A 144,179-nucleotide genomic window follows, 5' to 3' on the forward strand; every position below is an offset into this window, starting at 1 on the left:
TGCCAGCGAGAAAAGCCTCTCGCTTGCAAGAGATGGTGGATAACCGCCAGCCGTGAAGACACAGGAATGTACTGCCTGGTGGTACCGTTCCACATGTGGTTGACACAGCAGGTTGTGCTATGGGAAAATTTCTCACGGTGCCTCTGAGAGAAGAGCCAGCTGGTCCGGATACCAAACAGCCTGAGGCCATTTGGGTGCTATTGAAATCATCCGAAGGTTGCTGGTGATCAGCACCCTGCTGATCACCTTGCGAATGGGGGAAAGGCATACACTTCGAGGTTGTCCCACGGGTGTTGGAACGTATCCTCTGCAGCTGCCCATGGGTCTGGCACGATGGAGAAGAAAACCGGAAGTTTTCTGTTGTGCTGGGTGGCAAATAGATCCACCACTGGATGCCCCCACAGGTCGAACAGCCTTTCCGCCATGTCTGGGTGTACTAGAGACCATTCTGTCCCAATCCCGTGATTCTAGCGGCTGAGCTTGTCTGCCACTACATTCCTCTTGCCGGGAATGTACCGGCTGACAGCTCTACCGAGTGAGCCACTGCCCACTTGTGCACCTGCATTGTCAACTGGTGTAATGGGAGGGACACCACTACCGTGGTGTTGTCTGTCATCAACACCAAGTGTCCCATAAACCGTTCCAGAACTCTTGGAGCATGAGAAACGCTGCCTTGAGTTCCAGAACGTTGATGTGAAGGTGCCTGTCACATGGATTCCACACACCCGAAACCAGCAACTCCTCCAGGTGTGCGCCCCAACCCTCGGTCGATGCATCTGAGAACAGAGGCATCTCCGGAGGGGGGTTGCGTAACGACACTCCTATTAAGAGGTTCCTGTCGTCCAGCTACCAGGCTAAATCCTCCTTTACCTCCTCCGTAAGAAGAACCAGGAAGGATTGCCGGTGACCAACACTCCTTAGTCTCCATTGTAGAGACCACAGGTGAAGACGCCGTGAGGGACTAGCTTCTCCAACGACAACAGGTGACCGATCACGACCTGCCAATGCTGAGCTGGCTGTTCCTGTTGTGACAGAAACTTACAAGCTGCCTCCCTGAACCTGCTGATCCACGAGTTTGCCCAGGTACTTTTATCCTCTGCTTGGGCTTGAGATCTGACTTCTCGAAATTTATCACGATCCTTAGATAGTGACAAAAGTTGGGTAGGTGATCCCTGCCCTGTAACAACTGCGAGCGAGAACTCGTCAGGACTAGCCAATTGTCAAAATACCTCATCAGACGTATCCTGACCGAATGGGCCCAAGCCGACACCATAGTGAACACTCGTGTGAACACCTGAGGGGCGGTTGAGAGACTGAAGCAAAGTGCCCTGAATTGGTACACTGTCCCGTTGAGGATAAAGAGAAGGTACTTCCTGGAGAACTGATGGATGGGTATTTGAAAATACGAATCCTTCAGGTCCATCGAAAGCATGAAATCGTTCTCCCTGATGGAATCAAGCACTGAGGACGCTGTTTCCATCGTGAACAGAGTCTGGTGAATGAATCCGTTCAAAGGAGAGAGATCTATCACTGGTCTCTAGCCCCCCATAGACCACCCCACCAGGAAAAGTTGGCTGTAAAACCCATGACAGTTCTCGTACGATTTCCACAGCTCCTTTTCTCAGCATCGTCTGCACTTCTTGTTTGAGTGCCATGTCCCTGGCCGAACCGGGAACGTATGTCTGGAGATGGACTGGGTGCGAAGTGAGGGGTTGGCCTTGACTCGAAGGGAAGTAGATATTCCTCCTGAAGGACATCCACTACCCAGGTCTCGGTTCCGTAGCGCTGCCATGCTGCCCAATGGCTTGCCAGGCAACCCCCAACTTTCAGCAGCAGGTGAGGGGGGACGCTGTCCCTAGCGTTTCCCCTTCTTCCCCTTTTGCTTAATCCCCCTTCCCGCGAGAGGAGGAGGGCTAAGAGGGGGGGTGACGCTCACCTCTCGAAGCGAAAGAGGAAGGGTGGGTGTTTCCACGCGCTCCCCACGACAAAACTGACGAGCTAGCTAAGCTCCAAGGCTTAGCCGCAGTTGTATGAGACTGCCCAGAAGTCTCTGAAACTGCCTGGTGTAGTAGGCGATCCCTGTCTTCAGCTCTTCGCTTTTCCACTGCACCGTCCCCTATCTCACTAGGAAAGAGAGAGGAGGAACCCAGCAACGGTCCATTCCTTAGGTCCATCGTCGACTCGAGACCAGCCACCCTTTATACAAGATTCAGGACAGCGTCCTCCTCCTCAGTAGCAGGTTGGCCCACAGGTTGGCAGTCTGGTGGGCCAGGTAGGAAATCGCTCTACCTCCAGACTGGCAGAGTCTCCCAAAAGCCAAGTCTTCCCCAGGAACTATAGGTCCCTAATGGAAGGCCATGCAACCCTGGATACCGTGAGAGACCACAGATCCAGCCAGGAGACGGCTGCCATGGCAGTAGACTCCAGAGCCATTGCTCATGCTGCGTGAACCAGAGGTTCTCCAACAGCAGGTGTTGCAGAGGCAATCCTGGAGTTAGACGCCAACTCAGAGTCAACCTGTTTGGTCGGCAACGGATCTGACGAAGGGACGTAGAAACACTGCTGGCGAGGTAGAGGAGGGGGAAGCAGCTTTTCTGATCTGCTGGCCCTAAGTGAAGCTTCTTGTCCTGAGACAAGAACGCACACCTGGTCCAGCATACCGTCAGCCAAGGAAGACCAGGGTAACCCTACAGACACTCTGGGTTCCTTCTTAGGACCCCAGAACGACTCCAACCTCGATGGACGGTCAGAGGGGGCAACCACTGATCCTTCCCCGAGGTCATTGTGGTGACAGGTCAGTGCAATGACCTCTGTATATCGGGAGTAACTGCGTCCTGAGGTGACGGACCGTCGGATCCATCCAGGCCAAGTCCCTCCCAAGACTCTACCTTCAGCAGGAAGAACCTCGCCAGACACCCCCTCCCCCCGCGAGATCTCTAACCACTTGAACATACGACCTGTCCGGTCCTAAGACCGAACCAAGCAAATAGGCTCTCGTGGCCAGACCGTAAAGAGCACACTCCTCATGGTCACTCCTGTTTGCCTCTCTCCTCCCGGTGTTATCCCAAGGAGGTTTTTGCCTCGCTCCTCCTGGTGTTATCCCAAGGAGGTTAAAGGGACAGGTGAGGCAGATCTGATCCTCCCACTCTGCCTACCAGCAGAACTGGTAGGCTGAGAGGACTGCAGGCGATCACCAACCCGCGGTGATACCGGTCTGCAGTTGCTACCAGCTGCGTGGACCGTCTGATCACACTGGTGTGATCGACGGTTGGGCGACTGGTAGTGTCCACCAATGTGGTGAGACCGAGCACCATTCTCACGACGCGTCACGGTTCCAGAAGCAGCCGAAGCTGTTCCCGGGAACCGGGGGGGCCTCCTCCCATCTCGCCTCGTGCACGGTCGGATGGGACCGTCATGTCAACCCTGGGTACTGGGCGATTGCTATGTGAGAGATCACCAGTCTGTCGCGAGTCACCTGGGCGACTCTTACCATCCTTCCACCCCGTGCCTGGGTCCTGGCAGTGAGCGTACTCAGCGTCCTGGACTCTGGATGTAAGGTCACCAGCAGTTGACTGTACACTCGGTGACGCTCGCTGGCAAGCACCGAGATGGTTCCCAGTCCAGAGGTGGAACCTCTAGAGCCAGGAGCAGATTGATTGATTTGTTAATTCTTACTGGCGTCACAACAATGAGGTTATTGACGCCGTATCATTAAAAGAAATTGCAAAGGAAAAAGTCAATTAAAAACCTATAAACATGTTTATATAAATTCTGTCAGAGAACTACAGAGAACCCAAACAGACACGAAATACCCATCCAACCTACACACCTATTTCAGATCAATTGTAAACAAATAAACAAGCAACACAGGCACCACGCATACTTCCAAATTCTACAGAGTTCTGTCAAAATAAATAGATATTAAAAGTACTAAAACTTTATAATTATATGGTAATAAATATTATATCAGTTGGAGGTCAACTTTATGCACATAATTTTATGAAGTAAAAGACTTGAAAGCAAATGATAAACACTGACACATACTAACACATACACAAACTCAGATATCATGACCAAACTAACCTAAATTTTTTCAAGAAGACCCACTTCTTGAAGGTAATTAAAAAGGCTATCCTCATAAAAATGTCTTCCTATAATGGCATCCAGTTTAAGCTCCATTCTTCCAACTACGTTAAAATGACGGTTCCTTGCTGAAATTAAGCTGGGACATTCTACTATTAAATGCTTTACTGTGAGGGGAGCTAGACAATCCTCACAAAATGGTTCAGGGTCATTATTCATTAAAAACCCATGAGTAATCAGTGTGTGGCCGATCCGTAACCTACATAATGCAGTCTCTTTCCGACGGTCTTCTAACATATAAAGCCAGGGGTTGATTACATCAGTAAGTTCTCTCATTTTATTATTGCTCTCTATGGTCCAATAAAATTGCCAAACTGATTCTACTGTCTTTTTAATTTCAGGAATGTAGTCTGAGCAAGGAATTGCTATACTTCTCTCGGATTTTTTTATGTACCTGACTTAGCCAGTTCATCAGCTCGTTCATTTCCAACAATACCAATATGCGAAGGAACCCAGCAGAAGTTAACTGCCTTCTGTTTTTGTTTTAATAAAAACAGCCACTCTGTAATTTCCAGTACCACAGGGTGTACTGGATTAAAAGATGCCAAAGCTTCCAAGGCACTCTTGGAATCACTAAAAATAGTAAAATTATCTCCTTCTAAAGTTACAATTTTCTTTAGTGCTGTTAAAATGCTAAAAAGTTCAGCAGTAAAAATAGAAGCACAACTTAATAGTGCACCACAAACATTACTGTCGGGGTATACCACTCCAAACCCAACGCCTGCACTGGATTTGGAGCCATCGGTAAAGATTTGCATAGTTATGTTTTTCAGCATGACAAAGAAATTTCTGTTTAAGAATATCATCTGAACAATCTGCCTTACAACCGGAAAACCACTTACAATACTTCACAGAGGGCAACTTTCATGGAGGGAATCTTGAAAATTTTGCTCGAATTACTTTTCCTTTTATTACATTGAGCTCCTCTAATGCACATTTTACCCTGTATCCAAAAGGCTTTGGATATGAAGCATATTTTTCATAAATACAAAAAGTGCCTTTAAAAATGGAATTTTTATTCTAAAATTAATATTAATAATACTTACCTGTATAATTTATCTAGCCCTAAATCCCCAAAAACCGCACCAAAATTTTCCACATTGGCAACCCTGTTACCTCCTATTCTGTCCGCCAGTTGGCAACACTGTCGTTGACAGATACGAAAACCTTCCCTCAAATCAGTTGTGATAGGCAGATCGTGGGGTAGGATGGGTGGGACTAGATAAATTATACAGGTAAGTATTATTAATATTAATTTTAGAATAAAAATTCCATATTAATAAACATTACCTTAATATAATTTATCTAGCCCGATTAACCACATTGAAAAGGAGGAGGGAATCTGAATACAATTTCCCCTTCGGACAGAATAGGAGAAAACAAACAAAGAAATATATATCATAGGCAGTCAAAACTCAACCCAAGGTCAAAGATACTAACAACTCAAAGTCTCCTACCATAATGCCACCAACTGCGGTAGCACAGGACAAGGAGTAAGTGCATAGTCAGTCCGTCTGTACTAAAGTCAGGTGACCGACCAGGTGACCAGTCAGACGAATTGCGGACAGCAACGGCTGCACCTGAAGACTATCAAGCACTATTCTTTCCCTAAAGGATGAGTGTCTGGACTGTCTGGGCGATTCAAAGCTAAGGCAAACCTTTGGGGGTGTATCAACGCAACCCGAAGTCGCCAGCAACGAATCGGCTCATGAGCAACTCCTAACTCGAGCTTTCTGGTGCCAAGAGAAAGGAGCGCGGAGCAAAAAGGCGATTCAGTCCCGAAGGACGAATGCCTGACAGTCCAACCTGGTCTCATGTTACACGATCATCGGGGGTGTATCAACGCAACCGACTTCGTCAACAAGAAACTCAGGGCTACTAAATGTCGCCTGATCTCCACGAGTGTCTGACTCTGAGAAGACAGGTGAGACAAAAAGTAGATGGTGAGCGAGTCACCAGTGACCAGCAAGACGATCCATCGACTAATTCCCTGTCCAGGACAGTGGAGAAGCAGGAGTCGTCAGGACAAGCCGAACCCATTGGCTAAGTCCCCTAGGTTCAAGCCAATCGACTCTGGTGAGAAGCGTATTCGGCCCAGTGCCGACAACCCAGTGGCTGGAACCATTTCACACTGAAAATGGAAGCAGCATGAGTTGCCAAGCAGTCAGTCCTTGTCATCAAAAACACCTAAATACCAAACTGCCTAATTCCCATTATAACTACGTCAAAAACTGCCATGGGTTATAATACAAAAACAAAAAATATATACAAAAAAAAAAAATTAATGAATAATATACAGGTAGCAACCAAACGTAAAACAGGAAGACTACCTAATTCTCCTGTCTGACGACCTGTCCTGCCATCACCAACGGGCCCAAAGAACGAAGGTCGCCTAGAACTAGAGAAATATCCCTCAAGTAAAAAGAGGCAAAAACAGAATTAGAACGCCCAGTCGCCGCCTCAAGCACACCTTGGCGACTGAGACATTCTTCATAAAAGCTACTGATGTAGCAACTGCTCTAATACTGTGTGCTCTCGGCGTCTGGTCTTCCCCAGCAGCCGAACCACCAGTTTTAACGATCAGATCTCTGAGAAAAAAGGATACACCATTCTTTGAAATAGGTCTCTTGACATTTCGGGGTGAAACAAACAGATGACGGGGACGACCCTGAATGTCCTTCGTGCGGCGTAAATAACATGAGAGCGCCCTAACAGGGCAAAGAACTAATTCCTCATTTAAATTACCAACAAAGTCGACCAGCGACTTCATACGAAATCCTGGGAATGGATTAATCAGACGATTCAGTCTTTGCGACAAATTCAGGAAGGTATGACAAAATCATGTCTTGTCCAGATCTGGCAACCAGAAAAGAGAGTGCTTGCAGTTCACCCACCCACCCTCTTGGCTGTAGCCACCGTGAGACAAGGAAGAGTGTCTTAGAAGAGAGGTCCCTAAATTTGGCAGAATTAAAACAGGCTCAAACGGAGGGAACCTTAAGGCTTGAAGGACTTTCTTAACGTCCCATGTCGGAGGCGAACACTGCGGCCTGGGTCGAGATAGGGAAAAAGATCGAAGTAAATCTCTAATGACATAAGATGAAGAGATCTCAGGAAGCCTTGCCTTAAAACATAGGAAAGCATAGACCTATAACCCTTAATGCACGAAGGTGACAGGGCCCTGTCATGATGTAAATGAACTAAAAACTCCGCTACTTTCGGTAAGGAAGGTCTAGAAATTAAATGTCCTTGAGACTTACACCAACGTCTGTAAACCGACCATTTAGCCTGATAATTTACTCTGGTTGATTGTCGCCTGGCAAGAGCCAACTGTCGCGCCACTCTGGAGGAGAACCCTTCGTGCTTGGAGACCCTCCTGACAGTCTCCAGGCATGAAGATGAAGCATGTGGAGCCTCTGATGGAACCGATGAATAAAAAATGGGGTTGTTTGAGAAGATCTGGTCTCTCTGGCAGGCGAATGGGGGTTCCACCAGTGCTTCCAGAAGGTCGGGAAACCACTCCTTCTGTGGCCAGAAGGGGGCGATCAAGGTGAGATCCAGACGCTTGGTTTGGCCCTCACTTTGTTGAGGACTGACCTCACCAGAGAGAACGGAGGAAAAGCATAGGCTTGAAGTCCCTCCCAGTCCTGCAAAAGAGAGTCTGTCCCGGCACTCTGAGGAGTCTGGTAAGGGGCGAAGAATATCTGGCACCGAAAATTCAGTGGGGTGGCAAACAGATCGACTGTGACAGGCCATTTCTTCCTGAGGCTGTCGAAGACTTCCTGGCAAAGTGTCCACTCCGACCCTTGAACTTCGTTCGGGTCTCGACAAGGCGTCTGCTAAGACGTTTGTGATGGCCCAGGATAAACTGAGGGACCAACGTAATCCCCCTGTCTTCTGCCCAACACAGGATTGATCGGGCTTCTTGAGTGAGAAGATCCGACTGTGTGCCGCCTTGGTTTCTCAAGTACGAGACTGCTGTGGTGTTGTCGACAAAGATCGCGACAACCGACTCCAACAGTTGTTCCTGAAATGAAAGAAGGCCTAGGTACACTGCCCTCGTTCCCTCCAATTTATTTTTTGACATTCTCCTCCTCCTCCTCTAACCAAAGGCCCGAAGCGGCTTCGGAGCCCAGGTGTGCGCCCCAACCTTGATCCGAGGTGTCTGACCAAAACATTAGGTCCGGAGGAACCGAAAGAAGAGATGTCCCTGACTTGAGGCGGTGAACTTGCATCCACCAACGGAGATCCTTCCGACATTGTGGAGAAGAGGCGACTATCGTGTCCTCGGACACGAAATCCCATGACTGGCGAAGTGTCGACTGAAGGGACCTCATTCTGAGACGACCTCCGGGAACCAGTTGGATGAGGGATGACAAATGGCCCAGGAGAGACCTCCAAAGAGAAACTGGCTGCATTACGGAGGACAAAAATTCTTCGATCAGACTCGGAAGCTTGTCTATCCGTTTCTGAGCGGGAGAAGCCCTCAAAATCTGGGAATTCAAAACAATCCCCAGATAAGTCATGATCTGGCAAGGGATTAGATTGGACTTGTCGAAGTTGACACGAATGCCCAACTCGACACAAAGAACCACAGAACTATCTCCCTCGACCGGAGACATTTCTCTAGAGATTCGGCCTGGACTAGCCAATCGTCCAGATACCGAAGCATCCTTACATTTAACTGATGCAGAATAGCTGAAACAGGAGTCCATCACCCGAGAAAAGACCTGTGGAGCAGTGGTGAGGCCGAAACAAAGGGTCTTGAACTGGAAAACTCCCGAGTCCGTGAAAAACCGAAGGTAAGGTCTGCTTCTTGGATGGATGGGGATTTGCAGATAAGCATCCTGCAGATCGATGGAAATCATCCAGTCCCCCCTCCTGACGGATGAAAGAACAGTCTGGACCGTCCATCCTGAACTTGGACTTTAGAATGAACTTGTTCAAAACCGAAAGATCTATGATGGGGCGCCAGGCACCCGAGGCCTTTAGAACTACAAACATCCGAGAGTAAAACCCGGGAGAAGGAGGAGCTCGCTCTATGGCATCCTTCTCCAAGAGGGCGAAAGCTCCTTCTCCAAGGCTTGACCCCTGATTGAGTGAGGGGAATAACTGCTGAACTCGAGAGGACGATTGGAAAGTGGAGGTCTGGAAACAAAAGGGATCTCGTAACCTTCCTTCAGGACCTCCACCACCCAAGCATCCACCGCTCTCGGCTCCCCTGCCAAGCTGACCAATGGCGGGAGAGACAAGCTCCTTACTGCTGTCTCCAGGCGAGGTGATGACTCCCTACTTCCGAAAATTCTTACGCAGAGACAAGGAAGAAAGAAGAAGAAGAAGAAGAAGGTCCTCCTGGAGGTTGAGCTCTTTCTCTGCCCTTGGAGCCACGCCAAGAACCTCTCCCGCGTTTCAAAGGGTGAGCACCAGAGGATGAAGAAGAAGCACCAGCAACCTGAGATGTACTCTGGAAAAAAGAGCCAGAAGGAGGTTGTTGGGCTGGAGCAGAAGGTACAGATCTGGTCCTAAACTTACGCTTACTCCTTGAAGGAACGGGAGGAAGACCAGAGGAAAAAGCTCTTGATAAGGCCCAGTGAGCTTGGGAAGAGGCATCACCTTGATGTTCCTTCAAAACCTCAGAAAGCACAGAAATATCGAAAAGGAAATTGCCAAAGGAGAAGAGGACAACAGACGGGTTCTCTGAATCTCCGATACAGAGGAGGGTAACTGCGACAAATACAGGTTACGCCTTAGAGAAACAAGAAAGGCCTGCATTGAAGCAGCAAGCTCGTTCTGATGTACAGAAGCGATTGAAATGGATGAGCAGAATTTCTCAAAAAGAGGAGCATCAGGAGGAACAAACCCGGAGTCCTTGATATACATTAAAAGCCTCCGAGGACCCACAATATTGAAGGATTGAGCTTCTTGTAAAGGAGCTCATAACAGCCTCCATAGCAATAAAATCTTCAATTGAGACAGAGAACGAAGCCTTAGAAGGCAAGGGTTGACTTGAAAGTCGGACAAAATCAGGATTTGGCTTGGGGGTCGAGAGAATGAAGAATCATCCGCCACCTGGTAAACTCCTCTCCGGTGTCGTAGAAGAAGAGAGAGCTTCCTCTTCCTTCCCCGATCACCTTCGAAAGTTTAGCGGCAACGTCCGTCCTCACTCTCGCGAACCTCTGGGCAAAAGGGAAAACGTAAAAATTCCCGTGACCGGAAGGAACCGTCAAGAAAAATCCCTTCTGTAATACAACGAGGCGGAGGCTGCTTCTGCTCTTTAGGCCTCGCCTGAGGAAGAAAACTCAAAATTAAATAAAAAAAAAAGTTTCTTGAATTCTACATCATGACATCCATTCGAGGAAACATCAATATCACACGAATCCGCGTCATCATCATCATCATCGTCAGATCCTAACTTAGAAACTTCCTCTGAAGTAAAATCCTGACGACAAGCTATCTTAGGTCTGACACTAATATCCCTCCCCCCTTCTCCTAAATAAGCGCCCTTTGGCACTGTACGGGACTAACAGGGGACACGTTGGGTAAAGATTCGTTAGGCACCTGCCCAGAACCGGAATCCCCCCTAGGCCTTCGCCACGACGGGGTTCACAAGCCGGGTATCTGTCGCCACCGTTACCCATGGTGCTGTCGACAGGTACCTGACGAGGAGCTGAAAATGAATCTAAAAGTGTGTTAGACATTCTAGTAAAGGCTTCTTGAAATTCTCTGACAGATTGTTAAACTTAGCAGAAATATCTCTATCTAGACTAAGCTGTAATTTCTTAAAATTCTGTTTCCAGGTAGTTTCCATTGCCAAAATCTTCGAATCTACATCAGAACTAACTTCACTAATTACCGTTGTACAGGGGGCAAAGCATCAATTAATTCGGAATCGGAGTCGTACGATACCGAAACCGAAGAGCCAGAATCATGAAGCGCCCAAGTCAAAGAATTCGTTAGATACAGTTTTAGCAATCGATTTCTTTTCTCCTTAACCGATCTTTTACGCTGCAAGATTGTTTGGCGTTTCATATAAGCAGTCATATCCTCGTCAGAACCAGGGCTTACATACGCACAACGAGAAGTCAAGTCACAAACCTGTCCACGACAAGAACTACAAATGTCATGGGGTTCATACTCCCTGCTACTCATCCTTGTCCCACAAACCGGGCAGTTCCTGATGTTGCTGGCAGAAGGAAGCATCGTAATTTCTTGGTAATCCATTGTAGAATTGGACAGGTCAGTAGTTCCGGGTCGCGCAAAAGTTCGTAATTTAAGATAAGAACCACAACAGAAATCAAAGTTAATTCACTATTTCGTGATGTAATGCGTGAGTGGTAATTTCAAATATAAAGTTTCATTTAACAAATAATGAAAGCTTTTAAAAAAGGCCAAAAACAAAAATTGTTTTTAAGGAAATTTAATAAAGAGCGGCCGTGATGTAAACAACACGGGCGCTCGTTAACAACTGATTTGAGGGAAGGTTTTCGTATCTGTCAACGACAGTGTTGCCAACTGGCGGACAGAATAGGAGGTACAAGGGTTGCCAATGTGGAAAATTTTGGTGCGGTTTTTGGGGATTTAGGGCTAGATAAATTATATTAAGGTAATGTTTATTAATACAGTATTGTAGGCTGACTCAGGAGTTCTTTGTATGCGGTACCAATATTTCAACAGGGCAAATTTTCTTATCAAATCTAGGGGCAGTTCTCCTGCATCACTAATAAACTAGATATTGGGGAGGATCTAAAGGCTCCTGTCGCAATTCTAATTCCCCCATGGTGAACTGCATTCAAAGTATCTAATCTTCTTGTAGTTGCTGATGAGTAGATTTCTGACCCATATGCCAATTTTGAACCAACCATTGCTTTATAAATATTTAACAAGTGCTTTCTATCAGCCCCCAATTTGTATGACCTAAGACTTTTAAAATGATATTGTTAAGATACAATAAAGTTTTGTACATACTTACCTGGCAGATATATACTTAGCTATAGACTCCGTCGTCCCCGACAGAAATTCGAATTTCGCGGCACACGCTGCAGGTAGGTCAGGTGATCTACCGCCCCTGCCGCTGGGTGGCAGGAATAGGAACGATTACCGTTCTAGAACCAGATTTTCTCTTCCACCTGTCTCCTGATGGTTGGGTGGGCCATCAATCGTATATATCTGCAGGTAAGTATGTACAAAACTTTATTGTATCTTAACAATATCATTTTTGTACATGGAACTTACCCAGCAGATATATACTTAGCTGATTGACACCCTTGGTGGTGGGAAAGAGACAACTATTTACTGAATAGACAGGTAAACAACATACGTTGTAGGTAATAAATAAATAAAACCTTGGTTCCTACTTGATCAGGCAGAAGCCTCCATGGCTAATGCCTAGGAATCTGCTTCGCCTCAAGAAGGCCTCAAGCGAGGATGTTTGACCTATTTTGGCTTAAGAAAAGTTCTTGTGGGTCTGTCGATGGGGTCTTATCCATTTACTCGACAGAGCCTCTTACATGACAATTTGCCTATGCCTAGTGGCATAATTAAGGAGCACAACACCGATCCCGATCACCTGATCCTAACACGAGGTTAGTGCTTAAGTTGAAAAGAGTTATCTACAAACTCCTTTCAAACAACCCAAAGAAAAAAACACGACGTTAAATAAAATTTAACTCACTAGTTAAGGATCAGTATCTGCTCCCTATCCCAGCAATGTATCCGCAGACACGTATCAACCAAGAGAGAAGGATCCCTCGAAGGTTATCTTGACATCCTTCGGATAATGGGAAGTCAACACAGAGTTGCATCTCCCGTATGTGACAGCTATATGTCCTTATGACATATTGTTAGGGAAAGAACAAGAATTCGGAAAAGCAAGCACTTCATGCGCTTTTAATTCTCAGCTGTTTGAAGGAATCATCAATGCACTTATCAAGTGCTTAGGAGATCACAATGTCTCAAAGAAGGCCAGGGCGTTCTTTGATATAGATCTCTTCTGGGTGAAGCCTGGAGCCTGGCTAGCGCTTGGCAGGCGCCTAGCGCCTGTCTAGCGCCTCGCGCCTGGCTGGAGCCTTGCGCCTGAATGGCGCCTAGAGCCTGGCTGGAGCCTCGCGCCTAGATGGCGCCTTGCGCCTGGCTGGCGCCTCGCGCCTGGCTGGTGCCTGATTGGCTCCTCCTTCCTGGCTAGCGCCTGGCGCCTGGCTGGAGCCTTGCGTCTGGCTGGTGCCTTGCGCCTGGAAGGCACCTGGAGCCTGGCAAGAAGACTTCATGATTACTGTCTATGAGTTCTGCATGCCTCAAGAGTTTCAGTGAGGTAGGGACCTATGACTGACAAACCCTTCTGGATCATGTCACAATGGGGGCTAGCCCGCTTACACGACAGAGCCTTCTCGGATCGTGCCAATGGGGGCTGACTTACATGGCAGAGCCTTACCTGTATCATAATCAATGGGGACTTAGCCCTCTTACATGACAGAGCTTTAGGTTTCTCTTTACTGGAAGGAGCCTTGAGTCTGGATGGATCCTCAATCCTGACTGGAGCCTAGCCTTGAAGGAGCCTGGCACCTGGATGGCGCCTGGCTGGCTCCTAGAGCTGGCTGGCGGTCCTAGAGCCTGCTGGCTCCTAGAGCCTGCCTGGCTCCTAGAGCCTGCCTGGCTCCTAGAGACTGGCTGGCTCCTAGAGCCTGGCTGGCTCCTAGAGCCTGGCTGGCTCCTAGAGCCTGGCTGGCTCCTGAGTGGCTGGCTGAGGCTCCTAGAGCCTGGTTGGCTCCTAGCCTGGTTGGCTCCTGAGCTGGCTGGCTCCTAGAGCCTGGCTGGCGCCTCGCGCCTGGCTTGGCTCCTAGAGCCTGGCTGGCGCCTCGCGCCTGGCTTGGTCCTCCACACTTGCTGGAGCTTCGAGCTTGGGGAAGAGTCTCTAGGCTGTCTGACGATGTCCACATCGGGACACTCTTATATCTGTCCGATTTGTTCGCCTCTGGCGCATTTGCGCCAGGTTGGATGGCCCGCTCGCCTTCTCAGTATCCGACCATGACAGAGTTCCTTGGAACTGTCCGCCTCTGGCGTTTTTCGCCTGTATTGGCATTTGGCGCTTGGCTGGCGCTACATTGTCCGAGAGTCCTGAACAACCACATAGTTTATCAGGAGACTGGAGAAGGGTGGAAGAAATTCTTTCCCTTTGAGCTTTTGGCCCCTGGCAAGGGAGGTGATTTAGTCAGCTACACCAGTAGACGACAGGATATCTAACAATACGAGAGAGAAGAGTCTTCCTCCGAGGAGGATCCTTCGTGAACACTTCTTTTGCTAACGAGATCTCTTCTTACATGTTGATGAGGTTCCTCGTTGCAGAATTCTTGCCCGTATCCTTGCCCGAAGGAAGGGAAGGAGTCTGGAAGTCGAAGGAGACTCTGAGCTGAAATTGGCGGAACCCTGATTTCTAGCTCTTATTGTATCCTTCTGAATACCTTCTGGGAAGTATTTTTGAGCCCTCATCGCACCCCGAAGACTCTGTAGGCAAACGTTTAAACCATCTCTTCTTCTGTAGATGAAAATGTAAGTACCCTGCCTGGGCAACTAAACTTCTATCTGAAAGCGTTGCGTCAGGAATAGAGGGATTTATTTCTTTTGCCAGACATACTATGCTGGCAAGAACCCATTGCCGAGTCTCCATTGAATCTGATGCGAGATTCCAATGCACAAAAAATTCACTTGTCTTCTTGGTCGTTTAGGGCTAAGAGAAAACAAAGAATTCCTTCATAAACTTCCTCAAAGAAGTTTGATGAGGAGCAGTTCCATTTTGTCGGAACACGGAATCTGTGGCCACAAAAAAAAATCCCATTCGAAGTACATGATATCCTACTCTTGTCGTATTGCGGTATCGTATAAGATCCCGAAGATCTTAATCCTCTGTTATCTCTAATTCCCTTTGTAGAGACGAGTATGGCCTTTACTGCGTTCTTTGATAGCAAGATATACATAGGTGATTCTTCCCTCTGAAAGTGAAGAAAAAACCTCGCTATGTGGTTCACAGAGGTATCGGAAGAGGACAGTTTCCTCATTCCATCTAGCACGATCTGCAGCAATTCTATGTCTTAGCCATGACTATTGTCATTTACCTTGAAAAAAACCTCTCATTCATGTCCACTTCTGGTCAGTCTGCACGCGGACAGACTCAGAGTGGAGAGGTTTTATAGGTCTATTTATAATAGATTCCTGATGAGAATATCCAGATACTCTTGGAAAAGCCTTATGAAACATGCTGTGAGAAGAGCGTGACTTCTGTGAATCCAACCTCTCTAAGGCCAAAATGAGGCATACATCCTCTCTTCCTTTGACGCCCAATTATCTTAATATCTGTTAAGAATTTATAACTAGGGGAAAAAAGGCTAAAGTTTATTCCCCTTCTTAAATTTAAAGATGTCTTATATTGCTACCTCTCTGGTTTCGAGGAAAAAGAAGCAGTCTAAAGGAAGCCTGTTCGTCTTCTACCTTACAAAGAGATCTATGAAGAAGACTTTCCGCAGGTTCTCACAACTCTTTTCAATAAATGTTAGACATACGTTAACAGTTATTATCTTCGATCGAGAAGGTTCTCACGGACATGCAAAATCTTGCATCGAACCTCTTAAGGATCGTTACGTTCCGTGTCTGTTCCCAAATAGGTTCTCTTTTGTTAACGCGAACCAACCGGGGCCGAAAAAGAGATTCTCGATGCTCTTTGCGATATGAGAGAGTCGTGGAATTGGCCTAAGTGATTAAAATAAATCATTTCATCATTCCTTGTAAGCGACCCCTTTTCGATTAAATGGGTAACGAAATCAGGAACGAATCTTGCCGTTACCGAGCCAGCTGTCCGAGAGGCTACTGGACTCTTAGGTTAATAACTCGCTAAAACGAGAAAATATCTTGGATGGTGCTTCTGGCGCAATTTGCGCCAGGCTGGCGCTTCCTTCTAGTTCTTTTTAGGTTATGTGCCATAACATCTATGCCTTTATGGTACCCGACATCCTTCACATGTTAATTCCGTTCTTAGTGGGAAATACTTTTATATACGTAGTATAGTCCATTCAGGGAAACAACTTCTGCCACTAAGAGAATGTTTCCCATCCGACTCACCCAACTTCTCTTGAGCAATATCCGAATTTAAAAAGGTTGTGTGCGTTTCTCGAAAGGATGAGAGAATTATATATATCGCGCGCTGCCGTATTAGAATCCTTTATAATACTGTCACATTGTGGTAAACAGCATTAATCTAGGAAACCTTTGTAAGGATACTAGGAATTCTGTAGTTAACGTCGGTGTGTGCATAAGACTTGACCATACCGTAGTCTTAAAGTGAATTCTCTACTACATTCATCTTCTCACTAAGCATGTACTCTAATAAGCCATGCTTTCGTAAGCATGAGAGCATTATACAATATAGAGTTTCGCTGCGTTAGAATCCTTTAAAAATGTTACCTACGGTAAACAGCATTGAAATGTAATATCTTTCTTATTGAAAGCTTCTTAGCAAAGGGCAGACAATATTTTATTTATGTTTGCTTAACTATCCCCTCAATCCGAGGCTAAAACCACGATTGTAGGGGAGAGACACGGTTATTCATTCCATCCCGCGAGGAGAGACATGTTACCGCCCACTCATGACCGACACCTACATGATACTGCGTTGGTGTCTAAGCGATAGCAGTCTCGTTAGCCGACTGGCCTTACTCTTCCAGAGTTGCCAGCTACTCCATTTAATAAAGGAATCTTATAACATTATTATCGAACTTCAGGAAGTTCTTATAATGCATATCTAAGCGAAAACAAGACTTCGATAAATCTAGAAGCTAAGTAGGTGTTGTCTTAACAATCCCTTTAAGCGTAGTCCTTCCTAGGAAATTCCTGGAAGGATACTGGTAATGAGTTTGCTCAGTAAAGAAGTAACTACGGTATGTGCTTATTATTCTCATACAGCAGATACTCTACTACCTTCTTTCCCTGCCGAGGCAGATAGAGAAAGGATATTCTGGCGCCTGGATCCTTGCACCTAGCGCCTGGAATGTTCCGCGCGCCTGGAATGTTCCGCGCGCCTGGAATGTTCCGCACGCTAGAAAGGAGACTCGCTCCTGGAACGTTCCGCTTGCGTGGAAGGTCCCGTGCGCCCTGACAGTTCCGAGCGCCTACTAGACCCCTTTTAGAAAGAGCCTCTTGCCCGGAAACGTTCAATGGAAGGATCGTTCTGATTGCCACTCTACTGTAAGGCTCCTTGCTCTAGCCGTCTGTTTTTCTGGCGCAATTTGCGCCAGGCTGGCGCTTCGTCTCTTTGAAGGCGCCTTGCGCCAAGAAAAATTTTCTAGAACGCGGCTCGCTGCTGGCTATAGGAACGTAGCTCACGCTAGCTTGCTGGAACGCGGCTTCCTGGCAGCGGCTGGCTCTTGCTCAGTGTTCTCTTAGTTTTCAGAGAATGCGCTAGATCACTCCAAACATACATTCTTCGTCTTTTCGGATGTAAGATGAAGAGACGCACTTTTTTTAAGGATGCCTTATCAATGGCTATCCTTGGCAGTCTGGGACGTTCTACAGAACCTGCCGAGGGGACGCCTGACCGGTGGGGGTTCTCCCTAACCTTCCTGCGGCTGTCGACTTTCCTCCTCCACTGGGTCTGGGAGTTTGGAAGAGGTCTAGGCCTGGAAGCGCTACGGAGCCGATCAGACGCACCCTCCACTGCACTGGGAACACTATATTCACTTCTTACCTTTTTAGAGCTCGCCTTTTGAGCTCCATCCATTTATCTTCAAATTTGCACATATGAATTTGTAGATTCTGTGGAGTAAGAAGGTGATGAGGATGCAACAACTACTAGAATTGTCAATACTCTAACTGCTCGTTAGTACGAGAGCTCTTAAAGCTTCTAAAGGAAGCTATCTAGTTATATGCTTTCTGACTTCCTAAAGTAGGAAGTTAGATCTTATATTTCCTTCATCAAGTTCTAACACTTATACACGTATTAGTGAAAAAAAAATATCAATATTTCCCTTATTGCAAAATATAAGTGTCTACCGAAAAATTCGGTAGTTTCACGTAATATATTCTTCGAAATTTCGAAGCCAAATTCATTAAAAAGTTAATAAAAGCGTATGCCAAACCAAAGACCCAGTACTTCCCTGCAAAAGACAGGTCGAAGGTCGATGGCGATGAAAAAACGAAAATCAAGTCAGGAGGTAGCAACAACGTATGTTGACACTACCGCGACAGAGAAAATCTGGTTCTAGAACGGTAATCGTTCCTATTCCTGCCACCCAGCGGCAGGGGCGGTAGATCACCTGACCTACCTGCAGCGTGTGCCGCGAAATTCGAATTTCTGTCGGGGACGACGGAGTCTATAGCTAAGTATATATCTGCTGGGTAAGTTCCATGTACAAAAACATCTAAGGCCTTCATGCATTTGACTTTGAGGCTCCTGAGATGAGCTTCCCAAGTTAACCTGCTATCAAAGATGAGGCCTAAAAACTTTGTTCCCTGTACACATTTGAGTCTCTGTCTATTTAAAACAGATCTGGGGGTCTGGATGATCCCCTCTGATGCGGCAGAAATGCATAACAACAGTTTTGGCAGAGGAAAATTTAAAACCATGCTCAGTTGCCCAACTGTTAACTTTATTTATAACCAACTGAAGTTTTCGCTCTGCAACAGACATTTTAGATGCAGCACACTAAATAGATAAATCACCAACGAACATTGTTGACATTACATCTTTTGGAATTTTTGAGGCTATCCCACTTATGGCTAAGGCAAACAGAGTGACACTTAACACACTTCCCTGTGGTACTCCTTCCTCTTCTTCTTTCAAATTAGACAAAGTACTACCTGTTCTGACTTTAAAATAACAGTTTTTTAAAGACTTTAATAAAAAGTGGTAGTTCTCCACGCAGACCAATTTCATGCAAGACTTTCATAATTCCATGCCTCCAGGTAGTATCATAAGCCTTTTTTAGGTCAAAGAAAACTGCCACATAATGCTGCTTGGAAGCAAATGCCTGACAAATTGCATTCTCCAAACGTATCAATACATCTGTGCAAGAATGCATACAGCGAAAGCCACACCGAGATGATGATATAATCTTCTTTGATTCTAAAAACCATACCAACCTAAAATTTACCATTTTTTCCATAAGTTTACAAAAACAGGATGTTAAAGCTATTGGTCTATAGCTTGTAGGGACAGAAGAATCTTTCCCAGGCTTGACAAAGGGTAAAACTGTCGCTATTTCCCAAACACTAGGGTAATCACTCTCCTTAAAAATTCTATTAATAATACTTAAAATGAAAAATTTAGTTTCATTTGAAGTATTCTTGACCATTTCATATAAAATTTCATCAGGTCCAGGTGCAGTGTTTTTACTGTTACTAAGAGCAAATAAAAAATTCCTCCATGGTAAAAGGCATATTATACGATTCAGATTTAAAAGAAGTAAAATCAAGTGTTTCAGACTCTGCTAACACACTCTCCCTGTAGAATAGAGAATTTTCATCCCAGCTTGATATCATTGCAAAATGTTCAGCAAAAACATTGCTTACAGCCTTTGAGTTGGTTATAAAGCCACCACTGACTTTTAAAACAGGGAGGGGACTAGGATTGTACTTTCCTGCTATTTTCTTAATAACTGTCCAGATCTTGGTCATAGGTGTTTTCCAGGTAATTGTTGACATAAAAAGTACCCATGATTCTCGTCTTGCATGTTTTATTTGCCATCTGAATTTGGCTTGAGTCTTTTTAAAGGCGATCAAGTAGCATTCACATCGATGTCTTCTGTACCTTGTAAAAGCTGCTCTCATGGCTTTATGTCTTATTTTGCATTGAACATTCCAACATGGAACGGGCTTCCGATGCTATTTTCCACTGGTTTTTGGGATTGCCTTTTCTGCTGCAAACAAAAATCATTGTTAAGTAGAACACTGCTTCTCCTATTGTTGGCATATCTTTTGCATCTAGTTCAATATTAGCATATCTTTTGCATCTAGTTCAATATTACTAAGTTCCTGGAAAAGGGGCCAATTTGCTTTATTGGTACACCACCTAGCCATTCTGTATACTGGCTCATATTTCTCAGTTCAGAAGACAATTGGAAAATGATCACTACCATATAGATCATCCAACACCTCCCAGTTGAAGTCAATGAATATATCAGAACTGGTGATAGATAAGTCAATCCATGAAAATGTGCCAGTCTGAATGTGAAAATGGGTGGGTTTTTCAGTATTCAAAAGGGTCATCTCTGAATTTCGATTGATGATAAGATAAGGTGTCCTCTTTGATTTGTTAAAATGTCACCCCAAAGTTCATGTCGACCATTAAAGTCTCCCAGCATAAGAAATGGTCGGGGTAGCTCTTCATACAAGCATGTTAACTGTTGTTCAAGTATTGGGTTGTTAGGAGGGAGATATAATGAACAATTTGTGTACGTCTTTTTTAAGTGAATTTTGACAGCTACAGCTTGTAATTGAGTTTGCAACTGTATTTTTGAGTGAGCAATATCTTGACTTACAAGAAAAGCACTTCCACCCGAATTTCCCTGTATAGGGAATTGGGAGTGGAAAGCAAAAAACTCTTTAGGAGTAAGCATTTTGTTGTTGCTTAGCATAGTCTCTTGTGGCGCTAAGCATACAGGGTTATAAGTATTAATCAAACATAATAGCTCTTCATATTTGACACAAAGTCCCTGGCAGTTCCATTGTAATATAGCAAAGAAAGTACCTATTTTCTAGAGGATGATCCCCTGTCCAAGATCGTTTTGTTATGTTTTTTCTTAGATGATATCTGAGTTTTGTGACGGACTTTTGGTACAGTTCCAGATGTCGAAGGAGTACTTAGAAGGTCATTTGAATGTACCAAGTGATCACTTATGATGGTATTTGAAACAGCAGTATCTTTAGTATTATCTTTGACCCTTGTAGTATCTGGTTTATCATTTTCAGCTAGTCTAATTTTACTTTCTAAACCAAGCTGAACTGAGTTTAACATTTTGTTTGCCTTAGGTTCTACATTTGTTGCTGCTGTGTTGTATGATAAGTTAGTGGGATATGAACCATAATTTTCCATTAATTCAGATGTTCTATGAGGGTCAGCTGAACCATAGGATGGTGAAGGTTTACTAATATTTTGTTTTGACTCGTTAACTTTTTCTGCGGATGTATCTCCTTTCTCAAGGTGCTTGACTTTTGATTCAGGCATTGTTACAGACTCTTCACTTAAAGTCCTCTTGTTGACAATTGTCCCAGCATCCATTTTTTCTTCTTTACCTTCATTACACTTTTTGAGACTCAATTTCTTTTGTCTTTCCTCATTTCCTTTTACTGCATCTACAAATGACTTCTGGGTGTTGAATTTCTGCAGTCTTTTGTCTTGCTTCTTTAAAGGTCATGCGCTCTCGAGTCTTAATACAAAGTGTTTCTTTTTCAGTGAAATACTTGATACACGATTTGTGCACAGCATTATGGTCTCCCCCACAATTAGGGCAGCATGGAGTCAGTTCACAATTCCCATGCTCTTTTCTGCCACAGTTAAAGCATATGGCTGGTTCATTCCTTTCTTTTTTTCCTGCATGTTGTTATCAAATGGCCAAACATTTGGCAATGGAAACATTTTCTGGGAGCGGGAATATATTGTCTAACTGGCAGGTGGAGCCATGCAGCTTTCAGAAATTTAGGGAGTCTCAAACAATCAAAGATGAGTATCAAAGTAGGTGTTGGATGTAATATTCCCAATACTTTTTTCTTGATTCGTCTCACAATCAAAGATGAGTATCAAAGTAGGTGTTGGATGTAATATTCCCAATACTTTTTCTTGATTCGTCTCACATCAACCACCTTTTGATCAATTTTCAAATGTTCCCTCGGAGAGTGTCCTCAGAATAATGTAGGAGTTCAGTACTGTACACTACTCCTTTAGACTGATTCATTGTCTTGTGAGGAGTGCATTTTGCTGTGCTTCCTTCTACAGCACTAATAGATAGTAATTTTCTACTTTCATCTGGTGATGAAACTTCTACAAGCAAGCTTGCTTCACCTTGAGAGGCTATCTTTGGTTCTCTGCCAATGCATTTCACAATATCTCTATGGACATCAAATATATTCAGTTCTTTTATGCTTTTGTCGAGGTCGAGAGAAAGGTATTTATTATAAGTCTCAGGTTCTTGAGATCCAAGTAAAATTCCAATATCATGATTAGCATTCTTATTTCTATTATTAAATCTGCTATTCTTTCCTCTGTTCTGAACTACATGAGGGCTTGTAGTAACAATCAAAGAATCTTTGATGTTTTCATTGGAGGAGGTTGGGGATGGCAAAGGGAGGTCCTTATCCAAGCCTAAGGTTGTCAACGGTCCCAAAGACGGGGTCCAGGGGACAATGTACTTGACATATTATTCATGGGAATTTGAAGAAGAAAAAAAAAAAAAAAAAAAAAAAAAAGGGAAAAACATACACACACACACAACTACTGCTTGGGAAGACCAACAAGGTATCGCGGACTAGACAGGGTTCGACATTCTCCACCAACAGCACACGTAGAAGTTGCTTCCCCGCGGTCTGCCCCATACCCTACCCTTTCGGGATAGCACCAATATGCTTATAGTGGCCCAGGTATAAGCCAATCTGCCTGCTGGGAGTTCTGCCCCCACTAATGGGGACCGACTCCCCACTCCAAACATAATGGTGAGCTTCCGGACAAAAGCCAGGAGTCCCATCCCAAAAACCAGCCCCCCCGGGATTCTGATGGGCTGATCCCTGGAGATGGTTCCACCCTCAAGATAGCAATGGGAAAATCCCAATACCATCTCTTGGGTCCTAACCGTACTGGGTGGCGACTCACCACTACAACTCCCACAATTAGCTTCGAATGCAAACCCCCTCCAAACCACGAACCCCTCCCAGATTCACAGTAGCAGTAAAATTTTTCGAAAGTGGAAATGTCCACGCAAGTTAATACCAAAAGTTTTGTAGGCGTTCCGTCAGGATCCAGCCTTCGCAAACTTGAAGGCAGAATCCCTTACCCCCCCACACCACGTGAAGGAACCTACTCGAGGGGGCCAGGAGCAGAGGTACCAGCAGTGGCTGGTACCTCTACGGTCTCCGTCTTTCTCTTTCCTGGGGAAGGAGAGACAGTTCCTGTTCCTGAAGGAACGGGAGGACCAGCAGAAGGCCCACCTGTCTCACTGGGACGATGAGACAGACCCTTAGAAGTCTCTGTACGAGATTCTTCTGGGGGGGGGGGGGGGAACCACTTTTTTCTTCCTCAGCTGGGGGCCTTGGAAGTAGAAGGGGAGGAGGCGGCAGAAGATGACGATGAAGATGAAGACAACGACGATGACGACATCTTCCTCTTCGCCAACTTCCCCAGGACAGCCGACAGATATCCCAACCAGGACGGGGCTGGGGCGGCTGCCGAAGCAGCGGGCCCAAGCTCGACACCTGGGGAGGAACGACCTGACGAAGCAGCAGCACTTCCACGGGCAGGAACAGGGGCAGCAAGCACAGCGACAGCAACAGGAGGTAGATCCAGGGGCAAGCTCTTGGGGCACTCGAAGTCAGGTGGAAGAGCGAGGACAGCCAAACCTGGGGGAAGAGGAGGATAATACTCGACCTTAGATACACAAGGCACTGGTGCCTGCACCACAACAGTGAGAGTTACGATGGTCACATGCTGGGTGTACACCAGGTGTGGTGGTGCCGTGTACCCTGGTGTTGATACGGTTGTGGTTGTCCTCAACTCTACCACGTGTAACCGGAACTGCTGCCAGGTGTTGAAGTAGTCCTTGGATGCTCGGAGTGCCAGGAAGACTCAGCGATCGCCATACCAGCTGCAGATCCCCACCCACGGAGGCAGACAAACCTGAGGAAGAAGCTAAAGTCGGGTAAATGGGGGGGCGTTCCTGTTCGCTCAGTGGGGGAAGGATTCCCCCTGAGCGGACAAAAGTTCCTGAGTACAACTCCAGGTCAGCATGTCTCCCTCCTTCCTCTGCACTCGACAGATCAAGCGAAGAAGTGGAGAGAGACATGTCACCCCGAAGGGGAGAGAGAGCAAGTCGAGGGAGAGCTTTCCTCCGACGCCTTGGCTGACTTACGTGGCTTCTTCCTACTCTTATATCTCCCCCACTGCTCCTCCGACCAGGAGATACAAGTGTCACAAGTTAGGTCTCTATTACATTCATGCCCTCTGCATCTTGCACAGAGGGCATGAGGGTCCACTTCACCACTGGAGCGAAACACTCCACATTTCCTGTCCCCCACTCCAGGGCACGTTCTCGGGTGGATGTGGATGGGGGGGCGTAAGGGCTTATCTGATTTGTGGGTTTGCATGATTTAATCCAACAAACACACAAATAATAGCAAATAAAGACAAGATATTCCACAATTTATAAAAATGAAAGCAATTATTTCAAAAACAAAGTCAACGATCTCACGACAGAGGCAGACAGAGAGGTAAACAAGAACGTCTGCAAACAACAATGGTCGAAAGCAAAGTGAAATGTTTATGTCCACTCGGGCGGGACTCCCAACTATCGGACATGCAGTTACTGCCTAACTACCTTGTTATAGAATCTTACGACTGAGTTCCAGCTGACTCTGAAAGTAATTCCTTAGGTAAAGGACCGATTGTTGTATAACATAAAGAACAATTTGATTTTTAGCCTGCAGTATTTGGAAAACAATAGCTATGTAATTACTTGATAAGTTACTTACATAAAAATGTTATTGTTATGATACAATAAAGTTTGTTCATACTTACCTGGCAGATATATATATAGCTGTATTCTCCGAAGTCCGACAGAATTTCAAAACTCCCGGCACACGCAGTGGGCGGCCAGGTGGTTAGTACCCATTCCCATTCCCGCCCCTCCGCTGGGAGGCGGATATCAGGAATCATTCCCATTTTCTATTCAGATTTTTCATACACTCCCCTGAGGGGAGGTGGGGGGTGGGTACTTTAATTATATATATCTGCCAGGTAAGTATGAACAAACTTTATTGTATCATAACAATAACATTTTGTTCATGAAACTTACCTGTCAGATATATATATAGCTGAATGTCCCACCATTGGAGGTGGGAAGGGTACAGAATCAGAAGGATTAGGAAACACCTCAAGTGCAGATGATTGACATCTTGATTCCTTACCTGTTAGCATAGCTGACTTCTTGATTACTGTCACCGAAGTCTGCTTTTGCTTTACTAGAGTTGCCAACAAGGTAGTGACCTGTGTAGTTGGTGCGCTCTAGATGATCTGTCAACGGAGCGTGACCACAATGTGACTAGACCATATTGACCATACTGTGAGGGCAACGAAGCTAAAACCACCACCTGACCTAACCTATCGAAGTTAGTCCATAATTCTAGGCTAACGAAAGGGAAAGCGCCTCAGCGACCAAACCCTTCAAAGTTAAAAGCACACCTATCCCTTTTCTATAGGATAGGATTCGTGCTGCTTCCTGCCTCCAATAATATTTCTACGGATATGTATGGTCCTAGCGACTCGCAGATCTTCATATGTCGTCTTCACATCCCGTCGGGAGTGTGAAGCGAACACAGAGTTGCTTCGCTCAAACGTGGCACTCAGGATATTACTGAGTGTCATGCTCTGTGAAATGCTTCCGAGGCCGCGCCCTCTCACCTCCTCGTGAGCATTTACTTTAAAAGGTTTCAAATCTTTGTTCAAACATGACGAATGAGCCTCTTAGAAAGACTCCTTAAAAATAACGCAGGGCGTTCTTCGACATGGGCAAGTCTGGTCTTTTTACGGAACACCGCAGATTGTCCGAATGACCTCGACTTTCTTTAGTTTTATCAAGATTAAAACTTGAGAGTCCGACAGGGCACAGGACTCTCTGTGGCTCTTGCCCAATAATTTGTGCCATCCCCTTGATCTCCAGGTCTCTGGGCCAAGGGTTAGACGGGTTTTCGTTCTTAGCAAGAACGGAAGGCTTAGAGGACACCGAATTATGTCCTCTAAAGCCAAAACCTCTGATGATGGCTAAAACCTCACTAACCATCTTTGCCGTAGCTAGAGTGGTTAGAAAATTAGCCTTTCTGGTTACGTGTATTAAGTTTACAGAAAGGAGAGGTTCGAAATGCTTTGACATCAGGAACTTCAGACTACATCTAAGTTCCATGCCGGAAGCTTCGATCTAAAAAATTTCAAGATTTCCACAGACCTCAAAGATCGTGAAGGGCTTTGTTGTTTGACAGATCCCGAATCTCTGAGCCTAGAGGCCATCAACATATTTCCGTATTCTACAATAGTTGGGACTGCTAGCTTATCCCATACTTCAGACGGAATGGGAAGGCGTAAAGTAATTCACAGAGGTCAGAGGTGGAGGAACAGTCATTCTTCCTGCCCTATGTCCAGAAACGGCCCACTCCGATTGGTACACTGCAAAATATGCAGCACTGCTTTGCTTTGGCAATGACTTGCCATTAATCTTGAAGATCCTCTCGCTTCTTGACAGTCTGAACGCATTCAGACTCAGAGCGGAGAGATTTTAGGTACCTCTCGAAGTGAGGCTGTTAGAGTAGACCGATTCTCTCGGGAAGGTCCTTGGAAAGTGCTCTCTGAAGGACGTGACCCCTCTGTGAATCCAGCCGTCTCGAAGGCCAACATGGGGCGATCAGCGTCTTTCTCACTCCCTCTGACGCCCAGCGATTATCTTATTACATTTCCTAAGCTTTTGAATAGGGGAGGGGAAAAAGGGCTAACAACTATCCCCATTTCCATACTATAGGATGGCGTCTATTGCTATCAACCGCTCTCGATCGAGAATAAGGGCGCAACGTAGAGGAAGCTTCTTCGTCTTCAATATTGCAAAATCTACGCAAAGGACGTCCCCAAAGTCTCCACAACTCTCGACTACTTCTAAGCGAGGATTACTCAAACGTCAGTAGTTGCTGCCGTCGATCGAGAAGATCCGCACGGACGTGCAATCGTGTAACGGAACCTCTTAAGGATCGTTACGTTCCGTGCCTATGCCGATAACATCTCTCTTTTCTTGGGATATGAGAGAGCTGCGGAATTATCTGAGATGATTTGGACCACTCGACCAAAACCTCACTCTTCGAGGAACTGGAGAGCCAACCAAATTGCTTCCAATTCTTTTAGATTATGTGCCAGGACCTCTGTCCGGATGCCTGGCTCCCTCTCAGTATCACCTGAGGTGATCCTTAACCCATTGAGAGACGTTTAGAATTATCTCTAGATCTTTGATGTTATTTCAGTTCTCCTGTAGGAAAAAACTGGTAGAGGTCTGAATTGCAGTCTATTCAGGGAAACAAGCTTCTCCAGCGAGGAAATGGTCCCCAGCAGACTCATTCCATTCCCTCACTAAAGCATGCTTCCTTCCCTAATAAGGCTGCGCTTTGCATAAGCAGGAGAGCATTATTATAGTGCTATGCTGCGGTAGACTCGTACAGAATTCTGTTACAGTGTGGTAAGCAGCGCCGAACATGTCTAAGAAAGTTATCTCTGTTGAAAATTTCTTAGCAAAAGGAAGTCGTTTATTCATGATTACCAGAAATCCCCTCAACCCGAGGACGTAAAGTCATGATTGTAAGGCAGAAGATACGGTTTCGTAAATCAATCCCGCGGGAGAGAGAGACGTAACCGACTGAGCATTACAACGAGCTACCTAACACTGAGTTGGTGACAGTGTGAGACACTGTGACAGTTACAGGCAGCACAGCAGGTTATGTTCACCTCGCAGTCTTATGCCGAGTTGACCAGCTATTCTATTCATCTAAGGAATAGATTTTTCCATTATTTGAACAAACTCTCAAGTTGGCATATTTTTTTTAAGCGAAACAGAATTCGCTAATACAGAAGCTGATTTTGTGTTGTCGTAAACATTACGCTTAATTAACCAAATGTTAAATCGGAAACTCCTGGAAAGTTGCCGCGAGTACCGATTAAATATACTGCGTCATCCACAATGACAGCAACCTCTCGTTTCGCACTATTCTGGCCTGAGTTACCAGCTACTCTCTTCTACGAAGGAATAGGTTCGTTACTATTATCGATCATAAGAAAATTCTCAAGCAAGCATATTTAAGCGAAACATAATTCGCTACATGCAGAAGCTGAGTTGGTGTTGTTGTAATACAATACCTTCAAGCATTGTCCTTTACACCGGAAACTCCTGGAAGTTTGCAGGAAGGACCGATTAAATCCACTTAAAATAACAGTCCTTTCGGTTGCCATCTGTAGAGGTAACTACGATATGCGTATATGACTTGAACTTTACATTAGTAATATGACGCGAAGATAAAATACATAAGTATTGCAGTCACTTGAACATCTAATTCTCTATTTAACTTGTTTTCACATTCTTTCCTCGACGAGGAGAGAGAGAGAATGGAAATCGACTGTCTTCATTCTCTTTGCCAAGAGAAGGAATAATATTATTCAAATGGAAATCCTCAAGTGAGAACCGAAGATCGAAAAGGAAAGTTCAAGCTTCTTATGATATTGACATAAGACTTCATGGACGTAGTCTATAAGTCTTTTTCCTGGATGAGCCTCTGACTAATGAATGAGAGCTCTTTTCGAAATTTTTGTTACTTATCCGCTTATGCGATAAAAATGTTATTAGAACTTTGTCAATGAAGAACTAACCCAATTGCATGACGGAAAGTAATCCATGGAATTCGAGCATATAGCCTTCCCGATTCCCGCAGAAATCGAGGAAGGGCAGGATTCCTGATTAGAGACTGGCTTACGACAGGAAGGACCTTAATGTTCCCCTTCGGCAGCGCAATCCCGAAAGCAGACGAGGCGTTTTTATGACACCGAAATCTGCTTACAGTTTCCTGGAATTCATCAAGTGATGGATTCTATTGAACGCTCCCTTCATAGAAAGCGAAGTAGACATCTTGACGAGACCAAACTCCTTCCTTCTTCGACGACGCCCTCTTGAAGAGCGTTCTTGCAGGAATCCTGCCGAACGTCTTGATGCGTAGGACGCCTATCGTTCTGAAGAACGTCCTGGCAAGTGCTCTACCGAGCGTCATGACGTGTAGATGCCGAGCGTGCTTCAAAATCGTCCTCGCTAGCGTCCTGGCGAGCGTCCGAGTGTAAGACATCGAGCGTCTTCCAAAAAAAGCTTATCAATGTTTTATGACGTCGAAGCGTCTTCTGAAAGGCCACCCGAAAAGCGTCCTGGAGAGCCGCACGCTGCTCCTGAAGTGTGAGAGCACTATAGGAAGACGTAAGGCTATCGTCTCCAAGACGGCCTTAAAGACTTTCGTTACCTTCTAACAAAGACGGTGGCCGCCTGCGCAACATCTTGCGTCTTAGTAATGTAAATGAACATATCCAGAAACGCTCAAAAAAGGAACGCCGAGCGTTTCCGAAAGGCATCGTCGCGAGGTGCATTGCCGAACGTCCTGATTGCCTTCTTTGAGCGTCTTGAAGAGCGTCCGGAATAGAAGAGCGACGAAACATCAAGGGAGCGTCATAGTGAATGACGTGCGTCAACACGAGTAACTTGAGAGGCTTCCTGGCGAGGGAGAGCCGCTCATGAAACGCGAGCGTCCTAAGCATAAGTACGGTGATCGTCATCAGGAGAGTCTTAAGGACGTTTGCCACTCTTGACAAAAACGACGGCCTGGCGGTGCGACCATTTGCGTCTTTGTCACGCTCATCGCCACTGCAGAAGGGCATTTAAAAGGACGCCTGTGTGTTCTTGGGTATGAGGAATTCTTTGCCCTTCTCCTGTCGAAAAACTAGGATAGTCTGTCCAGTGTCATCTCTGTCCGCTGACAGAGCTCCTTAGGGACGAGTAAGATGCGTCTTGGCGAGCTGTTTGACTATGCAAATCAGCTTGCCGGACGTCAAGCTTATGAGCTTGAACAATATCCCGTTTCGTAGTAAAGCGAACGTCACATAACGTATCATAGCGCCATGAGGGGGGAGGAGGAAACTTAGCCGATGACAAATAAGACCTCCTTGGAGCGTCCACCAAATTGGCGAAATCTCCTTGAGAAGAAGACGGTGCTTTCAATCCTGCTTCTTCTCCTGTTTCGTACCAGATCCCAGCTCTCCCTTTCAGTCTAGATGGAGGAAGTGCAAACGAAGTCTTCCCTTTAACCTTCCTTGAATCCATCCAATCCTGGACTCTCTTAAACGCTCTCTTCGCAGAGAGCGAAGTGGCCATCTTAACGAAGCCAGGGGCCTTCCTGGCCTTCGATGAGGCAAATTGTGAAGGTGGAGCGTCTTGGAAAGCAAGAAAACAATCCTTGCTACAAGAGTAAAGACGTTCCTTCCTCTCGATAGAGCGTTGAATGTCTCGAAAGGCGTCCTTTGTGAGGGTCCTGCCTTAAGGACATTTTTAATCTCTTGACCAAGACGACAGCCGCCTGTGCGACCATTTTGCGTCTTTGTCACGCTTATCGATATTAAGTCAAGCCGAAGGGACGCCAGATCAGTACTCTGACGCTCCTCCTGACGAGAGAGAGGACGTGAAGCATCCGTCTTCTCTGAAGCTTCTTTTTTAGAGGGCGCGAGTCCTTTCGAGAGCTCCAACCTTGCGGGGAGGACGCCTCGGAGGACGAGAAGCAATCTTTCATGATTCGTGCACGTGCACGATCTTTGGCAGCCTTATCCTGCCGAAGGGACGCCAGATCGGTGGGGGGGGGGTTCCCGTAACCCTCCTTCGGTTTTCAACTTCCGCCCCCTCCCTGGTCCTGGGAGTCCGACAGAGGTTTAGACCTAGAGGCGTTATAGGACCGATCTGACGCCCCCTTCCCCCCCCACCACACTAGGGGCAAAATCAACATCACTACACTCACAACACTGATTGGAGAGCGAGCACTTTTTTCAAGCTTACTTGATGTAATCCACCATAATAGAAAGGGCATTACTTCTCCACAGAACTTCCTCTAGGCCCGTAAGCCATACCACAGGGTTAGGCAAAATAAAGTCTACTGGAGGTTAGTAGGTTCATTATCCTAACTTCTGTTACTGTGGAGGAAGACCTCCTGATTCTATCACGCTCTAATTTGCGTACATACGAATCATAAACGTCTCTTTCGGAATCAGTCAACATTACACTAATTACATTGATCTCTCAAGAAAACATGTAAACGTCATGTATACTAAGCGAGTGTCTACCGAAGGTTTCGGTAACCTCCCCTTACCCGTTGCAGACAACAAAGTCTGAAACTAGGCTAACTAGATTCAGACATCATATGCAATGAAAAAATTTTAATTAATTTATGATAGCGTATGCCTAGCCACAAATCCAAGTCAATCATTCAAAAAAAATAAGTAGGATACTTAAGCGGCTAATGAAGTTTCAAAATCCTAGGCGGAGGTAATGGAAACAGGTGTTTTCACTACCGCGACAGAGAAAAATCTGAATAGAAAATGGGAATGATTCCTGATATCCGCCTCCCAGCGGCGGGAATGGGTACTAACCACCTGGCCGCCCACTGTGTGTGCCGGGAGTTTTGAAATTCTGTCGGACTTCGGAGAATACAGCTATATATATATCTGACAGGTAAGTTTCATGAACAAAATATTAAATTATAATTAGGTATGTACACTTGAAAAATCTTTATCAAAGTACAGATATGAAATGTTTATGTGCACAAGTAGTCCAAGAATTTGCCCTGTTGCATAATTTTGAAAAGGATCCCCCATTATAGGACCCAAAAATCAAAGAATTAATTCTCATATATATGAGCAGGTATGCATTATTAAAAACCAGCGAAAAACTTGATTCAAGATTCATTTATTAATAAGAGAAAAAGTGGCACGATGGAAACAACCCACATGATTAGAATGGTAAAAGCAAATCAGCTGTGAACTGAAACAACCCAAACGATTAGAATGGTAAAAGCAAATCAGCGGTGAACTATCTCAGCTAGGTCAATATGTAGTGAACCAGGCTATACCAAGGTTCATAATATGAAGGTTTTAGTGTATATTTCTGCAAAGTACAATGTCTATGAACCTTATAGTTTCACAAATATATATTAATCATGGTTTGTACAAATCCTTGGTAAAAAGTAAGTAAAAGTTTATTTACCCGTATCACAATATACTACTTCTGATAAAAAAAAAAAAATAAGAGGGGCAAATATTGTAACTAATGAAATACATACGTTCCAGGAAGGGGGATACCAAACTCCTGTCCTATTAAGTCAGATAAAACTAGTATGTACATAGAAACACTATCCACAACACGAAACCTGATTAAAATTATTTTTCATACATGTTTTTCAGTTTGAACTAAAATCAAATAAGTATTCCATATTTGCAAATCAATATAGTGACACTTACCTTTCGCCGAATGTCTATTTCCTTTTCTACCAAAGGATCTTCAAAGACCTGAACACGAAACTTGGATCGCTTTAAAACAATTCCACACTCTGGACACTGAGCAGATTCTGAAATACATTTAAGAAATATAAAAAAATTTTAATATCAGCATCTCAACTTAAGGGCCCTCAACTGAGCAGATTTTGTTACTTAATGAACTAGCCTGAGTTCAACAAAATTAATACATAGTACAAGTATTTTGTATTTACCAGAGAAATATGATATTGTTATGATACAATAAAGTTTCATACATACTTACCTGGCAGATATATGCATAGCTATCGACTCCGTCGTCCCCGACAGAAATTCAAATTTCGCGGCACTCGCTACAGGTAGGTCAGGTGATCTACCGCCCTGCTCTGGGTGGCAGGACTAGGAACCATTCCCGTTTTCTAATCAGATTCTCTCTTCCACCTGTCTCCTGCTGGGTGGGTCTTCAATCGTATATATCTGCCATTGTATCATAACAATATCATTTTCATACATTCAACTTACCTGTCAGATATATACATAGCTGATTGACACCCTTTGGTGGAGGGCAAGAGACAGTTAACTACTGACTAGACAGGTAAACAACATATGTTGTAGGTATTTATAGACCTTGGTTCCTACCTTATTAGGTGGAAGACTTCGTGGCTACTGCCCAGGAGTCTGCTTCACCTCAAGAGCCTTAGCGAGATAGTGATCTGCGGCCAAGAGTTCTTGTGGGTCTGTCGATGGGGTCTCATCCACTTACTCGGCAGAGCCTAACTGGCATTTGTCGATGGGTGCTAATCCGCTTATATGACAACACGCCTTCTTTAAGGAGCACACAACCGATCCCGATCACCCGATCCTAACCCGTGTTAGTTCTAAGATTGCCAAGAGTCATCCCCGACTCTTAGCAAACAACCAAAAACTCGATAATCACACATACAAAAGTTAAAAAAAAAATTTTGTACCCCTCTAAAAGTCTGTTGTCACTCGATCTCCTAGTGAAGAGAAGTGAAGGCCGCCTGTGCGACATCTGACACTTCCATGCACAGGAAATACAAGAACACATCCGACAAGAGGGTTACGTACACATATTTAAGGAACGGTGCTCTCTCCTTTACCGAGAACCGTCTGTGCTGACACAAACGGACCTAGAGAATAACATTTCTCATACGTAACTCGCACATCTTTTAAGTAATGAGATGCAAATACTGAGTTGCATCTCCAATAAGTTGCATCCAAAATGTTTTTAAGTGACATATTCCTTTGGAACGCAATAGACGTCGCGATTGCCCATACTTCATGAGCTCTTACTCTTAATAGATTAAAAGAGTCATCTGGGCAGTTCTTATGAGCCTCGTAATGACACTTCCTAAACAAAGAAGGGCCAAAGCATTTTTAGACATTGGTCTCTTGGGGTCCTTTACTGAGCACCATAGACCGTGTTGTGAACCCCCCAACCGCTTCTTTCTGTCCAGATAGAATTTCAGTGCTCTAACTGGACAAAGGGATCTTTCTGTTTCTCTGCCCACTAGACTAGTAAGTCCTTTTACCTCGAAGCTCCTGGGCCAGGGATTCGAAGGGTTCTCATTTTTGGCAAGAAAGAGAGTCTGGAATGAACAAATCGCAGTCTCCTTTGAAGCCAACTCGTGACTCAAGGGCGTGCAACTCGCTGACCCTTTTTGCCGTAGCAAGAGATAGCAGAAATAAACACTTTCTAGTGATATCCCGAAATGAAGCCATATGCGGTGGTTCGAACTTCTCGGAGGACAGAAATTTCAGGACCACATCCAAGTTCCAGCTTGGAACCCTAGGTTCTGCTGACTTCGATGTTTCAAAGGAACGAATGAGATCGTGCAAATCTTTATCATTCGTCAAATCTAATCCCCTGTTTCAGAAGACTGCTGAAAGCATACTTCTGTACCCCTTAATAGTCGGTACAGAGAGATGCGACTTTTCCCTCAGGAAAAGAAGGAAATCCACAATTTCGGTCACACCGAGGTATTGAAAGAGGACAGCTTCTTCGACCTGCACCGCAGTTTACTGAAAACTTCCCCACTTCGATTGGTACACTCGCCTAGTAGATGATCTGCGGGCTCTGGCAATTGCGCTTGCCGCCTTGCGAGAAAACCCTCTCGCTCTGACAAGTCTTTCGATAGTCGAAAAGCAGTCAGAGGCAAAGAGAGGGTAGATTTTGATGGTACCTCTCGAAGTGGGGTTGTTTGAGCAGATCTATCCTGTTTGGAAGAGATCTGGGGAAGTCCACTGTCCACTCCATTACCTCCGTGAACCAAATTCGGGATGGCCAATATGGGGCTATCAGAGTCATCTTGGTTCCTTTCGAGGCCACGAACTTTCTGACTACTTCCCCCAGTATCTTGAATGGGGGAAAAGCGTACACATCTAGCCCTGACCAGTCCAGGAGAAGGGCGTCTATTGCATAAGCCCTGGGATCTTCTACTAGGGCGCAAAATGTGTCTATCCTTTTGGAGAGAAACGTGGCGAATAGATCTACTTGAGGTTTCCCCCAAAGATACCAAAGGCTCTGACAGACTTCCGAGTGGAGGGTCCATTCTGTAGGAAGGACCTGGAACCTCCTGCTCAGTCTGTCCGCTCTCACGTTCCTCTCTCCCCTTGGAGAAATCTTGTTAGGAGAACTACATTCCTTTTGATTCGCCCAAATCAGCAGATCTCTTGCTAGTTCGTATAGGGCAAGAGAGTGAGTTCCTCCTTGTTTTTTTGACATAAGCCAGAGCGGTAGTATTGTCGGAGTTTATCTGTACCACTTTGTCTCTGACTATTGTGCTCGAAGCTCTTTAGCGCCAGGTGAATTGCTAATAGCTCCTTGCAATTTATGTGCCATGACACCTGTTCTCCGACCAGGTGCCTGACCACTTCTTTGGATCCTAAGGTCGCCAACCCCAAACCTGTCTCCGACGCGTTCTGAGAAAACAAATGTCAGGTTTGGGTTCCGTACTTCCAAGGATACTCCTTTGTTCTCTTCTAAGGGGGGTCAACCACCCACCTTAATTGATCTTTTATTTCCGCTGAGATTGGAAACGTGTTCGAGAGCTGTCCTGTCTTCCAACTCCAACTCCTTTTCAGGAAGAACTGAAGCGGACGGAGATGTAGTCTTCCTAGAGGAAAGAACTGTTCGAGTGAGGAAAGGATCCCCAGAAGGCTCAACCATTCCCTCGCTGAAGTGCGCTCTTTCTCTAAGAAGTTCAATACTGTGGTACAGCCTTTCCTTATTCTCTCTTGAGAAGGAAATACTCGAAAACCCCGAGAATCCATCTGAATCCCCAGATAGACTACGTTCTGGCTGGGGACCATCTGAGATTTCTCGAGGTTCACGATCAATCCTAATTCTTTCGTCAATTCCAGGATTGTTGACAGATCCTCCAAACACTGCTTTCGAGACCTGGCCCTGATGAGCCAGTTGTCCAGGTATAGGGAGACGTTTATCCCTTTCATGTGTAGGTGTCTTGACACATTTTTCAACAAGTCTGTAAAGACTTGGGGAGCCGTAGATAGGCCGAAACAAAGGGCCCTGAACTGATAGATCCTTCCCTCGAACATGAAACGAAGGTACTTCCTCGACGAATGGTGAATCGGGACGTGGAAATATGCGTCTTGAAGATCTAGGGACGCCATCCAATCTCCTTGACGGAGTGCTGCAGGGACTGAAGCAGACGTTTCCATGCTGAACTTCTGTTGCTCTACAAATTTGTTCAGCGCACTTACATCCAGTACTGGTCTCCATCCCCCCGAGGCTTTCGCTACGAGAAACAAGCGATTGTAAAACCCCAGGGAGCTGTGATCCAGTACCAGTTCTATTGCTCTTTTGTCCCACATCTGTTCCACCATTTGACAAAGAGTATCCATCAGAACAGGGTCCCTGTATCTGGCGGACAGTTCCCTCGGTGATGTTGTCAAGGGGGGCCTGTCCTTGAATGGGATATAATAACCCTTCCTGATTATCGACATCGACCAAGGATCGGATCCTATGTCTTCCCATGCTCCCGCAAAGAACTGTAACCTGGCTCCTACAGGTGTCTGGAGGAAAGATTTCTCATTTTCCCTTCTTAAAGGGACGGAAGGAAGATCTTTCCCTTTTCTCCGTTGTCTTCCTTCTGGCGATGGATCTAGCCTGAGGGCCTCCTCGAAAGGGCTGCCGTTGCTGAGCTGGCCGAGTGGCTTTCTTTTCCTCACTGGCCACAGGTCTATTCTTCCTTGAGGATTGCCTGAGAAGATCTTGAGTGGCCTTCTCAGTAAGTGAATGAGCAATGTCTCTCACCAACTGAGAAGGAAATAAATGTTCTGAGAGAAGCGCAAACAATAAAGCGGATCTCTGCGAAGGAGAGACGGCCTTAGTGAGAAAAGCACTGTGAACCGCCCTCTTCTTTAGTATTCCCGCACCAAAGAGGGAGCATACTTTCGCCGATCCATCTTGAACAGCCTTATCAATGCATGTAAGGATGCTATGTAAGGTTTCTGGATTTAGTTGTTCCTTTTCATGGGACTTCTTAGCAAGAACCCCAAGGGACCAATCCAGGAAGTTAAATACTTCTAAAGTGTGGAAAAGTCCCTTGAGGAGATGGTCCATTTCCGAAAGACCCCATGTTGCTTTAGCCGAATTTAAGGCGTGTCTCCTCGAGGAGTCTACGAGACTCGAGAAGTCTGACTCAGCTGAAACGGGCAGAGACAATCCCCCATATTCCTCTCCCGTTTCGTACCATATGCCTCTTCTACCGTTACGTTGGACTTTAGCAGGAGGCATGCAAAAGACTGTCCTTCCTAACTCCTTTTTTGTCTTGATCCAGGAGTCAAGAGATTGTAAGGCCCTCTTCATGGATATGGCCGGCTTCATTTTTAGGAAGGATGAAGACTTGTGCGCTTTCGTGCTTGAAAAGAGAGCGCGCGGAGAAGGAGGAGCGGCTGGAGTCAAGGCATCTCCATACTCTTCTAAGAGAAGAGAAGAAAGAACTTTATAATTTGAAAGTCCTTCTTTGTTAGTGATTTCGTCCTCCGAGACGTCTTCTAAATTAATAGGCTCGGAAGGAGAAGGCTCCCTTCTCTCATCTGTCTCCTCCCTTGATCTCTTCCTTTCCGAAGAAGAAGCACTTCTAATAGGAGAGGGACTAAGAGTAACTCTCTCTCTGCGTCTATCATTAGGAGAGTCATGAATAATAGTTTTACGCCTGGAAGACTCCTGTCGGATATCAGGCGCTCAGAATACTCCTGGCGCCTGGGAGGAGTATCGTGCTTGGAACACTCCTGGCGCCTGGCAGGCGCAACACGCTTTGAATACTCCTGGCGTCTGGTAGGCGCATCGCGCTCCAAATACTCCTGGCGCCTGGTAGGAGTATTAAGTTCAGAATACTCCTGGCGCCTGGGAGGAGTATCGAGATCAGAATACTCCTGGCGCCTGGCAGGCGTATCTCTTTCCGAATACTCCTGGCCTTTGGAAGGCGCATCTAGCTCCGAATACTCCTGGATTTGGCAGGAGTATCGAACATGGTAGGCGCATTTCGTTTGGCAAGTATATTGCGCTTAGCAGGCGCTCTACTCCTATCAGGAGCTTCCTCTTCTCCAGTTGGATCTTGGTGCTTGGTTGAAGTTCTAGTCCTTGAACGATCTACAGGAAACTCAGGCTCTTTGCGCCTACTTGGCGCCTGGCTCCTAGCTGGCGCCAGACGCTTGGCAGGAGTTACTTCCTTTTCCACTTCTCTCCTGTCTAACGCTCCGCTCCCCCCAGAGATGGTCACCTGTGCGACACCTCCCCCGGAAGGCTCGTTGCGCCTGACAGGAGATCAGTATTTGGATCTCTTAATCGGAAGCCTATCATCCTTCTTACGAGTAGGCTCTTTAGCAAGTACTCCTACCAAAGACGCTAATTGCTCCTGCATATTCATCAAAATTTTTCTGGTCGAGGACTCATTCGAATCAGGAGAGGGAGATCTGGAAGGCGCTCGAGGATCTCTTACAGTCCAAGGATCTAACTCCTTTCTAGCCTTCTTTATTACCGAAGGCGCATCTTCTTCAGAGAAGCGCTCGGGGCTAGAATTGAGCTCAGGTTCTTTCCAATTCCTCTTCAGCGGACGGGAAAGCTTTGACTCCTTCCATCCTCTTCTCGGAGAAGGCGAACTAGATGACGAAAAGCACTCTCTTAGGACGCTTTTCCTGTAGCTGTCCCTGGCAGTCTGAGATGTAATAGATTCTGCTGAAGGGACGCCTGATCGTTGGGGATTCTCCACCACCTCCGTAAGGCTTTCGACTTTCCTTCTCCTCTGGGCCAGGGAGCTTGGAAGAGGTCTAGACCTGGAAGCGTCGCAGAGACGACCAGACGCCCCCTCCACCACACTGGGGACACTAAAATCACTTGAGAAACCACATTCACTTCTCTTACCTTCCAATGCTGCCATTTTTTCCTGCATTTTCTGAAGGGAAGCTCTGAGTTCCGCCATTTCTGAGGCAGAATCAGAGGGGTTAACAACTTGTGAACGGGCTGAAATAGAATGGGCATAATTATCAGAAGAAGAAGCTACAGAACTAGATAGAAGTTCACGAGATCTAGACATTTTTTTTCGGCTTTTTGTAAGCCGCCTTCCTCTCTCTATCTTTCTCTAACTTCTTCAAGTAAGAAGTTAGATTCTTCCATTCTTGCGCACTCAGTTTCTCACACTTGTTACACGTATTCTCAATCGAGCATTCAACCATTCTACAACCACTGCATGCAGTGTGAGGATCTACCGAAGCTTTCGGAATCCTCACCTTACAGCCCTCATTCACACACACTCTGAAACTAACACTAGAGTAAGACATATTCACGAAAATCCAAAGCCAAGTCCAAAAAACAGTCCACGATAGCGAATGCCAAACAACGATCCAAGTACGTCACCAAAAATCAGTCGAAAGATGATCAAAAGCGTTGTGAAAAAGAATTCCAGTCAGAGGAAGTAACAACAAGTGATACCACCGGCGACAGAGAGAATCTGATTAGAAACAGGAATGGTTCCTAGTCCTGCCACCAGAGCAGGGCGGTAGATCACCTGACCTACCTGTAGCGAGTGCCGCGAAATTTGAATTTCTGTCGGGGACGACGGAGTCGATAGCTATGTATATATCTGACAGGTAAGTTGAATGTATGAAATCAGTAAGTGTGGTAAGGTTATTGGAAGATGGGACTGCACCCAAATGAATGACTGCCTGTTTTTAGTAGATAACCCAGTAGATATGCTAGAGGTTTCAAATGGTGAATGAATGAAAGCAAGCATGTGACTGAGGCTTTCCTGTTTGTGCCTGTGAGGGTTGATGGTGACTGATCAAACAAACTCACGGTAACCAAAGGTTTCTTGGATGTCTAAAATGAAATTTTTTTTCAGATTCAGATTGGGTAACAAACAAGAGAGTAGTACTGTAATATCAAGACATAATTATAATAAAAAAAGTCTAACCTCGCCAAGAATTTGAAGGGGATGTCTAGAATTGCCATGAACAGTATTTTAACTCATTATGCTGTATTTATAATATGTCAAGGTGGATAAGTCAATCACAGGTCTCCATCCTCCCGATGCCTTGAGCACCAAGAAGATGCGACTGTAATACCCTGGAGACGGACGCACCACTTCCTCTATCGCATCCTTGTCCAGCATCTTCTGCACCTCCTCCGAAGAGCCAAGAACTTCAAAGAATCTGGAGGATATGCCTTCCTGAGCTGCGGTTTGTCAGACAGAGGAGGAGAGAAATCGAATGGCAGTAGGTACCCCACCCGAAGGACATCTACCACCCACTTCTCCACCCCTTAACTCTGCCACTTGGCTCAATGACCCGCTAGGCAACCCCCTCCGTAGCACAGGAGAGGGAGAGGTGCCTAAACCTACTGATGGCCCCCTTTACCTCTGCCCATTGGGCCCCTTCTTGGCCTAAAGGAACGAGAGCGAAAGGGACATTGATCTTCTGACCTAGGCCGAGTCGAACGGGAAGGCCCTGCCGAACTCGAATTCCTCAACGCCCTAGGCGACGATCTTCGACTACTGCTGGACGGGGAGGAGGAGGAGCCGGACATTTCCGAGGACGAAACTCCGACTTAGACACGGCCTGGCGCACCAGTCTGTCAGAAGCTATCCTGGCAATGACCACAGACGAGAAGTCCAGCCCAGAAACCGTGTGCAACATGGAGGCTGCCGTAGATTCCAATGCTGAGGCATCCTGCGGAGACAAGGACGGAGCCACTGACCTCACCTGCTACAAAGAAAATCCTGGCTTCAGGCAAATGATGTCTGGGTTAAGATGGCGCGACATCAAAACAGGTAGAGTTCGTAGCACATTATTTCTTATTCCCCGTGAGAGGTGGGAGTATTAACTTGACAGAGCCCCTAGAGGGAAGCAAACCGTCCCGGTCCAAAATAGAGGCGTTAACCTTATGCGAGACCGACTGGACGTGCCACGACAAGGGAAGCTGGAGAGATGATTTGGGATCCTGCGTAGCTCCCACCAAGGCTTCCAAGCAAGGAGTGAAGACGACCGCCCCTGAGACCTACCTTTTTCCAAATTGTTGAACCCACGAATGAGATCAACAACTTCCGAAAAGGAAGACAATAACTCTTGCGTGTCTCCCTCCTGCTCCGGCAATGGAGAACGACGACGAGAAGGATGTGTAGGCTCCTCTAAGGAACCTTCTTCATTAAAATCAGCGGTAGGATCAGCAGCCAAACAGCCCGAAACACCAACTAACCTGTCTGGGTTGGGTCCATGCGTCGGCTCCCAAGATGAACCCACTATAACGCTAGGAACATCACTACATTCTCCTCCAACAGATGATTCATTAACATGTCCGTGAATGGTCACAGGCATGGCAGACGTACGAACATGAGTTGGAGAGGAATACTGAACACTCGAGATCGAAGGAGAATTCTTGAGAATCGAACTCTTAGAACAGTGGTTGACAAACGGTGTACCCCGGCACCAAGGGGTGCTGTGAGATCTTTTGAGGGTGCTGCCAAAATTATTAGAAGGGCAAAGTAAGGTGGCTACTAAAAGGGTCCAGAAGGTTTCAGTAGCTGACACTGCTCTTGAAGCTTCCTTCAGAGTGACAGAACTGATAACAAAGAAAATGAAGCCTCATACAACTGGTGAAGAAATCACTGGCCCTACATGCAACATAATTGCAGAAACAATGCTTGGCAAAGAAGCTCAGGAACAGTTTTCGAAAGTATCTCTTTCCAATAGCACAATCAGCCGTAGGATATCTGAAATGTCAACAGATATTAATGAAGAAGTTGGGAAGCAGATAAAATAAAAAACATAGCTAAAAATTGCCAAATGCATGGGTTTAGCAAATTCATTGACAAGGATCTTGTGGAACTGTTTATGTTTTGCAAAGAATTACAGACTATAGCCACTGGAGAGGATATCTTTGCATCTGCAAATTCATACCTCACTGAACATGGTCTTTCATGGAATTATTGTTGTGGCATATGTACTGATGGTGCACCGACGATGACAGGGAAATACAAAGGCTTCATCACCCGAGAATTGAAAGAAAATCCATCTATAATTATAACTCGCTGCATCCAACACAGAGAGGCGTTAGTAGCCAAGACGTGTGGAGAAGAGTTGACTGAGGTTTTAAACTAGGCTGTCAAGATGGTTAATTTCATCAAATCCAGGCCACTGAAAGAAAAGTTTTTCAAAAGATGTCAAGAAATGGGTGTGGCTGATTTTGCATACTGACATAAGGTGGTTATCATGAGATCGTGTACTGAACCGCTTTTTTGAACTCAAAGAAGAATCAAAAGCCTTTTTCCGAAAGGAGAGACATGATATATTCATAAAGCTGCTTGAAAAATATACTTGGTGTTTGAAGCTGTTATATTTGGCAGACATTTTCATGAAGTTGAATGAACTAAATCTCTCAATGCAGGGGAGACTTGAGAGAATTGTAACGTCAGTTATCAAGACGAAAGGTTTCCAGAGAAAGCTGAAATCATGGAAGTCGGCTGTTCAGAAAGACGATGTGTCACACTTCCCTTCTTCAACAACCAGGTTATAATGGTCTTGGAACTGTAAAAATCTGATTCTTAATCACTTGGAACAGCTGAGAGAAACAGCTGATAAGTATTTTCCATCGCTTTCTACAGAGAAACTCGATTGGATTGTATCACTCTTTGAACTGGCTGACATGGCTGAAGAGCTGGACTTCACGGCAATAGAACGTGACAAATTTCTTGATGTGTCTGCTGATTCAACATTGAAAGTCAAATTTGAAAAGAGTGACGTGACACTGGCAGCTTTTTGGCATGGAACATTGGGGGAATATCCTAATTTGGCTAAAAATGCTATTTCTCTACTTTTGCCCTTCTCCACATCGTATCTGTGCAAACAGACATTTTCTCCCACGGCTACAATAAAATTGAAACATAAAAATAGGCTTCTTTCACTTGAGGATGATATGTGGGTGACATTATCAACAATAAGACCTGATATCAAGAGTTTGTGTTCCAAGCATCAATCACAAGTTTCATACTAAGTATACATCATGGTACACTGTGGTCTATTTGTACTACGGAGATTTTAAATACGTATATATTTCCTTATTAAGGTGCCAGGAACTTTTGAAAGGCTTGCTAAGGGTGCCCCAAACCAGAAAAGGTTGGGAACCACTGTCTTAGAAGCATCAGTGAGAGGGGCAGGCAAACACTCCTGCTGCAGCAACTTTGCGCTCACCACCTTCGGCCTAATTGACAGGTGCCTTGAGATTCTTACGGCAATGAACAGGCCTTGGAGAAGAAGGAGCACTTGCATCATGTGCACGGACAGGGGAGGTTACAACACGCTCGCGATGTTCATGGACGGGGGAGGCTGCAACACACTTGAGATGTGCATGGACGGGGGAGGTTGCAATGCGCCCGCAATTCGATGCAGAAGACGAAGCAGCCGCTGCAGATTACACACGAAGAAAGAGCAAAGTCCTTAGCCTTTAAACGCTTGATACGCTGACGTGGCATAGAGGGGGAAGAGGGAGAGGAAGACAGTACTGGTTCCTTTAGCGATCTCTTTGCTGGAGGTGGGGACGAAGCAATGCGTTTCCTTCCAATCCTCCTAACCGACAAGGCAACCAACTTAACATCCAAAACAGAGTCCAACCTCTTAAGCACTGCCTGGCATATAACCTCAGACTGATCTGCAAGAGAAGGCTCCGATGACATGGAAGGGAGATGTAGCGAACTGGGCGGCAGAGATGACATCAGGACTGAAAGAGGCAGCGCTCAGATGATGACTGGGAGTGACATCATCGATGGGAGTGATGTCACAAGTGGTGATGAAGTTACGGCTTCCCCTCGGTGTGAAGGGGGAATCAGACGCCACTGGTGGAGGAATACACAACGACAGATCCTGTGACGTCATCAATGGGGCTGATGCCACAGCTTCCCTCCGACTCGAAGAAGTGGCAACAGTCACTGGCGGAGCAATACAAGATGGCTGACCTCGGCTACCCACAAAGACGAAGCCAGGAGGAGGGAGGATGGCCTGGCCAGCCTGAGAAGGGGGGGGGGGGGGGGGGGGGGGGGGGGGGGGGGGGGGGAGTAGCGAGCCACCAAAAAGTGCGCAAGCAACCCCTCCAAGGACGGGGTACCCACTAGCCTGAGCGTCTTCCAATCGCCGCCATCTTGGACGCCTCCGACTCTGGAAGAAAAGTGATGAAAAAAAAAGCCTCCCCCTCCCTGGGAATCAAATAATCCTGAAGAAGAAGAGATGACGATACAAACATCATCCTGGTGGCCTCTCGATACTTCCTGTGATGAATCAATGGAAGAAAAGGAAGGAGACACCGGAACAACGCTACTATGGGGGTTCAATACTGCAGGAGACGAAGCATCGGGAAGCGGTGAAAAACCTTCCCATGAAGGAAGAGTCGGAACCCTTCGATGTTCTCTCTTGCTATAAAACGGCTTCTACTGCTCTTAGGTCATGCCTGGCATTCCGTGCAAGGATTTGTTATAGTACAAAAATTAGAACGGCACCTACTGCACGTGATGTGGGGGTCAGTCGCTGCCGAAGCCAAAAAATAAGAAAACAGAAAACCTGGAATTCCGGGGCGCACATGTTGATGAGGCCGAGAAGGAGCAGAAGAAGCCATAATACCAGCCAAACACACACACGCACACTAAACACAAGCGAAACGGGCAATGAACCGGGTAAAGGCCAAGAGAGGTTAACACAACTCTCGCCCAGGTGGTCAACTGACGTGTTGTCGTAGATGGATGGTCTTTCCAGTTTTTCTAAAACTTTTGATCACTTATACTCTTTAAATATTGCGTTTAATGCTTATTACTTATAATTATTAAGTTTTCATTGCAAACAATACGCTATTTATAAACATACGAACGAAAATATGAGCAATTTTTATACCAGTTCTCTCTCTCTCATTAATATTACTATCACAGTATTATCACTGTTATTATTAGCATTATTATAATAATTATTTTTCATAATTATTGCTTTTATATTATTGTTATTGTTGCTACTGATGTTATTGTAGTATTTGGTGGTCTTTTTATTATGTATAACTCTTTTAGTAATAACACAAAGTATTCAAACACATTTTGCCCTAATTTCAATAAACAAAATAAAGTACAAACCCTGATACAAAGCAGAAAATAAACAAAGGAAAATTCAATTGCAATGGAAAGGAAAAGGACTACACTCACTTTGACAGTAACTTGTGGCTGATAGCAATTTCATATCATATTCCTCATTCATCAACAGTTATTCATTTTCTAAACTGTAGTCCTTTCCGTCTTTTCATGGGATCATTGGCCAATTGGCTATTAATTACAGAATCACTAGCATTTCCTGACATAATGAATGCACAAAAAAAAAAAAATAGTGGCTGCAATCATGAGATTTGTTAATAATCCCCGTGGAAGGATCAAACTTAAGGCATTCGGTACCAACCCAGCGTTCCCAGGAGCTGAGTGGTGAGACGACACTAATTTTCCCCTTTCCACACAATCATTGGTCGAGTCGAGTTAAATATAAAATTTAGGCCAAAGGCCAAGCACTGGGATCTATGAGGTCATTCAGTTATTCATTTTCTAAACTGTAGTTCTTTCCGCCTTTTCACGGGATCATTGGCCACTTGGCTATTACCTACAGAATCACTAGCATTTCCTAACATAATGAATGCACAAAAATATCACTGAAGCAACAAATTAACAAAATAATAAGAAAAAATAGTGGCTGCAATCATGAGGTTTGTTTATAATCCCCGTGGAAGGATGAAACTTGGGGCGTTCGGTATCAACCCAGCATTCCCAGGAGCTGAGTGGTGAGATGACACTAATTTTCCCCTTTTCACACAATCATTGGCCGAGTTGAGTTAAATATAAAATTTAGGCCAAAGGCCAAGCACTGGGATCTATGAGGTCATTCAGCGCTGAACTGGAAATTGACAGTAAAAGGTTTGAAATGTGTAACAGGAGGAAAACTTCACAGTTGCACTACGAATCAGGTGTTAGGAGAAGGTGGAAAGTAAGATGAAGAAAGAGTATATGAAAGGAGATACAGTAAAAGGAACGAAAGTGGTTGCAGCTAGGGGCCGAAGGGACGCTGCAAGGAACCTTAAGTAATGCTTACAGTGCACCACATGAGGTCCACTGACGGAACTAACCCCCTACTGGGACACGATCATTGGTCACTTACCTTTTACCTACAGAATCACTAGCACATCCTTACATAATTAATGCAAAAAAATGTCAATGTCACGGAAGCTGCAAATTCACAAAATAATAAGTAAAAATAGTGGCAGAAATCACAGGATTCGTTTACAATTCACACAGAAGGCTGAAACTATGGGCGTTCGGTACCAACTTGGCGTTCCCAGGAGCTGAGAGGTGAGAGGCCGTTTTGCTTAACAAACTTCCACTCGATTGCAACTACTGGCCAGAAGGTTGAAAATGATACTCATAATAAAGGATTATTTACCATATGTTTTTATAGAAATGGCCTCTTGCACCTTCCCATATGAAAGTTAGATATGTCAGGAAGCTGATCAGGCGAAAAAATGATATTGTTATGTTACAATAAAGTTTCATACATACTTACCTGGCAGATATATACATAGCTAAGACTCCGTCGTCCCCGACAGAAATTCAAATTTCGCGCCACTCGCTACAGGTAGGTCAGGTGATCTACCGGCCTGCCCTGGGTGGCAGGACTAGGAACCATCCCCGTTTTCTATCATATTTTCTCTCTTCCACCTGTCTCCTGCGGGGAGGCTGGGTGGGCCTTTAATTGTATATATCTGCCAGGTAAGTATGTATGAAACTTTATTGTAACATAACAATATCATTTTCATACAATCAACTTACCTGTCAGATATATACATAGCTGATTGGCACCCTTCGGTGGAGGGTAAGAGACAGCTACTATATGGAATAGACAGGTAAACAACATATGTTGTAGGTATAAATAAAAACCTTGGTTCCTACCTGATAGGTGGTAGACTTGGTGGGTGTTTGCCCAGTAGTCTGCATCACCTCAAGAAACTTTAGCGAGATATGTGATCTATGGCCAAGAGTTCTTGTGGGTCTGCCGATGGGGTCTTACCCACTTACTCAGCAGAGCCTAAAAGGACTTTGTCAATGGGTGCTGATCCACTTATATGACAATAGACCTTATGAAGGAGCACACAACCAATCCCGACCACCTGATCCTAACCATGTGTTAGAACTAAGGATTGTTACGAGTTATCCCCGAACTCGTCACAACAACCGTAACTCAAAAACCACTACGCACACATACATAATTTAAAAAAAAAAAAAAAAAATTTTACTCAACTAATTGGATATGACGAGAATTCTCTTATGAACAACATAGACGGCCGCCCGTGCGAGCCTGAATCCTCCATTGTTCGAAGAGATTCTCGACCATATCCAAACAGAAGAACAGTATATACATTTTAAGGATTGGTGTCGGCTCCCGTACCAGAATCGTATCTGCCGATACGATAGGACTAGAGAAAAGCACTTCTCATACGTCACACGCACGTCTTTCAAGTAATGAGATGCAAATACCGAGTTGCATCTCCAATATGTCGTATCTAAAATGTTTTTTAAGCGACATATTCTTATAAAACGAGAGAGACGTCGCAACCCGCTCGTACTTCATGAGCTTTTACCCTCAGAAGTTGTAATTGTTCGTCCGGACAGACCTTGTGAGCGTCCGTAATGACGTTTCTTACAAAGAACGCTAGAGCGTTCTTTGACATCAGTCTTGTGGGGTCTTTTACCGCGCACACCAAAGACCTTGTCTAGAGCCTCCCAACTGACGCTTCCTCTGAAGATAGAACTTCAGAGCTCTAACAGGGCATAGAGACCTCTCTGCTTCTCTGCCTACGAGACTAGACATTCCTTTGATTTCGAATGACCTAGGCCAGGGATCCGTGGGATTCTCGTTTTTCGCTAAAACAGAGTCTTAAACGAGCAAAATCGCCGAGTCTCCCTTGAATCCTACTTTATCCTGCAGAGCTTGTAACTCACTAATTCTTTTTGCCGTCGCTAACGATAAAAGAAATAGGCATTTTCTAGTTACGTCTCTAAATGATGCCTGATGCGGAGGCTCGAATCTATCCGAAGACAGATATTTGAGGACTACGTCCAAGTTCCAGTTCGGAGGTACTGGTTCCTTAGTTTTTCCTTAACTTTGACGTCTCAAAAGATCTTATGAGATCGTGGAGATCTTTGTTATTTGCCAGATCTAAACCTCTGTTCCTGAATACAGCCGAGAGCATACTCCTGTATCCCTTTATTGTGGATACGGCTAGATGCGATTTTACTCTCAGGAATAGCAAGAAATCAGCAATTTCCGCTATAGAGGTAGAGGAGGAGGACAACTTCTTGGCTCTACACCACCTTCTAAAAGACCTCCCACTTCGACTGGTATACTTTCGAAGTGGAGGTTCTGCGAGCTCTCGCGATCGCGCTTGCCACTTCGCGAGAAAAGCCTCTCGCTCTGACAAGTCTTTCGATAGTCGAAAGGCGTCAGAGCGAGAGCGGGGAGGTTTTTGAATGGTACCTCTTGAAGTGTGGTTGTTTGAGAAGATCCGTCCTTCCTGGTAGGGATCTTGGAAAGTCTACGATCCACTCTACCACCTCCGGAACCATTCCTGGGCCGGCCAAAAGGGGGCTATTAAAGTCATCCTCGTCTCTTTTGACGCCACAAACTTTTTCAATACTAACCCCAGGATTTTGAATGGGGGGAAAAGCGTACACGTCCACTCGAGACCAGTTTAGCAGGAAGGCGTCTACCATAATTGCTCTTGGGTCTTCCACGACCGAGCAAAACACTGGGAGCCTTTTTGAAATGTATGTTGCGAATAGATCCACATGAGGAGTTCCCCACAGAGACCAGAGATCGCGACACACTTCCTCGTGCAGAGTCCATTCTGTATGAAGGACCTGGTTCCTCCTGCTGAGCCTGTCCGCCCTCACATTCCTTACTCCCTGTACGAACCTTGTCAGCAGGGAGATGTTCCTGTGAGCGTCCAAAGTAATAGGTCCCTCGTGAGTTCGTAAAGGAACGAGGAGTGTGTCCCTCCTGTTTCCGAATGTAGGCAAGTGCGGTGGTGTTGTCCACGTTTACTTGTACTACCTTGTCTCTCACCAGAGGTTCTAGGCTCTTCAAAGCCAGGTGTACGGCGAAGAGCTCTTTGCAATTTATGTGCCAGGACACCTGTGCTGGTTCCCAGGTGCCTGACACTTTTTCCTCCGAGCCTAATGTCGCTCCCCAACCCGTCTCCGACGCGTCGGAGAACAAACACTAGGTCTGGGTTCTGTGATCTTAGAGATACCTTTGTTCTCTTCCAGAGGCAGCAACCACCACTGTAGGTGTGCCTTTACCTCCACTGGAATGGGAAAAACGTCCGACAGTTGTCCGTTTTTCCAGCTTCCAAGACTTCTTGAGGAAGAATTGAAGTGGACGGATATGAAGTCTTCCGAGAGGGAAGAATTGTTCCAGCGAGGAAAGCGTCCCCAGAAGGCTCAACCATTCCCTCGCTGAGTTTGCTGCTTCTCTAAGAAGAGAGAGATTATCCTCAAACCTTTTTGCGGTTCTCTCTTGCGAAGGAAAAACTCGAAAACCCCGAGAATCCATCCGAATCCCCAGATAGACTAGGTCTTGTCTGGGGTCATCTGAGACTTCTCGAGGTTCACAAGCAATCCCAACGCCTTGGTCAAATCCAGAGTTAACTTTAGGTCCTCCAAACACTGTCTCTCCGATCTGGCCCTGATGAGCCAGTCGTCTAGGTACATAGAGACATTCACTCCTTTGAGATGAAGAAATCTCGCCACATTCCTCATCAGGCTTGTGAAGACCTGAGGAGCTGTGGACAGGCCGAAACACAAGGCTCTGAACTGAAAGATCCTTCCCCCCCGTCATGAAACGGAGGTACTTCTTCGATGAAGGGTGGATCGGGACGTGAAAGTAGGCGTCTTGGAGATCTAGAGACACCATCCAATCTCCTTGTCGTAATGACGCTAGGACTGAAGCAGAAGTCTCCATGGAGAACTTCTCCTTCTGAACAAATTTGTTCAGAGCGCTGACGTCTAGTACTGGTCTCCAGCCTCCCGAGGCTTTCGCCACTAGAAAAAGGAAAAAAGGCGATTGTAAAACCCCAGGGAGTTTTGATCCAGTACTAGTTCTACTGCACTCTGTCCCACATTTGTTCCACCTCGATCGAAGAGTATCCCTCAGCACAGGATCCTTGTACTTGGCTGATAGTTCCCTTGGTATTGACGTTAGGGCGGAGTATTCAGGAAAGGGATACGATATCCCTTCCTTATGATATTTAGTGAAGACGCGTCTGCGTCTATCAGTGTCCAGGCTTCACGAATTCCAGGAGCCTGGCACCTACTGGTGTTTGGAGGAGAAAGTTTCATTTGCCCTTTTAAAGGGACGAAAGGCGGACCTACCTCTTCTCTCTGGAGCCTTCCTTCTTGCGGGAGGTCTGGAGATCGGACCACCTCGAAAGGGCTGCCTAGAAGTGCTAGGTTCTTTCTTGTCCGACACTAAAGCAGGTTTCTTCTTCCTAGCTGACTGCGTCAGAAGATCCTGTGTCCCGCCTTCTCAGTTAAAGAGTGAGCTACGTCCTTCACTAACTTAGAAGGGAACAAATAGTCCGAAAGAGGTGCATATAGTAGAGCTGCCCTCTGCGCATGCGAGACTGCCTTTTGTTAAGAAGGCGCCATACACTGTCCTTTCCTTCAAAAGACCTGCTCCAAATAATGCAGAGACTTCCAAAGATCCTTCCTGTACTGCTTTGTCGATGCACGACAAAATGCATAACAGGGCTTTCAGGTTCGATTCCCTGCGAATCGTGAGCTTTCTTGGACATCACCCCAAGGGACCAATCTAAGAAGTTGAAGACTTCCAATACATGGAAAAGTCCCTTGAGGAGATGATCCAGTTCCGAAATACTCCAAGTAATGCGAGCAGAATTAAGACTAGGACGCCTTGAAGCGTCAACTAACGTCGAAAAGTCTGCCTCGTAGTAGTAAGAAGGGAGAGCGATACCCATATCCTCCCCCGTCTTGTACCATATGCCTCTTTTCCCAGCTAACCTTGCTGGAGGCATGCAAAATACTGTCCTGGTTAAGTCTTTCTTCGACTTCATCCAGGCGTCTAAGGCGTGTAAAGCCCGCTTCATCGAGATGGTGGGCTTCATCTTCAGAAAGACGAAGTCTTCTTCGCCTTCGCACTCGAAAGAGCGAGCGCGGAGAAGGAGGAGCAGCCGGAGTCAACTCGTCTCCGTATTCCTCCAGAAGCAGGGTAGTCAACACCTTATAGTTGGACAAGCCCTCTCTTCCATGATCGTCATCATCCGAGTTTCGTTCGAACTCGTGATAATTTCTCCTTTCAGAACTTTCCTCTTCTGGGGGAGACAAACTCCTGATCGGAGAGGGGCTAAGGGAATGAAAGTCTTTCCTTTTTCCCGTTCTGATCGACTTGGAAGGCGTCACAACCTGCGGCTTCTCTCTGCGCTTTAGAAGACGTCATGTATGACGCTTCCCGCTCTACCGAGCGTCATGTATGACGTCTCTTGTTGACGTTTAGATGACGCTTCTCGTCTGGAAGACGCTTCGCTTTTCTAAGGGCTTCCTACTCGGCGTCACAATCTTGGACGGAGCGTCACGTCTAAGATCCTCTTGATTTGACGCTTCACTTCTAAAAGACGTCTTCCGAGCAGGTGCGAGAGGACGAGACTTCTTAATAGGAAGCGTCACGTCCTTCCGACGGGGCGCTAAAACTCCCACAAGAGATGACAGTTGTTCCTGCACCGCCATAATGATCTTCCTTGACGCTTCTCCTACGTCTAGTGCCTGACGCCTTTCGTCATCACTCGGGGAAGAAGCATGATGGGGTACTTCCTCATAAGCGTCAGGTGACGTTGACGCCACCTTCGCCTTCTTAATAGCAGACGGGGCGTTCATCGAGAAGCGCTCCGGCTAGAATCAATGTCTTGCTTCATATACGCTTCAGCGGTCTCGATAAGTTCGACTCCTTCCACCCTCGTTTAGGTGAGGAGAGGGAGAGGACGGAGAGAAACCACTCGCGAAGGACGCTTTTTCTATAGCGCCCTTGAGCTGGCTGCCATGAAGCAAAGCTAGCTGAAGGGACGTCTGACCGTTGGGGATTCCCCACGACCTCCTTAAGGCTTTCGACTTTCCTTCTCCTCTGGGCATGTGAGCTTGGAAGAGGTCTAGGCCTGGGAGCGCCGCAGGGACGATCAAACGCCCCCTCCACAACACTGATAGGGCTCACTTCACTAAAATTTTCACTATCACTAGCCTTACCTTTCGAGTCCGCCATCTTGGACTTCATGTCTCGAATCGTCGCTTTCAGATTGGCGATTTCCGATGCCGAATCCGAAAAGACACTCTGAGAATGAGATTTATAGGGAGAATCTACAGTAGTAGGGTTAGAATTATCATTGAAAGGCTCAATAGGCCTTGAATTCACACCTTTCAGTCTTCTAACTCTATCCCTCTCTAACTTCTTCAAATAAGAAGTCAAAGTCTTCCATTCTTCTGCATTCAAACTCTCGCATTCCTTACAAGTGTTAATAGCAAACACTGCACCCCCCTACATTTACGGCATACAGTGTGAGGATCAACCGAAGCTTTCGGTATCCTCACCCTGCAGCCTACATTCACACACATTCTCACACTCACATTAGAATCAGACATACTGAGAAAAATCCAAAAGAGTTATTCCAAAAACAGTCCACAGTAGCGAATGCCAAAACACGATCCAAATACGTCACCAAAAAGTCGAAAAACGTTGATCAAATGTTGAAAAAAGAATCCGAGTCAGGAGGTAATAACAACAATGTTGATACCACCGGCGACAGAGAAAAAATGATAGAAAACGGGGATGGTTCCTAGTCCTGCCACCCAGGGCAGGCCGGTAGATCACCTGACCTACCTGTAGCGAGTGGCGCGAAATTTGAATTTCTGTCGGGGACGACGGAGTCTTAGCTATGTATATATCTGACAGGTAAGTTGATTGTATGAAAAGACATTTTTTTCAAAGTTGTGGCGAGAGGCCCTTCTAATGCTAAGCGCCTCATATAGCAATTACAGTGCAGGAAGGTTTGCTTAATCCTTTATATTTAGCTAAATTCTTGTTAAACATCCCTGACTTCCAAAAAGAAAATCATGCAAAGTGATACTCTACCTCCATCTAATTCAAATACACTTACCTTTTAAAAAATACATCCGCACACAAGAATCACATAATGGGTGTCCACAAACATTGACCATGAGCTTCATCTGAGGATTTCGATATTTTGTTCCCTTACAGGCAGGGCACTGAATTTCGTAAGATGCATCGTAGTAGTATTCGGTCATTCTGTATTCTGTCAATAAATAAATTTAACCACTAAAGGTATAGTACATTACAAACAAAACATACAACCAGTAAAGATGGTGATAAATAATAAGCGGTCTTAGTAAAGAACTCCTGTAGTTAAAATTAGACTGACTTCTATTAAAGGAGTGATATTCCAAAGATTTTTGCAAAACTGTAAATAGTTTATGTATATGGTACTAGTACAGTGTAAATTTCAATCTAAGTATACTCTGTAAAACTTAAAAGAAATTTAGTATGGAAATCTAACTGTTTAAACACCTACACACATACGTACTTGGGTTAAGTCACCCTAACTTCTGAACAATGCAGATTATGACTTAGGCTACTAACCTGGTCTCTGCACTCTAAACCATGTTAATAAGAGGATTGGAGTAACATGATTCCACTTCCAGCACATCATCACATGAACTATTGTCTAGTTTGTAATAAGCCATGTTACATGCTTCAATTCTATCAGAATTCTGCAGTGATGGCACTAGTACATTTATTTATTTTTTTTTTTTTTTACAGATTTCCATATGAATCTCCTTCCAAAACTTCATTTCATACATATAAAAATAATTTCAGAATTGCTAGTGGTTCTTCTCAATTCTTACAACCCCAAAATTTTCTAAGATACCCAAGAGGCTTCATACAAAATAAGGATTTTAAATAAATATTTGCTATCACTGTAGGCATCATACTATACAAACTTTTACTGATAAACATTTAATTCTTGAACTACAATCAATTTTTTACACTCAGACTAATTACATTTCTTGACATCAGCCGTCTTTGCAATATCACAATTTTGAAGTACAGTGGTACTTCGACATACAAAATTAATCCATTCCGAGGCGGCCTTCGTATCATGAGCTTTTCGTATCTTGAACCGCATTTTACATGTAAAATGCCTAATCCATTCCAAGCCCTACAAAAACACCCCAGTAAGTTATATTTCCACCTTACAACACGTTCTAGGGTTACGACGCCGATCCGACAGAAGAAATATGACTCCAAAAAGGCAAAATACTGTACATACTTGAGTAATGTTCAACCCCATTTTTACTGCATATATCAGGACTTTAGCATATGTCCCTTAGCAATAAGCCTAGCCTATGTTAGCAGTTGCTACTGTAGCCTAGTCTATGATTCTGACATCTAAACCTAAGAAGCTAAAAGCTTAGAATATGCCAATAAAATGTATAAATAATCAGTATGTACGTACTCATTTCAAATAATTATTAATTAATCATTAACTATAATACATACATACACACACACAAAAAAACCCTCCCACCTTTTGTTTACATTCAGCACTTACGAGTACCGAACGATCGCCAAGCAGTCACTTTTCCTAGCACACAGTAAGCCATAAATTTTCATTCTCTCTCTTCAACTAATGAAACTACCAAACAGTATAACAACCATTCATTTCTATTCTTTATTCTATCTTTACCTAATGGAGATACCGAGTTACTGACAGCTAAAATGAAACATATACGTAATATTAAAACAGAAGAATTCTAGAATATACGTATTTGTTGGCTTCGATGATAGCAGTGATTTATTTTATATTTTATGATATCTTATACACAATTTTTTTTTATTAAATGTATTACATATGTACTCATTTAAAATAATTATTAAGTAACCATTAACTATAATAAACAATCAAACAAAAAACAAAAAAAAAGCTTCCAAACTTCTGTTGACGTTCAGCACTTACGAATACCGAATGATCGCCAAACAACCAATTTCACCTAGCACACAGTACGTACAGAAATAAAATTTTCATTATCTCCTTCAACTACTGAAACTACTAAACAGTATACAGGCAGTCCCCGGGTTACGACGGTGTCGGCTTACGACATTCCGAGGTTACGACGCTTGTCAATAGACGTTATTTCCAGGGTTACGACACATGTTCCAGGGTTACGACGCATGTTCCGGGGTTACGACACCTACAACGCTTATCTGGGAGATGAAATATGACACCAATAATGCAAAATAATCAATATTTGAAGGTTTTTTTTGATGAAAAATGCCATAAGAATGCAGTTTACATAGTTTTCAATGCACCCAAAGCATTAAAAGTAAGGTTTTCTTAGGGTTTTTGACAATGTTCCGGCTTACGACGCGTCTCAAGAACGGAACCCCCCGTCGTAACCCGGGGACCGCCTGTAATAACCATTCATTTCTAGTCTTTATTCTATCTTTACCTAATTTCTTTTAATTAAATGTATTGCATGAATAAGTTTTTCAATTTACAGCATCCTTTTTACCAACAGAATACATAGAGCACAAGAGGTAGATGCTGACCAATAGGAGAGCAGGATCTTACGGGGTGACTAGCATCACGAACCAATGGGAGAGCAGGAGGATGGTGGTGAGTTTACTCAGTTGGCAGCAGGCGAGTTTTAAAATTGTTCTTGGTGGTCCGGGCAAATTTCGGGACTTTACAGGAACAACCTTTCTTAACTTGAACTATTTTTGTATGTAGAGCCAAAAAAATCTTCGTACAGTGGTACCTCGAGATACGAAAGGCTCAACTTACAAAAAACTCGAGATACGAAAGCCAATGCGAAAAATTTAACGGCTCTACATACGAAAAGTTTTCAAGATACGAAAGGTTTCTGAAAGTCTGAGATTCGCCCAGATAACAATTTTAAAACTCGCGCCGCGCGCTGCCATCTTAGTACTAGTAGACTTGCCACCATCCTCCTGCTCTCCCATTGGTTCCTGATGCTAGTCACCGCCATGAGATCCTTCTCTCCTATTGGACAGCATCCCTCCCATCATGCATCTTATACGTACATGGTGGCGTACCTATCTCGGCATCTTCGTACCAACATCTTTATCGTACGCACGAGGCATTCGTTCGGTCCAACAATTTCGTTTAGTAACATAAATTCGTTAGTGATTTCGTTGTGCTACTTTATTGTGTTGTGTGAGAACCTAATTAGTATACGTACTGTACTACATAACTTAATTACGTACAGTATAGTCATGGGTCCCAAGAAAGTTGCTAAAGTTCACAGAAAGAAGAGAATGCTTTCTATGGAGACAAAAATGGAGATAATAAAAAAGTATGAAGCTGGCTTGCGGTTGAGTGTGATTGCTAAGGAATGCGGCCGAAATCCGTCGATGATAGGCACCATATTTAAGCAAAAGGAAGCCATCAAAGCAGCTACACCTTCCAATCTCGTGACTATTTTGTCCAACAAGAGGAGCCATGTGCATAATGAAATGGAAAGGCTGCTTCTTGTATGGATTGAGGACAAAGAAATCGATGGCGATACGATAACCGAGACGGCAATCTGCCAGAAGGCCAACGCTATTTTCGGCGATTTGATTGCCCAAGCCGAAGACGACGGCGGAGAGGGGAAATCGACGGCAACCTCAGAGTTCAAGGCTTCTCATGGGTGGTTCGAAAAATTCTGTAAACGGACTGGCATCCATTTGGTGGTGAAGAAATTGAAGTTATGTAAAGTATAAAAAAGTAAAAAGAAATGTAAAAATCAAAAAAAGACAAAATAAATATTATTTTAAGTTTTTTGTAAAGTTAAGTGTTACAGTTTTGTTAATGTGTTTTGTACAATTTAGTATGTTTTTCTGACATTTTTTTATGTGTTTCATAAAGTTAAGTGTACGTATCTGCCGTTTGTCCTCCTCCTCTGTCGCCACTTTCGGAGATAGCCTCACTCAAAAGGTAAGCTTCCACATTTTACGTACAGTATTTCTTGTATAACATGTACACTAATACACTTTATTTACAGGTTATTTTGCATTTTGTTATTAATTTAGGTATTGAATGGTCCAAATTGTTGTAGTATTTCATTGTTTATAGGTCAATTTAGCTTTATTAGGAAATTTACTGGGGTGTTTTTGGAGGGCTTGGAACGGATTAGCCATTTTACATGTAAAATGTGGTTCAAGATATGAAAAACTCATGATACGACGGGCTCCTCGGAACGGATTAATTTTGTATCTTGAGGTACTACTGTATTTGCTTTCGTATCTCGAGTTTTTTGTAAGTTGAGCCTTTCGTATGTCGAGGTACCACTGTAAATTGTATGTTTCCTAACTATACAAACCTGAGGTCCTTTACATGGGGGAAATACTTACAGCGCAGCTAGACCGGTCGTAAGCTTTCTAACAAGGTAGTTCGATAGTAACTGCTTGTCCGATGGTCGGGAGTCCCGCCCGACTGGAGGGTAAACCTTCACTTTGCTTTAGGCCCAGGAACAGAGTGAGGGGTAGCATGAGGTGGGACTATGTGTAAAGGACCTCAGGTTTGTATAGTTAGGAAAAATACAATTTACTTCAAAATTGCGATTTGTTCCGACACTTAATACAAACCCTCAGTCCTTTACATAGGGAAGACACTTCTTGGTGGGTGGAATCTGAGTCTTGTGAACAGACTGGTGTTCGTCCGACCTTGGTTCCCTCCCTGGTTGTAAGAGCTGAGGGAGGGATCCAAGCCTCTGTCCAACTGATCAGTGTGTGCACTGCGGGATTAGTGGTCAGACCTCTGGACCAAATTCATAAGAGGGAGGCAAGCGAGCCTCTTATGAATAGCAACCAAGAACTAGTTCCTACACAAGGGCAAATATAAAGTCTTGGGTTTGTCTCTCGCTGGCGTTCACTTCCCCCCTTGTTAGGGAAGTGGTGGATAAGCGCTTCCATCCCTAGTGAAAGGGATGGAATGGAGCTCAGTTACACAGCTTACCTGCATTGATCATCCTGTCCAGCGTGGTGACGACCGCCGCCCTCTCCCGGCAGGGAGAGGGAAGAAAAGATAAGGAAGAGAAGACAGTCACACTCTCATTCACTCTTCCATTCATGTAGTCTCACAAGGATGAGATGCTATCTTGTCCAGTCAGGGAGGTGGGTAAGCTACACCCAGCTACACAACTTGTTGAGCAGCCACCACGGGTCCCAAGGAAAAGGTGTCCAACGACCTGTGGGAAATATCCCGAAGGTAGAAGGAGGTGAAGGTGGTCTGGTTGGCCCAAACCCCTGCCTTCAGTACCTGTGCCATGACAAGTTCTTGCGGAATGCAAGGGTTGGACCAATACCTCTGACTTCGTGGGCTCTCGGACGAAGGGTACTGGTGCCGGCACTCCCATCTGAAGCTTACGCCTTCCGGATCACCTCGCGAAGCCAGAAAGAAATAGTGTTCTTGGACACTTCTTTCTTGGTAACCCCGGTGCTAAAGAAGAGGCATCGACACTCAGGCCTGAGGTGACGAGTTCTCTTCAGATAGTGCCGTAGCGCCCTCACAGGACAAAGCAGCATCTCATCCGCATCATAATTGGTGAAGTCTTTCAGGGAGGGGATCGTGAAGGACTTAAACCTGTCGTCAGGGACCAAATGGTTTTGAGTCTTCGCTATGAAGTCCGGGATGAAATCGAGCGTCACCGATCCCCATCCCCTTGAGTGCTTAACATCGAAGGAAAGACCGTGAAGTTCTCCCACTCTCTTCGCCGATGCCAGGGCCAGCAAGCAGACAGTCTTTAGGGTCAGATCCCTGTCTGACGACTCTCGGAGCGGCTCGAAGGGTCTGCAAGTCAAACTCCTAAGTATGAATCACATCCCACCCTGGGGGCCTGAGTTCCCTGGGTAGGCAAGACCTCTCGAAGCTCTTCATTAGGAGCGAAATTTTCAAAGAAGTGGAAAGATCGACTCCTCACAGTTTAAGGACTACGGCCAGGGCGGCTTTGTAGCCTTTAACTGCGGAGACGGAGAAGAGCTTCTCTCGGTGAAGAAAGACAAGAAAATCCGCTACCTGCTGAAGAGTGGCTCTGAGTGGAGAGAGACCCCGTCCACAGAAGGACCGCTTCCCCGGGTACATTGCTGCAGAGGACTGTCTGAGGTACCCTGCTTTCTCTGTTACTGCTGCTGTTGCAAGAGAAAAGCCTCTCGCTTGCATGAGTTGGTGGATAACCAACAGCCATGAAAACACACGGATCGAACTGCTCGGTGGTACCGTTTCACGTGTGTTTGGCACATGAGGTTGAGCCAGGGGGGAATCTCTCACAGTGCCTCCGGGAGAAGAGCCAGCAGGTCTGGATACCAAACGTCCTGAGGCCATTTGGGTGACACCAGAATCATCCGAAGATTGCTGGTGACCAGCATTCTACTGATCAACTTGCGAATCAGACAGAACGGGGGAAAGGCGTAGACTAGGAGATTGTCCCACCGGTGCTGGAATGCGTACTCTGCAGCTGCCTATGGGTCCGGCACGACGGAGAAGAAAACCTTGAGTTTTCTGTTGTGCCGGGTGGCGAACAGATCCACAACTGGACGCCCCCACAGGTTGAAGAGCCTTTCCGCCATGTCTGGGTGAAGTGACCATTCGGTCCCAATCACCTGATTCCAGCGGCTGAGCTTGTCTGCCACTACATTTCTCTTGCCTGGAATGTATCTGGCTGACAGCTCAACTGAGTGAGCTATGGCCCACTGGCGCACCTGCACCATCAACTGGTGCAACGGGAGGGACACTAGGCCCCCCTGTTTGTTGATGTATGCCACTACCGTGGTGTTGTCACTCATCAACACCACTGAGTGTCCCATCACCCGTTCCCGGAACTCTTGGGGTGCGAGGAACGCAGCCTTGAGTTCCAGGACGTGATGTGAAGGTGCTTGCCGTGATGGTTCCACACACCTGCAACCAGCAACTCTTCAAGGTGTGCGCCCCATCTCTCGGTCAATACGTCTGAGAACAGCAACATCTCCGGAGGGGGAGCGCGCAAGGGCACTCCTATTACGAGGTTCCTGTCGTCTAGCCACAGGCCAAGTCTTCCCTCACCTCCTCCGTGAGAGGAACCAGGAAGGACTGCGGATCTCGTGCCTGTGACCAACACTCCTTTAGTCTCCACTGGAGAGATCGCAGGTGAAGACGCCCGTGAGGGACTAACTTCTCTAGTTACGACAGGTGACCAATCACGACCGGCCACTGCTGAGCTGACTGTTCCCGTCGAGACAGGAACCGTATGGCTGCCTCCTTGAACCTGCTGATCCGCAAGCCTGTGGGGAAGACTCGTGCTGCTATCGTGTCGATCAGCATGCCCAGGTACTTCATCCTCTGCTTGGGCTCAAGATCTGACTTCTCGAAGTTCATCACGATCCCAAGATCACGGCAGAAGTCGAGGAGTCGATCCCTATCCTGCAGCAACTGCGAGCGAGAGGTCGCCAGAACCAGCCAATTGTCGAGATACCTCAAGAGACGTATCCCAACCAAATGGGCCCAAGCCGACACCAGAGTGAACACTCGCGTGAACACCTGTGGGACGGTAGAGAGACTGAAACAAAGTGCCCTGAATTGGTACACCGTCCCGTCGAGGATGAAGCGGAGGTACTTCCTGGAGAACTGATGGATGGGTATTTGGAAATACGAATCCTTCAAGTCTACCGAAAGCATGAAGTTGTTCTCCCTGATGGAGTCGAGCACTGAGCATGCCGTTTCCATCGTGAACCGAGTCTGGCAAACGAATCAGTTCAAGAGAGAGAGATCTATCAGCGGTCGCCAGCCCCCGATGACTTCCCCACTAGGAAGAGTCGGCCGTAAAAGCCTGGTGACTGATCTCGTACGACTTCCACAGCTCCCTTGCTCAGCATGGACTTGACTTCTTCACAAAGTGCTACATTCCTCGTAGAACCAGGAACGTACGTCTGAAGGTGGACCGGGTTGGAAGTGAGGGGTGGCCGCGACTCAAAGGGTAGTAGATATCCCTCCCGAAGGACATCCACTACCCAGGTCTCGGCTCCGTAGTGCTGCAAAGTTGCCCAATGGCTCGCCAGGCAACCACCCACTTCTGGCAGCAGGTTAGGGGGAACGCCGTCCCTAGCGTTTCCCCTTCTTGACTTCCCCTTGGAAGAACCCCCACGGGAGTGGGAGGTCTGACGCTCACTCCTCGAAGCAGAAGTCGAAGGCTGGGTCTTTCCTCTAGACCTCGACGCAGCTGATGTCTTGGCAGAGGAAGAGCTAGCTGAGCTCCGAGGCTTGGCTGCAATTGCTCAAGGCTGCCCAGAAGTCTTCGAGACTGCCTGGTGAACCAAGCGGTCACTGTCCTCAGTGCGCCGCTGTTCCACCGCAGCGTCCCCCATTCCTCCTGGGAAGAGAGAGGCGGAACCCAGCAACGGTCCATTCCATAGAGCCATTGTTACCTCGCAACCGGCTGCCCTGGTCACCCGAGCGAGGACTGCGTCCTGACGTCTCAGGATCAGGTTGGCCGTCTGGTGGGCGAGGTAGGAAATAGCCCTAACCCCAGACTGACACAGACTCCAACCTCGAAGGAGGTTCGGAGGGTGGAAGCACCGATCCTTCCCCGAGGTCGTTGTGCTGAATCAGCGCAATGATCTCCGCAAACGACCTCTGGGTCTTGGGAGTGATCGCGTCCTGAGGAGATGGACTGTCAAATCCATTCAGGCCGGTCAGCTCCCAAAAACCTCCTCCTTCAGCAGGAGGAACCACGTCAGACCCCTCGTGGCATCCTCCAACCACTTGGGCGTACGAGCTGCTTGGTCCCAAGACCGTGCCAGGCTTGTAGGTTGAAGGGATAGGAGAGGAAAACCTGACGCTCCCGCCCTGCCTACCGGCAGAGCTGGTGGGCTGGGAGGACTGCAGGCGATCGCCAACCGGCGGTGGGCGACCGAGCTGCAGGTCTAGTCCCGCAGTCTCCCTGGGGAGAACCACTGGACCGGGAATGGTAGCAACGGTCACGAGCATCAGGAGAGCTGCTACCAGTCAAGCAATCTGTCCGGTCCCGGTGGGAGCGATGGTCGGGAGACCGGTAGAGTCCACTGGCGTGGTGGGAGCGTGCACCGTCCTCTCGACGCGTCACGGTACCTGGCCCAGCCGAGACTGGGCATGGTGACCGGGGGGACCTCTTCCTGGCCTCAACACGCGATTGGTCTGGTGGAATCGTCGTGTCAGCCCTGGGAACCGGGGGATCGCTGCAAGAGCGATCGCCAGCCTGGCGAGAGTCACTGGGCGGCTCCCACCAGTCTTCCGCTCTGTGCCTGGGTCCTGGCGGCAAGCAGGCTCAGCTGCCTGGACCCTGGCTGCACAGTCACCGGTAGGTGACCGCACACTCGGTGACGCAAGCGAGTGGCCAAGACGGATCCCGGTGCAGAGGTGGAACCTCTGGAACAAAGAGACGAGGTCCCAGTGGTAGCTGGTGCCCCTGTGGTCCCCGTCTTCTTCCGTGGGGAAGGAGAGATGGGCCCCGTTCCCGAAGGAACAGGAGGACCAGCAGAAGACCCACCTGTCCCACTGAAGTGAGACAGACCCTTAGAAGTCTCTGTGTGAGACTTCGGGGGGGGGGGGGGGGGGGGGGGGGGGGGGGGGGTTGTGTCATGGTAATTGCTTTATAGCAAAATATTACGAGTTAAAGGAAAGGAAAACGCATCTTCGAGAAGTTCTGCAGCAAGAAGGCATTCGCGCGTGTGTTGGAGGCGCCTGTTCTCATGATGATTCTGGAATCGTCGGGTGTGTTGGGGAATGCAACAGGCGCCGAAGTGTCGTGAGAAACGCCGCAATTTCTGACGCAATACGTCATCTAGATTCTTCCAAGAAGTTCCGGTAATCTCGGGAGTCTGTGATGTTTGCTATAGGCCCCGCCCCCCAGAATGCCGTATAAATACGACGGACGAAGTAGGAGAAGAGAGATCATCAGTAAGAGCCACAGATCAGATTATCAGTGAGAGATCAGCAGCAGAGATCATCAGAGTGAGATAAGAGAAGATGGACGAAGGATCAGAGAGAAAAAGGCGCTCGAGAGTTGGTTGAATTCTGGTCAAGTCATCGTCAGGAGTGGACGACCGAGTTATTTCGACGTTGAGCAAGACTTCAGAGAAGAAACGTTCTGCTAGAGGTTTTGGGGAGTTCCTGCCCTTCAAGTATCAAGAGTAGACATTAATTTCTGCAATATGGAGGCAAGAAGGCTTCTACAATTAGAGTTCTCCTTTTGTGAAGCCATCACTTCAAGTTGCAAAACTGGTTGGCAAGTACGTAGTGTACTTTCATTACCTCACTGTTCCCCCAGTTCATGCAGTGTAAGATTTTACCTTTTTTATGTAAATAAGAGACACCATTCTTCATTTACCTTTGTTAGTAAGCTTGTAAATAAACCTTTGTTGTGTTAGCGTTTCTTTCTATATTCGTATCCCCAGTTTCAACTGTTGGGGTTGAATTCCTTTTGTATATCATTATAACGAACTTGGAGCGAACCTCTCTCGGTTTGTAACAGGGGGTAAGGCCATCTTCTTCCTCGGCTGTGGGGCCTTGGAAGTCGAAGGGGAAGAGGCGGCAGCAGACGATGATGAAGAAGACGATGACACCTTCCTCTTCTTGGACCTCTTCTTTGTCAGCTTCCTCAGGACCACCGTCAGATCCTACATCCAGGACGGAGCTGGGGCAGTTGCAGTAGCAACACAGCCCAGCTGCACCTGTCTGGAAGGGCCTGCGGCGGGAGCAGCAACACCACGGGCAGGAACAGAGACGGCAGGATCTGGTACTGGAATGGCGACAGCAGGAACTGGGACTGGAACTGGTGGCTGGTCAAGCGGTGAGCTCTTTGGGCACTCAGTCAGGGGCTGGGGTGAGGACAGCAAACCCAGGCGGTGGGGCCAACTCCTCTCGCGGCACGAATGACAGCAGGGCCTGCACAGCAGCTGATGGTGTCACTGTTGTCACGTGCTGCGTGTACACCAAGTGAGGCGGAGCAGCAGCCCCTGAATGCTGGGAGTGCCCGAAAGGCCCAGCGAGAGCCAGACCTGCTCGAGGTCTCCACCCGCGGCGGCAGTCACACCTGGGGAGGCAAGAGTCGGGTGGGGGGGGGGGGGGGGTTCCCCACCTTGAGTGAACAGGAGACCCCGAGTACAATTGCACGTCGGGGTGCCGCGCTCCCTCCTCTGCGCTCAACAGGTCGAACAACGGGGCAGAATGCGAAATGTCCCCTGGAGGGGAAAGAGCCATAAGAGGGAGCTGGCTAGGAGGGAGGAAAAATGAAGATGTGTCTGTAACCAGAAGTGTCGCCGGAGAGCTTTCCAACGCCCCTTGGCTGGCTTACGCACCTTCCTCCTCCCCTCGTAGCGCTCCCACTGCTCCTCCAACCAAGACATAAAAACATTACATGGCTCGGCCTGAGAGCACTCACGCCCTAGGCACCGAGTACACAAAGAATGAGGGTCCACATGCTCTGTGGATCTAAAAGCCCCGCAACGACGGCCCTCCACACCAGGGCATAATCGCTGGTTGGTTGGAGGGCAGGGGGCACTTCTCAGTCTCGTGGGTTTGCATGGTCATTCATGGTGCAACCACGAGTCACAATGAAAATATAAAAGAAGAGAAATTGATAAGTACTTACGGTAGGATTTACTCTACAATTACTACCAGTAAAAGAAAAAGCGATAGAAGGGACTCAATCTTCCTTCTCGAAGGCGTAATGAAAGCTCACGACGATGGCGGGCAGAACGGCAAACACGTCCTCATCCGACAGTGGCCGAAAGCAAAGTGAATGTTTACCCTCCAGTCGGGCGGGACTCCCGACCATCGGACAAGCAGTTACTATCGAACTACCTTGTTAGAAAGCTTACAACCGGTCCAGCTGCGCTGTAAGTATTTCCCCTATGTAAAGGACCGGGGGTTTGTATTACGTGTCGGAACAAAAGATTTCTTCAGACAATATTCTAAAGAAAGATTACATTTCCTCCTTTCTAAGAATGCATCCCAGGCAATGAGGGCATCTAATGGTGAAAACTAATAATAAAACCCAATAATACAGTATCCAGGTAACCTGCTCAGGCAGAGTTTTTCCAGTGAAACATGCAGTTTGCAAACAGGCAAGGACTGATACAGATAGTATGTTTATTATTTCCTCAATGTATTCAATTTTTATGAACTATTGACAGTTCAAAGACCAATACTATTATGAAAGGCCTTGCATCACTATGGCATTTTTATTAGATATGTAAAGCTAATAAAAATGATCTATGAACAAAGTAGATGCAAAGTTAATGTTGATGGGGTCTTGTTAAGAGAATGTTTAGTAAGCAGTGGAATGCTAAGAAGGAAATGACAATTTGTCGAAAATTGCATTTTTCCTAACTATACAAACCTGAGGTCCTTTAACAATAGGAAGTAGCTAAGCGGCAGCTGGAACGGTCGTAAGCTTCGAACAAGGGGAGAACGGTAGTTAACTGCTTGTCCGATCGTCGCGCGCCGCGCGACTGGGAGGTAAACAAATCACTTTTGCTTTTGGCCCATGCAAAATACGCAGAGTGAGGGGTGGCATGAGGAGGGACTTTATGTTAAAGGACCTCAGGTTTGTATAGTTAGGAAAAATGCAATTTTCGACAAATTGTCATTTGTTCCGATACGTAATACAAACCCTCGGTCCTTTAACAATAGGAAGACTCATTCTTGGTGGGAGGAATCTGAGTCTTTTGATGAACAGACTGGTGTTCGTCCATCCCTGGAATGCCTCCCTGGTCGTAAGAGCGAGGAGGATCCAAGCCTCTGTCCGACTGATCGGGGTGTGCACCGCAGGATCAATGGTCAGACCTCTGGGCCGAGTACTAAGAGAGAGGCAAGCGTATCTCTTCGTACCAGCAAGCAAGAACTTGTTCCTGTTTGCAAGAGGCAACATAAAGTATGGGTTGTCTCAAGCTGGCATCCACTTCCTCCCCCTTGTTGGAGGAAGTGGTGGATATACGCTCCTATCCCTAGTGAAAGGGATAGGATGGGGCTCTGTTGAGTAGCTCACCTGCATCTTGTCCTTATCCAGCAGGGTGACGACCGTGTCCCTCTAACCACAGGTAGAGGGGAAGAAAAGATGGGAAAGAGGAGCCAGTCACACTCTCATTCACCATCCATTCTTACGGTCACACCAGGACTCGATGCTGTTCAGCCTGCGAGGGTCTGGGTTCGCTACACAACGTGTTGAGCAGCCACCACGGGTCCCAAGGAAAAAGATCCAAGGACCTGTGGGCAATATCCGACGGTAGGTGAAGGAAGGGCATGTGGTCTGGTTGGACCAGACCCCTGCCTTCAGTACCTGCGCCAAGGAGAAGTTCTTGTGGACAAGGCAGCATCTCCTTCGCATCGAAGGCGGTGAAGTCCATTAGGGAGGGGATTGTGAACGACTCGAACCAATCGTCAGGACCGAAGGGTTTCTGAGTTCTTCGCTACGAGTTCGGTACGAAATCGAGCGTCACGGATCCCCATCCTGGGTGCCTGACTTCGCAGGAGAAGTCATGCAGTTCCTCAGAGGAAAAGAAGGAAATAGTCGCATGACCTATCCCTCTTCTCTCTACTTCGGTGATGTCCAGTACCCATACTGGTCTGTCCGTTAGCAACGAAGTCTCTCGCATCCTCCTATCCCCATGCAGCGAAGTTCTCGGTAGTGGATAGGACACCGACACTCCATGGTGGGTGTCAATGGTATGGGTACTGTGACAAGCTATTAAAACGAAGTAATGGTTGCTGTGTAACAACCGAACTAAGTCAACAGCGTTAATTCGTAACTGACTCGGGCGCTCTGACAGCTGCCGACTGACTGCGTTTCGTAGGAGGCAAGTTGTCAAAGCATCCGAGTAAGTCACGTGACCTTCGCCTTTAAGGGGTTTATACCGAGAGACCAAACAAATGATGAATTTGTTTGTCACCAATGCCGGACAGCGAGGTGATGATTCTCTTAGGCATGTACCCAACAGGCGAAAGTCAATTGCCTTCTAGAGACCGAGGTCCCTGAAGGTAAAACATCTCACGTTTGTTGAATCTCAGCTAAGGAGAAACAACACTATGTACCGTTGAAGACGAAGGTAGATATTGAATGCAACCTACGTCTTCACATATGAATCGAGAGAAGGATCTCAAAGATTCATAACCTGTGCTTACAAATGACTGAAAACGCTACCCGCTATTTCATTGCTGTCCGGTGAGAAGTCGTAGTTGCAATGAAAGCGGGGCGTTCTTCGGTAATGAAAAACACAGGTGAAAGCCGCCTGAAGAACTGCTTCTCATGGGCTGAACATTTGGAGGTAGAGCTGTCAGGTCGGAGAGTAGGCGATGTCTTCTGACACATCTCGTAATTCGGGTTGAACAATGAACAATTGTACACCTACGAATACGAGATATTTTGAAGACAAACTCAGATGTCTGCAAAATCATTCGCATATCGCAGTGCGATGCAGCGGGGGGAGACTTGTACAGATTCTGTTAACCGTGCGGTAAACAGAAAGATGAAAGAGTCTAAGAGATATCTCTGTTGAAAATTCTCGCAATGTCGAAGGCGATGGAATCTAGCGTCACCCGCAGTAGATGGTCCTTCATTATTGCGAGAATCCCCGTTAATCAGAGACCTAAGTCCATGATTGTTAGGCAGAGATACGGTTCGGTAGTCAATCAAGCAGGGGAGAGAGAGACATCATGACCGTGAATCTCGGAGGCCCAGCTGATACTGACTGCTATCAAGCAGTTCAATACGCAGTGGTTGAGCCTGCTGACTCGTCATCCTGAGTTGCCAGGTAATCCATTATTCCACGAAGGAATGCGTTCGGCTAGAACTACCGAGCATAAAAGATATGCTCGGGCAATTATATTTAGGCGAAACGAATTTCGGTAAATATAAAAGTTGAAATGGTGTTGTCGTGACAAAACCATAAGTATATAAAATTGAAACTGAAAACTCCTGGGAGGTTGCAGGCAACCCCGAGTTGCAGTTCAATTAGAATACTTCTCGTCTAAGTCGCAATCCGTAGAATAACTAGGATATGCGCCTACCCCTCGGACAATTCAACTGCTTAGCAGAATCAGGTCGCGAGGTTAATATACGTAGTATATTTGTAGGATTCTGAACAACGATCTCCATCCTAAATTCTTTCCTTCAAGAAAACAAAATAAGGATTGGAGATCGACCACCTTCGTTCTCTATCAAAGAGAGTGAAGGAGAAGTCTTCCTCGAAGGAAAGCTTCAATGGTGAACAGAATTACTAAGACGATAGGTTCAAGCCAAACTGGATATTCCCGTCCGATCTCCTCTATTCCAGGTTGGTCGCCTACTGTGAGATAGTTTCTTTCAGCAGCAGTCTTCTTCACAATGCTAGAAATTCCAGAATTCGAGCATAGGCGAGGTTCCCGATTATCGTGTACATATCGGGGATTCTCGTCTCGCTCACTTTGGACCGTGGTCTCGCGTAAGTGTTTGAAGATCGTAAAAAACTCGAACACTCTGAATGCGCTAGAAATTCCGTAGAATTCTAAGCAGTCTGCGAAACCCCCCACCGAATTCGTCAAACGATATCGGCTGGTGGTCCTCTCGATTCCCGTAGAAATCGAGAATGGAGCAGGATTCCTCCTCAACCGCACGGCCGGCTTACGTCAGGTAGACCCGAAGGTCCCCCCGGTAGCGCAGTCCCGAACGTGGGATCCTACAAAGAAATCTCTGTAGGATCCTTCCCCTTTCCCTCGTAGCCGTAAGGAGAGAGGGAATGGGGAAGGAATTGGATACTCGCTCGCCTTCCCAGTGGAACTAGCAGTTGGAGAAGAGTAGGAGCAGCCATCGCCCCTCTCAGAGTCTGGGAAAAACGTATCGGTCAGGAGAAAAACGTTTTCCCGCGGAGGGTTACGAACTCTCACTGTAGGTAAGGGTCTGCCGCCACATGTGAACGTCGTCTGGGTGGGGCTGATCGACACTGACAGGAGAGAGCCGATACCGTCCTCCGACTCATTCCAGTCCTCGTCGAGGTCGAAACCTCTCAGGAGGACCGAAGGAGTACTTAAATACGGTGTCCGAAGACACGTAGACAAACGCCGCTGTCGCAGTAGAGGAGGTGGAAGTAGCTTGATCGACCCGCCAGAACTGAGAGAGCCTTCTTGTCCGGAGACGAGACACTGGTTCGAGACAGAATCGGCAAGCTCCGATCGCGGCAGACCCACCGTCGGTTTGGGTTCCCTCTCGGGCCCCAAAACGACTCGAGCAGAGACGTGGGCTCTGCTGGTGGGAGCGGCAATCCTTCCGCAGGGTCATTATGCTGACGAATCAGCTTAATGACTTCTGCAAATTCCTCTGTATCTCGGGAGTAATAACCGCGTCTTGCGGAGTAGGACCGTCCAGTCCCTCCAACAAGAACAGATCCCTAGATACTCCTCCTTCAGAAGGAGGAAGAGCGGCAGACCCCTGACGGTCGCCTCCAGCTAATTGCGCGTATGTCCTGGTCGGTCCTAGAACCGTGCCTGGTCCATACGGCGTCATAGCGGGGTCGCGAGCGGCGCACCTCTCGCGATCATCATAGGTACCTCGCTCCTCCCGCGTAGCCCGAGGAGGTTGAAGGTACAGGAGAGGCAGACCTGACGCTCCCCCCTAGCTCGCTGGCAGGACCAGCGTGCTTGGAGGGCTGCTGCTGATCGTCAACCCGCGGTGGCGATCGAGCAGCATGCCTAGCCTTGCCGCTGCCTGAGGCGAGAGGCTTGGCTGAGAACGTCGACGCTGATCTCTAGCGTCAGGCGAGCTGTTGCTGGTTACCGTTCTCCGCCCGGTCCCGATGGGAGCGGCGTCAGGTGACCTGCTAGGCTCGCTGTCACGGTGAGACCGGCGAGCGTCCTCTCGGCGCGTCGAGCCGCTGGTACCAGCCGTGGCTGGTACCGACGGCCGCGGGGACCCCTTCCTCGCCTCAACCCGTTATGGGAGAGGCAGACCTGACGCTCCCCTCGCTCGCTGGCAGGACCAGCGTGCGTGGAGGGCTGCTGCTGATCGTCAACCCGCGGTGACGGTCGAGCAGCAGGCCTAGCCTTACCGCTCGCCTGGGGCGATTGGCTCGGCTGAGAACGTCGAGACCGATCTCTAGCGTCAGGCGAGCTGCCGCTGGTCACCGTCTCCGCCCGGTCCCATCGGGAGCGGCGGACGGGTGACCTGCTAGGCTCTGTGTCGCGTCGAGACCGGCCAGCGTCCTCTCGGCGCGTCGAGTCGCTGGTACCAGCCGTGGTTGGTACCGGCGGCCGTGGGGACTCCTTCCTCGCCTCAACCCGTGGCTGATCAGCGACCGTCACGTTAGCCCGAGCAGCCAGTTGATCGCTGCGAGAGCGTCCACAATGGCCTGGCGAGAGTCGTGTGCACGACTCTCGCCAGTCTTCTGCTCCGCGCCGCTGTCTTGACGGCGAGCGAGCTCGGGCGTCAAAACTTTGGCTGGACGGTCTTCTTGGAAGAGCGTCCACTCGGTGCTTCTCGCGAACGAGAAGCGGGCCGAGACGGAACCTGGTTTAGCGGCAGACCCGCTAGCACCAGGTGAGGACGCACCAGCCGAGGCTGGTGCCCTCTGGTCCCCGTCGACTTCTTCTTTGCAGAAGAAGCGACGGGCCCCGTTCCCGAAGGAACAGGAGGACCAGCAGAAGATCTCCCCAGCTCGCCTGAGCGAGCCGGGCCCTTAGAAGATCCCGAAGGAGTCTTCTTAGGGGGGAAGGAGGCAACCTTCTTCTTCTTCGGCTGTTTGGCCTTAGAAGTCGAAGGGGAAGGAGAGGCAGCGGACGACGAAGAAGACGACGAAGACGACACCTTCTCCTCTTCCTCTTCTTCTTCGCCAGGCTCCGCAGGAACAGACGTTCAGGTCTTCCAGTCCAGGAGGGAGCCGGGGCAGTTGCCGAAGCAACAGGGCCCGACTGCACCTGTCCGGAAAGACCTGAGACTGTGACAGCATCACCAACAGCAGGAACAACAGGAACAGGTCCAGGAACAGCAGGAACATCTGAAAGTGAATGAGCAGCAGGCACCTGATCTGAAAGGGAATGAGCGGCTGGGACCGCAACAGGTACGGCAGGCACGGCAGGTACCACAGGAGGAGACAGGCGTCCTGTCGGCAGCTACCGTCATCCTCGGCACTGGCGGCAGGTCCAGGGGGGTACTCTTTGGGCAGCGGCAGTCCGGGGTCGGCAATACAAAGAACCCAGGTGGCGGTGGCACGTCCTGATTGGCACGGCAGGAATTGGTTCTGGATTGCAGCCGTGGGTGTTACCGACATGACATGTGGTGTGTACACCAGGTGCGGTGACATCTCATATGCTGGTGTCGAGATTGTGGTTGTTGTAGTGGTTACCGTATCATGAGTGACCACTGCCGACCCCGCAACCCGCTGAATCAACCCCTGCAGTCCCCAGCGACTCCCACACCTGTCCCAGGTCGTCCTCGCTGATGGCAAAACCTGCGGAAAGCAACAAGTCGGTTTAATTAGAGGGGCTTCCTCGCGCCTGGGGGGAGAAAACCCCACCCAGAGCGGACGGAAGACCCCGAGTACAACTGGACGTCCGTTACCAAAGGAGTCACTGGACTTCCGATGACTTCTTGTGTCCTCGTACAGCACCCCACTGCGCCTCTGACGAATGCATACACGTTACACAGGGCTCGTTGCGGGAGCACTCTCGCCCCGACAACGAGTACAAACCTCGTGAGGATCTACATCTACATCCAAGGTCGTCTCCCACGGATGTAGCACCTGCGGTAACATAGATAGATTAGTAAGAGGGGTTCCCTCACGCACGGGGGGAAGACATGCCCCACCCCGAACGCAAGGAAGACCCCAAATACAACATACAATGAAGAAGCTGAGCGGGGGGCAGGAAGGAAGACGAAGAATCGGCTACCAACTTCCTGGCAGACCTTCGCTTCTTCCCCCACCCCGCACAGCAGTGAAAAGTAATATGAAAATGAAACAGAATACTGCCCTTGCGATTCACTTCATAGAACTTAAAGGAGAAAAGATCAATTCCCGGGTAAGAACGGAAACTTGATCCAATAATATGATGCTATCATAAAATATATATGAAAATGAAACAGAATACTGCACTTGCGATTTCATTTCACATAAAAAATCGTAAGGATCAATTCCCGGGTAAGAACGAAAATTGATCCAGATTAAATTCATGCAATCAATAAATGAAAATGAAAAGAATATTGCAATTGCGAATCCACTTTCATTGCATTCTATTATACAAAATTAAAAGTTCGTGCCGAGCGCAATCACACTCTCGGTAACGAACGCACAGGGCAAAAATATAATGAAAAAAGTACTTACATTTTTCAATTACACCCTTTCGCCCAAATACATGACTCGGCGCGAGCGCGCCCGCCCTCGGCACCGAGACATAATTCAAGGGTTCATAATTAAGTAATGAAAATGAAAACAGTGTACTTACAGTTTCATTTTCAAGTCAAACAAACCATTAGTAGAAAACACAATATAAACAAAGCATACGACGATGAAGCGGGCAGAGAGCGATGACGAACACGTCCTTCACACCCGCGGCCGAAAGCAAAAGTGATTTGTTTACCTCCCAGTCGCGCGGCGCGCGACGATCGGACAAGCAGTTAACTACCGTTCTCCCCTTGTTCGAAGCTTACGACCGTTCCAGCTGCCGCTTAGCTACTTCCTATTGTTAAAGGACCGAGGGTTTGTATTACGTATCGGAACAATGATAATTTATCTTTGCTATTTACCCTTCTAAATTCAGTTAGGTTAGGAAAGTTGAAGCCAATATGTATCTCATTAATTTTTTGCTTTGAAACACATTTTGATAATTTTCAAGGTTCACAAGGAGGTCATTGCCCCAAAAGACTAAGATACAATTCTGGTTAGATAAGGATACTGTCAGTTTGGTTAGGGCATACCCTTGTTGAAATGCAGTGAAGGGTAATAACTTACTTTGAGGAGGGAGGGGCGAGGGTTGAAGCAACCTCCACTCCCACCAGGGAACACAGCTAACCTTGTAGGTCATACCTACCCATTCCCTCTCAAATGCCTACTAAGCCTACAACAGTCCTGACCCTTCATTCATCCTGGCTTTCCGCCAACAAAAAAAACCTAACCTTTCCTTGAATGCAATGTCCTGACCTAACCAGATCTTGTCTTCCTAACCTGATTTAGGTGGAGTGCCATGCCCTGACCTGGCCAGGGGTGGTTAGGTAACCTGCCCCCAACCCACCCCTCTCGACCACAGCAAGTAACACTGGACATTGGAGATAGCTAGGGACTACCTTATCTTTTGCTCAACGGTAGTACCTAGTAGTTACAAACTGGATATTGGTACAGCAGCCGTATCCCAGATTGCGATAGACATTGGTACGGCTGTGAATTGCGCATGCGCTAACCCTTGTTTACCACCTCAGGCGCACATCAGTGACAGCAAGAAAATGACAACCTAGCAACGTAAACCATGTAATACTACATCAGTTTTCACTGAAAAACATGTTTTAAGGTTTCAACGAGCTGAAAAAGGCAATAGACGTCTACGAAGAGTCAAACTTCCAAGTATTCTTTGAATCTCCTCTTTGGAGCTCTTTTCAGGGCCGATTCGATCGTTCGTGACCTACGGATATACAATTTCTAGAAGTTTGACTTTTTGTAGACGTCTATTGCTTTTCTCAGCTCATTGAAACCTGAAAACATCTGTTTTTCAGCAGAAAGTGATGTATTACACGGTTCAGAGGAGATTCAAAGAAGACATGAAGTACACAGATAGATTAGTTTAGTTTTATTTTTCATGTATACGTATAGTCAAAATCTAAGTATGTTTAAGTACAGGCAGTCCCCGGGTTACGAGGGTTCCGTTCTTGAGACGCGTTGTAACCCGAAAATCATTGTAAGCCGAAACATCATAAAAAATCCTAAGAAAACCTTACTTTTAATGCTTTGGGTGCAGCATTCAAAACTATGTAAACTGCATTCTTATTGCATTTTGCATAAAAAAACCTTCAAATATTGATCATTTTGCATTTTTGGTGTCATATTTCTTCTGCCAGATCAGCGTTGTAGGCGTTGTAACACTGGAACATGCGTCGTAACCCTGGAAATAATTTCTGATGAATATAATTGAAAAAGGCCTTAACCTCGGAACGTCGTAAGCCGAACCCATCGTAACCCGGGGACTGCCTGTATTATGATTTTTAATATGACAATTTGTCCAAAATTGCATTTTTCCTAACTATACAAACCTGAGGTCCTTTTACAATAGGAAGGTACTAGCGGCAGCTGGATAGGTCGTAAGCTTTCGAACAAGGGGTTCGGTAGTTAAACTGCTTGTCCGACAGGCGCGCGCGCGCGACTGTAGGTAAACAAATCACTTTTGCTTTTGGCCCAAGCAAAAACTTGCAGTAGTGAGGGGTGGCATGAGGTGGGGCTATGTGTAAAAGACCTCAGGTTTGTATAGTTAGGAAAAGCAATTTTGGACAAATTGTCATTTGTTTTTTTCCGACACGGCATACAACCTTCGGTCCCTTTTACAATAGGAAGACTCACTTCTTGGTGGGAGGAATCTGAGTCTTTTGTGAACAGACTGGTGTTCGCCCAACCTTGGAATGCCTCCCTGGTCGTAAGAGCGAGGGAGGGATCCAAGCCTCTGTCCGATTGATCGGGTGTGCACCGCAGGATCAATGGTCAGACCTCTGGACCAAGTACTAGAAGAGAGGCAAGCGTATCTCTCGTACCAGCAAACAAGAACAAGTTCCTATTTGCAAGAGGCAACATAAAGTTATGGTTTGTCTCTTGTTGGCATCCACTTCCCCCCCCCCCCCCTTGTAGGAAGGAAGTGGTGGATATTCGCTCCATCCCTAGTGAAAGGGATAGGATGGGGCTCTGTCGAGTAGCTCACCGGCATCTCGTCCTTATCCAGCAAGGTGATGACCGTATCCCTCTACCCACAGGTAGAGAGGGAGAAAAAGATAGGAAGAGAAGCCAGTCACTCTCTCATTCACTTATCTATTCTTACAGTCACACCAGGACTCGATGCTGTTCAGCCTGCTAGGGTCTGGGTTAGCTAGAACGTGTTGAGCAGCCACCACGGGTCCTAAGGAAAACGATCCAAGGACCTGTGGGCAATATCCAAAAGGTATAAAGAAGGAGGTGCCGGTGGTCTGGTTGTACCAGACCCCTGCCTTCAGTACCTGCGCCACGGAGAAGTTCTTGTGTAAACTCGAGGGAGTGTACTTCTAGGTCATCTTGGTGCTGACGAAGAGTCTTCAACACTCAGCCTGGGATGTCGAGTTTCTTCAGAAAGCGCGGTCGCGCTTTCACAGGACAAAGCAGCATCTCCTTCGCATCGAAGGCGGTGAAGTCCATTAGGGAGGGGATTGTGAAGGACTCTAACCGATCGTCAGGAACCGAAGGGTTCAGTGTCTTCGCTACGAATTCGGTACGAAATCGAGCGTCACGAATCCCCATCCCCTGGCCCCTGGATGCTTGACTTCGCAGTAAAAGTCATGCAATTACCTCAGAGGAAAAGAAGGGAAGGTAGGTCGTATGACCTATCCCTCTTCTCAATGCCTTCGGTTGGATGTCCTGTACCCATACTGGTCTATCCGTCTGCAGCGAAGTTGTTGTTCTCGGTAGTGGATAGGACACCGACACTCAATGTTGGGTGTCGATGGTATGGGTACTATGACAAGCCGTTAGGACGAAGAAAAGATTGTTATGGAACAACCGAACTAAGTCCACAGCGAAGTTCGTAACAGACTTGGGAGCTCTGACAGCTGCCGACTGACTGCGTTCGGTAGGAGGCAAGTTGTCCAAGCACCCCCCCCCCCGGGCCCGAGCAAGTCACGTGACCTTCGCCTTAAAAGGGTTATGCCAAGAGACTAAATAAATAATTTGTTCGTCACCGATGCCAGAAGGCAAGGTGATGACTCTCTTAAGGCATGTGCCCAACAGGCGAAAGTCACTTGCCTTCTAGAGACCGAGGTCCTTGATGGCAAGATAACTCATAGTATAGTTGATTCTCGGCTAAGGAGAAACAACACTATGTGTCGTTGAAGACGAAGGTGTACAGAAAATGCAGACTACGTCTTCACAGCTGAACCGAGAGAAGGATTCTCAAGATTCTGAACCTGTGCTACAAAGACTGAGAACGCTACCGCTATTCATTGCTGTCCGGGTGAGGATCGTAGTTGCAATAAAAGCGAGCGCTTTTTCAGTAATGAAGACAGGGAAATACTGCCTGAGGAAAAACTGCTTCTCAATGGGCTGAACATTTGGGAAGTAGAGCTGTGCAGGTCGGAGAGTAGGCGATGTCTTCTGACATATCTGTTAATTCGGGGCAAGCAATGAATAATTGCACACCTACGAATACGAGATATTTTGAAGACAAACTCAGATGTCTGCAAAAATCAATTATTCGCATTATCGCGGTGCAATGAAGCGGTTGACTAGTACAGAATTCTGTTACCGTGCGGTAAACAGAAAGATGAAAGAGTCCAAGAGATATCTCTTGAACAAAATTCTCGCAATGTCGAAGGCGATGAATCGAGCGTCACAGCAGTAGATGGTCCTTCATTATTGCGAGAATCCCCGTTAATCAGAGACCTAAGTCCATGATTGTTGGGCAGAGATACGGTTCGGTAGTCAATCAAACCAGGGGAGAGAGAGACGTAACCCACCGTGCATCTCCGAGACCTAGCTGATACTGAGCCGCTATCAGGCAGTTCAATACGCAGTAGCTCTCGGTGACTCGTCATCCTGAGTTGCCAGGTAATCCATTATTCCACGAAGGAATGCGTTCGGCTAGAACCATCGAGCATAAAGAATACGCTCGGCAATTATATTTAACCGAAACGGATTTTCGGTAAATACAAAGCTGATTTGGTGTTGTCATGACAATACCAAGTATCTAAAATCGAAACTGATAACTGCTGGGAGGTTGCAGGCAACCCCGAGTTGCAGTTCAATTAAGATACAATTCGTCTCGGTCACAAACCGTAGAGTTAACTACGGTATGCGCCTACCACCCGGACAATTCAACTGTTAAAAGAATCATGTCGCGAGGGTAATATACGTAGTATATTTGTAGGTTCTGTACCACGACCTCCATCCTAAATTCTTTTTCCCCCTCGAGGAATGAGAATAAGGGATTGGAGATCGACCACCTTCGTTCTCTAGTCAAGAGAGTGAAGGAGAAGTCTTTCCCGAAAGGAAAGCTTCAATGGTGAACAGAATACCGAAGACGATAGTTCAAGCCAAACTGGAAGTTCCCGTCCGTTCTTCTCTATTCCAGGTTAAACGCCTACTGTGAGATACTCTTCTTCCAGCAGCAGTGTTCTTCTTCCAAATGCTAGAAATTACAGGAATTCGAGCATAAGCGAGGTTCCCGATTATCGTGTAACAATTATCGGGGATTCTCGCTCACTTTGGACCGTGGTCTCGCCTAAGTGTTTGGAGATCGTAAAAAACTTGAAACACTGAGTGCGCTAGAAATTCCGTAGAATTCTAAGCACTCTGCGAAACCCCCACCGAATTCGTCAAACGATATCGGCTGGTGGTCCTCTCGATTCCCGTAGGAATCGAGAAAGGGGCAGGATCCCTCCTCAACAACCGGGGCTTACGTCAGGTAGGACCCGAAGGTCCCCCGGGTCGGTAGCGCAGCCCCTAACGTGGGATCTTACAGAGAAATCTCTGTAGGATCCCTCCCCTTTCCCTCGTAGCCGTAAGGAGAGAGGGAATGGGGGAGGAATTGGATACTGGCTCGCCCTTCCCAGCGGAACTAGCAGTTGGAGAAGAAAAGGAGCAGCCATCGCCTTACGGCGATGGCCTCTCAGAGCCTGGGAAAACGTATCGTCAGGAGAAACGTTTTCCCCCGAGGAGGGTTACGAACTCATACTGTAGGTAAGGGTCTGCCGCCACTGTGAACATCGTCTGGGTGGGGCTGATCGACACCTGACAGGAGAGAGCCGATACCGTCCTCCGACTCATTCCAGTCCTCGTCGAGGTCGAAACCTCAGAGGACCGAAGGGGTATTCAAATACGGTGTCCGAAGACACGTAGAAACGCCTCTGTCGCAGTAGAGGAAGTGAAGTAGCTTGTTCGATCCGGCCAGAACTGAGAGAGCCTTCTTGTCCGGAGACGAGAGACTACCTGGTTCAAACACAGTCGGCAAGCTCCGATCGCGGCAGACCCACCGTCGATTTGGGTTCCCTCTCGGCCCCAAAACGACTCGAGCCGAGACGTGGCTCTGCTGGTGGGAGCGGCGATCCTTCCCCGAGGTCGTTGTGCTGACGAATCAGCGCCATAACCTCGGCAAAGTTCCTCTAGATCTCGGAAGTCACAGCATCTTGCAGAGTGGGACCGTTAAGCCCTTCGAACAAGAGCATATTTCCGAGAACCTTCCTCCTAAGAAGGGGGCAACAGCGACAGCCCTCTCGGTCTTCCCCCATCCACTTGCGCATACGTCCTGGCCGGTCCAAGAACCGTGCCTGGCACGTAGGGCGTCGTGGTGGGATCATGAGGGGCGCACCCCTCACGATCACTCCTCAATACCTCGCTCCTCCCGGTGTAACCCGAGGAGGTTGAAGGTACGGGAGAGGCAGACCTGACGCTCCCTCCTCGCTCGCTGGCAGAAACCAGCAGGCTTGGAGGGCTGCAGGCGGCGATCGTCAACCCGCGGGTGGCGATCGAGCTGTCAGGCCTGGTCGAACCGTCTCGCTGTGGAGAACGGCTGGACTGAGCACAGCGGGCCCCGATCTCGAGTTGTTCAGAAGAGCTGGTGCTGGTTGCCGTACCCCACCCGATCGCTCTCTGTGAGAGCGACGGTCAGGTGACCTGCAGGCTCCACTGTCACAGTGAGACCGGTGCTTGTCCTCACGGCACATCACGTCGCTGGTTCCAGCCGTTGGCTGGCAACCGGCGAACGGGAGGACCTCTTTCCCAGCCTCAGCCCGTGGCCGGTCGTGGACCGTCACGTCCCCGGGTAGCCAGCTGTTCGCCGCGAGAGTGAGAGCTGGTCTGGTGAGAGTCACGTGAGCGGCTGTCACCAGTCTTCCGCCCCGTGCCGTGAACCTGAGCTGAGCGGACTCAGAGGTCTGGTTCCTGGCTGCACGGTCGCTGGTAGGCGACCGTACACTCGGTACCTCCCGCGAACGAGAGGCCGAGACGGACCCTGATGCAGTGGCAGAACCACTGACACCAGGCGAGGAAGTACCGGTGTTAGCCGGTACCCCTCTGGTTCCCCGTAGTCTTCTTCCTTGCGGAAGAAGAGACGGGCCCCGCTCCCGAAGAAGAGCAGGAGGACCGCGGAAGGAACCCTCCGTCCCACCGAGGTGAGACGGGTCCCGAGAAGCTCCCGAGGGAGACTTCTTAGGAGGGAGGAGGCAACCTTCTTCTTCCTCGGCTGTGAAGCCTTAGAAGTCGAAGGGGAAGAGGCGGCAGCCGACGACGATGAAGAAGATGAAGACGACGACGACGACACAACCTTCCTCCTCTTCTTCGTCAGCTTCCTCAGGACGACTAAGATCTGCTATCCAGGGCGGAGCCGGGGCGGGCTGCTGTAGCCGAAGCCACAGGGCCCGGACGCACCCTGTACAGACAGACCAAAGTCTGGGGTAGTACCACCACGAACAGGGACGACATCAGCAGGTATGGGCATCTCAGGAACAGCAGGCACAGCCAGCACAGCATCGGTAGGGACAGCCAGCGCAGCAACGGCAGGGACAGCCAGCGCAGCAACGGCAGGGACAGCCAGCGCAGCAACTGCATGGACAGTCAGCCCAGAATCGGCAGGTACGGCAGGCAGCACCGGGAAACACAAAGGAAGTTGGAGCAGCAGCCAGCAACATCCTGGTACCGGCGGCAGGTCCAGGGGCGAGCTCTAGGGCAGCGGAAGTGTGGTCGCTGCAGCGCGGCAACCCCGAGCGGAGGCGGCGGCGCCCCCCGCTCGGTACGGCGAACGGCACTTCACAGCGGCTGTAGGCAAGACTGTTACCACGTGAGGCGAGTACACCAGGTGAGGAGGGACGTCGTCACCTGTTTGCGTGGTCACCACTCCATGGGTGACCGCAGTAGGCCCAGACATAGAACCGCAGCCCCTGGACACTAGCACGCCCTGCAAATGGAAGGACGCCCATACCTCACCAAGGTCCACCCTCGTGGCAGTAGCACCTGCGGAAATAACAGTAGTAGCGATTAGTGGGGGGGAAGTCCCCTCGCGCGGGGGGGGGGTGAGCCCTCTCCGAACGAGTGGAAGACCCCGAATACAATTGTACATCGGGCACCGAGCGCCCCCCCCCCCGCGCTCGACGGATCGGGCGAGGAGAAGAACGCCGATAACCTCCCCCCCCCCAAGGGGAAGGGCCATCTGTGGGAGCTGAGCGGGGGGGGGGGGGGCGGGGGGGGGGGGGGGGGGGGTTCTCGTTCCCCACCCCGCACAGCACCCATGTACCCAACAACAATATAAGAGCCCGAGAGCAATCGTGCCATCGGCCCGAATGCAAGGGCATAAGGATCAATTCCCTGACTGAGCGGAACTTGAACCAAATAAATATTGATGCAATCAATAATAAGGAATAAAATGAAAATGCATCTTGCATTACGATTCACTTCACAATGAATAAGGGCTCGGATCGAGCGCATTTGCGCCCTCGGTACCGAGCGCAAGGGTAAAAGGATCCATTCCTTACCTTTATGGATCAAGGTTTATGGAAACCTTGATCCATAATGAATTGATGCAATCAAAAAATATATGAAAATGAAAAAGAATACTGCGCTTGCGATTTCACTTCATACAAATAAAAAGGGGAAGGATCAATTCCCGGGAAATAGCGGAAACATTGATCCCAGTAAACAATGCAATCTCAATAAAATATGAAAAATGAAAAAGAACTGCACTTGCGATTTCACTTCATTCAAATAAAAAGGGGAAAGGATCAATTTCCGGGTAAGCTCGGAAACTGATCCAAAATGACAATTTGTCCAAAATTGCATTTTTCCTAACTATACAAACCTGAGGTCCTTTTACAATAGGAAGGTACTAGCGGCAGCTGGATAGGTCGTAAGCTTTCGAACAAGGGGTTCGGTAGTTAACTGCTTGTCCGACAGGCGCGCGCGCGCGCGACTGGGGGAGGTAAAACAAATCACTTTGCTTTTGGGCCCCAAGCAAAAAAACTGCAGAGTGAGGCGGTGGCATGAGGTGGGGCTATGTGTAAAAGGACCCTCAGGTTTGTATAGTTAGGAAAAATGCAATTTTGGACAAATTGTCATTTGTTCCGACACGGCATACAAAAAACCTTCGGTCCTTTTACAAATAGGAAGACTCACTTCTTGGTGGGTGGAATCTGAGGTCTTTTGTGAACAGACTGAGGTGTTCGCCCAAACTTGGAAGCCTCCCTGGTCGTAGAGCGAGGGAGGGATCCAAGCCTCTGTCCGATTGATCGGGGTGTTTGCACCGCAGGATCAATGGTCAGACCTCTGGACCGAGTACTAAGAGAGGGGCATGCGCATCTCTTCGTACCAGCAATGTAAGAAAACTTGTTCCTGGTACAGGAGCAAGTAAAGTCATGTTTTGACTCTTGTAAGGCATCCACTTCCCCCCCTTGTAGAAGGAAGTGGTGGATATTCTGCTCCCATCCCTCGTTGCAAGGGATAGGATTGGGTGGGGCTCTGTCGTATAGCTCCACCGCATCTCGTCCTTATCCAGCAGGGTGATGACCGATCCCTCTACCCACAGGTAGAGAGGAGAAAAAAGATAGAAAGAGAAGACAGTCACTTCCTCATTCAATATCTATTCATACAGTCACACCAGGACTCGATGCTGTTCAGCCTGCTAGGGTCTGGCGGGTTGCTAGACGACGTGTTGGAGCAGCCACCACGGGTCCGCTAGGAAACCGATCCAAGGACCTATGGGCAATATCCAAATAGGTATAAGGGAAGTTGGCCGGTCTGGTTGTACCAGACCACTGCCTTCCATACCTGCGCCACGGAGGGAAGTTCTTACGAAACGCCGACGAGGGGCCAATAACTTCTAACTTTCGTGAGTTCTCGGACGGGACGTACGGATGTCCGTCACTACCCATCAGCCTCATACGCCCTCCTGAAGACTCACGCAGCCGGACGAAAGAGTCCCTTTCTTGATTACTTTCTTTCTTGTTGACCCCCGTTGCTAAAACGAAGAGGCGTCGACCCCTCAGGCCCGAGTTGTCCGAGTTCTCTTCAGATAGCGCGTAGCGTCCTCCCAGGACAAAGCAGCATCTCATCCACTCATTATCTGCATGACGTTCCCGTACTCTCTTTCGCCGATGCCAGGGTCCAGCAAGACGAGGTCATTCGAGTTCCCTGGTTTGGCAAGACTTGGAAGCTGATACTAAGCAAGGAGATCTCGAACGAGTTCGAGATGTCCAATCCCGTCAGTTTCAGAGAGCGACAAGGCGGCTCTGATCCTTGACTGTGGGAACTTAAGAGAGCTTCCTCGCGAAGAAAGAAAAAACGAGGGAAATCCGCTACCTGCTGAAGATTGCTCTGAGAGGAGATGGGCCCCGTCTCGACACCAACCCACCGAAGACGGCCGACTCCCCTGGTACACAGCTGCAGAGGGGGGGGACTGAGGGACGTTTTTCCAGCCCATCTCTGTTTTTGCGCAACGAAAAAGCTTCTCGTTTCGCAAGAGAAGGTGGGGATAAAACAGCCAGCCGTGAAGACGTAGAAACTGGACTGCCTCGGTGGTACCTCTCGACGTGTGGCTGGGCGAGAAGGTTGTGCCAATGGGGGAAAATCTCTCTCGGTTCTCTTACGAGGAAGAGCCAGCAGGTCCGGGATACCAAATGGCTTGTGGCCATTTGGAAGCCATCAGGATCATCCTGAGATTCGGGATGACCAAGTGCTCGACTGATCACCTTGCGAATCAGGCTGAACGGGGAAAGGCATAGGCGAAGAGGTTGTCCCACGGGTGTTGAAGAGCGTCTCTGCAGCTGCCCATGGATCCGGCACGGGCCGAGAAGAACACCTGGAGCTTCCTGTTGTGCCGGATGGCGAAAAACAGATCCTCGACCTGGTCGCCCCTACAGGTCGAAGAGCCTTTCCGCCACGTCCTGGTGTAGAGACCGTTTCGGCTTATCACCTGATCCCGACGGCTGAGCGTGTCTGCTACTACATTCCTTCCCTGGAATGTAGCGTGCCGACAGCTCTATTGAGTGTGCCCTCGGCCCACTCGTTGCACCTGCGAGGTCAAACTGATAAAAAACAACGGGAGAGACGAGGCTAGGCCCCCCTGTTTGTTGACGTAAGCCACCACCGTGGTGTTGTCGTACATCACCACCCACTGAGTGTCTCATCAAGCGGTCCTGGAACTCTTGGAGAGCAAGGAACGCTGCCTTTAGTTCCAGTACATTGATGTGAAGTGCTTGTCGTTCTCGACCACACTCTGAAGTCCGCAACTCTTCCCAGGTGTGCGCCCATCCTCGGTCGATGCGTCTGAGAGCAGCTGCATGCCCGGGGGGAGAGTGCGAGGACACTCCTCTTGAGGGGTTGGCCTGTCGTCCAGTCACCTGGCTAGGTCCTGCCTCACCTCCTGTGTCAGTGACCAAGGAGGCTTGGGGGATCCGTCGCCTGTGACCAACTCTCCTTTGGTCTCCCCTGAAGAGACCGCAGTGAAGACGCCCGTTAGCGGAAGGCTTCCCGAGTGACGACAGGTGTCCGAATCACGACTTGCCATTGCTGAGCTACCTGTTCCTGCGAGACAGGAACTGGTTGGCCGCCTCCCTGAATCTGCTACCGTGGCGATCAGCATACCCAGGTACTCATCCTCTGCTTGTGCTCGAGATCGGACTTTTCGAAGTTCAGAGCGATCCCAGATCGCGACAGAACTCGAGCAGTCGATCCTGTCCTGTAGCAACTGCGAGCGGTAGTCGCCAGGGACTAACCCAATCGTCGAGATATACCATCAGACATATCCCGTGCGAATGGCCACAAGCAGACACCAGGGAGTGAACACTTGCGTGAACACCTGTGGGGCGGTTGAGAGACCGAAGCAACGTGGCCTGAGCTGGTACACAAGTCCCGTCGAGGATGAACGGAGGTACTTTCCGAAGGTGACTGATGAATGGGTATTTGTAGATACGCATCCTTCAAGTCCACTGAAAGCATGAAATCGTGCTCCCTGATAGAGTCGAGCACTGAGCGTGCCGTCTCCATCGTGAACCGGGCTCTGGCGAACCAACCGGTTCGTGGAGAAGAGATCTATCACTGGGCGCCAGCCTGTCGAGACTTTCCACCAGGAAGAGTCGGCGTAAAAGCCCGGTGGTTATCCGTACCGATTTTCTAGAGTTCTCTTGCTCAGCATGGTCTTGATCTCTGTCTCAATGCTACGTCCTTCGATGCTCCTGGAGCGTACGCCCGCTGATGGGACCGGGTCCCCAGGCTGGCCAGGCACCCCCCCCCCTTCCGGCAGCAGGTAGGGGGAATGCCGTCCTTCCACTGTGAACGTCGTCCGGTTGGGGCTGATCGAGACCTGACAGGAGAGAGCCGATACCGCTCCGACTCATTCCAGTCCTCGTCGAGGTCCGAAAAACCTCAGGAGGACTGAAGGGATATATAACTGCGATGTCCGAAGACCACGTAGAAACGCCTCTGTCGCAGTAGAGGAGGCGAAGGAGCTTGTTCGACCGTCCAGAACCGAGGGGGCCTTCTTGTCCGGAGACGAGAGACTACCTGGCTCAACACAGTCGGCAAGCTCCGATCGCAAGGCCGCCCCACCGTCGATTTGGGTTCCCTCTCGGGCCCCAAACCGACTCGAGCGAGACGGGCTCTGCTGGTGGGAGCGGCGATCCTTCCCCGAGGTCGTTGTGCTGACGAATCAGCGCCATAACCTCGGCAAAAAGTTCCTCTGGATCTCGGAAGTCACGGCATCTTGCAGAGTGGGGACCGTTAAGCCCTTCGAACAAGAGCATATTCCGAGAACCTTCCTCCTAAAGAAGGGGGGGGAACAGCGACAGCCCTCTCGGTCTTCCCCATCCACTTGCGCAACGTCCTGGCCGGTCCCAAGAACGTGCCTGGCCCGTAGGGCGTCGTGGTGGAGATCATTTGAGGGAGCGCACCCTCACGATCACTCCTCAATACCTCGATCCTCCGGTGTAACCCGAGGAGGTTGAAGGTACGGGAGAGGCAGACCTGACGCTCCCTCGTCGCTCGCTGGCAGGACCGCAGGCTTGGAGGCTGCAGGCGATCGTCAACCCGCGGTGACGATCGAGCTGCAGGCCTGGTCGAACCGTCTCGCTGGAGAACGGCTGGACTGACACAGCGGCACTGATCTTTCGAGTGTCAGAAGAGCCCTGGTGCTGGTTGCCCGACACCCGATCGCTCTCTGTGAGAGCGACGGTCAGGCGACCTGCAGGCTCCACTGTCGCAGTGAGACCGGATGCTTGTCCTCACGGCACGTCAACGTCGCTGGTTCCAGCCGTGGCTGGCACCGGCGAACGGGAGGGGACCGCTTCACAGCCTCAGCCCTGTCGGTCGTGGACCGTCACGTCCCCGGGTAGCCAGCTGTCACCACGAGAGTGAGAGCTGGTCTGGTTAAGAGAGTCGCCTGAGCGGCTGTCACCAGTCTTCCGCCCCGTGCCGTGAACCTGACGCTGAGCGGCTCAGAGTCTGGTTCCTGGCTGCACGGTCGCTGTTAGGCGACCGTACACTCGGTACCTCCCGCGAGCGAGAGGCCGAGACGGACCCTTTTGAATGCAGTGGCAAGAACCATGACGCCAGGCGAGGAAGTACCGGTGTTAGCCGGTACCCCTCTGGTCCCCGTAGCTTCTTCCTTGCGGAAGAAGAGAACGGGCCCCGCTCCCGAAAGGAGCAGGAGGACCAGCGGAAGAAACCCTCCCGTCCCACCGAGGTGAGAAAGGTCCCGAGAAGCTCCCGAGGAAGCTTCTTAGGAGGGAGGAGGCAACCTTCTCTTCCTCGGCTGTAAAGCCTTAGAAGTCGAAGGGAAGAGGTAAGGCGGCTGACGACATGAAGAAGATGAAGACGACGACACGACACCTTCCTCCTCTTCTTTCGTCAGCTTCCTCAGGACAGACGTAGATTGCTTATCCAGGGCGGAGCCGGGGCTGCTGTAGCCCGAAGCCACAGGGCCCGGACGCACCTGTACAGACAGACCACAGTCTGGGTAGTATCCACCAACGAAACAGGGACGACATCAGCAGGTATGGGCATCTCAGGAACAGCAGGCACGGCCAGCACATCCTCGGTAGACCGCCAGCGCAGCAACGGGCAGGAACAGCCAGCGCAGCAACGGCAGGGGATCGCCAGCGCAGCAACGGCAGAACAGCCAGAGCAGCAACGGGCAGGGACAGCCAGCCTCAGCAACTGCATGGACAGTCAGCCCAGAATCGGCAGGTACGGCAGGCAGCACCGGAAACACAGGAAGTGGAGCAGCAGGCAGCAACATCCTGTTACCGGCGGCAGGGTCCAGGGGCGAGTTCTAGGGCAGCCGCTGCAGCGGCAAAACCACGAGCGGCGGGCGGAACGCCCCCCTCTCGGTACGGTGAACGGCACTTCACAGCGGCTGTAGGCAAGGACTGTTACCACGCGAGGCGAGTACACCAGGTTGAGGAGGGCCGTCGTCACCTGGTTGCGTGGGTCACCACTCCATGGGTGACCGCAATATGCCCAGACATAGAACCGCCGCCCCTGGACACCCAGCACGCTCTGCAATGGGGAAGGACGCCCATAACCTACCAAGGTCCACCCTCGTGCAGTATCACCTGGGGAAATAAAAGTTAGTAGCGATTAATGGAGGGGAAATCCCTCGTGCGGGGGTTTGATCCCTTCCGAACGAGTGGAAGACCCCTAATACAAATTGTACATCGGGCACCGAGCGCCCTCCCCCGCGCTCGACGGATCGGGTCGAGGAGAAGAACGCGATAACCTCCCCCCCCCCCCCCAGTGGGAAGAGTCATCAGTGGGAATAGCGGGGGGGTCTGTTCCCTCCCCCGCACAGTACCCATGTACCAACAACAAAATAAGAGCTTCTAGCAATCGTGCCATCGGCACGAATACAAGGCATACGGATCAATTCCCTGACTGAGCGGAACTTGAACCAAATAAATATGATGCAATCAATAATAAGGAACAAAATGAAATGCATCTTGCAAACGATTCACTCACAATGAAAAAAAGGGCTCGGATCGAGCGCATTTGCGCCTCGTAACCCGAGCGTAAGGTGAAAGGTTTCATTTCCTTACCTTATGAAATCAAGGTTCTGGAAACCTTGATTCCATAACGAATGATGCAATCAACAGTATATGAAATGAAAAGACTACTGCGCTTGCGATTTTCACTTCATACAATCAAAAAGAGAAGGATTCAATTCCCGTGAATAAAACGGAACATTGATCCCAGTCAACAATGCAATCTCAAATTTAACAATGAAAATGAAAAAGAACTGTACTTGCGATTTCACTTCATTCAAATAAAAGGGGGAAGGATCAATCTCCGGGCAAGCTCGAAACTGATCCAAAAATGAGTATTGCACAATAACAAAAATAAAAAAATCTAGAAAATGAAAAAGAAATACTGTACTTGCGATTCCACTTTTCATACTGAATAAGTTCCGTGCCGATAGTATTCGTTCGCAACGGGCACACAGGGTAAAAAAATATAAATGAAAAAGAGTACTTACTTACGATTTTCATCTACAAATTTTCCAACCCAATATACGCTCGGAGCGAGCGCTCCCGCCCTCGGCACCGAGCATACACAATACGAGGATCATTCTGGAAAATGAATTCCGCAATACGCCCTCAGTCCGGCACTCGGGTAATCGGAGAGCCGTTGTGCAGCAAGATCCTTTAATTCACAATTGAATTCAATGAAATGATTGTACTTACAATTCAGTTTCACTAGATACATAAAAAAGAAAAACACAAATCATGCGAAAGCAAACGACGATGAAGCGGGCAGAGAGGCGATGATACACGTCCACACGCCAGCAGGCCGAAAGCAAAATGATTTGTTTACCTCCCAGTCGCGCGCAGCGCGCCTCGGACAAGCAGTTAACTACCGAACCCCTTGTTTCAAAGCCTACGGACCTATCCAGCTGCCGCTAGTACCTTCTATTGTAAAGGAACGAAGGTTTTGTATGCGTGTCGGAACAAATGAGTATTGCTACAATCAAAATAAATATGAAAATGAAAAGAATACTGTACTTGCGATTCCACTTTCCATAAAGAATAAAGTTTCCGTGCCGAGCGCATTCGCTCGGCAACGGCATACAGGTCAAAAAAAATATAAATGAAAAGAGCAACTTACTTACGATTTTCATCACACATTTCCAACCCAAATATACGCTCGGAGCGAGCGCTTCTCCCGCCCCCTCGGCACCGAGCATACAATACGAGGATCATTTCTGGAAAATTAATTACCGCACTTACGCCTCAGTCCCGGCACTCGGGTAATCGGAGGGCGTGGTGAAACCAAGATCCTTTAATTCACACTTGAATCAATGGAAATAAAAAAATATGAAATGATGTTGACTTACAATTCAGTTTCACTAGATAAATAGAAAAAGAAAAACACAACCATGCGAAAGCAACGACGATGACGCGGGCAGAGAGGCGATGATACACGTCACACGCCAGCAGGCCGAAAGCAAAAAGGATTGTTTACCTACCAGTCGCGCACGCGCGCGCTGTCGGGACAAGCAGTTAACTACCGAACCCCTTGTTTTCGAAAGCTTACGACTATCCAGCTGCCGCTAGTACCTCCTATTGTAAAAGGACCGAAGGTTTGTATGCCGTGTCGGAACAAATTTTCATTTACTGTCAAAATATTTTGGTTCTTTGGTGATGACAGTATGGTGCTTCACTTTGACATTTTGAATTGAACATGTTCAGCGAAACAATTCAGTTCGACTATTATTATTGCTGTCGCTGATCTAGTGCCATACTATAACTCTTAGCAACAGTGTACGGCAACTGCAGCATGATTAGCAAAACTGCCGTAACTTACAGCAAGCCAATAGCGCAATATGGCACACTGATAGAATCTGACGTACCCCGACTACACTATGTATTGTACGGCAGCAAGTCTGAAATGGACACATGCGCAATTCACTGCCGTACCAATATCTATCGCAATCTGAGATACAGCTGCCGAACCAATATCATGTGCCGTAGAGTAAGGTCTGCCCCTTGTTGTTCTCAAAATCACCCTTATGTGCTTTCATGTCTTCAATGATTTCTAGCCTACTAGCTACTAGTATTTGGTGTTCTGTGAATTCCGATTCTGGTAAAAGTGGAAGGGAGGAGGAGTAGGCCTAATTTGAAGAGTCAAAACTTATGCAATCTCGTCAAAACAGCTGGGATAGGTAGCTAGGCTAATTCATTGACAACAAAATGAACCACACAGGCTAGGTTACTTGATTGGTGAACCTTGACGATGGGTAGCTAGGGGGAAACATCAAAACAGGCCAACCCTCATCACGGTAGACGGGTCTTATTCACTCGATATTTAATTGGTGAAACTGATACATTGCAACTCTAAGCATACATTTAAAAGACTGAAGTATTCGTCAAAACTATTGTGATATATGAAAGCCCCATACGAACTAAAATAAGCATGTGAGCTCTTCGTAAAATATGTTTCCAAGGCAGTTTTTTGAAATCCAATATGGCGGCTACGTTTTCATGGACGGTTCTCATCAGTGACGGACACCATCTTTCCCCAGCCTTCCCAGCACTCATTTTGAACAATGTTAGCGTATGTATGTAATGTTATTGATCTTACTCAAGATTGCCAGTTGAATCAGAACAATAAAACAACATTTTGTGCCTATATTAGTGAAAGTATGAAACTTGTTTTTATTCCCGGGGTTATGGTTGGAACTGATCATTCTTACTTGTAAATCGGCGGTTTTATCCTTACTGCCATCAACTGAACTCCACAGTGCTTATTTGATGTTATTATACACATTTTGGTCTCAGTTTCACTCCACATTGCACTTTAAACCCGTTGCGTTCCTGGCGTTCTAAGCGCGCGCGCGCCCATAAACACAATTACAAACAGCAGACGACGACAGACGAACGAAACTGCAAAAGTTTTTATTCCCTAAACTGTTACTTTACTCGTTATTTAGTTTAAATTTACATTGGTTATTTAAAAATTTTGATTTAATTCATGTATTATCCCTTTTTTGCAACCAAATTACCCCGAAAATTACAGATATTTTCTAACGTAGATAAAAATCAAATGTTTCTAACGTTTTCGTACATCTGGCTGCCGAAAACCATAGAGGAACGAATACGAAAAGTGCATAGAGGAACGACTACTTTTTTTTTTTTTTTTTGCTTTTTGTTTTTGCTAGCACTTTTCATTGATTTCAGTCTTTATCAGTATTTTGAATTTCTTAAATAATCGTATGCCAGAAATAAACTGTAACCTTTAATGTTTGGATGCTTTAATGTTTGCATGCTAAGAATGGCAAAATCATCGTTGCCACATTAGTGGAGGCTTCACACATACGCCGTTCCATTATCCTGTTAAGCGTCCGCCCCTGATGAGCTCGCTGCTAACGTACCGTCACGCTTTTTTTGTAATCAGCGATCATAGCACTGATGATAGTTTTTCAAAGTTAATATGACAATTTGTCCAAAATTGCATTTTTCCTAACTATACAAACCTGAGGTCCTTTTACAATAGGAAGGTACTAGCGGCAGCTGGATAGGTCGTAAGCTTTCGAACAAGGGGTTCGGTAGTTAACTGCTTGTCCGACAGGCGCGCGCGCGCGACTGGGAGGTAAACAAATCACTTTTGCTTTTTGGCCCAAGCAAAAAACAAAAATGCAGAGTGAGGGGTGGCATGAGGTGGGGCTATGTGTAAAAGGACCTCAGGTTTGTATAGTTAGGAAAAATGCAATTTTGGACAAATTGTCATTTGTTCCGACACGGCATACAAACCTTCGGTCCTTTTACAATAGGAAGACTCACTTCTTGGTGGGAGGAATCTGAGTCTTTTGTGAACAGACTGGTGTTCGCCCAACCTTGGAAGCCTCCCTGGTCGTAAGAGCGAGGGAGGGATCCAAGCCTCTGTCCGATTGATCGGGGTGTGCACCGCAGGATCAATGGTCAGACCTCTGGACCGAGTACTAAGAGAGAGGCAAGCGTATCTCTTCGTACCAGCAATGTAAGAACTTGTTCCTGTACAGGAGCAAATATAAAGTCATGGGTTTGACTCTTGTAGGCATCCACTTCCCCCCCTTGTAGAAGGAAGTGGTGGATATTCTGCTCCTATCCCTAGTGAAAGGGATAGGATGGGGCTCTGTCATATAGCTCACCTGCATCTCGTCCTCATCCAGCGTAGTGACGACCGTGGCCCTCTGCCCACAGGTAGAGGAGGAGGAAAAGATGGGAAGAGGGAGCCAGTCACTCACTCACTCACACATCCATCCACACAGTCACACCAGGACTCGATGCTGTTTCAGCCTGCGAGGGTCTGGGTTAGCTACACAAACTTGTTGAGCAGCCACCACGGGTCCCAAGGAAAAGGTATCCAAGGACCTGTGGGCAATATCCCGAAGGTAGAAGGACGTAAAGGTAGTCTGGTTGGACCAGACCCCTGCCTTCAGGACCTGCGCCACGGAGAAGTTCTTACGAAACGCCAACGAGGGGCCAATACTTCTGACTTCGTGAGCTCTCGGACGGGACATACGGATGTCGTCACTACCATCAGCCTCATACGCCCTCCTGATGACCTCACGCAGCCAGAATGAAAGTGTGTTCTTGGATACTTCTTTCTGGTTACCCCGGTGCTAACGAAGAGGCGTCGACACTCAGGCCTGAGGTGTCGAGTTTTCTTCAGATAGCGCCGTAGCGCCTCACAGGACAAAGCAGCATCTCATCCGCATCATTATCGGTGAAGTCCATTAGGGAGGGAATCGTGAAGGGACTCGAACCTGTCGTCAGGGACCGACGGTTCTGAGTCTTCGCAACGAAGTTCGGGACGAAATCGAGCGTCACAGATCCCCATCCCCTGGAGAGTCGTACATCATAGGAAAGACCATGAAGTTCCCCTACTCTCTTCGCCGATGCCAGGGGCCAGCAAGAAGAGGGTCTTGAGGGTCAGATCCCTGTCTGACGACTCTCGGAGTGGCTCGAACGGCGTTCGAGTCAAACTCCTAAGGACGAGAGTCACATCCCACGCAGGGGGCCTGAGTTCCCTGGGTGGGCAGACCTTTCGACAAGCTCCTCATAAGCAAGGAGATCTCGAACGAGTTCGAGATGTCCAATCCCCTCAGTTTCAGGACGAGAGCCAGGGCGGCTCTGTATCCTTTGACTGTGGGGACTGAGAGGAGCTTCTCTCGGCGAAAGAAAAACGAGGAAATCCGCTACCTGCTGAAGAGTGGCTCTGAGAGGAGATAGACCCGTCTACGACACCAACCACAGAAGACGGCCCACTTCCCTGGTACACAGCTGCAGAGGACTGACGGACGTTTCCAGCCATCTCTGTTGCTGCGCTACGAGAAAAGCCTCTCGTTCGCAAGAGATGGTGGATAACAGCCAGCCGTGAAGTCGTAGGGACTGGACTGCTCGGTGGTACCGCTCGACGTGTGGCTGGGCGAGAAGGTTGTGCCAAGGGGGAATCTCTCTCGGTTCTCCTGCGAGAAGAGCCAGCAGTCCGGATACCAAATGCCTGTGGCCATTTGGGAGCCACCAGGATCATCCTGAGATTCGGGGTGACCAGTGCTGCGACTGATCACCTTGCGAATCAGGCTGAACGGGGGAAAGGCATAGACGAAGAGGTGTCCCACGGGTGTTGGAAAGCGTCCTTTGCAGCTGCCCATGGGTCCGGCACGGCCGAGAAGAACACCTGGAGCTTCCTGTTGTGCCGGGTGGCGAACAGATCCACGACTGGTCGCCCCCACAGGTCGAAGAGCCTTTCCGCCACGTCCTGGTGTAGAGACCACTCGGTCCCTATCACCTGATCCCGAACTGGCTGAGCGTGTCTGCTACTACATTCCTCTTCCCTGGAATGTAGCGTGCCGACAGCTCTATTGAGTGTGCCTCGGCCCACTCGTGCACCTGCCGAGTCAACTGGTACAACGGGAGAGACACTAGGCCCCCCTGTTGTTGACGTAGGCCACTACCGTGGTGTTGTCGCACATCAACACCACTGAGTGTCCCATCAAGCGGTCCTGGAACTCTTGGAGAGCGAGGAACGCTGCCTTGAGTTCCAGTACATTGATGTGAAGGTGCTTGTCGTTTCTCGTACCACACTCCTGAAGTCAGCAACTCCTCCAGGTGTGCGCCCCATCCCTCGGTCGATGCGTCGAGAACAGCTGCATGTCCGGGGGGGGGGAGAGTGCGCAGAGGCCATCCTCTTAAGAGGTTCCTGTCGTCCAGCCACCAGGCTAGGTCCTGCCTCACCTCCGTGTCAGTGACACTGGAAAGCTTGGGGGATCCGTAGCCCTGTGACCAACTCTCCTTTAGTCTCCACTGAAGAGACCGCAGGTGAAGACGCCCGTGAGGGACTAACTTCTCGAGTTGACGAGAGGTGTCCGATCACGACTTGCCATCGCTGAGCTACCTGTTCCTGCCGAGACAGGAACTGGTTGGCTGCCTCCCATGAATCTGATGATCCGCGAGTCTGCGGGGAAGAACTCGCCCTGCTACCGTGTCGATCAGCATACCCAGGTACTTCATCCTCTGCTTGGGCTCGAGATCGGACTTTTCGAAGTTCACAACGATCCCCAGATCGCGACAGAACTCGAGCAGTCGATCCCTGTCCTGTAGCAACTGCGAGCGGGAGCTCGCCAGGACTAACCAATCGTCGAGATACCTCATCAGACGTATCCCGTGCGAATGGGCCCAAGCAGACACCAGAGTGAACACTCGCGTGAACAACCTGTGGGGCGGTTGAGAGACCGAAGCAAAGTGCCCTGAACTGGTACACCGTCCCGTCGAGGATGAAGCGGAGGTACTTTCTGGAGGACTGATGAATGGGTATTTGGAATACGCATCCTTCAATTCCACTGAAAGCATGAAATCGTTCTCCCTGATGGAGTCGAGCACTGAACGTGCCGTCTCCATCGTGAATCGGGTCTGGCGAACAAAACCGGTTCAGAGGAGAGAGATCTATCACCGGGCGCCAGCCTCCCGTAGACTTTTCCACCAGGAAGAGTCGACTGTAAAAGCCTGGTGACTGATCCGTGACGATTTCTACAGCTCTCTTGCTCAGCATGGTCTTGATCTCCTGTCTCAATGCTACGTCCTTCGATGACCCTGGAACGTACGACTGCTGTTGGACCGGGTTGGAGGTGAGGGGTGGCCGAGATTCGACGGGTAATAGATATCCCTCCCGAAGGACATCTACAATCCAGGTCTCGGCGCCGTAGCGCTGCCAAGTTGCCCAATGGCTGGCCAGGCACCCCCCCACTTCCGGCAGCAGGTGAGGGGGAACGCCGTCCCTAGCGTTTCCCCCCTTTCTTCGACTTCTTCCCAGAGCCTCCACGGGAGGAGGAGGGCTGGGAGGAGGGCTGGTTACGGCTCCCTTAGTAGAAGTCGAAGAAGACAGAGTCTTCCCCGGGGCTTCGACGCTAGCTACCGTCTTAGCCACCGAGGAAGCGCTAGCCGAGTTCTTAGACTTGGCCGCAGTCCGAGGCTGCCCAGAAGCCTTCGAGACTGCCTGGTGAACCAGACGGTCACTGTCGTCAGTGCGCCGTCTGTCCACCGCAGCGTCCACCATCTCTCCTGGGAAGAGAGATGTGGAACTCCGTAGAGGTCCGTTGCGAAGACCCAACGCCGCTTCACGCCCGGCCGCCCTGGAAACCCGAGTCAGGACAGCGTCCCTTCGTCGGAGAACCAGGTTGGCCACAGGTTCACCGTCTGGTGGGCAAGGAAGGAGATGGCTCTTCCTCCAGATGGCAAAGTCTCCTAAAGGCCGAGTTCATCTTCGGGAGAAATTCCCCCCCCGGAGTTGGCTGCGACCTTAGATACTGTGAGGGACCACAGATCTAACCAGGAGACGGCCTGGAAAGCTGCCATGGCAGTAGATTCCAGGCCGAGTGCCTCTTGCTGCGAGAACCATAGGTTTCTCGGACAGGAGCTGCTGCAGAGACACACCCGGAGTCAGCCTGGCTAACTCCGGGTTCACCTGTTTGGGCGGCATCGGATCCTCGGATGGCACGTAAAAACGCCGCTGTCGCAGCAGAGGATGGTGGAAGCACTTGCTCGACCTGCCAGACTTGAGCGACGTCTTGTCCGGAGACAAGCGATTCCACCTGGTCCAGCACTGAGTCTGCAAGCTCAGAACGCGGCAAACCCACCGTCGGTCTGGGTTCCCTCTTGGGCGGGCCCCAGAACGACTCGAGCCGGGACGTGGGCTCGGATGGTGGGAGCGGCGATCCTTCCCGAGGTCGTTGTGCTGACGAATCAGCGCAATAACCTCGGCAAAGTTCCTCTGGATCTCAGGAGTAACTGCGTCCTGCGGAGTCGGACCATCCAGTCCCTCAAACAGGAGCATCTCCCGAGACCCTCCTCCCTCGAGGGGAGAACAGCGACAGACCCCTCTCGGTCTCCTCCAACCACCTGTGCGTACGACCTGGCTGGTCCGAGAACCGTGCCTGGTACGTATGACGACGTGGTGGGATCCTGAGGGGCGCACCCCTCACGATCACTCCTCATACCTCGCCCCTCCCGGTTGTAACCCGAGGAGGTTGAAGGTTTGATGGGAAGAGGCAGACCTGACACGCTCCCTCCTCCGATCGCTGGCAGAACCAGTGTGCTTGGAAGACTGCAGGCGATCGCCAACCCGCGGTGGCGATCGAAGCTGCAGGCCTAGTCGAGCCGTCTCGCTGTGGAGAACGGCTGGACCGAGAACAGCGGCCCCGGTCTCGTGTGTCAGAGGAGCTGGTGCTGGTCGCCGTACCCGATCGCTCTCTGTGAGAGTGACGGTCAGCGACCGGCGAGCTCCACTGTCACGGTGAGACCGGTGCGTATCCTCACGGCGCGTCACGTCGCTGGTACCAGCCGTGGCTGGTGCCGGGCGAACGGGGGGGGGGAAGGGGACCTCTTCCCAGCCTCAGCCCGTGGCGGTCATGGACCGTCACGTCCGCCCGGGTAGCCAGCTGCTCGCCGGCTGGAGAGCGAGAGCTGGTCTGGTGAGAGTCGCGTAGAGCGGCTATCACCAGTCTTCCGCTCCGTGCCGTGAACCTGACGCTGAGCGGACTCAGAGGTCTGGTTCCTGGCTGCACGGTCGCTGGTATGGCGACCGTACACTCGGTTACCTCTCGCGACGAGCGGCCCGAGACGGACCCTGCTGCTGTGGCCGAACCACTGACAGCAGGTGAGGAAGTGCCGGTGTTAGCCGGCACTCCTCTGGTCCCCGTAGTCTTCTCCTTGCGGAAAGAAGAGACGGGTCCTGCCCCCAAGGAGCAGGGTGACCAGCGGAAGAAACCCCCGTCTCACCAGAGCGAGACGGGCCCTTAGAAGTTCCCGAAGGAGACTTCTTAGGGGGGGGGAGGCGACCTTCTTCTTCTTCGGCGGGGTGGGAGCCTTAGAAGAAGAAGGGGAAGAGGCGGCAGACGACGACGACGACGAAGAAGACGATGAAGACGACGACGACACCTTCCTCCTCTTCTTCTTCTTTTTCTTCGTCAACCTTCTCAGGACCGACGTCAAGATCTGTCATCCAGGACGGAGGCCGGGGCTGCTGTTGCCGAAGCAACAGGGCCCGGACGCACCTGTCCGAACAGATCAGCATCGGGAGCAGCGGCGCCAGGAACAGGAACAACATCAGCAGGTGCATGGCATCACAGGAACGGCAGAAGAGACAGCAGGAGCAGGTACAGGAACGGCAGCAGTGGTCAACGTCACGTCCGTGGACAGCAGCTGGGGCAGGTACGGCAGGTACGGCAGACTGTGTAGGCGGTCCAGATGGGCGGACCAGCGGCACAGACCATCCTAGGTACCGGTGGGAGGTCCAGGGGCGAGCTCTTCGGGCACACGAAGTCCGGTCGCGGCAGCACGGCAAACCCCAGGTGGCGGCATCACACTCCCCCGAGTTACGGCGACTGGCCCCTGCACCGATTGTAGTGGGTGTCACAGAGACCGCGTGCTGGGTGTACACAGGTGAGGAGGTGAAGCGTAGCCGGGTGTTGTAAGGGTCGTGGTGGTGGTCGTGACCGTTGCATGGTTGAACCGCCACGGAGCCAGCGAGATGGTAGAGACAGCCCTGGACACTCGGCACGCCCTGCAGCCCCAACGATGCCCACACCTGTTCCGAGGTCATCCTTCGCGGCAAACGCACCTGAGGAAGCAAAAGTCGGGTGATTAGGGGGATCCTCTACCCGCTCGCGCGAAGACGAACGGATAGAGGACCCAGAGTACAACTCGACGTCAGGGTATCTAGGCGCCCCTCCTCCACTCGACAAGTCAGGAGAGGAGAAGGACCTAGACACCCCCCCCGAAGGGAAGGCGCGAGACGTGGAAGTTGACGCGGGCGGCAGGAAAGAAGACGAAGTGTTCCGTCACCAAAGGAGTCGCGGGAGAGCTTTCCGACGACTCCTTTGCAGGCCTTCGCTTCTTCCTGCCCTCATACAAAGTCCACTGCGCCTCCCCGACCAATCATTACAAACATCACAAGGCTCGGCTCAGGTGCATTCGCGCCCCCGACACCGAGCACACAAAATATGAGGGTCTATCTCCGGGAAAGAGCGGAACTTCCCGCATTTACGCCCTTCGGTACCCGGGCATAGTCTCCGTGGGGTAGCGAGGCGAGGAGATTCCATCATTTATCAATTTCAGTTGAATTAATATGAAAAGAGAGAAATGATTGTACTTACAATGAACTCTTTCATACACAAACACAACCAAATACTCAAGAAAGCAAACGACGAGAAGCGGGCAGAGAGCGTCGAACACACACGTCCACTCGCTGTGAGGCCGAAAGCAAAAGTGATTTGTTTACCTCCCAGTCGCGCGCGCGCGCCTGTCGGACAAGCAGTTAACTACCGAACCCCTTGTTCGAAAGCTTACGACCTATCCAGCTGCCGCTAGTACCTTCCTATTGTAAAAGGACCGAAGGTTTGTATGCCGTGTCGGAACAAATTGATTTTTATGCTTGTTATTCATACTGTAATTAACTGTAGGAAATTCTCTCTCTCTCGGAGTCCAGTCACTCGGCAAAGAAAAGTCATCTTCACTCCCGCAATTGGAAGAAAAGTTTGTATCATCACTGGAGGATTCAGAACTAGAGCTCTCATTATCAAATAGGTTATCAATATCACACTCCTCATCTAGTATTTGATTGATCTCACCTAAAGAAATATGCCTCCTCTTTGGGACATTCATTGTGAAAGACGCGAAATCCAATTTGTCTCGATAAACGCCCGAAGCGTATTGAAAGAAAACCAACAGGGACAGGCAGTTTTCTAGCATAAGCGACCACCAGGAAAGAGTTGCCAGGCTGGAAATAAGTTTCCCATGTGCTGAGAGTGTTACCAAATGATGTTCCTACACTTTCTATACGATTAAACGTATTATTACGGGGCTGACGGCTTGACAAGCACAGTTAAAGTCTTGAACGTAATATCCCGTTGAAGGCGCTACCGAGTAGATCGCGGTAAACGTATATTACGTGGGGTGACGCTTAACAGGTTATAAACTGTTTCCATGAATTCTAGTTGTCATAGTAATGCAATAATGATAAAATTGCTTTAATATTTATGTATATATACTTCCAATACATAGCCTAATTTCACCAATTTCAACTTTTTGTGTGTAGTCTTATACCAGTTTGGAGGGTCAACACATACCGAATGGCAACAGAGAGAGAGAGAGAAAGGAAGGCGGAGGAACGAAGAGAAAAGGGATGGCGGTGGAGGGGGGGGGGGGGGGGGGGGGGGGGGGGGTTGGGAGAGGGTAGGTGGAGCTTTATACGCGTGTTCGTATCCATTTCTGCATAATGGAGTTTTTTTTGTCTCTTGGTACAAGGACAAGTGTCGTTATTCTTTACGATTAGTGATTCACGATACCCTTTTATAAATTACGGCACTGGGTGTAATGCACTATAGCAAAATCTCGTTCTGTTAAGAGTGTTCGTTACAGAAATAGGTATTGCCCAAAAACCTGCTTGCACTGTCTCTGAAACCCATAGTAGACATGCTGCTTAGTTGTCAATCAAGTTTTTATAACCAGTATTTTTTTACAAGCTAGCTATTGAATAAATTTGTATTTTTCTCAGTCAAAACATATGCCCCTCAATGCTAACTTTCCTCTTTTAACGACTTTCTGGTCATTGCAAATTCGGCCCCATAATTTCTTATGGTGCGAAAACAGACAAGAGGCCCATGGACCGCAAAACGATTGCGTCACACTACGGCGATAATCCAGCAGTAAAACATCTTCATATATCCAAAAGTAAATAATAAAGATATATGCGCATTACGATTATAACAATTACATGTATAGCTGATAACAATCTGCATGAATAACTGGTAAACTGTTCTGCAATGACAGTTGAGTATAGCAATTATTTACAATAGGTACGAAAGTCAAGATGTCGTGACGTCATAATACAGAACTTGAAAGAACGTTCTAATTCAGAAAAATAATTACTTAAATTTGAGTCAGAGTCGAGTTACTTTTTCAATAACGAATATTTTCAAAAATTAATCCATCATAAATATGTAAAATATTGATGTTTTACTACTTATTTAAAAAATTAGCCAAGAGCACGCTTCTCGTCATCTTCTACCCAACAGCTGTTTACGAATGGCTTGTTGTTGATGAGAAATCGTGTTTCGATGTTGTGATAAAAGTGCTCCAGCGTCTGTGGGTACAGTGGTGTGCGGGCGGGTTTATCACAAGGAAATGGTTAGTTTATTGACACAAGCTACTCCGTAAACATCGAGATGGCGTCAATCTTCTAAATACCTCGAGTTGTAAGTAAAAATGTTGAACGCGTTTTGGTGAGATTTGCACTACGTTTGAGACCGTTTTCAGTACCCTCTGTTTAAATCTTAAAATTTGGCCTTAATTTCTAACTTTGGGGAAAATACTTACTTCGAAAGGAGAGTAGAGGTCTTTAGCTCCGTTTCTCACCAACAACAAGTCGCGACTGATGCCCATCTCGGGTGTCAGGACGCGTTATAATGTACTTTTTCGGAGGGTGGCTTGCATTGATGGTAGGTGGCCTGCGTGGCCTGCTGTGATGATCTACCCTAGTATGGCCTGTTAGCCTATGTGGACGTTCGGGCACAAGATGCGAGGCCTGGCTAACTAGGCTAAACTGATCCCTAACAAAACGAACCAACCTAACCTGACTTAGGGCACATGCCCTAACCTGGCCAGGGGGCTTCACCACCCTGGACCCCCCCATTATTGTAACAAAGATTGTGACCTAACCAAACGAACCAACCTAACATGACTTAGGGAACGTGACCTAACCTGGCAAAGGGGGCTTCAACCCCCTGGACCACCCCCAGTATGGTAACAAAGGTTGTGACCTAACCAAACGAACCACACTAACCTGATTTAGGGCACAAAACTGTCTTCGTCTTTCACGAGGGTCATTGTTCCCTCTTTGCAGCGTTCATACTGACCACTAAAATCGCCTACGAACTTGATCATGTCCGAAAACGTAACAGGGTTAGCAACGCAAAAGCAACTTTTTAAGTCTAGCCTAAGTGTAGCTAAGTGTAAATTCGTGTGAACAACTGGATGACATTGAATAAAAAGAATCATGAGAACAATGGATGTGCGTGGTGTACTTACTGTAGGCCTGGCTTTGTTGTACTACGAGTTACAAATGAATATAGTAGTAGTCTACTACTACAACAGGTGACTGTTTACTTGTTTACGATTCCACTACGTCGGGAAGACTGTGCAACTTTCTATCGGTTTCAGCGGAACCTGACCTGACGTTTGACCATAGATCATTTACAATCGTGAAATAACGTTGTTTGAATAATTAAAAATACGAGCAAAGTAAACCTTAATGATTAGTTAATTACTGTAAATGGAACTGTATGTAAAATAATATAATAGATTCTTATATTTTGTTTTTAGACCTCTAGAGAACCGAGATACGTTAACGTTAAGATATTCGACATTATTCCACATGTACGCGCTACTCTGTTGCATAATTCTATGCATGTGCCATAATTTTCAAAATCAGTTCATTTCACTGACCTGCACAGAGAGATATAATACATAAGTTCAATTCTATTGTCAATTTGAAGAGATGCAAATCCATGTTGAAAAACTATGGACTCGATTATTGTTAACTGCGGTTTATGTGTCCCAAACAACACACACAATTAATTCGGCATGTATTTAATAAAAATACTGAATTGGCTATTAGGAAGTTATTTTTCTGAACACAGGTGCATCTTTGATTCGGCGTGCAATGGTACTCAACAGTCTTGTTCTTCTGTTGGGGAGAAACAGCCTGCAGGTGGCCAAAAGCATCTACCTACGGTTTCATTCCTGTGTGACTTGGATTTATACAATTTAGGCTGTCAAGCCCAAATATCGATAATCGTGGTCAAACCAGGCATCAGGTTACTTTCGGCCTTCAAGCCTTTAAAACAGTGGCAAGAGAAAGATTCAGAAAATGAAGATGAAGTACAAGGATCTAACCCCCAAAACAATTGCACTAAGAATAGAGAGGTTGACCCTCTAGCTATATCTATGGGTTGGCCAGCAAGACTGAAGAAGGAAGCGGGAATGGAGGTAAAGTAAAAACGAAAAAAGAGTAAAAAGTGGGTGCAGCTCGGGGCCGAAGGGACACTGCAGACACACTTTAGTAATGCTCACAGTGCACCATGTATAGTGCGCTGACGGCACTTACTCCCTACGGAGGTCTAATGTGTTTTTCACGAGGGAAATGATAGCATTGTCGGCCATCTGCTTAGAAGGAAAGTATCCACTTGGCCGAAGTTTGGGGTTTGCAGCCCCATACCTTGTACTGGTTGAGGGGTATAGTACCTTAACTAACTGGAACTCTAAAAATAGTGTGAATATAAATATCATAAATATCGACCATAAGTTAACAAATAGGCTAAATGTTATAACAAGGTTTTTTGCCATTCAGCATTGTAAATTACCAATCTAGTATACAATTTTATAATCAAATGCATATTAAGTTAGCCTTCTCCCGCTTCAGTCTGATATTCTGAACTATCGATTTATTTATTCATTTATTTTTTGTGTGTAAAAGTACTGTCGTTAGAAAGCACTCAACCATTACAGAATCATATCTAATACCCCTGCGAGAATACCTAACGTTTTCCTTTTCTGTTTTTCTTTGTAATAAAGAAAACGTTAGAAAGCCGCATTTGATAGCAAACTTTTGTAACTATTTCTGGCGTTGTTCCCATTTGTACTTGAACCTGTCACGGAAAATATATATTTTTGTAGTTCACCGACTGCAAGTGACAATTTTAATTAGTGTGTCAAAAGGTGGTCCATTTTTGATATACATAATTAAAATTTACTGTCACCATCAGTTACTCCTGTTCACTTACATACAATGCTTTATTTTATTTAGCTAGCCTATACCAGTGCTTTTAGTCAGTATATGTAGCCTACAATGGGTTACATGTTGAAAATTCACAACTCGATTGATAAAATAGTTAAACAGGTAATAACTAACAGTGTGCTATAAAATGAAAAAACGAAAAAGAATAGTTCGTAGGAAGATGAAAACAGTAATTTTATATATATATAAAAAAAATCACAAGAAAGTTATAAATTTCAGTGAAATAAAGTAAACACGGAACATATTGCATAAATTTTGTAAGAAATGTTACAAAAATCAATATAAATTGGAAGAGATAAATGGAAAATAATACTACCACAAGGTTGGGTTACTAAAGTAGGCCCGACATACCTACAGAGTACACGGGCGTCATGCCCATGGTGTACCCGTACGGTGCCAAAATTTTGGTGTAAGACACTATACTTGTAAAACGCCAAACCCTTTCACTGCCACTTTCAGCTTTAGGTTAAATAATTACAGTATCCCTTTCAACTTGGGCCGTGTTCAAGTTCTAGCAGATAATACAATCATGCAGGATTCAAGTTATGACCGTCAAACGGGAGGTGAAGCAGTATTTCTCCTAAGAGCAATTGATTTTGAATTTTGCTCGACTTTGACAGTATTGATTGATCTTTTGAAGCTGCCCCACATTGTATCAAAGAATCTGCAAAGTAAAACTCTTAACAATGCTGCAGCATCTATTCAAGTACAAGTACTGATTTCAGCGACCAGCAGGAAGAAATCTGTGAACAGTTCGAAGAGCATTGGAATCTGGCTACCACAATGGGCAATTCAATTGATGCTGAATTCAATGAAAAACGTCCCAGGAAAACATCAAGGATTTTGGATGAGAATATACAGGATGAAATATCAATGAATACCAAATAAAAAAAACAGATAAATTTCTTTTTCTAAGCGGCCGATCTATTCTTATCTGCCCTGAGAAGCAGCTTCCATTCTGAGTGAATGCTTCTTCTCACCTCAACTGACTGCTTGCAGAATCCACCAGTCACAAAAATTGAGAAGACTGAGGAGAAATTGTTTTGGAGTATTGGTTATTTTGCAATGCATTCTCATCTTCCGATGAATTAAGGTCATCTCAAGGCATCCCTGATATCTACCTGTACATGGTGGAAAATGATATGTTGGAGCTTTATCCAAATGTTGCATGAGCATATCAGTTGGTGCTAACCTTACCAGTGTCATCGCGCTCACGTGAGAGGTCATTCTCTTCCTTCAAGTTTGTAAAGAGCTCTTTGAAGAGCACAATGAGTCAGACTCGATTGAGTGACCTTGTGGTCTCAGTAGTTCAGGCTGAAAGACTACAGTCGCAAGATGTTCAGAAGGTAGTGGACAGATTCTGGAACAATGCTTCTTGATATTTCTTTGCATATGAATTACTGATGTATGATTTATCATCTGAAATTCAGCAATAATATTTACAATTTATTATGCGTGTATCAGCAGCAAATTCGGACATTGTAATTATGTTCATGTCATAATAATTTGGAAACTGGAATTAATCTGTAATTACACTTTGTATGTCATTTCTCTCTATGGTATGAAAATGCATGCAATTACTTCACAATATCTACCATCTTCCCTGTCAACAGGCCCGCCCCCCACCGCCCCAAATTTTACCATAACATGACGCCCCTGATCATTGCTGCACTTATTGATATAATATCCATAATAAACACGGTCTTAAAATGTCTGACGCATTTCTTGATAAATGCGCAATGCAAGTAAGTATCTAAATAATAATTCAGACGGCATTCTAATATCTAAACAGCTGAAACCCGCTCAAGTCATATATTTCAAATGTTTGTTATCTTTTCCAAAGTTTTATTACCTCAGAGAGTGTGATGTAAAGCTCCGTGGTGCACCATGAATCTTCCAGTAAAATAGAGCCATAGCTAAGCTTACTAAGATATCATGATAAATAATCTTAAAAATTTTAGTGGCGGCAGTAATATCAAAAGCTATAAAGATTAACCTTATGACCCTTATGGATCTACAAAAACTAAACAACCAAACACGCAATATTTAACTGGCCGTCTGATCATAGTTTCTCAGGTAAAATTTTTTCTTGGTCTGCTAGAAACACTTGGACTTTACCTCACAAATATGAGGCTTCAACTAAACGTTACAAAGTAACATCATCAAAAATACAAACAATAGGTGTTGGTTATGATATAAACTCAGTGTGTGTGTGTGTGTGTGTGTGTATGTGTATGCGCCTGCCTTAGGCGTAGTTACAGTTAAAGGGATTCTTAAAAGTTGGATGGGTCACTGTTTTTTCTTCGAATCACCAGATACAGTGAAATTCCTACTTAATTTGTCTCGACTCTGTTATTGTCCCTTGAACTCAAGAGCCTCGGACAAGGACAAGCCACAAGACTAACGACTTGTTATTATATGAACGCAGACAGGAACGACACAAGAAAGTTTTAAACTTAATTTGGAAAGCAATAACAGAAACTGGACTACGCAGGTGAAAACTTGCATACATTTTTTTAAGTTTATCCAGTGAGACGGAGGGAGTAGAGATGGAAATTCAAAAAAGTCTCTGGCTTTTCATTTTGCTGTGTTGTCAAATGCATTGCTAAGATTGATTAGACCCATAGTCTATTATGCTTCCAAACAGCAGACATCAGCAATTATTTAGCCAGTAGTTTTGCACAATAACGTCAACGCACTTAAGTTACGCCCGAATATTACTAACATTCGAGAGGTAGAAAGGGCTCTTGTGATGCACAAAATTATGTTCAATATCTCACCATTTCCAGAAAGATTCATATAAACCTATTCATACTCTTCTTTCATGATATCGTTTTGGTTTTGTTAGTGTGTATTTTCAAGTAAAATATTTCAAACAAGACGAAGTTGATCTTTGTTTTTCTTCCTTCCTGACAGGGATTTCCTGAAGCTCAGTCATAATCTTTCATAAGTATCCTGAAACTGCTGAACAATGTGTTCTTCGTGTTCTAGCCTCCCTTATATCCAAAGTCGAAAAATGCTCCCTCTACTTATGATTTGGTTTTAATTGTTTTCCACCGTAACCTGGAATTGAAACGAAGGCATCTTAAGAAACCTATTCCTCTTGAATGTTAGGACAAACCTATTTTGAAGAGAATTTAACAAAAGACGAAAGACGAAAGGACTAGCTCCAATCAAGTGTCTCATTTTCCCTCCGTGGCTATATAAATAAACTACGTATATAGATGTACATATGTATATTTTGATTTCCCTCCATGGTTGTGTAAATACATTACACACACACACACACACACACACACACACACACACCTAATACACTCAATTATCTATATGCAACGTACAGAATGAAAAAATATATAACAAGACACAAAGCGTGACCTCCACATGTAATGGAATGTATCCCTCAAGGGTATAATGACATCCACGTAACTCCGGTTCTTTCGAACAAAAGAGTCGCAGCTTCCCCTGAACACAAGAGCGACCTGGACCTTTCATTAGCGTCCCTTAATGGCAGGTAATTACAGCTTGCTCCCTCCATCGCAAGCGACCCAGTAACTACCAATCAATAAGCCCCACCGACACCAGCTAATTTCAGAACTTCGTAAGCCGTCCAGCAATTAGCAATATCTCAAATTAATGGCCCAATAAGCAACCTGGTGGAATATGTTGCCAATTTCTTATCAAAAAGGTAACGCAGCTGAAAGGCGGGATGGGGTCTGAGGTGGGGATGATCAACAACAGTATAGTACTAATGTGTATTATAATTTCAGTATTAGTGACGTAGCTACGGGGAACACCAGCCTCAAGAATCGTATCTTATTCCTTCAAAGACATTTTTGATCCCTTACATTTCTTAAGAGGATTAATAGCAAATCAGGATTAGTGATTAACAATGCATTCATATTGTATCAGCAAACGTCTTTCTTTAATGCAGCTGCTACTACAACAACTTGTAGCACTAACGGAGAAAGATGTATTTCGTTTGCCACATAGGAATCTTGAAGCAGTTTTTAATCCATCTTCCGATTCCGTATCATCATCCGGAAATCAATTGCGACTTTTACTGTAATAATAGTAATAAAAATAATAGTATAAGCAAGCATTTCATGACGCCGTCACTGAAATCATTTCAACAAAGAATTGCAGAGGACGCAACGGGGTGGCAGAATGTATATCGAAAAGGGAGTATAGATTCTTCATCTATTTATACGAGCTCTAATTATCTGGAATTTCTCTGCTAATCACTTTACATTAACAACAATACCGCAATTTTGGAATGACTGGTTATGTTATCGGCCATTTAATGCCAGGGGGAAAATGAGCGTCGGTAACGTGAAAGGATACATCATTCGTTTCTATTAACCGATTTGTAATTTCAAGGTAAAACCAAATAATTTCACTGACACACTGCGGTGACGAAAAGGAGAGAGAGAGAGAGAGAGAGAGAGAGAGAGAGAGAGAGAGAGAGAGAGAGAGAGAGAGAGACTGGTTTAAACTCATCGCGCTGGTATAATCTGTAGTATCTTATACAATTATTTATGACATAGTAATAATACGTATTCTGCTTCTTAATCCTGATACAAATAATATTGCCACTAACACCTTTCTACAGTGAATGCTTGTTTTTAACACTCGCCTTTGGCAATGGAAAAACAAAGACAGAAAAATCCAAACTAATTCTGGACTAGTGTAAATAAAGCAGATGGAAAGAGATCACCATTCAGGTAAAGGAGGAGCAGCTATCGTCTTCATCAAATGTGAAGGCAGCGTCTTTAGCGCTGCCGAAAGAGCTTTGCTTGTATCCGGGGAAGTTGCTCGATAATGGGATGACTGAAACAGTAAATTTTGGTTCATGATTATGATCATTTCATGGCATTATAAATATCACTGTAAGGTCAAGATGAATGTCGACATTTCGATAGGCTATGCGAGCTCGAAAAATCGCCTGGATCAGTAGCGTAGCGTAATATTTCTCGGGCATTCCATTGAGGGGTCAGAGATGTGTATTTCAGGTGGTAGAAGTTCACTCTCGACGTGATGCGGAAGTCACGTAAAGCCGTTAGTCCCGTTGCTGAATAACCACTGGTTCCATGCAACGTAAAAACACCATACAAGCAAACAAACAAAGTAGCGTAATATCAAATTCCACATTGTACATTGCAATGCCAAACGAGTTTCTAAGAATGTTGGCGAACTAAAATGATAGAATATTATAGAGTTAAGATCAATAATATTCACCTAAGTCTGAGAAATACGAAAAAGATAGCGGGTAGCGGAAAAATCAAAGCACTTTGTGACTTAATAAATCAATATTTATCCACTACACATACCCTCGAAAGTTCTGCACTAAAAATTGTAACTGAGTGAAAGCGAGTCTAGGAGTGAAAGTGAAAAAAGGGAAAAATTTATATCATACCGTAAATAGAATTGATAGATAGAAGTCTGCTTCGGTTAACCATTATCATCTAGCCAAATCAGGCCTTAGTAAGCCTCTATAGTCTATATGGCTCACATGGAAATATCTGAACGTGCTCATGTGTTTATTTGTTCCTGAACTCGGTCAAGGTTATAAACTCACAAACGCCATACATTACGTTACATTGTTAAAGTGAACAACCATTTTATTTATTCTTGCAAAGAGAGAGAGAGAGAGAGAGAGAGAGAGAGAGAGAGAGAGAGAGAGAGAGAGAGAGAGAGAGAGAGAGATTTAAGCAATTCTCTAGCTATAAATGTGTACCAGCATCTGCTACGGTAAAGAAAAATGGCGTTGGTCTAGCATCCTCATTCCTAAAGACTTACTGAGAAAACGGGAATCCGTGCCATTCTGGTGTGACTCCTTTCAAGGAAGAAAAAGTTGTACTATAAAAATACACACACACACACACACACACACACACACACACATATATATATATATATATATATATATATATATATATATATATATATATTGACGCTGAAATTAAAACTATTATGATATTGCATTGAAACTTAAATACCCAAGGACTTTTGTAGATGTGGCATGGAAAAGAGCTAGAAAAACAATTTATTCAACTAATGACAAACTTGAATTTAGTAAGCATAACATTCTAAAATTACCTTATGATGAAAGGTTTTTAGATATTCCTAGAATTTTAAAGCTTTTTAACATAAATGTTGTTTTCAGTAATATTAATGTCAAGAGTTTAGTAATCATAAATTCTCCTAAAGATCTTCCAGGCTGCATATATGAAATTCCTTGCAAAAAAGTGTGATAAAGTCTATTACGGACAGACCGGCAAATCTCTTTCACAGCGTCTCAAGCAACATCAATATTCTGTGAGAACTGGGCAAATATCGAATGCATTATTTGTACATATGAGAGATTTAGACCATCCTATTAACTGGAGTCAAGCAAGAGCCTTGTCAAAAGGAATATCATTGAATCTTGTTTTATCAAATCAAATAATAGAAATGTTCTAAATTTAAGTCTTGGTTTATTTAAACTTGATGCTTTCATAATGAAAAAAGTTGTAGATAAATATAAGCAACAAAATTAATATATTCAGTTTTTACATGTTTTGGACTGTAAAGATACTTTGTAATTTCGGTTAGGGTCAGAATCTGTTTAAGTTTGTGACCGTTGTGATATCCGATAATCCTGGATTATCCCTTTTAATTTTTACCCTTTTGATAATTAACCATCTGGTATTCCTGATCTTGTTTGTACCTGAGGCCTTCCTCTCCAATTGTACTTTAGTAGCTCCTTGACGATGTCTGAATGAAAGACGAGAAAGCGCTTGATTTCTGACTATCATTTTCCCGTGGTATTCGCTTATTTATGAAGTCACGTGCATCTACTGTGATTTTTTTCACACACACACACACACACACACACACACACACATATATATATATATATATATATATATATATATATATATATATATATATATATATAGATATATATATATATATATATTCTCACCTTTCTCACCAGATGTCAGGTAAGCTATCAAGCTTGTCAGCCGTCCTGCCTCAGGAAACTATTCTGAGTGACAATAGTCCCTCCTGGGGCCAGTCGTGCATTTCTTGAACGATTTAATAAGAGCTCACCGACTTGCTAGGCCTGTCGAGAGCTTTCGGGACTGCTGATTTGTGAAGAACCAAAAAGCTATAACTCCCTTCCGGTTACAGAAGTCCCTACATTACCTACGAAGAGTTTTTTTTTTTGTGGTAGGTTTCAGCATCTGCATCTCTTCAAGGTCACACAGCCCCTTGTCCTAATGCATGCTGGTCTTAAGACGGCATTGGTGAATGCAGTGTATATTATATATATATGGTATATATATATATATATATATATATATATATATATATATATATATATATATATATATATATATCATGGCTATGCTGATGTATTTTGTATGTGGTTGTCCATGGGGCTCATCAGTAAAAGGGTAGCACATTTCGTGTACTGTATTTGACGAAACGCAAACATGTATATACATATGTCAGTATATATATATATATATATATATATATATATATATATATATATATATATATATATATATGTGTGTGTGTGTGTGTGTGTGTGTGTGTGTGTGTGTGTGTGTGACCCAATTTGTTGACCTTTGCAATAAATATGAAATTTGAGCAATCAGACGAAAGGAACGCTGCATTTTTACCACCTTCCTGTTATCGTGAACAATCAAATCACATTAGTATTAAAATCTCCACCTTCAATATTTCATATTTTCCTGACCACAAAGTAAGAGTTGACATCCGTTTGTGGGTGTGTGCGAGAGTTCGCTATAAAATAGTACAACGTAGACTTAAAAAAAAAAAAAAAAAGTTTTGCAACCATTTGCCTAAAAATGACTATCTGGGAACTTTCTACCTATGGGCTCATGAGAAAATCTATTACGCTTTTGGTGAAATCTGAAAGTCCTGCATTTCATCCTTCCAATTGAACATTTTGTTTTATTAAAGATATTGTAGCAGCACTGCACTATACTGAAGGATGTTTCTATCAAGCTTCCAAGGCTATCAGCATCTGTGAAAATACTACTTTTAACTAAATAAGATACGTAGGAATACAAGTTTTCATGGAGACACAAGAGCCAGGTCAACGATGGCAAGCTACCGAGCAATGTCGTTTATCGAAACATTACCCTTGTGCAGGTTAATGTTCGATGACGTTAAGGACGCAGTGCGCGTTCGTTTACCTGTTTTCCTTCCTGTCCGCGAGTCAGTTGACGTTCCCCGCTCACATGTGTCAAGTCATGTGATAAGATACAAGATTATGCAAAGGAGTTTTCAGTTATTTTGTGTGTTTTCGACAACCACCATGTTTCTTTTTTCATGTAATTTCGACAACAATAAATAGATATTACGCGTTAGTAATCATGCTTAATTTTTGAACTCAAATTTCAGAATTTTCCTTAATTGCTTCCTAGGCATATAAAGTGAGATGTTCAACTTGTTTCGTACATTTTCCTTAAATTGAATTTTTTTTGTTTACCATTCTTTTCTATACTGCTATCAGTAAGGTTAAAAATGATATTCTAACGAGAAAAAAATTCCGTGTGTATTACTTATGTTTTTTTCTGTATCGTTAATCTTACTTGGAAGTGTTGCAGAATATTTTCTGAGTAAGTGTACCACGTCTATAATGTAGGTTTTGCAGGCTCATGAGAACAAATGAAAAAAAAAAAAACTAAATATAACAAAAGCTAATAATATGTCAGCTCTAACGAAAATTCTGTACACAGTTATCTATAGTCGTCCAACATTAATCAGAATTCCTGGGAAGAGACAAGGCTATAATTACCACTTCAATCATACTTTAACCTCTAAATCGTGGATTACCATATGTGGAGAAAACTTCTATATATCTCCATATTACTCCTCATTTCATTTCTTCACGTGGAACACCTATCACACAACCTTTTTATCCATGCAACTTCAAATGTGTATTCTACAATTTGGAGTTGCTCAACAACGCCTCATAGATTTCATAAATTCCAACCTTAGCCTCCCTGGATACTCTAAGTTCCCCTCCGGTCTTCTGCTGACCGCCTTTGTGGCCTTCTCTGTTTCACCTATCCTGTTGCTCACCTCTTCTCTTATCCTACCATTATCCAATTCATTTATACCAAATACCCACACAAATCAACCTCTTTCATTTTCCCACCATTCATATTGACATTCACTATTCGATACACCATCATATTCTTACTGTTGCTCACATTTATGATCAATTTCTACCTCTTAAACCTTTCACCTTCCACTAAAAGTTCCGTTGTTCCTTTTTACGGTGTCTGATCAGTACGGCATCATCTGTAAAAAGCGGCCATCCTGCACTCCCATTTACGTATCTCAATTTTGCATTTACATCTATGATCCTTTCTCTAGCTTCTTACAACCATAAAAATATTACACAGCTACATACATTTTGCACACTCGTCTTAGCCTCATTTATACAAAACAATTTCACCAACAAATTTTATCATATGCATCACTCCATTATGAAATTTTTTCTGTTCTTAACAACCTCTCACTTATTTTCCATACCATACCTCCTCTATGACCACTTCAATGCTTCTCTATCAGTTCTATTATAAGCATTTTCATGAAAAATACTTGATCCACACATCCTTTTCATTGTCTAGACCCAATATCTCTACTTTTCTTTTTCATTCAAAATCCTACCATATGCATCCTATGGTAGAATACGTAGCTATATGCTTTATAATCCTAAGTAATTCTATCACCAATAACATACACTTGGGACAGTTATTCGTTTCGCCCATACCTCTTAGACCTCTCTCATTCAGACATACCTTACAACTCGTGGTCACTTACTTATTCTTATTTTATAATCTCTTATATTATGTAGCCATCCTTACATCGTCAGTAGGAATTGCCACAAGCATTATCGAATTTACACGAACCCTTTCCACTCTTGCACCAATCAGCTCCTCCTGTCTTCTACCCTCCACATTTATAGTCAGGTCAGAAACTTGTGCCAATGGCTTGGTATTCTAATGCATTTACTCCATTGCACAGAAGCGCGAAGGTTATGAACCCTTCAGGGAGGATATAACTTCACAATGTCAAACAAATCATCCTTTCTTTTAAGGCCAACGAGAACCACAAACAGCAGGCCAGCTTTTGGATTGGGGACTGTTACCATAGTGGTAATGAGCAGTACAACAAGTCACCGTTGGCCAAGGAAGTGACCGTTATTGTTGGTACTTATATAATGTACTTTGAGGCAGCGTCCCTAATAAAGGGTTGTGGACCATTAGGCTGGGGGAAATGTCCCTTAAATGGCAGATGAGCATCTTCTCCTGAGGCTAATGGCAACCACACTTTTCATTTGCATAGGATGCCTGGAAAAGAAAATAATAGTATTTTCTCTTCACTTCATAGGGTAAAGGACACGACTTGGCTAGCGCATGGGGCTTGTGGCGCGAAACCCTCTACCGACCTTACAATATAAATATTAGCTACACACACACACATATATATACATACATACATATATATATATATATATATATATATATATACAATATATACTATATATATATCATATAAATATAATATAATATTTATATATTATTAATATATATATATATATATATATATATATATATATATTATTAATATATATATATATATATGTATGTATGTATAACTGAATCACGAAAGTTAGGAACGTGATAAATCCATAAATAAAGATAACTGCCACGAAGGAAAAATAAACGAAGGAGGTCTGCAAGATCTTTCGACTTTAAAAGTCCTTTACTGAGCAGATACTGACATAAATACGATAAAAGACAATACAAGAAAGGTTGTATAACTGACAGATAGGGATTATAAAGGGATTAGTACCTAGAATCCGACACACCTGGAAGATAAGAAACCTTCCCAAACAAGCATAAACAATGGGTGCAATTAAAGGTTTAAGACAATCATCTCAGATACAATTTCCAGACAATTAAAGGATTATAGGTGACAGCTATTCGGAACTTGGTAAACAAACCATATTCACAATACATGACAGACATACATTACAACAAAATTTAATAACTCTAAGGCAAACTGATTTTTATTTAAGTCAGTAATATATCTTTGAGGTCATTCTTAAACATGTTACAGATACAATGGTCTAAATGAAAAAGGTCACGACTAACATTGAAATTACAATGAAAAGTAAGTTGTATTAAAGCAGATTCTAAAAGATTTCGTGATAAGACATCTCTTGACCATGCATTACTGAACTATCAATCCAATTAATTCGGTGGTTGTTTTCACTTAAATGAATGAATAATGCATTAGATTTTTGCCCAGTTTTTACAGAGTATTTATGCTGGCTTAGCCTTACTTCTAAGCCTTTGCTGGACTGTCCGACATAGAATGAGGGACAATCCATACATGGAATTTTATATATTATGTTGTTGCTTTCTTTCTGGGCTATTTTTTATTAACATTCTTTTAGTGTGTTATTATAGGAAAAAACAAGGTTGACATTAAAAGCTTTTTAACAATGGTTTAATGGTTTCAAATCCGTTAAAATAAGGCAAACTGAGAATGTTCTTAGAATTTTCTTTCTGTGTGTTATTTACAGTATAAAACTTTTTGTGGGCTTTATTATAACAAATGTCTTAATATATGTGAAGGATAGCCATAAATCTTTCCCTATTTTTCTTATGTATTCAATTTCTTGATCCAATATTGTGGACTGACAATTCGAAATGCTCGTAAAACATAGAGGAAAAAATTGATATTTTTATATTAAGATGGTGGCCTCCGAGAAGAATGAACATAAGTTAAGTTGTTAGTTCGGTTTCCTATAAATACTGAATTTACATTGAAATGGTTCTCTATGTATCAAAACGTCTAAGAAAGGGAGGCAATTGTCTTTTTCTAATTCTAGAGTAAACTTAATCGATGGTACTTGGTTATTTAATTTAGAGAGTAAATCATTTACATCAATACCGACAGGAAGAACAGCTAAACAATCATCAACGTAACGATACCACTTTACAGGAATATGAATGATATTAGGTAAGTAGCGTTTTCAAAGAATTCCATATACAGGTTTGAGAGTAATGGTGAGAATGGATTTCCCATTGCCATGCCAAAAATTTGTTGATAAAATTCACCATTGAATATAAACTTACAATCACAAATGCACAAACTCGTGAGTGAAAATAAAGTGACTTATAGGTAGAGGTAATTCATGCTGAGTTAGTTCATTACTAAGATATTCTAAAATAGAGTCTATAGTGAAAAGTATCCTTAAAGATAAAACAGAATTACTAGGCAAATTGTCAGTCAAATCTCCTTCGCTACCTTACTTGTACGGATTAGTCAAAACGCACAAAGAAAATAACCCTATGCGGCCTATTATCAGTACTGTTGGTTCAATTTCATATAAACTCTCGAAATATATCACTAAAGATCTTGTCCCCGTTACTTTGGAACCATCTCCGATTCTCATATATATAATTCTCTAGATTTAGTTGATAAATTAAACAAAATTGCTCTTTGCCCTACTGATAGATTCGTTAGTTTGATGTATGTCTCTTTTACTAAAGTCCCTATAGACTCTATTTTAGAATATCTTAGTAATGAACTAACTCAGCATGAATTACCTCTACTTATAAGTCACATTATTTCACTCACGAGTTTGTGCATTTGCGATTGTAAGTTTATATTCTATGGTGAATTTTATCAACAAATTTTTGCATGGCAATGGAAATCCTTTATCACCATTACTCTCAAACCTGTATATGGAATTCTTTGAAAACGCTACTTACCTTAATATCATTCATATTCCTGTAAAGTGGTATCATTACGTGATGATTGTTTAGGCTGTTCTTCCTGTCGGTATTGATAAATCCATGATTTACTCTCTAAATTAAATAACCAGGTCCATCGATTAAGTTTACTCTAGAATTAGAAAAAGACAATTGCCTCCCTTTCTTAGACGTTTTGATACATAGAGAACCATTTCAATGTAAATTCAGTATTTATAGGAAACCGACTAACAACTTAACTTGTGTTTCATTTCTCTCAGGCCACCATCTTAATATAAAAATATCAATTTTTTCCTCTATGTTTTTACGAGCATTGCGAATTGTCAGTCCACAATATTTGGATCAAGAAATTGAATACATAAGAAAAATAGGGAAAGATTTATGCTATCCTTCACATATATTAGACATTTGTTATAATAAAGCCCACAAAAAAGTTTTATACTGTAAATACACAGAAAGAAAATTCTAAGAACATTCTCAGTTTGCCTTATTTTAACGGATTTGAAACCATTAAAACCATTGTTAAAAGCTTTTAATGTCAACCTTGTTTTTTCCTATAATAACACACTAAAAAGAATGTTAATAAAAAATGCCCCCAGAGAAAGCAACAACATAATATATAAAATTCCATGTATGGATTGTCCCTCATTCTATGTCGGACAGTCCAGCAAAGGCTTAGACAAGTAAGGCTAAGCCAGCATAAATACTCTGTAAAAAACTGGGCAAAAATCTAATGCATTATTCATTCATTTAAGTGAAAACAACCACCGAATTAATTGGATTGATAGTTCAGTAATTGCATGGTCAAGAGATGTCTTATCACGAAATCTTTTAGAATCTGCTTTAATACAACTTACTTTTTCATTGTAATTTCAATGTTAGTCGTGGCCTTTTTCATTTAGACCATTGTATCTGTAACATGTTTAAGAATGACCTCAAAGATATAATTACTGACTTAAATAAAAATCAGTTGCCTTAGAGTTATTAAATTTTGTTGTAATGTATGTCTGTCATGTATTGTGAATATGGTTTTGTTTACCAAGTTCCGAATAGCTGTCACCTATAATCCTTTAATTGTCTGGAAATTGTATCTGAGATGATTGTCTTAAACCTTTAATTGCACCCATTGTTTATGCTTGTTTGGGAAGGTTTCTATCTTCCAGGGTGTCGGATTCTAGGTACTAATCCCTTTATAATCCCTATCTGTCAGTATACGAACCTTCTTGTATTGTCTTTTATCGTATTTATGTCAGTATCTGCTCAGTAAAGGACTTTTTAAAGTCGAAAGATCTTGCAGACCTCCTCATTTATTTTTACCTTCGTGGCATTTATCTTTATATATATATATATATATATATATATATATATATATATATATATATATATATATATATATATATATATATGACATAAAGAATAAAATAGGAAAGAATCTGAGTTTTTCGCGGTTAAAACGGAAACGTATTTCGTAATTTTAAAGAGACTGGATGCTAAAAAATATAAATTGCCCTACCAAACGTATTCTATGCCTCTGTATGCATCCACTGCATGGGAATTCATATTTTATTGTATTGGACAGCATTGTAATTCGTGTACACGATTTACCTTGGTTGTGTTAGTTCTGTCATGGTTGTACTAAAGCGAAGTTCTGACGATTTTATTCTTTTAATTTAAGTATTTTTTCACCGGTTTTAGAATAGTTTTTTTGTAGTGCATTAATGCAATGAAAAAATAATCCAAAAATTGAAAGAAATACCGCAGTGATGACTAAAATAAGTTGACAGCATTCTTCCGAGCAACGTCCTTTCAAGTAATCGATAAAAGAAGCACCTACGATCTTTCTTTTCCGAGACATGTTCAAATGGAAAGTCAACATTAAACAAAAAGGAATCTCTATGAAAATGGAATGACTTGCTGATGTCATCATGAGATCATGAAGTCCGGGAATAATCCTGATGTCATCTCAAGAAGACCCACCCTTTTTCTTTTTATCAAATATTCTATCATCGGTCATGCAATAAAAGGTTCGTCCAGAATTGAAAGAACAGATGAATGATGTCAAAACCGATATCAAGGAAATAATTCTGGCGCCATCTTAAGAGGCCACCTTCGGTAGGTGGTTCATTCACTGAGCCCGAATCTTAATTTTTTCTAAGAAAAATCACTCGAAAATGGCGGCCATTACGTAAAATAAACTTGTGTGGTTTCTCTAATTTAAGAAGAAATTACTTTAGTCTTAGCATCTTCCCATGCAATCTCTGTTATTCGATATTTTAAGCGTTATTTTCTTTTTATGTGTAATGTGGCTCCAATTAGTTTGGAAGGAAATAAACGGTGAGCTTCATCATAATGAAGTGCCTCCTGCGATGTCATGAGGGATTTCAGTGCTCTCGGAATAGGGCAAGGACAAAGACGCGTGACTAATATTTTTCTTACTTTCGAGAAGAGCTTTGAGCACCTGGTTGATAAGCCGAACTCTTGATTTTCGTACTTAATAAAATTGATTGATAAAGTTAACAGGACGTTCCTTTTACGCCACTTGAGAGACACTTCAGGTGAACGGTGCCACTGAAAGGGTTATGACCTATAGGATTAAGATGGGCAAAGGAACACACAGGCAAATCATTGGCTGATGAGCCACGCTAAGTGCATATTACTGAAACATAAATTCAGATGAACAAACATGGACCTTCTAAAATTCGTATCGTAGTAAAGTTGCCCCGCGACAAACACCGGCAAAGTTTCAAATAAAAGCTTTTAATGTCAACCTTGTTTTTTCCTATAATAACACACTAAAAAGAATGTTAATAAAAAATGCCCCCAGAGAAAGCAACAACATAATATATAAAATTCCATGTATGGATTGTCCCTCATTCTATGTCGGACAGTCCAGCAAAGGCTTAGAAGTAAGGCTAAGCCAGCATAAATACTCTGTAAAAACTGGGCAAAAATCTAATGCATTATTCATTCATTTAAGTGAAAACAACCACCGAATTAATTGGATTGATAGTTCAGTAATTGCATGGTCAAGAGATGTCTTATCACGAAATCTTTTAGAATCTGCTTTAATACAACTTACTTTTCATTGTAATTTCAATGTTAGTCGTGGCCTTTTTCATTTAGACCATTGTATCTGTAACATGTTTAAGAATGACCTCAAAGATATAATTACTGACTTAAATAAAAATCAGTTGCCTTAGAGTTATTAAATTTTGTTGTAATGTATGTCTGTCATGTATTTTTGTGAATATGGTTTTGTTTACCAAGTTCCGAATAGCTGTCACCTATAATCCTTAATTGTCTGGAAATTGTATCTGAGATGATTGTCTTAAACCTTTAATTGCACCCATTGTTTATGCTTGTTTGGGAATTTCTTATCTTCCAGGGTGTGTCGGATTCTAGGTACTAATCCCTTTATAATCCCTATCTGTCAGTTATACGAACCTTCTTGTATTGTCTTTTATCGTATTTATGTCAGTATCTGCTCAGTAAAGGACTTTTAAAGTCGAAAGATCTTGCAGACCTCCTTCATTTATTTTTTCCTTCGTGGCATTTATCTTATAAATATATATTATAAATATATATATATATATATATAATATATATATATATATATATATATAGATATATATATATATATTAATATTAATTATATATATATAAGACATAAAGAATAAAATAGGAAAAGGAATCTGAGTTTTTCGCGGTAAAACGGAAACGTATTCGTAATTTTAAAGAGACTGGATGCTAAAAACATATAAATTGCCCTACCAAACGTATTCTATGCCTCTGTATGCATCCACTGCATGGGAATTCATATTTTATTGTATTGGACAGCATTGTAATTCGTGTACACGATTTACCTTGGTTGTGTTAGTTCCTGTCATGTTGTACTAAAGCGAAGTTCTGACGATTTTATTCTTTTAATTTAAGTATTTTTTCACCGGTTTTAGAATAGTTTTTTGTAGTGCATTAATGCAATAAAAATAATCCAAAATTGAAAGAAATACCGCAGTGATGACTAAAAATAAGTTGACAGCATTCTTCCGAGAACGTCCTTTCAAGTAATCGATAAAAGAAGCACCTACGATCTTTCTTTTCCGAGACATGTCAAATGGAAAGTCAACATTAAAAAGAATCTCTATGAAAATGGAATGACTTGCTGATGTCATCATGAGATCATGAAGTCCGGAATAATCCTGATGTCATCTCAAGAAGACCACCCTTTTCTTTTTATGATCAAATATTCTATCATCGGTCATGCAATAAAATCGTCCAGAATTGAAAGAATAGATGAAATGATGTCAAACCGATATCAAGAATAATTCTGGCGCCATCTTAAAGAGGCCACCTTCGGTATGGTGGTTCATTCACTGAGCCCGAATCTTAATTTTTTCTAAGAAAAATCACTCGAAAATGGCGGCCATTACGTAAAATAAACTTGTGTGGTTTCTCTAATTTAAGAAGAAATTACTTTAGTCTTAGCATCTTCCCATGCAATCTCTGTTATTCGATATTTTAAGCGTTATTTTCTTTTTATGTGTAATGTGGCTCCAATTAGTTTGGAAGGAAATAAACGGTGAGCTTCATCATAATGAAGTGCCTCCTGCGATGTCATGAGGGATTTCAGTGCTCTCGGAATAGGGCAAGGACAAAGACGCGTGACTAATATTTTTCTTACTTTCGAGAAGAGCTTTGAGCACCTGGTTGATAAGCCGAACTCTTGATTTTCGTACTTAATAAAATTGATTGATAAAGTTAACAGGACGTTCCTTTTACGCCACTTGAGAGACACTTCAGGTGAACGGTGCCACTGAAAGGGTTATGACCTATAGGATTAAGATGGGCAAAGGAACACACAGGCAAATCATTGGCTGATGAGCCACGCTAAGTGCATATTACTGAAACATAAATTCAGATGAACAAACATGGACCTTCTAAAATTCGTATCGTAGTAAAGTTGCCCCGCGACAAACACCGGCAAAGTTTCAAATGATTTAGAAAATGTATTAAATCGTTTCAAATTAAGGATATATATTTTGGCGGCAACTATTTGTACGAGGGGCTCACTTCTGGATGTTTATACTATTTTTTCCTCTAAATTTGTAATTTAAAAGACAGTAGTGGAGGGAGCAAGTACTCGGAAATACTTTTCTTTTAATGTTTGATTGAGATCTTTTACCTTAATCAATCATTCTTTAGGAAAAGCCAACCAGCCATAAGCTTGGACAACAACATCCACAGAACAGAATGCTTCTCCATTGAAAATGGAAAACCAAACAAAAATAGGAGTAGAAAATTAATATATATATATATATATATATATATATATATATATAAGTTACGTTTTAAGGCATGGCCTGAGGGGCTCAAATACGTAAACGAAAAATAGTTGAGGGAAAATGCAGAATAAATTACTTGAAACTTACCTTAAAAGGATTTACAGGGTTAATTTACTCTAGAGGAAAAGGTTGACCAGAAAAACTCAGCTAATTACTTTACATCTATTATTACAAGAGGCCGTTTACTGGCCTGGAGAAAGAGTAAATGCAGCTTGTCCACACGGGGACTAATATCTCTCACAAGGGGATGATAGTTGGCTCAAAATGAGATTCACGTAAAAGCTGGTTTTCAAAATCTTGCGGTAATGCAACACTTGCGGGCGCGAATACTTGGACACATGACTCAGGGAATCTGGAAAAGATCCCAGATTAGACAAGATAAAAAAAAAGGACTTCTTGCACAAGTTACGATTATTCAGTTTCTCTAACACTGGGGAAAAGGAACTCTAGTGTTTAACTGAGGTATGCAATGACTTCATTTGTCTGGGACGATCACACAAGGGAAGCATGCGGCCACAAGGCAGTGAGAGGAACAAAGGGATATTCATTTGAGTTAGAAGTTTGAATTGTGAAAATGGGGAGTAAATAGACACTAGGAGGTAAGGAACTGGCAATATGCTGTTTCACAAGACGTACCTGGATGCCATGATCAGTGGACCTTTGTAGAAATGCGGCATCGGCTTTGTCTCAGGTCTGGGCGCGCCAGTACGCCGTGGTAGGCCTAAGTTGGAAGGCTCGTGGCTGGGACATCCGTCCGAGGTCACGACTGGAGGAGACTGAGATCGAAGGCAGGTGTGTAGCATACATCAAACGGCTTGTTCCTTCTTTAAACTCTAACGTTTCCGCCTCTCCTCTTTATCTCGCATAACTGAAGTCGTAGGGTGGTGTCAAATCTTGGTCATTCGTTCTTCTCCTTCTCCTCTGAATGGTTTGGTGAGCACTGGGTCTTTTTTAACTGTAAACCATTTTTAAATAATGTTAATTTTAAAAGTTTTTAATAATAACTTTTTTTTCTCTTAATATTTTTTTAATGTCTTTTTTTGTAAATTTAATGATTTTTATGTTATATTTATAGATTGAAATGCACATAGAACATGTGCGAAACGTTTCGTTTGAATAAACTATGGCCTTGTTGATGTGTTTTTTATGGACCCTGCTGTATGCCTTTATATATATATATATATATATAATTATATATATATATATATATATATATATATATATGTATATATATATATATATATATATATATATATCTTAAAAGAAAGTGTGGTAGTGAATTGTTAATCTCAGCTTAGTGATAAGCGCTTGGCTCCTCGAAGAATGCTGAAATGAAAAATAGTCAGGATTGGTGACCATGCAATATGAAGTTGACAACACTTCAGAGATCACATGATTGGGTCATGCGGCCACCGGTTGCTATGGCACTCTGAAAGGTGTGTCCATGTGTGTGTGTTCGTAGAGTGTGGTGTATATGCCCTAATGATAAGGGATGAAAACAAGAGGGGACACTCTTTGATTACTTGTGTTGTGGTATAGAACACACTTTGAGGAGGTTCAAGGACACCCATCGCAAGGTAAAGTAACATGAGACTTTGGAAAAATTACCCTTTGAAAAGAGAAAGAGAAGTGTAGTGTGTACACGTTTGTTTTAATTAACTTTAACATGTTGGAGTGATGTAATAAATATGTCTCTTTATTTCAGATGGGTTCATGGCACCATATAAGAGAATGGGTTCTCTAAAGACTTTAATGCCATTTTAATGGCGTAGTTAATCAGACTGAGTTTTAGGGGGAGTGTTTACTTAAATCTAGTTCAGGAGAGGAGAATGACAGTTTACGGTTTTTTGGGGGTCAGACTTTATTCTTTTAACTCCATTTTTATATTCATTTGGTTCCATTTAATGTTTAGCTAATTTGGGAAATAAAAAGTATATTTTGTATCTACGAGGATTCATTAGCCCAGTTTGCATTTTTAGCTCATGCAGAATGATTTCCAACGACTGAGGTAGGTGGAGTTGCCTGTTTGTTTAATTTGTTTAAACGAGTGTCATTTGGTTCTAAAAACTAATTTTTTAGGTGGCGGCAGCGGTAAAAAGCTTTTTATAGGCTGTAGGTACACTTCCGAAGAGAATATAGATAGATTAGGCATATTTTTTGGAAGAAGGGTTGTAATTATGTCACAGGCAACTCGCATTATCGCTGAGTTAGGGCTTAGGGACTCAAGGTTTGGGTGTATGTCTCTGTGTCTGTCTCTGTGTGTGCCAGCCAGTGTTCCTAGCCAACAGTTAGTGTAAAGTGTGTTTCGGGTTTCGGGAAAGTGAAGTGTAATTTTTGGCATATTAAAGTGTTTATCGAGTATGGTGAATAGGTTACGCGCATTTGCAATGGGTAAACAAGTTCGGGCTCCAGTCCTATGAAGACGTGAGTGTATAAGTTTATATTTCCTTTCCTTTCTTTTTTCTCTCTCCTTTTATTGGTGTTAATTTACTCAAAAGTGTGTTTTTATTTTGATGCCCTCGAGATTCGGTGGACATTAGTGGTTTTATGGTGAGATATACGGGGATAACTGGTATTGTGGGTTATGCCCTGTGGCGAGAGAGAGAGAGAGAGAGAGATAGAGAGAGAGAGAGAGTTGGAGAGTAAGAGAGAGGCATCCATGCGGATGGTTTGCTGAGTGAAGTGGTTTTCTCTCAAACTTTTTTTTTTTTCTTCTCCTTGTTTTTTTTTTGTTCCCGGCGTGACCTTGTATTTCATATTAACAGCTGTTCATATGGTGATTTGCTGGGTGTGGTGCATGTCTAGATTTATTTTTTATTTGGATATGATTATTATTAATTTTTCTGGATTGGTATTTGTTTGTGCATAAATAAGTTAATGTTATTGAGGTCAGGGAAGATTGTAAGGTATAGGGACTTTCGTAAAGAGAGCAAAATGGCTGACACAAGTGGTACGCAGACTCTACTTCACCGGATTACAAATGTTAGTGCGTGTGTGAGTCTGTTCCGTGGGGTTGTGGACGGGGTTCTTTCACAGCCGGTGCAAATCTTTATTGAAGGGGGTGAATAATTATTTAAGCGCCAAAGGGATCACAGTTGATACAGAGGCATTCAGAGAGGCAAAAGCTTTGTTAGATTTCAATAAGGGTAATCTTTCATTTCGTTGTTGGAGCTTTCAATATACAAAATGCCGGTCATGGGGTGATTTGCAAGCATTTTTAAGAGCAGCTTATGGCTCAAAGGAACACGGGGATATGGTGAGAGATCTAAGAGGGCTATATAAAATACGGAAAAGCACAATTAGCCTCATTGAACATAGCTCAAACCTTTTTGACTCAGCGGGAGAATGGATACAAAAATTGAAAACCTCTAAGTGGGTTAACAGGGGTAGTGTCTCACTTGACAATTTACATAAACTGATCCATTTTGCGATGCTGTTGCACAATGTACTGGATGCAATAGTGGATAGTTTTGATGAAAGGATTAAACCTACATCAGACAAAGAATTAATTTATGCCCAAATTCAGAAACATATGTCTAAATGTCCCACTGTAGATAGTACATTTTTTAATGGGACCAGTCCGAGAAATACGGTGCAAAGAGACAGGATTTTCTTCTCCCCGTTTGTGTGCAAAAGTTGAATATAATAGAAGATCGATCGATCAAAGGCAACAGCAGTTGCATTGCTACAATTGTAATAAACTAGGACATCCAAAGAAAGTGTGTAGAGTCAAATATTGTTAAAATGTGTAAGAGTGTGGATCACTATTGGCAATCTTGTCCATCTCAGATACGGAAAGATGCGAGACCTACACCTTAAAGTTCTGGGAGTTATAATACGAGAACTTCCCAGGCAGGTCACTTAAGAGGGCAAAGGGATCGGTGAAATTTTTGGAAGGCCGATCAACAAAAAGGGTACAGATGATTTGTATGTGCCATTGTGGTCTCGTGAGGGACGCCCCAGAACCCAGGCCTATAGTTTATGGAACAGTGGAGGATGTTGATATCCTGATATTTATTGAAACCGGTGCGAGTTTCAACCTGATGGATCATGATTTGTATCAATCCATGTTCTCCCATTGCCCTTTGAAACCCTTAACGGAGACGGTGTGTGATGTGCAAGCCCATAGATTAAACACCCTGGGTTGTGTTCGAATACAGTTTACTCTCGGTGATAGAGTGTTAATAGAATTATTTTTGGTTATAAAAGGGGTTGCGTTGGGCAACAGACTTTTGCTGGGTCATCCTGCATGTAGGAGACACAAGATATCGGTCCATGTGGGTGATAATGGTATAACAGTTGGAATACCTTCTGTTTATCTTCCTTATGAGGACGTGATTAGAACTGAGGATATGGAGATTATTGAAAAAGGAGATGCGTTTGGCAGTGCTAATGGTGATGATACTGGGGATATGGGGAGTGGTAATATCAGAACCCACACTGATGATACAGGGAATAACTGCGGTGATGTTAAACGAGATATTGGGGGCCACGGTGGTAATAATTTTGGTGAATGTGACAATGGCATTATGGGTGGTGATACTGATACTAATATTGATATTATTACTGATACTAACAATGGGGTGGATGTAATGAGAACCACGGGTGGTGATGTTTATGGGATCGTGGAACAGGGAGGTGCTAACCACAAATATAAAGGTGTTTTATCAGAGGATGTTGTTTTAATCCCAGGTTCAAAGACTATGATAGAAGTCAAGTTGAGGGGAGGGAGAAAACCAGCGGATGTGTGTGTAATTGAGGGTAGCGAGAAACAGAGGGATTATTAGCACTGCATCAGTGAACAGTGTATCAAACACTGGTGTTACATCGTTAGAATTACTGAACTGTAATGGTACTGTTAGGAAATACCAGAAGACTACATATGTGGTAGATCTCCAAGGCTGGAGTGATGACAGTGGTTCACTGGCTATTGTAGAGGGGAAATCTGAGTTTTCAGAGGCAGATATGCAATCAAGGAAGCGAATATTTAGAGAACATTTAGCTAATGCGGATTATAGTGAGCATGTTGAAGCGGTAAGCGAGCTCTTGGCAGAATTTGGTGATACAGTAGTCTTACAAGGTGATAAACTGGGATTGACTAATGTGTTAGAACATAAGGTAAACTTAGAGAATGGCACAAAACCTATTTATATTCCTGCATACCACATACCTTTCAAAATCAGAGAACAGGTAGAGAAAGAGGTTCAATAAATGGGAAGAGGAAGGAATCATTAGGCCTAGTGTGTCCCCATTCAACTTTCCTCTGTTAACAGTGCCTAAGAAGGAAGGTTCTGTCCGTATATGCGTCGATTTTAGACGTTTAAATGAAAAATCAATCCCTGACCCTTATCCAGTCGCATGCATACCAGATCTTTTTGTAGAAATCGGGAGACATAATATTTATAGCTCAATTGATTAAGCGCACGGTTTTCTGCAGGTCCCTCTTAGTGAGAGTAGTAAGGAATATATGGCTTTTTCAGTGCCCAAGGGACACTATGAATTTACGCGGATGCCGTTCGGTTTATTGGGCAGTCCGATACTTTTACCAGGTTGGTGAACACAGTTTTGCACGGGTTATTGGGTAAAAATGTTTTTGTATATATGGATGATATTTTAGTCGCAACAGACACGATCGTGCAGCACCTAGAAGTGCTTAAGGAAGTACTTAGGAGGCTTAGATTAGCAGGGTTTAAAATTAAGCTAGCTAAGTGTTTGTTCTTGAAAAAGCAAATCACATATTTAGGCCATGTCATATCCAAGGAGGGGGCTAGAGTAAACGACGATAAAGTCAAAGCAATAGCAAATTTTCGCACCCCGAGATCAAAGAAAGAAATTAAGTCATTCCTAGGTATCGCCGGTTTATTTCGCAGGTTTGTGAAAGGGTTTTCTAACGTAGCAGCTCCCCTAACAGATATATTGTGGGAAGACGTTCAATTTCAATGAGGGAAACCCCAGACTGAGAGTTTTCAAAAACTTAAGGATGCGTTAATGAATCCCCCAGTTCTGAAATTTCCAGATTTCAGCAAACCATTCACATTAGTGACTGATGCCAGTCAGGAAGGTACAGGTGCTTGCCTTATGCAAAAGTTTGATGGGAAATTCAATCCCATAGCCTTTTATAGCAGGAAGTTTAGGACAAAGGGCAGCAATGAGAGATCAATGGCTACCATAGATAAAGAAGCCTTTGGAATAGTATCAAGTTTGGTTAATTTTAAAATGCTACTGATTGGGAACAAAGTTGAAGTCCTTACAGACCACAGGCCATTATTGGATCTTTTTAATAAGCCCGATTTGTCGCCTAAAAGAGCTCGATGGTTTCTAACTATCAGAGACTTCGATGGAAAACTCAAATATATAGAAGGCAAATTAAATGTAGTAGCGGACGCCCTTAGTATAAGTTTTTATGACACGGATGGATTTCAAGTTGCGCTAGTCACTAGCAAGTCTATGCAATGGGATATGGGTCTCATAGAGCAAAGGCAGGATGAAGATGAAATTTTGGCAGACGCAAAAGTGTTTCTTAGAGGGGAATTAGTCAGGAAACGTTATAAGTTTAGAGTTAGAAGGTAATCTATTGGTCAGGAAAATTAAATATAAATTGAGAACTAGTGAAAGTAAAGGAGACACGACACACATCGTAATTCCGAAAGCCCTAATTCCAGTGGTTTTGGATATAGTACATTGCAGGTTCAGTAGTCCACACTTGGGATAGAAAAAAAAATATAATGAGGTGTGTGCTAAATATATTTGGAAAACATGGGGAAAGATGTGGAAAGTTTTGTGAAAAACTGTACAATATGCAATTCATGCAAACCTGGAAGGATAACTTCATGCAAATTAGGGTCATATCTGATACCAAGTAGACCTTTTCAGAGAATACATATGGATATCCTAGGAAATTTTTGTGAATCTAGATATGTGAATAAGTACTTGTTAGTAATAATAGATGAACTTACGAGAAGAGTAGAAATTTTTCCACTTAAGCATAAAACAGCTGAAGAAGTAGCTATAACATTTTTCAATGGTATCATTTGTAGATATGGCTCACCCAAGGTTGTATTGACCGACAATGGCAGAGAATTTGTAAACAAAACTTTAGAATGTTTGGCAGAAGTCATGGGGATACAGAAAGTAACAATTATTCCATTCAGACCTGTGTGAACGAGCAAACAGGAAAGTGCTCGAAGCTCTCAGGAAGACTGTAGGTGGTAATAATAAAAACTGCGATAGATATATTGATGTTGTTAGACATAATATGAACACTATGGACACTATGGTTAGTGATTCCATTAAAATGTCTCCATTTGAAGCTTTGTTTGGTTGCCCAGCACGAGGCACATTCGATCTGTTAACTATACCTCATCGTGGGGAAGATACAATTGCAGCATTAATATCTACAGCAAGAGAGAGACATGTTTGTCCCAGCCGTAATCTCGAGGCCATGACTCGAGAAATGGTAGAAAGAAGTAATAGCAGAACATCTGATCCTAAGATCAATGTTGGAGACAAGGTATTTCTGAAAATCAACATGAGAAATGAACTAAATTACAAATTGGGTCCAAAATTTGAGGGTCCTTTTAGAGTTGTAGAGGAAAAGACTGGAAGCAGATGTGTAGTCTTTGAGGAAAAAACAGGTCGGTTCAAAGTTAACACATATCAAAATTGAAAAGAGTTGGTTGTGGTAACTAATATAATGTCGCGCAGTTGCATTTTTTTTTCTGGTTTTGGCAAATTGATGGTGAAACGTGTTTAATGTTTTTTTTTCTCTTTCATTTTTTCTACTATTTTTTTTAGTATGCGCAAACTGCGGCGTTTTGTCGTAAGAATCAGAGGTAATTATTTCATGTGGAAAATCGGGCTGAAAATATGGAAAATTTCTGTTAAGCTGAGAAATATTATGACAAGCACGTGGTGGTTCCTGTGTATGGGTTTATTGGGGCTGAATTTTTTTTGTGGCTATAATCTTTGGCGGTGATCTGTGGTTTTACAGCCAAGAGAGGGTTATTGTGGTTTTATGGGTCCCTGTGAAGAGGTTGTATTGTTATATTCACCAGTGGTTATATTTGGCGGTATATAATGGTTGAATTGTGGTTTTCTGTGGTTTATATCCCGACGAGGTGGTTATGAGGTTTTATATACTTGTGGCAGTATCGTGAATGAGTTTTGTTTTTGAGGACAATTTTTGGGTGCCTTTGTGGATGTCCTAGGGATAATTTTGTGGAATATGGTTATGTAGTATCAGTAAAGAATTTTTGGGCCATTTGGGGAATAACGATTTCTGGGGTTGCAAGTCTGACTAATCAAATCTATAGTGCGATTTGAACACATGAGGTATTCAAAGGTGGATTAATGCTGATAATGCTGTGATGAGAACGGTTGCTGATTTTTCCTTTCGGAGTTGATTACTTGGAGATTTGCACTGTTTCCAGAGATGTCGATTATGACATTCCATGGGGATGTATGTAAGGGGTCAACTCCGGTCGATGGGATACGTTGCGGCAGCAAATTCCGTAACGATACATACTGCGTTTATGTGGAAAAGCACTGGATTACATGTTTTTTTTTCTCTCCGTGTACATTTTGTAATGGGAGAAGTTCAATCATTATTATTTTTTTTCTTTTCCTACGAGGGATGTTTGTAATCGGGGTTAAGCTTTACATAGCATTTCTATTATAGACAGGAGGTATTATCAAGGTATATGTGTCAGATAGAAGGGGTATTCAGCATTATATTTGATGGAGATTAACTATATAAATAGTACAGGGGTTTTACTGTATAGACATTATGGGCGGATTTTTTGATAGTATATTTGTCAGATATAGGATTACTTGTGAGGATTTGGTGGGTAAAGATCATATTTTGTTTAGTGAGAAATTTTTAATAATTGACTATGAGATTGGGTATATTAGTTAATGACAGATTCGTGTGGTAAAGCAAAAATTTAGTTATTCTATAATCATGTATACTTTTCAAATACGGACACACGATGACTTTAGAGAATTCCCAACTTCACGCGATGGTGACGACAGAAACAGTTTGGTTCTACAGTACCAGAGGTCGAATCTACACACGAGCGGCAATGTTATGGATCGCCTTTGCAGTGGACGAGATGTCGTTGGTGGATCGTCTCAGGATACATTCTGGGACAAATCAGGAGTCTACAATCTTCTAAGAGGCAAGTGCGAGCTGTACTTGCATGGAAGTCAAGGGATATTTCCTTGACAACGAGGTGGTGGTTACGATTCCTTCATCGGAAGACGTTGAATCTACAGTTCGGTGATGAGGGGGTGTTGGATACACTTACAGGGGTCGCAGACACTGAATAATGGCGCATGCTGAATTGTTTCAAGATGGTTCACGTGCTCAGCCTGGGTCTACAACTATTTGACAAAGGTGTTCGTGAAACACTTGCATGGACCCACGAGGCGGTTCAAGTTCCGCCTATCTTGGAGACAGTTACGGTCCCACTGTTGGAGGTTGGTGATGAGGATGAATTCTTCCTCGACGAATGCTACACAGCTCCAGTGACTTCGGTTATGGTATCCATAGTGATAGTCGAAATATGTGTTATAGGGGCTATCTTGCAAACATTATGAACCAGTATATACCAGTTGCTGATGTGGTGTGCGACAGGAGTGCACAAAAGACATAGGTAGCCGAGCCATCTTAAAAGAAAGTGTGGTGGTGAATAATTGTTAATCTCCACTTTTTCCGGTTAGAGACGGGTGCTTAGTGATAAGCGCTTGGCTCCTTGAAGAATGCTGAAATGAAAAACAGTCAGGAATGGTGACCATGCGATATGAGGTTGACAACACTTCAGAGATCGCATGACTGGGTCATGCGGCCATCGGTTGCTATGGCACTCTGAAAGGCCTGTCCGTGTGTGTGTATTCGTAGCATGTGGTGTATGGGCCCTAATGATAAGGGATGCAAAGAAGAAGGGACACTCTTTGATTACTTGTGTCGTGGTACAGAACACACTTCGAGGAGGTTCAAGGACACCCATCACAAGGTAGAGTAACACGATACTTTGAAAAGTTACCCTTTGAAAAGAGAAAGAGAAGTGTAGTGTGTACACGTTCGTTTTAATTAACTTTCATATGTTGGAGTGATGTAATAAATATGTCTCTTTATTTCAGACAGGGTCATGGCATCATATAAGAGAATGGGTTCTCTAAAGATTTTAATTACCATTTTAATGGCGTAGTTAATCAGACAGTGAGTTTTAGGGGGAGTGTTTACTTGAATCTAGTTCAGGAGAGGCAGTTTACGGTTTTTTTGGGGGTCAGACTTTATTCTTTTAACTCCATTCTTATATTCATTTTGTTCCATTTAATGTTTAGCTAATTTGGGAAATAAAAAGTATATTTTGTATCTACGAGGATTCATTAGCCCAGTTTGCATTTTTAGCTCATGCAGAATGATTTTCAACGACCGAGGTAGGTGGAGTTGCCTGTTTCTTTAATTTGTTTAAACGAGTGTCATTTGGTTCTAAAAACTCGTGGAGTATATATATATATATATATATAGAATATATATTATATTATATATATATATATATATATGTTCAAAGCCACGAAGGAAAGTGAAACATTGGATTATCGCTGCAACGCTTTTGACTCTTGTCCTTTACTAAGCAGACATAAAGGACCAAAGAGTCGAAAGGCCATGCAGCGGTACTCTATTGTTTCAATTTCCTTCGTGGCTTTGGCCTTTATCTATGTATTATCACGTTCAAAACTCTCGTGATTCAGTTATACAAAAAATTTATATATATGTATATATACATGCGCATTAAGCTACAAATGTCCTTTAATATCTAATTCCCTCTACCTCAGAGTTAATATACTTTTTTTCTATATGTTAACTGAAGGGGAATTTGTTTAGTTGATAATAATTTCGTCGGTTTCCTGGACACGAACCTAGGAACCCAGAAATCAGGCGCTTCCCTGTAGGTCCTGATTTCTGGGTTCCTAGGTTCGCGCCCGGGAGCCGACGAAATTATTATCAACTAAAAATTCCCCTTCACTTAACATATATGAAAATATATCAATTCTGAGGTAGAAGGAATTAGATATTAAAGGACATTTGTAGCTTAATGCGTATATATGAATGACGGTGATGTGATCAAACTATACATGTATTAGGTATGCATGCATATATATATATATATATATATATATATATATATATATATATATATATATATATATATATATATATGAACACAAAAGTTTAGATTTTTGCAAGACTGAAAAGTTGCAAACAGCTGAGTTAAGGTAAAGCCAAAGCAAAGTATGGAATTATATCAAAATAGCCACAAAAATTGAACTGTGACTTCTTACTCCTCAAAAATAACGAGAGAGAGAGAGAGAGAGAGAGAGAGAGAGAGAGAGAGAGAGAGAGAGAGATGTGATATATCAATGACACACAACCCCCAAAGACATTTTTAAGGGAATTTATCTTTCCTGGCATCTTGTTCCTGGTTCCAGACAGGTGATGTAAGGAATCGCGGATATTTGTGGAAACATAAACCTCTCTATCGGACAACACCCATCAATTGGCAGGAAAAGAATATGCAGGAAGAGGACCTCTCTCTCTCTCTCTCTCTCTCTCTCTCTCTCTCTCGCTCTCTCTCTCTCTCTCTCTTTACTTACGACTATTATATTTTCGTTTTAACTGACCTCTCCGTGAATGGTTATTGAAAAGAGATTGGGATCACGTTAATATCAAGTTCATAGGTATATGTGAATAACGTCTGTTTCATGACTCTGAAATTCAAATGGTCTAAATGTATGCCAGAATTTCTCACTCGGAGTGGAGGAGGAGGAGGAGGAGGAGGAGGAGGGCGACAAGAGACAGAGAATTCTGTTTAAATCTTGACTTGTGGAAATGACGGTCCCGCCGTGAAATATAGGAGCTAAACGTTATCATCGAAGAGGCTCCACCGGGTCATTCGTGTTGGTGTTGGCGGGCGGAGGGCCCAGCTGCGAAATGATATAGGTTTAATAAATTTGCTCTTTGGAGGATTTCAACACGTTTCAGGATTTGTATGATGAGCTGGAATTTCTTATTTTTTCACTTGGTGTACAATGAGCTGGAATGTTTAACTCCTTTTTTTTTTTTTTTTTTTTTTTTTTTTTTTATTTAGCTTCTTCAATGTACAATATTTACATTATTATCATATTTGCATATTTTTCATAGTTACCACTATAAACTTAATTACAGAAATTTCTTTCAAATTCTACAAATCACTTTAAGATTCCGTAACTTTTTTTTCTTATATCACATTTCAGTCTATTTTCTTTTTAAAGTTTAGTTCTGACAAATTCACGAATTCCCGTGCCTTCGGTTGGGCGTACCCTCACAGCTTCCTCTATCGTTTATCGTAATTCAAAGACCTCGCCAAAGTTTATAGCATGTAATCATACAAAATTAGCTAAAGTGAAACGTGGAAATATTTGAAAACACAACCTATCTGCCATGAGGCTGTGCAAGAAAGCAGCATTGAAAAAATTCATGCTTGACATTCATGAGTCATACCCCCACGAGAAAGGAAATAGTAAGGCCAGTCGAAAGAAAAAGTAATTGGTTTTCCTTGTTAATGTTAACTTAAATTTCAAATCGAACTCTTTTGTGATGAGGTTGCTTGCTCCATTCCTTATCTAGCCTGAATGCGACCTTTCACACTGGACTTACTACCTGACATGTAGCTCATTGTTAACGCCAAGAGGGATCCAATTGATTTTCAGGAATTAAGTCCTAAATGTTACATTTCCTAACCGTGGGATCGAACTCGTATTTCTGGCTGATGAGACAAGGTCATTAACTACTGGACCAAACTGTATACATATATATATATATATATATATATATATATATATATATATACATATATATATTATATATATATATATATAATATATATATATATATAGTATATATGTATATATATATATATATATATATATATATATATATATCATATATATATATATATTATTAGCAGCTTTACCCGTCCTTCAGACGTGTTATCGAACGCACAGCACTTCTAAATGACCTAGACGTAAATCTTTCTCCATCTAATGCTACTGCATCACCGACCAGTTCAGTAAGGCACCGCCGGCTGACGGCAGGCGCATACATGTTGCGACAGGTTGCTCAGGAAAGATTTTCATCCCGAAGGCCCCTTAAACGGCCCTTGATAAAACTCAGCCTACAGCTGATGTTAAAGTTTGTACCTATATAAACACTTCTAAAGTCAACTCCGAAAGTTGTAAAAAGAGGGGTTATGATCCCCTTAGAAATGGTCCTCGAATTTTGGATTTTGACTAAAACCTTCCCAGGAAAGGGGAGTCTATGGTAAAAATTTGGTAGCTCTAACTGTCAACTCCGAAAGTTATGTAAAAATGAGGGTGTACGATAAAGAGGGGTTATGACCCCATTTGAAACGGCCCTCGAATTTTGGATTTTGATTAAAACCTTCCTGGGCAGGAGGGGATTCTAGGCTAAAAATTTAGTAGCCCTAGCTTTCATAGTCTGGGCGTGCACAGCGAACAAATAAACAGACAGACAGACAGAAATTGCCTTTTATATATACAGATATATCGGACCTCAGTGAAATTCCTTTTTCAGCCTATCGATGTATTCCATCTCTAGAGAACCTGTGCTGGATATCATAGTTTCTAAATATCTGAAAGATCCAAGCTCATTAAACCCTTTTTTCCATCTAATGCTACTTCATTCCTTTGAATAGACTGTCCTCATTCATTCTTTATTCATTGGATTTATTTGATATTAAGCAAGGTTTTCCATGCATTGATTTAAAATGTCTCAACTGCATATTCTAATAATGTCAAGTTTTATCCTTAGTCTTCTTCCGTTTCCGACCACCTTTTTCATTATACATTATGAGAAGGGGAAACGGCAAGTGGAAATAACGGTACCCTTGTAGAACCTTAATGATAACTGCCAAGTCACTTACAAAAACCCCATCAATTTCGTTCATGGATCACTTCAATGTGTTTTACACAGCATTCATCACAGGTTTACATAGCATTTACCATAGCTTTTCGTAGCATTCACGATAACTTCACATAGCATTCAACATAGCTTTACGTAGCATTCAACATAGCTTTACATAACATTCAACATAGCTTTACATGGCATTCACCATAGCTTTACAAAGCATTCAACATAACTTTACATGGCATTCACCATAGTTTTACATACCATGCAACAAAGCTTTACACAGCACTTATCATAACTTTACATAACATGCAACATAGCTTTACATAGCATTCAACATAACTTTACATGGCATTCACCATAGTTTTACATAACATGCAACATAGCATTACCTGGCATTCACCATAGCTGTACATAGGATTCAACGTAGCTTTATAAAGGATTCAACATACCTTTACATAGCATTGGGTGGACGGAAAAATACACCTTTAATCTGTCTATCTATCTATATCTCTACCTCTCTATCTATTCATCTATCTACATACATATGTACGTATGTGTGTGTGCGGGCGTGTGTATGTATCTCAGACAGTCAGTTGGAGAAGAAACGAACTCGAGTGACGAAACAAAAGTGGAAAAAATTAGACGAAGGCAGGTGTCACTGAATACCGAAAGAGAGAGAGAGAGAGAGAGAGAGAGAGAGAGAGAGAGAGAGAGAGAGAGAGAGAGAGAAGAAGGCACAAAGAGGGTCAGGTGTGAAGGTGTAAGGACGAAAGGGTGTGCCCATGAAGGGGCTCCATTTAGCAAAGTTATTACACAGCGTTTTATGTTACACAAAGGACGCCAGAATGGGTTTGCTCAATGGAAAATGGCCATCAAAAGGTCTCATTTGTTTCCTGAAAATATCGTCGTCTACCATTTTACTCTCTCCCTCGTTTCTTACTGTTTTCCAAAATAGCACAAAACCGTATTTTCTTTTTTGCTGGAAAGGATGCGATAGCATACCTGAAATTTATACGGGCTCAGTGCAGAGCAAATGGAAGTCTGAGTATAAGGTGTACCCACAAAAATATATAAAATATCTCTTATTTATTGATCCGCCTAAAATATATCTCGTAGACAAAATATTAGACTGTATAGCAAGTTCTTACAAAAGTGTGCAAGTATTTAATAGCGTTTCACCTTAACAAATCTTTTATGTAAAAATAAAAATTTTCCAATTCGACTTAAGTATAAACTACAAATTATTTCGGAAACTCTAATTCTTGTTTTGATTGACAGGGGATATCAGTCGGGTACAGTGTGACTAAACTACTACTTTTCCACAAATAATCAGTAGTTAAAATCCAGTTTTCAAATCATAAATAGTAAAGCGTCAAGTTTTCTAAAACCCGTGTTCCGTTTCACCTAAAAGGTGAATGACTTAAGCATGCTTTAATTTTACACAGGCTGTTTAAATAATAATGATAATGATAAAATTTTACTGAATCAATGAGAACAGGCAGAGTGAATTCTCGTGATATTCAAAATGAACTTTAATAATAAACATGAGCCAAAAGCTCTCAAAACTAACGAATATGAAATGATTTCCGCACAAGAGATATACTACTACTACTACTACTACTACTACTACTACTACTACTACTACTACTACTACTACTACTAATAATAATAATAATAATAATAATAATAATAATAATATCGCTAAGATACAAACTTGGAAAGTTTAGGGAAATTACGTGTATATACTTGGTTACACTGGTGATTTGATATTAGCAAATGTAAACGCCTTAAGAGTCCTGTGAAGGTTGCTGAGAGAGAGAGAGAGAGAGAGAGAGAGAAGAGAGAGAGAGAGAGAGAGAGAGAGAGAGAGAGAGAGAGAGAGAGAGAGAGCTCTGTCACTAAAGCTGGGGCGCAGCTTATCTTCGAACTACATAAAAAATTCAAACATGCCTTTTATGCTTGAGTGTGCCTATTCTTCAAGGATATTAGGAGGAAATTTAATTGACTAAGACGATTAAACGGGTGATTAAGGTGCCTGCTGTTGTATTAATGAAAAAGACCAGCAAAAATACTCCTAAAAATTACAAAATGGAAAGTTTCAGTTGAGTGCCATTTTTATTTTGTGCCTCAGCATTTATCCTTTTGAGTATATTATATTCGAAGCAAATATTACCTCTTAACATCTCCCACAGGCTTTTTTCTTCACAATTAGTAACCAAAATTCGCTTCCAGTGCACAAGGGCTCCCTCAATAACTCATTCATTCATATATTTAAAAATTGCATTCCTAAATAAAACTCTCTTATCTCGCCATGCTCTTACACAAGCTTCGCTTTTATCTGAAAATGTTATGCGAGTAAAATGTCTCTCGATACAACAGAATGGAAAGGAACATCACTGCTTTAATTCCATATCTGTGACAAACTTGGCAAGCGGATGAAGTTTTTTTCTTTTGTAAAATGTAAAAAAGGAAAATTCTTCCTAAGGATGATGACAGAGATGATCCATATTATATAATCGATGAGGAGCGGAGCAGAGTTCTAGTCAACATGAAAAATGAATTGTCAATAAAAAGAAATAAAAAAAACGCCGCATAATTTGCGACATGTTGACCTAAATTAATACGAAAGGAATCAACAGGAGCAGCTTTTGAAGAAACCATCAAATTGGTACTAGACTTACCTTGCTTAACTTTCACTGTCTCTCACTTAAGTATATCTTAGTTTTACCAGACCACTGAGCTGATTAACAGCTCTCCTAGGGCTGGCCTGAAGGATTAGATATTTTTTAGGTGCTAGGAACCAATTGGTTACCTAGCAACGGGACATAAAGCTTATTGTGGGATCCGAACCGCATTGTATCGAGAAATGAATTTCTATCACCAGAAATAAATTCCTCTGGTTCCGCGTTGGCCGAGCCGAGAATCGAACTTCGGACCACCGGTTGGTAGCCGAGCTCGATATGCACTTGGCCAACGTGGAACTACTGTCTCTCACTAATTCTACAAAGTTCGAATACAATAAATGTTATAATTTCCAAGTTTTTGTCCACAAGTTATTAACCTTAAAGCTAGATTTCTTAGCATAAAAGTAGTCTGCTACAACAGCCTTAAACAAAACAGGTGTCTGGTGAAGTGGCTTCCAATTATTACGGGATTAATAGGACCTCAAGGCTACCAGAACATCTTTAAATCAAATAGTTTAAGCACACTCTTGCATATTCCAACACTCCACATTATATTTCTTATTAAATCCTTGTAAGGTTTCCCAGGATTCAAGTATGCCAGACATGTTTTTCCTTTACTAACTAAGTTTATAACACTCTTGGTAAACCTAGTCTTCTTGGTAGACTTCACTTTGCTATTCCTGATAAGACTTCTGCCATCTGTCTCGTTGAACTCTTTCCCACATGTCCCTTGTTATACTAAATAACGTTATGTTTCTCTATATGCTGTAGTCCTTCAACTTTTCCTTTATATGAATAGGCAATCATTACACTCAGTTATTGCCTAAAAGCACTTTCCTCAGTATACTGATACAGTAGCACCTAAAAAAAAAAAAAAAAAAAAAAAAAAACTAATACTGGTTCCTTTCCATTTTTCAACCTTCGTGATATGTTGAATAGTCACTGATACAATCATTTAGAGGTTTACATTCTCTCCAACTCTAATTCTGTCATCTCTATCTGTCATCTATTCAGTAACCTTTCTTATATGTATTTTCTATATGAAGTAATTTGAATTCCCAAAAATTCTAACTCATATTCTTTCAAAAATTTGATAAAATTTCATCTTTTTGTTCCTTTCTCTCTGAAATTTACTACTGGTCTTATTATGCTTCTCTGCTTCATTTTCCTTTCTTCTCTGAAACTCCACCAGACGACCTCAGTATTTCCTTCAATATTCTTCATGAACTTGTGTGCTTGAACTTCGCGAAGAACTATTGGCATTTTTAAAAAAGAAAATAAAAGGAAATTTTGTTGACTTTTGGAATGTGAATTCTGGACATCAATCTTGGAATATCTGACTGATATGTTTCAACACTTGAATATTCTGAACATGTCTATGCAAAGTGGAAATGAAAATCTTCTCTCATCTACCGACAGAATCAAAGCATTCCAGAAAATAAATAGTGATTTGGAAAAGAAAAGCAAGTTCAGGCTGTTTGGAAATGTTTTCTTTGCAGAGAAAAGGCTATTCAGACGATTTAATTCCTTTAATAGTGGATCATTTAGCGACTCTGGAGGTAATCTGAATGATTACTTTCCCTCAATAAAGACCGGCCAGTACGACTGGATTCGCAGCCCTTTCATTGATATCTCTACCGAGGACGTTGGGTTTTCGTTAACAGAAGAGGAAGAGCTGGCCGCTATATCTACTGATCGGGGATTAAAGATCAAGCATAAGAGGTGCCCATAGAACAGTTTTGGATTTCAGTTAAAGAAGAATTTCCTTCAATAGCTAACAAGGCATTAACGGTTTTACTGCAGTTTTCCACATCTTATCTTTGTGATCAAGAATTTTCTGTACTAACATTAAATGTAAAAGTAGATCAAATACCAACTCTATTGATGAAGAGTTGAGAATTTGTTTATCACATATAAAGCCTAACATTCACAAAATTGCTAATTCTCATCAAGCACAGGTTCCTCATTAGGATTAATGCAAAATGTAATATCTAAAAAACAAATGGTTATTTTAGAATACATATCTATTATTTTTCTATTAGTGCCACTAATACTGCAAATTAAAATAATAATAATAATAATAATAATAATAAATAATAATAATAATAATAATAATAATAATTGAATTTTTTTTTTTTTTTTTTTTTTTTTTTTTTGCTCTATCACAGTCCTCCAATTCGACTGGGTGATATTTATAGTGTGGGGTTCCGGTTGCATCCTGCCTCCTTAGGAGTCCATCACTTTTCTCTTACTATGTGCCGTTTCTAGGATCACACTCTTTCTGCATTAGTCCTGGAGCTACTTCAGCCTCTAGTTTTTCTAGATTCCTTTTCAGGGATCTTGGATCGTGCCTAGTGCTCCTATGAATTATGGGTACGATTTCACTGGCAATATCCCATATCCTTCTTATTTTTCTATTTTCAGATCTTGATACTTATCCATTTTTTCCCTCTCTTTCTCTTCACTCTGGTGTCCCATGGTATTGCGACATCAATGAGTGATACTTTCTTCTTGACTTTGTCAATCAACGTCACGTCTGGTCTGTTTGCACGTATCACCCTATCCGTTCTGATACCATAGTCCCAGAGGATCTTTGCCTGATCGTTTTCTATCACTCCTTCAGGTTGGTGCTCGTACCACTTATTACTGCAAGGTAGCTGATGTTTCTTGCACAGGCTCCAGTGGAGGGCTTTTTGCCACTGAAATCATGCCTCTTTTTTGTACTGGTTCTGTGCAATGCCGGCATTCGCGTTGCTATGTGGTTTATGGTTTCATTTTTCGTATTGCACTTCCTACATATGGGAGAGATGTTATTTCCGTCTATCGTTCTTTGGACATATCTGGTTCTTAGGGCCTGATCTTGTGCCGCTGTTATCATTCCTTCAGTTTCCTTCTTTAGCTCTCCCCTCTGTAGCCATTGCCAATTGTCATCGCTGGCTAGTTCTTTAGTCTGTCTCATGTATTGTCCGTGCATTGGTTTGTTGTGCCAGTCCTCTGTTCGTCTGTCTTTCTCCTGTCTCTGTATATTTCTGGGTCTTCGTCTACTTTTATTAGTCCTTCTTCCCATGCACTCTTGAGCCACTCATCTTCACTGGTTTTCAGATATTGCCCCATTATTATTATTATTATTATTATTATTATTATTATTATTATTATTATTATTATTATTATTACTATACAGATTATGAACCCCAACTGCTATAGACTAGCAGGAAAAGCAGTCCCAAAGGAAATAAGTGAGGAAAAAGACAATTAAAAGAAAATAAAAATATGCAGCATATAAAAAAACATATTTTAAAATATGTTTGAACGCTATGCACAAAAAAAGTAAAATATCGTCTCAGGAAGAAAGTATTACCGCACCAGCAATCTAAAGTTTCTGAAACTTCACAATAAATTCAAATTTCATAAGTATTTTTTCCATATTAAAATCAAAGGTGCGCCCCAAAGTTTCTGTTAATTAGTGGATTCGCCCTGAGGTCAAAAGGTTGAGAAACACAGCCTAACCTATGGTCTTAAACTCTTGCTTCCTTCTTGCCACTAAAGACTACATCTCTGAAGCTTTAATTCTCGCCATCCGTTTTTAACCCTTCTCTGTTTCTAATCCTAGAAGATTCTTCACCCACCTTCTTATTTTACTCTCACGTCCTTTTTTATAAAACTCTTTGGTGTTAAATATATCCAGATACGTTCTGGATTTCTGAGAGTAACTATCCTTCATTTTTACTTTCACATAAGCCAAGCGATGACTTATTATATCTCCAGCAACTTTTCTTGCCTTAAGATCAATAACTTTTTCTTCCATCTAGTCTGTGCTAATACACGATCGAACAAAATAATTTAAAGAAAACCTAATAAATGAGTTTACTCTAAAGTATCTTTGTACAATGTTGATGCTGGTACGAAATGAACATGAACCAGGTATGATATTGCAAGAATGCCGATCAAAGTACTTATTGCAAATATACAGATTTTACACGTAGAGAAAACGACTGGAGCAATGTTCACTATTCTACCACGTAGAAACTACAAAAACAATAATTGCATACTTGTTTTTCTTGCAGTTCCAAGACACAATGCCTCCCGTATCTTATCATATACCACATTTTTTTATCTAACTAAAACATGTACAAAAAGTACTTTACCAATGTACGCAACAATCAAGCAAGCTCGCGTCTCCATGATTGCAAGGACAGAGCATCAGCAAACAAAACAAGAAAATTTTCGAACTTTTTTTTTTTCAAGTTCTGCGACAAAGCAGTCGCATAAATCAAGAGAAAATTAAAGAAATATCTGTTCGTTGTTGCCATCTACAACTGGGTTTATGGAAATTGAGTGAAAATAAGCTATGGAATAATCTTCTGTAGTTAGAGGCATTACCGGGATATTTAGCGCCTTCGGCCAGCATTTTAATGTCTGGTCTCCGCCAACCAGCCACTTAATCTGCATACCACTCTGCTTCTGATGTAAATGTTCTCCCGAGGGCTTCCTCGTTTTTCTTCAAGTAGTCAGAATAAATTCAACCCTAGTGTGAGTTGATATTTATAGTAAAGTATAGTCTCCACTGCCATGGATATAATTCATATGCCCGAGTAGTGAGGGAGAGCAACATTTCTCCTTGTTAAACAGTACCATGAAACGAAAGTGCTGCGACCGAAGGAGGCAGACTGGAACTGTCTCGATTTGGGTAACGCAAAGATAGCAGCGCTGATGCTGTTTTTAGTTTTCTGTCCATGTAAACTACTGTGCCGGTCTTGTCTGTCCGTCCGACCTCATATCTTAAAAACTACTGAGGCTAGAGGGCTGCAAATTGGTATGTTAATCATCCTTCCTACAAACATACAAAATTGAGCCCTCTAGCTTCAGTAGTTTTTTCTATTTTTATTTAGGGTTTAAGTGAGCCATAATCGTGCGTCTCGCAACGATAGAGGTGCCAACAACACAGGCCACCACCGGGCCGTGGCTGAGAGTTTCATACAGCATTATACGCTGTACGGAAAACTCGATTGCACCGAAGAAACTTCTTCACATTTTTTTAACTTGTTTATTTCTTATTCAACTGGCACCTCTATGACTACTACAACCCGCAGAACAAAATGTTCTTACTGGCCATCTCCTGGTGTTTAACACCGCCCTCTCCCGAAGGACGGTCACGAACCTGTCAAACGCTTGTGCGAATAACAGCTTTCCCCGCCATGGTGGCCATAACAATTAACATTTTGCACGGTTACTTACCGGTAGCCTGGGAAGGAGAGGACTACCTTGGGAAGATCACATTAGAGGGCAGCTTTCTCTGTAAATATGTTACCGAGTAAGCAGTGTCTATTAACAACGGGAACAAACCGAATTCATCCGGATTTTCATCACAAACGCTTCATAACATTAACAAAGGTTAGCCAAAACTGGATTCGTAACCGTCAACCATGTTCAAATTTTTAAAATGCATTTAATTTTCCCTACTCAACGTGGCAGATTTAGAGCGGATACGAAAAATGACAGCTACTATGCAGGGCTCACCGGTTCCTACACCGCAATTATGAGACAAGAAGATTCTTGGGCTAAGGAATAAGGTTTCAAAATCTCATATCAAATGTTTCCCCGCGTTACCTCAATAATCTAGCATTAACTGAAGAGTTTCCCCTCATTTTAACGTACTGAACGTGCTTGGAGGGTCTCATCACAAGTACCAGCAACTAAGTACAACTATGTAAGTTTCATTTTAATGAATTCACACAAAAGAAAATAGTAGAATACTAATTATACTCGTATATTGCTCCCTTTCAAATGAACACGACCAAGATTATAAAATAAAAATCAAACAAACGAATACGACAAATTTTTGTGACAATAAAAATGTACACCGGAACATAGACATACATTACTGATGGAATACACTAGTTTTCATAAAAAAATAATAATAATTTCATGTAAATGGAAGTGTTCCAGGGCTTAAGAAGAAGAAAAAGAAGCAGAAGAAGGACCCATTCCCGACCACCAGTAAGAGCTGGGACCAACTCGCGCCGAAAATCTTCAAAAAGGCTCCTCGCAAATATTTGCTTGTATGCCTCAAAAGGAAAAATATGAAGGAGTGGTTTACTTAGCACGATTTCCTTCTCTGACCCGCCATCTCAGCCTTTACCCCCCCCCCCCAAAGAAAAAGATAGAGGAAAGCGAAGAATTCGGCTTTTACCAGACTTACAAAAAAGTGCATCATTTTGCTTTTTAAGAATCTTTTTATCTATTCTTTGTGAAAACACGATCGAGGTTTTAAAATAAATTATTACTGTTAGACAAAATTATATAAAATAAATCTATATAACGAGAAAACCTTCAGTGGTTAAATTTATAGTTTCACTAAAATATTCTGATAATTTATTCCAATTCTGTTCTCGTAGCTCAAACTTTACAAATAGCTCCACCATTTAAAATTCCGAGTTTGCTTTGTATTTTTGTCTCCTAATCTTATGACACGAAGTGAAGAACAACACAGACTGGTACATTTAAACCCTTTCTATAAATACCTGACTTCATGCAATTAATTTATGTTCTAAGCTTCCAGAGTCCTCTCCTCAAGGACTGCACAAGGCATGGTTGAACTTTTCCACGCTTGGGCATTGAGGAGAATCTTAATTTGTGTAACTCTAAAAATAAAGAAATCAGAGTTTAATAGTCTTCTTTTTATACTTCCTTAATCATTCACTAAGCAATAGTCACTCGTTTGTCACT

General features: G+C 44.6%; 1 long non-coding RNA gene across 1 annotated transcript; it reads right to left on the reverse strand.

Moving 5' to 3' along the window:
• Window positions 1-32,436: 32,436 nt before the first annotated feature.
• Window positions 32,437-101,026, reverse strand: LOC135217116 (uncharacterized). The gene is made up of 3 exons (XR_010315053.1): window positions 100,870-101,026; window positions 53,217-53,372; window positions 32,437-32,547 (listed from the first exon to the last, which is right to left on the reverse strand). It is a non-coding gene; the product is annotated as an uncharacterized LOC135217116 (long non-coding RNA).
• Window positions 101,027-144,179: the final 43,153 nt, after the last annotated feature.

The sequence above is a fragment of the Macrobrachium nipponense genome, chromosome 7, assembly GCF_015104395.2.
Source record: "Macrobrachium nipponense isolate FS-2020 chromosome 7, ASM1510439v2, whole genome shotgun sequence".
Lineage (NCBI taxonomy): Eukaryota > Metazoa > Arthropoda > Malacostraca > Decapoda > Palaemonidae > Macrobrachium > Macrobrachium nipponense.